Source organism: Strigops habroptila, chromosome 10 (genome assembly GCF_004027225.2).
Source record: "Strigops habroptila isolate Jane chromosome 10, bStrHab1.2.pri, whole genome shotgun sequence".
Classification (NCBI taxonomy): Eukaryota; Metazoa; Chordata; class Aves; order Psittaciformes; family Psittacidae; genus Strigops; species Strigops habroptila.
In genome coordinates, this window is record NC_046359.1 from 34,601,586 (window position 1) to 34,733,400 (window position 131,815).

The 131,815-nt window shown below is 43.4% G+C and overlaps 2 protein-coding genes across 4 annotated transcripts; one reads left to right on the forward strand and one right to left on the reverse strand.

The window, feature by feature from the left end:
* The first annotated feature begins 23,298 nt into the window (after window positions 1-23,298).
* Window positions 23,299-26,338, forward strand: LOC115613737 (carbohydrate sulfotransferase 9-like). Its single transcript, XM_030499627.2, has 2 exons — window positions 23,299-23,433; window positions 24,927-26,338. Exons 1-2 carry the CDS (start codon window positions 23,334-23,336, stop codon window positions 25,733-25,735), a joined length of 909 nt encoding a protein of 302 aa, XP_030355487.1. The 5' UTR covers window positions 23,299-23,333; the 3' UTR covers window positions 25,736-26,338.
* Window positions 26,339-26,663: 325 nt separating this feature from the next.
* Window positions 26,664-96,594, reverse strand: XDH (xanthine dehydrogenase). Of its 3 annotated transcripts, none has more exons than XM_030499625.1 (37): window positions 96,509-96,594; window positions 72,159-72,216; window positions 69,662-69,758; window positions 68,390-68,498; window positions 67,174-67,300; window positions 66,294-66,355; window positions 64,004-64,072; window positions 63,148-63,216; window positions 62,629-62,715; window positions 61,160-61,301; window positions 60,265-60,357; window positions 59,339-59,490; window positions 58,339-58,432; window positions 57,604-57,713; window positions 53,969-54,153; window positions 53,278-53,452; window positions 52,775-52,864; window positions 51,944-52,113; window positions 49,335-49,458; window positions 48,507-48,626; window positions 46,903-46,999; window positions 44,838-44,962; window positions 43,965-44,098; window positions 42,479-42,566; window positions 41,781-41,867; window positions 40,675-40,866; window positions 40,040-40,185; window positions 39,382-39,463; window positions 38,693-38,788; window positions 37,840-37,968; window positions 36,774-36,848; window positions 35,876-35,928; window positions 34,639-34,753; window positions 33,920-33,985; window positions 32,070-32,258; window positions 30,649-30,816; window positions 26,664-29,678 (listed from the first exon to the last, which is right to left on the reverse strand). In XM_030499625.1, the coding sequence occupies exons 3-37, from the start codon at window positions 69,697-69,699 to the stop codon at window positions 29,628-29,630; spliced, it is 3,909 nt and encodes a 1,302-aa protein (XP_030355485.1). In that variant the 5' UTR covers window positions 69,700-69,758; window positions 72,159-72,216; window positions 96,509-96,594; the 3' UTR covers window positions 26,664-29,627. The 3 variants fall into 3 exon arrangements, with proteins under 3 accessions (XP_030355485.1, XP_030355486.1, XP_030355484.1); XM_030499626.1 differs by lacking the exon at window positions 96,509-96,594 and adding an exon at window positions 79,752-80,048; XM_030499624.1 differs by lacking the exon at window positions 96,509-96,594 and adding an exon at window positions 78,947-79,202.
* Between the last annotated feature and the right edge of the window lie 35,221 nt (window positions 96,595-131,815).

Sequence of the window (131,815 nt, forward strand, 5' to 3'; positions counted from 1 at the left end):
GATGACAGTGATTTTTACCCCCAGAACTGGACAGTGGGATGCACAAGTAAGAGCAGTTAGGATTGTACTGGGGAAGCACACGGAAAGAGGGTGTGAGCTGCAGTGGTTGGCACAGTTTCCATTTGGCATTTGTAGAGGAGAGAGAGGTGAGAGGAGATCATGGGGTGGAGAGCAAGAAGCGATAAATGCACATTTAGAAAGTCAGCAGACTGTTACGCCGGTTCCACTACCCAGTAACCCCCAGTTCCACTGTCATTACAAGTATGCATATCTGCTAATGCTGCCCGGTCGTTCTGTGGAATCTGCATCCATCTGACTCCAGGTTGAGGCTGAACAGAGTCCCCTGAATCAGCCCTACCTCTATGTAGGCATGATTTGCTGATGCCTGCTCTTACAGCACATTGCTTGTGCCAGTCATGTCATGCTGAAAGCTAACACTTTCTTAAAAAGCAACAGATAACTGGTTCTCTCAAAGGGGATGGCAGCCGAGGTCTGTTAGTTTTTTTCCAGTATGTACTGGCAAGGTGCTCAGGTAAGCCAAAAATTCACTGTAATGGATATCCAATGGCTTTCAGGGCACAACCCTACAAACCCAACCACTGTCCTGTTGTTAAAACACAGGTAATAGATCAGTTTTCATTGCACCGACTGCAGTTTTCTTTAGCCATCTCAAAAAAAGGCTTCCTGTTAAACAGGAAAGAGCAAGAGGCTGTGTTGCTGGTAGCAGCAGTCACCCCCCCCCACCATGGCTAGACCACACCAGAGCTACAGCACATGCAACAGCTCCTGCCTCTGCTCTGTGTGTTGTGCAGAGGCTCCTGCTCTACATCCCCACACCAGCCTCTCCAGGATGTGTCAGCAGGATTCACTCGGAAGGGACAGTGGGACAAATTGCTCTGCCAGCACAGGTCAAGTGCACAAAACCACTGCAGCATGGGAGGGTTCTTTCAACACTTGCTCAGAAACCACTTTTGCTGTCGGAGTGCAACTTCCCCAGCCGTGTTGGAGGGGAAAACCAACACAAGTGTTTTAGTGACAGTTACTTAACACAATTGCACTGTGGTTCAGCAACAGGGCAGGAGACAATGCAACCTCGTTAGAGGGAACAGGACAGCATCTTGAGAGGCTATGTTTCCAGAAAGGCAGTTTGCAAATAGTCTTCTGTATTCAGACAAGTTTATCCTGTACATTTTACTTTTGCTAAGCTCTTCAGGAAATTAAAGAACAAAACCACACACCAAACCCCCCCTGCACCAAGCATCAAGCACCCTGAGGTTTTCTATACAACACATGCAATCCTATCTCTCATATATTTCTCTTTCCCACAGACAGCATCTGCATGCACCCTCTTTTTTCTTTTCCCTTCAGAGTTATGACTTTTTGGGCAATCCCAGCCGTTTGTATCATTTCTCACATCTGTAGCAAGGAGGTGATTTCCGAAACCCACAGGGACTCGCTGTCCACTGTGCCTGTTCTTGCTGCTTCACAGAACCACACTCCCAAAGGTATTATCTGCATCCAACCGTGCTTCCTTTTTGTCAGAGCAGTTCTCAGTTACTGAACAAGGTTTTCCCCTGGAAGTTATACAGAGGAACCTATTAATTTTCTCATGTTTGTGGTTGGGGGATTCCATCCCATGAACATGCGAGTATCACTCACTGCTCTCATGCCCCTCTCTATCCATCCACAGACAGAAGAGCTTCCACAAGGCCAGAAGAACAAAAAGGTCCTTTTGCTTTCTCTGAGTAGGAACTGCATTTGGTCTTTTCTCTCTCTCTTCCTTTCTGGGAAGGGTTTGGAGAAGAAAAATCTGTACCCGCAAGCTATATGGGCCAATAGATGGGTTTCTTGAAAATTAAGTTCTCTCTACTATGGAACACAATAGGCAGATTGGATCAACAGTGCTCCACTAACCATTTATGTAAAGGGAAGGAGAGTAATTACACTAAGTTCCCCGGATAAGATTTCACAGGAGGTGTATAGTTTAGAATAAGGCGGTTACTTCTGTGAGCTGGAATTTAGCCAGCATGCTCCAGTTCAGAGGGATTTCTAATCAAGCAAAACATTAGAATCAGTTTTTCCATCATCTAAAGTTCCAACATAAACTCCGTACAACAATGAAATTCAGACTTCAGTCTGGAAACTGTTCTTTTAACTTGTTCTCCTTATTATACCTTAATGCTTTGTCCATATGACAGCAACCTTTGGTTGGGGAACACAGAGTTATGAGCCAGTTGACCTTACATAGAGTGACAGTGTTCCTACAACCCCAGCAGGGCTACACCTCTTGCATCATTGATAGCTTCTTCCTCTGCTATTGTTTATTTCAATGTTTCTCATATTATAGGGGCAAGTTGTAGGAAGAGGGATTAGGTAACTCCACATTTAGGCTTTGGCAAATCAAGGGACACGATAGGCTATTTAACCTCTTCCTAGGCTCAGAAGTCCTAAAGTCCTTCAAAGCTTGACAGATGGGCATTTGGGAACGCTCATGGAGGACAGCATTGAGTTATCACAGAGGAGCAGCTTGACTATAACATCTAAGTTCTTTTTGTGGAGTTTTCATAATACAGCATCTATTATTTTCTGGTCTTTCCTTTTCCTTCCTTGGGCTTTCCCTTATCTTCCCAGTCTGTGCAAGGGTGGGGGAAAACAAGGCTTAGTTTGGAAACTTGACATCCTAAGAAGCTCAAGGCTAGTGCAGGCAAGTCAATCACTGTGCAGCTTCCCAGCACCTTCAGGCACTGCAGAGTAACAAAGCCAGTATTTAAATGAATGCATTTTGAAACAACTCCTCTCTGCCTGAAGGCAGAGAAATGCCTGGTGAGTACAAGCACGGGTTGTCCACGGCATGCCCATTCCACTGATGCCTTTGCTGGTCAGGAGCACGTCAAACACTGTGAGAGTTGCTAGGTTTAAAATGGGCTCTCCTCCAGCTAGTTACGTGTTGTGTAAACAAGCGTCAGCAAGGGCTCCATTAGTGTCTTCTGAAGACATGGACGTGAGAGATATTTATAGGCCTTGGATTATATTGTCCTCCTCGCCTGTGCCATCATGCAGACAAACGAAGGGCGTATGCGTGGAATTCCCCTCCTTGTGCCTCATGAGATCACTGCAGGCAAATTCCAACTAAAAACTGTCTCTAAATAGCTGTTACCCACTGCTCAGCCTACCACCCTACACATTTATCAGCGAGATGAGAATCACAGAAGTTCCTTATAAGGTGATGGCAGAAGGAAGCGCAGCTCCCAGGGAAAGCTCTCTGGCCACTTCTCTTACCTCCTTCAACATTAGTTTTCAAGGCAGAGTTTCAACAGCTTTTCCCCTAAAGATAGTGGAAAGGTATCAATATAAGGGCTTGCTGCCTGTCTGCCATGGTTAAGCCATCCACAAAAGAGACAAGGGAGAACTATCTGCATCCAACCATCTTTAAAGCTTACACACCCCACAGCACAGGCATTCCAGCTTGTACCATAACTGCATAACTGGAGTCCCAGCTGGCATCTAACAGGCATGTTAAGTTCTCAAAAGCAGAATTGCTCCCTCATTAGGATGGAAGGACCCAATCCCTCAGTAAAGAGTTCCTTCACATGCCAATGAGGAGTTTTAACTCCTTTATATACACAGAAAGGACATGAGCAGCTTAAGCATCCATAGTAGCTAACCAGCACCCATTGATTTAGTTCTAGCATGGAGCAAACCCTTGTCAAACTAGGGAATTCACACCATTTGCCACAAAGGAAGGTTAGTTCTGTAATTACTATCATCATCTTTGATGACTCATCCTGCCAAAGGGATAAAAGCAGAAAGAAATCACAGCTTGCAAACTTAACTATAATAAGAAATGGTGGTGTGCTTCCCAAGGTCCCACCAGCAGCCACCAACACATATTAGCAAAGCACACCTAAATCCCTTCTTCCTTCCAAGCCATGCAAGACCTGACTCTTCCTTCCGAAACTGAGCAGCCTCAAAAGGGTAAAGGCGATGATCTAGTGGTTACCATTTAATGCTAGTCTGGAGCTCTGTAGGCTGCTGAGACCCCATAAATTGTCCAGCAACCAGAAGAGCAATTGAGAAAGCAGCTTTATTGCCTAGCGGTGTCTCACATGCACTGGAGTTAACAGAGATCTTTACAGAACAGGAGTTATGCAAGCAGTGCATGTCAACCCCAGGTCTCACAGGGAGCCTTAATCAAAAACCCACCATGGGTCAAGTACTGATGATGCATTGGGACCTAGTTTTTAAGCTCTGGTTCAAACCTGCTTCAGCCCCAGGCAGGCAGTACGTGCTGTAAACCAGCAACTAGCTCTCGACAGAGCTATATACTTTGCCTTACCATCAAGTATAGTGATGGTTGAATGCTTTGTAGATATCCAGGCCCATAGCAACCAAACCATAGTCCATGGACCACTGACTGTCTCAAAGCCATTTGTGCAACCACGTAACCTTTATGGTGATGGGGTTTTGGTGGTTTTTTGTGTCCCCATGTGTCCCTCCCCCCCCAACACTTCCCAGGAATGGTGGCTGACAAGGCAGTGAGGTTTGGCAGCAGTACTTTCCTTACAGCTCTGCTGATTGAATTGCTCTAGCCCTTTGCTTGCAGTACATTCCCCATGCCATGAGGAGAGGGGATGCAGGGAGGAGGCTCTGCCAAGCCTCGGGCATAGCACTGCAGGAGAACAGCACAGAGAAAAGACATGTACTGCCTATGCAGCGGCAAAGTCTAGGCTTGAACAGCTTTTCCCTCCCCCTCCATCCTCTGCACAGCTCAGTCAAACCTCAGAATCACCACATCATCTCAGCCGCAGCAGTATTTCAGTACAGACCCAAGGTCAGAGTTTCACATCTCTTGTGAGAACCTGGAAGGAGCAGTTACAGGCTTTGTTTGTGGGTTTTCATAACAATTGTTTTTCTCAAGGCCACTCTCTGTCCTTCTTCCTCTCCCAGTAGGGATCTGGGGAAGTACAGATCCTCATCCAACCTGCACAGCAGGAGAGGGGGAAGAAAAATGCTTATCTTGACACCACCTTCTGAGATGGGCAAGAGTTAATGGCCCTTATTCTGTAGCCCCCTGGAGAAAGTCAGTCCCTGTCAGGTCCCAGAGCAACACAGCAGAGGTGGCTTCCTGACCCATGTCAAAAGAGAAGCTGCCAAAGGCACAAAGGGAGCCCCAGAGGTTCAGAGGCAAGACTGGGGGGAACTGCTGGAAGTTATTCAAGATGCCATGTACATGCACAGCCAGGGCAGGCTGGTGCAAGTAAAGCGTGTTGAAAGCAGGTCATACATCCATGGAGGGTCTGTCCAGCCATCCCAGAGCAGCTACTCTCCTCCAAGCAGGAAACATGGATGTCTCCTTTGCAGGGAGAGAGAAATAAGCCCTGCACAGCAGGAGATAATAAACTGCTGATGTGACAGATTGGGACATGTTGCCCTTTCCAGCTGCCTCTATCCCAGCCCTGTAGAGATCACGGAGGGTCACAAATATTTCTAACACTGTTTCTGATGGGTCACCTCGCTCGTTTCACTTGGTTCACAGAAATAAAGGCGGTCTGGCAGCCTGTCACCGCTTCCTTCAAGAGGACAGTTATGAACAGAAGCTGTTATGGTCCTGCTGAGAGCTGCAGGCCACCGTCACAGCCAAGAGGTGTGCATCTTGCTGCAGCCTTCCCCTTTCCCCAGAACAGGATTTACTCAGCCACCTTCAACATGAACACCAGAGCTGTGATTTACATGGCAAGGCCGCCAAGGTCAGGGTGACACAGGGCTGGCGGGCTTACCTTAGCTACTTGGGAACCCCTGGGGAAAGAGGGTGTGCAGACTTGGCTTCCCACCACCTCCAGGTCTGGTCAGACCTGTTCACAGCCCTTTTTCCCTCCTCATCTAGCCAAGGAAATGCCTTTCAAGGAGCCCACCACCCTGGTTGAAGGTTTGCAACTGAGCTGCTGGACCTGCCAATGAGTTTAGATCATTAATTATTCTTGAGGCACCTCAAAGCCTCAAGAATAATCAAAAATGCAACTTCATTGCCTGCCCCAAGTCCTTTGCTAGAAGGGCAAAGACAAGCACCTCCCAGCCCTGTGAGCAACTGCTGACTCCAACAAGAGAGAGAGCAGGCCAAAAGGCTGTTTCCAAGAGAGGCAGGCTGCTGTTATCAGCTCCCAAGAGATGAGTGTGCAAAATACCTGGCATATTATAGCCCTTGGATCATTTGTATTCAATTGTATATCTAAGAGGGAAAGGGAGGGGGGAAAGAAAGAGGCTCTTGACTTCTGCCCAGGAAGATGAGATAAGGTACAAGCAGAGGAAGAGTGATTTTTCCAGCCCCAGCAAATAGAGCTATTTACTTCCTAACGAAGTGCTAGTGCAAACACTGAATGTAGTCCAAGGAGAGAAAAAGGCCATTGTTTACTGGGTTTCAGACAAATGTCTTTAAATGCCCTATTAGAGAGATGAGTGCATATTAAGAGAGAAAAATGGGTTCACACACGAGTGCAGTTATCACTCTGTATCAACTACACTTGGCCAAAGACTTAAAGCAATCATGGCGCAAGCCCATTTCCCAGAAGCGCAGAACACAGCATGCTGAACCTGCGCAGAGTGCTCTGGGTTTAAGACCAGCATTTAAAAACTGGGGGGGGGCAGAAAAAAGCTAATCTTTCTATTTTAAGATCTGTTTCAGAGAGGGATATCAGACCAGAAGCCAATAAGCACAGTCAGGTTTCAAAGTGCACTCATTATCCATTATATATCTGGAGATCTTTAACCTCCCTGATTTTGGTTTCATAGGGATTCCTCCAGCTGAGCTAGACCCCAAGCCATGCTGAGAAATGCATTGCTCCCAGGAAAAGCATTGCTCCCCATATTCCCAAAGCCACTCCCAAGCTGTATTTCTAAATGCCAGGCTAGGCCAGCCTAAGAGACCATGGAAAAGTGCTCTGCGTCACTGGTGGCACTCAGTGAGCTTAACTGGGACATCATCCTGGCTCTTCTGCACGACCCCACTGCCAAGCTGCCATTAAGAGAGCTGGTCATGGGTTACACACTCAGAAAGTCTCTTTTCCCTTCATGGCCCAGCAGCTCAGCTTTCCAGACAAAAGTTTAATTCTTATTTATAAGCAAAAGAGATTTGCCAGCAGAAATTAAGAGATAAACAAGCACTTTAGTCAGCAGTCAGTGCAACAAGCACGATAACCTGGCAGCAGCATTGTGCTTCCTCTTTCGCATCGTACAGCTCGCAGCAAACAAAACAGCTCTGTTGGAGAGATTGCTGCGATGCTGTATGACAGCAATCCACAAAGCACTCAAACAGATATACCAGGGGACAGAAAAGGCGAAATAAAAGGAAATACTGGGCAAAGAGCCAGCGCTGATCAACACAACTACCACACAGGTTTGAATGTTAAGCTTCTGATCTCTATACATAAAGTGCACACACACACGCACGAAGTTTTCAGATACATTTTACTACATTGCATACCACCATTTGGGCTTTTTAAATACAGAGACACTTTGGAGGAATGCTATTTTTAAGTTAACTACTTCTGGATACGAAGAAACCCTCTGTGCTGGAGATGGGCACACCAAAACTGGGGCATGAAAAAGAACCAACCAACTCTCTGTGACAAGTTTAACAAGTTTCAATAGCATATATATGTGTGTGTGTGTATATATGTATATACAGTTTTACACAGAGACACCTGCACATGTTTGGAATACAAGCACGCAGGATTTCATATGGCAATGATTTAGGAATTCCCCTGCCAAAAAGTTACAGACCATCCCAAGTCCTTCAATTACTTTTGCTGAGCAACAGTCACTGAAGACTAAACCTTTGCATTTTTTGAAGACGTATTTTGTTGTTTCCTGATCTGAATCCAGAACAAAAACAGGATCATAATTTACCATAGAAAACAATGAAAATCTTATCACTGTAAATATACGTAGTAAGATAATACAAATCCTGTTCCTTGGCATTTCCCCTCCACCCTCTACTCCTACCACTACCCCTTCCAGCTTTAGAGACTCTCCTGTGCTTGTATAGAAGATTGACGCCCATCTTAAAGCCATAAATTACTCACAAACAGCTACTGAAAGTAGCAATGACCGTAGGGTAACACTTCCACGAAGCAATAGAGCTTCCTGGCAAGCTGATAAGAGTTTCCTGTTTTGAGTTTTGGGTTGGGTTTTAATTTTTTTCTGATAAAAATTGACTCTCTCAAACATCTTGGAAAGGAAGGACCAGCAGATATTTTTTTGCAACATAACATTTTTGGGGGAGGAGGAAAAAAAGTGTTCTCTTTTGCTGAATATGAAATGGGGACCAGGTCCAAGAAACCTGAGCGCGCCAGCCAAGAGGAGCATGATGAGCCCATCACCACTTTAGGATGATGGATGAGCGTCAGTGCACACCTTTGGTCCTACTCTGTGCTCTCTCCTCAAGTTCTGCATTTTGCACTGCCTTTGGCAGCACTCACAGTTTCTAGCACAGGCAAAAACAGCTGAGATCTCCAGGGACACAAGCTCTACATTTACCTATCTCGTTGGGGGTGGCATAACCTCCATTACATTGGGGCATGTATGCATGCTTGAGGAGAGACACCAGGTGGGCAGCTACTTCTGCTTACTACTGACCTGCCCTATATTCACTTGAGGGATCAGGAAACACAGGTTTTCATCTGAAATCCCAGTCACAAAGAGTATTCCTGTGGCGATTGCCCTGCAGCCCAGGCATCCTGATGGCCTACGTGGGAAGCCCTTTCCACCACCTCAGTGCACCTCCTGGACCAGCTGATCCTCATTAATGGAGCCAGACCATAGGTCCCATACCTGGGCCAAACAGCTTATATCAGATAAAGCAGTACCTCTCAGTATTGCTCCTTCCCTGTAAGTGCTACAGCCCCAAGGGGCTTTTGGTGGAGGATTCACGCACCCCCCTGCCCTGGTCCCGCCCCAAAAGCATTCACATGCACCTCTGCATTCACTGGCCCTGCAAGTCTCTCTTCTTCAGAGATAGGATTAAAATCATGGCATGTGCTTGACTCAGCATCAAATACAGACACACGATATCCCACCAGAGTCTCACACAGGGTTTTAGTATTTAATCCCCAAATCAGCTCTCATTAAAAGAGGAATAACCAGCTAGAAACTCAGTCCACTCCAGAAAGTCAAGTAAAACTAACTTTAAATGCCCTATTTCTCTGCTGGTACGTAGACCCTGCCCCTGGGAAGGGGGAAGGCAGGGACAGAGCCCCCCAGCCTTTCCAGCACAGGAGCAGTCTGGGCAGTCGTGACAGCAATCTCAAAGGGGCAAACCAGCAAGGTGATGTTTTCCAAAGCAAAACCTTTTATGCATAAGCAAGATGATTTTGCAGAGTAAAGTCCAAAATAGACTGCGCCCTGCAGAGGAAGAGCAGCCCACTTCTGACTGGTGTTTTTCCCAAATCAGATGAGGTACCGTTTCACATCACTTCTCCTTTAAGCCAAATTTCACTACTTCATCTTACAGTAAATGACAGAAGTGAGAAGCACTTACACAACATAGCAGAAATCACAGACTTGCATTTTTGTGTGCTTCCAGACATCCAGTTTTCACTGCATGTGAGCAACCTACAGTCGTTCACACACAGGGCTGCCCAACGTCATTTATTTTCTTGCCCATATCAGCTAGAAAAGCTGCCAGCAGCTCTTCCCATATACCCTCTTCAGTGCACAAGAAGACAAGCAAAGTAAGTGATGCCATAATATTAGATTTCAATACATGCAGCTGACCAGGCCAGCCACAGACAGGAGCAGTGATGGAAGCTACAACCCTACCATCTTCCAGAATTAAAAAGCCATCTTCTAAAAACAACACTATGGCTGAACCAACAACCCAGGCAACTCCCTCTAGCCTGAGACATTCAGGAGCATCCAAAACCACCACCAAATGCTTTCTCATCACTCATCCTCCCTCCCCTGCCTTTCCTACCTGTTACTCCAAAGGCTGTTCCCTTCACACAACCTGGCTCTCAGCAGTGATCCAGCACTACCATTTTCTCCCCAGCCTTTCAAACCTTCATGTAATTGCATTAAGTAGGAGGAGACCAGCTCAGGTGAAAGAAATTCTACTCTCAAACCCCTGTTTACTTGGCAAGCCAAACCTCTGCTAAGCACTTCCAGGGATCTGGCTAACTCAAGCTGCTCCACTTGATTTTTATGGGCTTTCCTTTCCTGATGAAGGCTGCAGATGCTCTTAAGCACTTCTTCCAAGCAAACAACCTTTCAGGATATGTTTTGCAGCCAAAGGCTCAGAGCAAAGCTTTGCTGCAGAAAAGGGTCATTGCATGCTTTTGCTTTATCTCCTCTCAGAATAGGCAAAGCAGAGGAGTTGTCGGATAAAGTCTATGTAAGGTCAGCCTGGGCAGAGCTGATGGTTGTGCCCCCAGGGCAAGCAAGGGCTAAGACACCCCAGGCTCAGCATATTTGCTCTGCTGCTCCTGTTGAGCTTCAAAACGTCCAACTTTACATGTGGTTTATCACCTCTGAGTTCCATTTACATTCCTCTCACCCCCTTTTGGAGACTTGCTGCTTTTCTGGACTGTGTCGATGTTAACACACTGCACTCCCAGGTCCTCTGAGCCCTAAAACACCCGTCTGGCTGTGAGCTGACAGAGCGAGCTGTGGGCATCCTGCTGCCTCTTGTTATGGCCCTCCACAGGGTTTGGGCATCTCCCAGCTGGAAACCCTGTCGTGGTGCAAAGAGCTCCCACCTGAGCTCAAAAGCGTTCCTGCTTTCCATGGACATTTGAAAGGGACTTTTCCCAGGCAGGAAGTAGACTGTACCTATATATCTGTATGTATATATACACACACACATAAAAAATGTCAGTGTGGTCAGTCAGGAGATGTGCACCTCACACATTCATTTTACCAGGTGACTTTTCTGCATCCATCTTAATTGCTTTTCGCAAGCCAAATAAAAAGCCTTTTGGCCCAAGACCCAATACAGATAAGCCTGCAGTGAGCTGCCTGACAGAACTGCTGGCAAAGTGCCATCAGGACCACCTTCGTGACCAATGGTGCCTGTGGGACTTGCCCCAATGCCACTCAGTGCCAAGCTGGTAAAGCTGGTGCAGCTCAGAGGGAAGCCCTGAGCACAGGTTCAGCTGGCAGAGCCCTGAGATGCTGAAGAACAAAAGCATGGCTGCAAATGGGTTGCATTTGTTGTACGAATCACAGTGGTAATGAAAACACACAGCCACAGTGCTGCTTGGCAGTTGCGTATCAGTGTTGGACTGCAGGAAAGAGATTTGGGGATTGTGGCTCATGGCTTGTTTCATTGCTACAGATCCCAAAGAACTTTGAAAGGTGATGCTCAAAATCCAGACCAGATGTGCCAGCCCATCCCTTGCAGGGGAGCAGACCCAAAACTGGCAATGATGGAGCCACTTGGGCAAGAAAAACCCTCATGATGCATCAGTACATCATGTTGGACCATCTGGATGCAGAAGGTTTGCTCAAAGAAAGGCCTGGCTTGGACACAGGTCAGGGCAGCTCAAGGGGCAGTCAGAAACTAAAACCTTGGGCTCAGAAATATATCAAGGAGCCACATGAAGATGCAAAGAGTCACAGCAGTGGTCCAGGGTTTTTTATTTAAGCCACACTCATAAAAGAGTGAAAAGAAAAGAGAAAAGCATTGCAGCAGAGCAAATCCCACCGAGAGCAGCCAGAGACAGCGGGCTCCTTCTTGGCATTCATCCTCGGTTTCTCCATCAGGCGAGCAGCAGGATCCAGCCATCAGGGGAGAAGCTCAAGGTTTAATTTTAGCCCGTGCCCATGGTGCATATCTTTCCCTTTTATTTTTAATCTGAACTTCATGTAAAAATAGCATTTCCTGCTGCCCAATATGGGATTCCTGTTTTTGCAGCAGGTCTGCTTTCTTGGGAAGCCGGTGCTTACGGGGTTATTGATGGATGCTTCAAAGCACAGCGGCCCAGCCGAGGGGGTAGGATGAAGGCATTTGGGATTTACATTGTTCCCGATTGCCTTAAGGGAAAAAAAAATAGAGCAGTTGTGCCCCCCTCCCTCAATGAATCACCTCCAAATTTAGCATTTCCAGAACTCTGTTTTGGAAAACCTCCATTTGCCTGGGTATTTTTAGCAGCAGGGTTCAGGTTTGCATCCTTCCCAGGTAGATGTTTGTGAGTTCATTGGGCTCCAGGGAGGCGTATCCTGCCTTTTGAGCCTGGTCATCCACCGGGAGATAAATATAAGCACAGAAGAACAGACGTTCCTTCCACCATTCCCACTCCCTCACCACACAGCTCCCACACTCCTCGACACGCATGTACCCACACTCCCCAGTGGAGCTGCAGGGAGGAGCAGGACATATGGGTCTGACTCAGGGGGTTGCTCCCCACCTCTGCCCGCACACAGGAGCAGCGCAGTTTCAGGACAGGCTGTTTTGAGCCTGAATGCCAATGGTTTTCAGTGTCCTGTAATGTAAAAGCATCACTCTTCTTAGCTGTGTCTGTCCTGCGCAGGTACTCACACCCTGAAACCTTTATTCCATCAAGCCACCGAGGTCACTAGCATTAGTTTATGAAAGGAAAACGCTGACAAGGGCTCTGCCTCCCACTGGATCCTACTATTTCTTGCTTGCTTTTCTCTGTGACCAGGGAAGAAATCCTCAAGTGATAACAGGAGATGTGGCAAGAGGAATGTGAGAAGGAATTCACGTGTTTTCTGGGTCTTGAGCAGAAGCTTGCCTCAACCCCCAGCAAGCCGTTCCTCCTGGCAAGCGAATAGAAGGGAGTGAGAGTTTTTCCTGAGCAGAGGAAAAGTGCATATATTTTTCCTTTTCAGAATAAATCTTGATTCTCTCACTGGGGCTGTAGATGTGGAAAATGCGGCACTCGGGACTGAAAGCAGCTCTGGCTGCAGCCCATCCTTGAGATATCCTTTAATATTGCAGGGACCTGTCAGAGATCTGCAGGCAGGCAAAGTTTTCCTCCTCCTTGCACGGGTTTGAATCCGATGGGACCATTCCTGGGCACTTGGCCTCACCGTGTGAAAAGGCTCAGAAAGTCAATCTGGGCAAGGACAGCATAAAGAAATCATAGAATCCCAGACTGGTTTGGGTTGGAAGGGACCTGGAAGCTCATCCAGGTGCAGCCCCCTTCCACGGGCAGGGACACCTTCCACTAGAGCAGGTTGCTCCAAGCCGTGTCCAACCTGGCCTTGAACACTGAACGCTGTCCCTTTAGCTTAACCTGAGACATACCACTGCTGCTATTCCCCAGGGCCATGGAGGTGAGAGATGCCTTCATCCCACTGCTCCCGGGGAACCTCCAGCCTTCAAAATGGAAGGATGCATCCTGCAACCACGGGAAGCTTCATGCTGACTCCTCCATGAAACAGGGAAACAAAGACCCACAGGTCTGACCCCAACACACCAACATCTAACCCCATCTCCCAGGCCCATTACCACGGAGCCTGCAGTGCTTTTGCGTGCAGGAGTGTCTTAGTTTGCTTTCTAAAAACAATTCATCCCAGTACAAAAAGTGAAACATTTGACATAAATAAGACCAAGGGAGTGGAAATGTTGCAGTACCAGAGTGCCACCATCGCATCACTGATTAATCAGTTGAAAATCAAAATGTAAGCCTTCTAACAGGACATTATCTGTTTCTGTTGTGGCAGTGCTCACAGCCTGCACCCTGCAACGCAGTGATTGGAGGCAGGGCTGTGCCTGCCAGGGACCGAACTCTCTCAGTTTATAGCAGGACTATTTATAGAGGCAGCTGGCACTGGCAGCTCTCCGGGGACACCAGCATGGTCTTCTGCTGCTGGGGAAGGAGTAAGGGAGTAGGAATGTGCTGGAGCAACACCAAACCACCAGCCAAGGGTGTAAAAAAGCCTTAGGAGGACCCAAGAGCCAGGTCTCAGGGGCATTGCAGTGCTCCAGTTAAACCCCAAGGGCTGGGGCAGCACTCCCACATCGATCCCAGCAGTGATGCCAGTTCCCACCACTCAGGAGCTGTTGAAAGCACTGGTTTGGCACAGCATCTTCCCACTCCTTCCTTGCTGGCTCACCCCCACCTTGGGGGCTGAAGTGAGTGATGGATGCCTGCTTGTGGGTGTCTTTCCCAAGGGAGCCACCTCTCCATCACTCATCTTCTTTGCTTCCTTCATCTTCACCAGAACAATCAGCTGAGGATGCTCAACCAGGGTGCAGCAAACGTTGGGCGTAACGAGCTCACAGAGGTAAAACCTGCCACAAGGTCTTAGGTAAGAGTTAGCAGTGGTGTGCCTGAAATCTCCGCTTCCAAAGGGCTTGTTCCCACCTGCCACAGTGAGTGGCGATAGGTGCAGGGGAAGATAGAGGCCAGCAGTCTGGTGGTTGTTAGGGTGAAACAGTTCACCCCTCCTGGAGACCCTTCCTTCAGGCACGGAGGTCTCTGGGCCTCTGTTTTGTGCTTTTCTTGCCCTGTTTGTTAAGGGTTTCATTGCCTGCTTTTGGATTCAACGCACACTCAGCAGGTGGAGTGTGCACCAGAGCATGACTTCCAACAGCTGCTGCATTTCATACCCTGCACTAGGAAGCACAGCTGAAATCCTTCGGGCTTTTTCAGGCCAGAACTGCCTCGACTCCTGGATCTGCTGCTGCTTCTTTAATCATGTCTGCATGTGAAAGGATAGCGATTTGCTCGTTTGCATCATAGAATATGTCATGTTGGAGAGGACTCATAAGGATCATTTCTTTTCTCAAGTGATTTCTCAGTGTTTTCCAGGCCCTTTCATTTGTAACATCGTGTTTTTGTTCTGTGATGAGAAGCCACTTCCCTTGTTTCCAGCCTGTTTGGAAAGATTTAAATCAAATGCGCCTCAGCACCTGCAGGGAGACAAATGCAATCCTGCTGAATAATATTGTCACAATTGTTTGAGAACAACCATTTGAAGGGAAAAACATTTAAATCAATGTAATTTAATGCATTACGTTGCAATCACTGCACCCCAAAATAGAGGGGGCAGCCCCAAGGAGGAGGTTGTGTGCCATTGTCAGTATGAAGACTGGTCACCAAACGTGATGTCCTTCATGGAGCGGTGGAGGTGGTGAGGAGGGTGGTAGGTAGCTGGTGATGGAAGATTTCACAATGAAGCAACTCTTCTTGTCAGCTGAGATGACAAGTAGAGATGAAGATGTGGATAAACAAAACTCTAATATTCCTATATCCCAAATACCCCCTGATGGGTCCATCAAAGCCCTGAGCTCATGGACAGCAATTCACTTGACCTGTATCTGCCATGTAGGCTCCTCAAAGAGGAGAAGCAGGGGAGTGGGGTTGTTCGCAGAACGAAAATATCGCAGAGATGTCCAAATTACAGGCAGTTAGGCGAGGTTTACTAATAGAAGTACAATAATGGGAGGAGGAGGCAATTTCTGGCTGCGTTTGCCAGCTTTGAATGAGGGAGGAAAGTCATTTCCCCTCTTCCTTCTTCCAAAAAACCCTGGGAAAAAAAAATAGGAAGAGAAGTTTCTCTTTTCTTCACTTTTAGATATAAATAACCCCGAGGATATTTTTAAAAAGACAATAATTCTGACCAATTTTGAGCTCAAGAAGGAGGATGTTGGACCCTGCTGGAGCTGTAGCTGCGGTGGGGCTGTGAGCTCCTGGCTCTTCCTCAAAGTGCCTGCCCCAGGGTGAAGCTGTCAGAGCCACCCTGGGAGCTGCCGAGGTCCCGCTGGGGTGAAACAGGCACCTTGATCCCCTGGCCAAGAAAATTCCTCTCCTCTGATGTGATTCAGCACCGGTGGTGCTGTGCGGCCTCAGGGTTGCACATTTTATCTCTGCCCGACCTCTCCCTGTTGAGCAAGCAGCTCTCTATGAGTTCACTTAAAAAGTGAATTAAAAAACAAAAAGAAAATGTCTTAGGATTGTTTCTATAACCTTCCTCTTCGTGCCTGGCCATGAAGGGCTGCCTAGCTCCTGTGGAAACATCTCAGGTATGCGTTTGGGTTGAGTGTCAGCAGAGAGAAGAGCAGGGCAGAGCATCCCTCAGCTCTGTGCAGCTGGATGGGGCAAGAGGCTCCCACACCCATGGGGGGTGTCACCAATCAAGGTGCTCTATGTGATCCCCCCAAATGAATCCTGCAGTCACTCACACTAGGACAAGGCTGATGTCGACGCAAGGGCCTCTGGCAGCTCCATGAATGGGGCTGGGCATTGACCCTCACTGGCTCAGTCCTGGCTTTCCTGCTGGTCCTGTTTGCAGCACCTAAATCCCATTCGCTGCAGGAAGGTGTGAGGCTCAGGGCCAGCAAGGGACGGGGCACACAGGCACAACGAGCTGAGTGTTCTCACATAGGGTCAGGTGCCCAGAGAGGGGATGGTGGGAGCCAAGTAGAGCCAGCCCAGTGCCATGCAGGTGAACCACCCCCCATCCCCAACGCTTCCCATCTGTTCCCCACACCAGGAGGGGCCACGGTTTGGGGTAAAAACACAGAAAAGCAGAATTCTGGTTTGTGGTTCACACCCCACAGGCTCCAAAACCAGTTCATTGGATGGGAAAACTGATGAGGCCACTTCCCGGTGTCCACAGCCCCGCATCCCACAGGAGCCAGTGGGAGAGGAGGCGGCAGCAGCATGGGGGTGGTGCTGGGGACCAAGCGCTCTCTTTTCTGTACATCTTCCCCCAACCTTAATGCCACCAACAGGTTAAAAACAGGTATTTGTGCCCCTGTTGTGCCGTCACTACCTGGACCAAAGCACCAAGGTCACCCTGTGCATCACACAAAAGTGGCATCAAGAGGCTTCTGGCAGCCAGGCCTGCATGTGGCCGGGTCCGTTTGCCCCACACTGTCTCTTCCAGGAGAAGTAGATGTGTCATTTTCCTTTCACAGGACGCAGAGCAGCCTTATCCAAATATAAACAACCTGGGAGTATTTGCTGGCTTATTGTCTGGTCAAAAAAGTAAAACAAACAGACCTGACACCCTTTTTTCCCTGCCACTTCTGGTACAGTAAAACAGATGGGAGCAGAGATTCCAGAGTTCCCGAAAACGTTGCTCATCAGAAATAATATCCCACAAGGCCAGGTGTGGAAGTATCCCAAGCGAGCTGTGCTGCTGCCTCCTCTGAAAGTCACTCAAATGAAGTCAGAGATCTTGGAATGCTTAAAGAGTTTCTATATGAATAATGGAAACAACCAGCAACCAAGAGAACGTGGTAGCCAGCAGTGTAACATGGCAGCGCTGCCTTGGGAGAGGCCAGGAGCGATGGGCAGATGTCTGCATGTGCCCTCAAACAAGCTCAGCTTGCAGGGAGTATCCTGGGCCAAAAGCTGCCTGAGAAGCCATCACCCCATATCGAGCAATAGACACTGCAGGAACCTTCCTCGCCCGGCCAGGCAGTGGCACAGAAAAATGAGGCAAAAAGGGGGAAATGCTGCTTTAAACGTAAAGCAAAAGTGCTTCCCCCCAAAAAATGGGGCAGACACAAGATGTGAAGCCTGGGGAAGGGGTCCCAGTTTTGAAATAAGGGAGCTGAGGCTCAGGAAAAGAGGACCCATGGGAGACACAAGCCGAAATCCTATGAGATCTCATCTTGCTTTGCCTGTGTCCTCCTAGCCCACTTCAGGGAATGCAGGAGGGAGATCAAAATGTGGGTCCAGTGAGTGATGTTTTACATCTGAGGTTTCCTTCCTGCCATCCCAACATTTGTTACCACCACCACCCCTTTTCCAGGAGGTCCTGACATGTTTCAGACCCAGATCTCCTCTGTGCAGCCTCCAGCAGCACCACTGTGGCCCCAGGAGAAAAAACCCTACAATGTCTGTGAAGCTGGAGGCCAAGCAGAGGCTTTGCCCCCATATCAGTGGGGTGGAGAAGTGGCTCCTGAGGGTGCTTTGAGGATCCTCCTCTTCCTCTGGTCCCAAAAGGAAGAGCGGTCCAAAGAAGAGAAGTGTCTGGATTAAATAAACAAGCGTCTGCCCACGCTAATACTTGCAGTCAGGGCACTAAAATGTAAAGGGCAGCCAAAAGTCGCACCCTAAAGCACATGTTGTTAAGGAACAGAACAGCCAGGACAGGACTTGATTCATATTTAAAAAACGAGAAAGAAAAGGTGAAGGACCAAATTACCAGGCATGCACAGGCACTGCCTGGTCTGTCTGTGAGTACTCCAGGCTTCTCCCCACAGTCCTACTGCATCTTAACAGAGGAAGAGAGGGAGGAAGGCCAGGAGGAGCTGGGAGATGCTTGGGATGCAAAGCAAGACTGAGATCTTGTTAGAGAAACTCCCAGTGGTAAAAGATCCTGTGCTGTTCAAGCAGCACCATGAAGCTCTGTGAAGAACTGATGGTCCCATGGGAGGGGATGAGATGGAGGTGATGGGATGGATGGCTGCTGGTCCCATGGGAGATGATGGGATGGATAGCTGCTAGTCTCATGGGAAGTGATGGGATGGAGGTGATGGGATGGATGGCTGCTAGTCCCATGAGAAGTGATGGGACAGAGATGATGGCCACTAGTCCCATGAGCATCCTTCCCCTGCACGTGTAGATCCAACACGTTATTTTCTCTCGCATGGGATTCCTACCTGCTACCGCAGAGAGATGAGGCTGTAATCCCTTAGTTTTTAAGAAGTTCAGGCTCATGGAGTCCCCCGGCCCCCCTCTCCCAGGAAAACACACTTGTCCTTAATAAAGTGGGGAGAGAGAGGTCCTCTGGGCAGGCATATGGTGGAGGTTGCAGGGTGGCCTTAGCCCCTCTCCACCACCATTAGGTGTTCACGTTCACGTTGGGCCCTAAGCTAAGTCGATGCAAAGTTTAACAGCTCCTGTAGTAATTAAGCCAAGTTTCTCAATATAGCATCACTAATTACACGAATCCTCCTTGAATTACCAATAGTTCATGGCACCTTGTAAAATCCTTGTGTAATAGCCTTAGAAAAATATAACGCGTTGCTGGCAGGGAGGCACGCAGCCTGCGTGGCAATCCCAAAGCACTTTGGATGTTTATGAGCCTTTTCTAAATAAAAATAAAACCTAAAATGTACATTTCCCCCAATGACTCTGCTCCGGGGAGTATTAAAAGCAGTACCTTGACTCAGCCTACCACATAAACATCCTGCTGCCCCTGGACAGCCCGATAGTGTCTTCCTCCCAGGATGAGGAGCTGAATAAGAAGTGACAATCACAGCTCCTGCCCACGGAAAACAGGAAGCACCAGAGTTGTACAACCCCTCCAAACATTGTCCTACCTGCTCCTTGGTGCAATGTGAACTTGCTTTCCTTTCCTTTCCGCCTTGCATAACTATTTCTGGTCCAGCACTGGCCAGTCCCTGCGGCCTCCAGCTTTCTCCCCTCCTGCCTAAAGCCAGCCTGGTGCTCTCTGTCCAATGCAGAAGACAAACCTTTGTCCACCTTTCTGACCCACTGCTAACACTGGCAGCTTGGTGGCAAGTGCTGGAGGAAATGGAGACAGGCCCAGGGTGTTGGGCATATTGACTTACCCACAGCTGCCCACATCTGGCAGGAGCTAGATAGAAGAAAATCCCAAATCCTCCCCACAAGGAAGCAGCCAAGAACAGGCACTTTTGGCCAAATCTCTTAAATGACCATGAGACAAAAGGAGCCAATGTTTACAGACATGCTTTGGATCAGGTGTTAAAGTGCTAAACTTCATCCCGAGCAATCCCTGTGACTAAAGGCAGCCCTGTGGGCAGGCAATAGGGGTCAGTCTGTGCCGCAGTGTTAAAGCAAGCTGGGCAACCAAGCTTCTCCATGAGCACACAAAGAGGAGGTCAGGAGGCACGAGATGTGATGGAGAAGAGGCTACCTACTCAGCTTGCAGCACCCCCAGTTTATCCACAGATACCCGCCTCCTTGGCATTTTGGTTTGATTTTGACGAATCCCCAGCCAGCAGCCCTGCTATTAGGATTGTCCTTTCCAAAGGCAACAAACATTTTCCATGTTAAATGATGCTCCAGGAGCAGGGCAGCTTGTTCCTCTCCAGCTGCTCCCGCGTTTCTGCCACACAACTTCACATACAAAACATAGACATCATATCCCGAGTTTCCAAACAAGAAGTGGGAGAAAAAGGTTTCCTATCTGCTCTTCCTTTACTCGCAATGTAAAAACATCCCTCGCTGAATGAGGCGGCGTTTGCCATCACTTTGCAGAGTTCACATTCCCACAAGCACAGTATCAAGGAACAACAAGAAACAAGGAGGGGGGGGGACCAGCACACCAGCGCCTGCAGGTCATGGTCACACAAGACAATACTTAGCACAATTTGGAAGTGTGGGAGGAATGCGGGAAGGCCGAAGATGAGGATGTTTATTAACATGTAAGAATATCTCCAAAGGGTTTGCATCCTATGAGGGGAAAAAAAAGGGAGCCTGAGGCAATCCAGTTGGAGCCATCAGTGGGGCTAAATCTGGAAATACATATTCAGGCAATTCTGAATGTAGAGAAAAAGAGAGTAGCTTTTTCTCACATTTACAGCAGTAAGAGTTTTCCTAAATAAGGTGAAGCTTCACATGAATTTCCTAATTAATTCCCTTGTGTAATTGCATTGAGTAGGACTGAGTGTGCTTCCATGCCTGGCTCAGCCTCTGTGCCCGAAAAGGGTGCTGCCTCCCTATAACATAAGGTAGGGAGCCTTCTGGTTCAAGAATTACAGTCTCAGCCTTGTCAACCGCTTCTAAGCAGTCAATGGGAGGTGAGCAGGGAAAGCCTGGCAGTAAGTTTAAATTTAAAGTGCCTACAGACACTTGGGAAAACTTTCCAGCACCAAAAAAGAAAAGAAAACCTGGGGACAAAACCCATTTAAATGGCAGATGCAAGTTAGAGAAGGAAAGAGGTTCCCTGCTTCTCTTTTCCCTGTAAACTCAGGAGAGGTTTTCTCCTGTTTGCAGGTCACAAAGGCGCAGCAGACACTGCATCTCGTGCTCCTCTGAAGAGGCCCATACTGGTAAAACTTTCAGTGCTGTTTCCTTGCAATGCAAAGCAAAGGAGGGGGGGGTTTCACTGTTTTCTCCTGCCCCTCAGATAGAGAACATCTTTTTGCTTTCACCTTATGACTGTAAAACACAAATAAACTTCATTTCTCCCTTCCAGCTCCAGCTGCATTTTTGCTCGCCAGGGCTGCGGTTGGGACAGTCCCTGCTGAAATGTGACATTCTAATGCAGGAAGGCACATGCTGCTGCCACCTGCTTAATGAAGAGAACTTGCAGAACTGCTTCTTCCCCTTTTATCCATTAACTTTACTGCAGGACACTAACATAAAGCACCTCCTTGTGCTCAAGCCAGGTCTGCTGGCAGCTGGGCTCCTGCTGAGCCCCAGCAGGGCTCTGGTGTGTGTCCAGGCCACAGATGCTGCTGCCCCGCTGCCTCAGAGCAGCTTTGGGAGCTGCAGAGACGCACCAGATCAGTCTCCAGGAGCAGGGAAGCTGATGGTGCTGCCCTCCACACCAGCCAACCTGCGCTGGAGGGTGTGCTGCCGTGTACAGTGCCCTGCACTGCAGTGATTTCCTGACGCACATGTAGCCCTTGTGGGGGGGTCTTGTGTTACTGATGCAAGAAACGCTTATTTTCAGTTAATAATAATAATTAATAAGTTAATAGTTAATAATAAGTTAATAATAATGCCTTTACTTGGGCATCCTCCTGCCCTAAGACCCATGAGGCTGAGAAAAGCAAGCATGGCACTGCAGCTCAAAGTGAAATGTGTGTCTTCTGCCGGGATGGGAAGCAAAGGGTGGCCATTCACTCCTGCCCCCATGCCCCCCAATGTCAGGCTGCACCGTGCTTCTCCTATGTTTGGGGGGTGGGTTGCAGGGACACGTGCAGTGGGGTTCCGCTGCAAGACCTGACCTCCCATCAAGGATCCCATCACCTAAAGGACACGTATCCTCCTCACTGGGAGATGAAGAGCATTTCATAGCCTTTCCCAGAGTCGCGGCAGCTTTCCTAAGGCTCGAAGGAGACCCAGCAGACTTTAAAAGCCACATCTGTGACCATGACGACGGTGAAGATAGCTCTTCAATCCGCAGCGGAGAAGTGCTGTGTACAGCCCAACGCATCAGAAGCGGGAAGGGCTTCCTTGGGCATGGAGCACCCTCTGGTGGGAAAACCATGGTTGTCCAGCCCAAACGAGCTCAAATCCAACCGTGGCACAAGACTGGGCTCTGTTAAGACTCCCTGGGAGGTGGGTTTCCAGCACCCAGGGTGGCTTCACTGGCAGGTCCCCATGCAGCACAGCCCTTGCACCCACGCCTGGCTAGGTACCCTAGCCCGGTTTGTGTGCCCGTCTTGCCTGCTTGCTCTCCCCGACCTTCGAGGCAGCAATCCCTTCTCCATTGGTCACTACAGCCCCTCACAGCTTCAGCGTCTTTCAGCCAGTGTGTCCTTGCCCTGCGCCAGCCCACGGGATGCTGCTGGCAGCAGCTCTTGCCATGGAAAGGCAATTTGTGTATAATCACTCCCTGGTTTTGAAGTCTTTGTAGCCATGATAACCATGGGTCTGATGGGAGCAGTTCACACTCCCCAGGCTGCTGCAGTCCTCTTTGCCTTGGTCTTCACGGTTGTCACACTCCCTGGTCAGGCTGTGGCTCATTCGGGAAGGATGGGGGGCAGCACATGCAGCTTGCTGCGTGCTGTGCACCCCCTTTTCGGTATAACGGGGCCTCTGCTCTGCCTGGGGTCTCCAGCTGCTCTCACACAACGAACAGAGGTCACAGATTTTAAGCAGCGCCCCCCAGAAGGGCACAGGCAGCAGTTCAGCACTTCCAGTCCCTCCTGTACTGGAACATATAACACTGGATGTGCTCCATCACACCACCTCCCCTGCCCCTACTTCTACCTTAAGAGACCCGCCAGGACCATGGAGGCAGGACCCAGAGCCCACCACTTGCTTGTTCAGCAGCGAACGCTCCCCACAGCAGCATTCCCTAAGCAATGCTTCACTGAGCAGCAAAGCCAGCAGAGAACAAGGTGTACCAGGGGATGGGGGACATCTCTCCCGACCTGGGTCTGCAGGGTGGTTCTCACAGGGATCACAGTCACCTGGTGTGGCTGAGTACTGAGGATGGCAAAGCCGTTGAATAAAAGGGCAGATTCTGCCTCAAAAGGTCACGTTGTAAACATAGGGCAGGAGGCACCTTTTGTGCCTCAGGCCATTTCCCTGCTCCTAGCCAAGCAGAGCTGCTGCCCAAACAGTACTTTAACCCACCTCTGGGTGTGTTTCCTATTAAATAAACACAGGAGGTTCCCCAGCACCCTCTCTCCCGGTCCCTGCCTGCTCGCCTGCACCGTGCTCAGCTCCCAGCACCGCAGCAGCACCCAAGAAATGCGTTTCCTTCCCCGCCTCGTCTTCTCTGCTGCCCTGGGCATCGCCGCCTTCCTCAGCTGGAGGCTGCTGCTCCAGAGCCCTGCCATGGGCGAAAGAGGTAACGCCAGGGCACTGTGGTGGTCCCACATGGAGGCGGCACTTCGCCTGGGAGAAATGGCCTGGGGATTTCTTTGGAGGTTCTGGGTGTGCAAAAGCTTATAGCATGGAGAATACTGTTTGCACAGCCCCTGGGGCAGGATAATCTGCAGAGAAAGCCCTTGCTGTGAGCCCTGCAGCTTTATGTCCTTAGTGGGGTCATTGATACCAGGTGTGGTGGGGAAACTGCCAAAGGTAGCTCCCCAAACCTTTGCTGGGAATGGTGAAATGCTGTTGGGAAGGCAGAAGGGAGCAGGGAAATCAGTGCTTAATGCCTCTCTTGCCTAAAAAAAATCGCAGAATGGTTTGTGTTGGAAAGGACCTTAAGATCATCTAGTTCCAACCCCCTGCCATGGGCAGGGATGCCCCACACATGTCGATCAAGGCTCTGCCCAGCCTGCTCTTCCCCTCCAGTCCTGGGCAAAGTCATCATTAGATCTGTTGGTGTGGGGCTGGGCAGTTAGAGAGCAGCCCAGGATAGCTCCAGGCACTGCTGTGTTTCTTCCTGGGTTCCTGGAGTCCTTTTCCTATTTTTAACTGTGTTTCTGTTCCCTGTGTGGTGAACTCCACAAATCAGTGGGAAATAATTAACTTCCCAAGGACCTGGGACCATCTCCCCAGGGCTGCCAAATGCCTGTGCTGAGCAGATGAGGCAGATGTGCTGCTGCTATAAACGAATAAAGCAGCAAGGCAGGTATTCATCCTCTGCATTCAAACCCACTCTGGCCTCTTCACATCAAACCCAAGAAGATAACGAGTAAAAAGCAAAGCTGGAATTTGAGAAATTAAACCAACTGCAATAGAGGCTTTATATTTGCTTTTGCCTTTTATATTGGCTTTGTTTTCTTCTGGCTTCTGTTTGCTTTTTGCTTTTTATTTGCTTTTGCCTTTTTATCTACAGTAGAAAGAATTTACATGTGGAAGTGATGCAAGAGGTTTGTTTGGATCCCTAAATCGCCCTGAGCCATTAAGAATAATCTCTTGCTTTCACATATATTTTATAGCTGATGTTAGCTAATTAACAGAAGCAATTTACTACTACTCAGCCTTCCAGAATATTTCTGACTCATTTTGGTAAACTTACCTCAGTTAAGCTCAATTGAAAGTGAGGAGGTACAGGCAAAAGCTCCAATTTAGTGCAGAAGGGGGTCTGTGGCACACTGCTACAGGCCAGGTCAGTGCTCAGACACAGTGGTTTGGGGAAAGAGGGGTCTGTGTGTCCAAAATCCCCCACGTTCACAGGGACAGAAACCCATTTCCTGGCAATAACGAGCTCTTTACCACGCAGGGCTGGTCTCCCTTTCTCTACCCATCTTCTTTGCTCAGGCTACATCCTTTCCATACCGCAGTAACTGGAAAAGGACCTGCCACAGCATCCCGTACTGGGGTGCCAGCTCAGGGCAAAGGTCCACTACGAGCTTTACTCACCCTCCATCTTCAAATGGTGTTTCCCAGGTGACCTGGCCCCCAGGGTGGAGGAGGGCTTCACTTTGACCCTGGACACCTTCCTTCATGTCCAGCAGCTCAGGAAGAAGAGACTAAAAGCTTTCTGCAGCCAACCGGGTAAAGTGACCACACTGCCAAGGAGCCCGGAGGACAGAGCCTGCCTGCTCTCAAGCTTGAGGGTCAGCACCAAGCTGGACCTCCTCTACTGCCAAGTGCCATCGACAGGGACGGAGGAATGGCAGCAGCTTCTGGAAAAGCTGGAGAAGGAAAATGTGACGCTCCCAGTGCCGCTTCCCTACCCTTGGTATCACACTCGGGAGGGACAGCTGAGCAAGTTCAACCTGACAGAGATAGAGGCCATGTTAGGGTCCTACACCAAAGTGTTGTTTGTCAGGGACCCTTTCCACAGGCTGATCTCCACGTTCATGCAAGGCACGGGCAGCAGCCCTTCCTTCAGCAGCTTTGTTCAGGACGTTCTAGACAGTGGACCACGCAATGCCAGCATGGCTTGGAAACCACTTGTTAGCATCTGCCAGCCCTGCCTTGTCCAGTACGACTACGTGGTGATGTTTGGCTTCCTCAGGCAGGAGCTGGCTTATCTGCTGCAGAGGGCTGGGCTGCCTGTGGACAACCTCCTCCCCGAGTTCACCGACAGCCAAGTGCAGTGGACCTACAGCTGGTTATCAGAGCAGATGTTCAGCGAGCTGTCCCTCCAACAGAAGAAGCAACTGTCTCGTTTCTACCGCTGGGACCTTGCTGCTTTCCCGTTCTCCAGCAGCTTTCTGTCAGACCTCCGCAGCACCCCAGAGACCTGGTAGAAATATCCCGGCTGGAGGGAATGGTTTGGAGAGATTTAATCCAAATGGAAGTGCTTTGAGATACCGTCTGGGTCACAGGCAGACCTTTGCTCCAGAGCTGCATGCAGCACGCTTGTCCATGTCACCGCTCCAAAAGGCACAGCAGAGAGCGGAGATGGACCACCGCCAGGGACAGGCTATCAAGGCTCTTCATGTGGCTGAATTGTGTTTCAATGTGGCAAGAGCAGGCACTAGGGAAACACATGGCACTGGGATTTGGAAAACTGCATGAACTGAACTGTGATGGGATTGAACAACTCTCCGCAAGCCTACCATTGTGGGCTGGGTTGGACCTCCTGCAAACCACAGCCAAATGCTCTGCCTGCACTGCCATTTCATATTCTGGGCTCCTTTTTGGGCTAAGAGGTTTGGCAGTGGCTTCTGTGGGACAAATCTCACCATGCAGATATACGAAACACTCCCAAAGGAACACATCAAGTGGAGTGTGTCTACTCTGCACAAGTAGGTGAGATGACACAGCATTGCACACTCTCTTGGGGAGCCACTGCTGATGTTCCCAACCCTGCTCTGGGAAGGACAGGCGCAGCCCATCATTTGGATTTATCCGTGCTGTGTGACCTGTTCCTGTTTTATGACCTTAACATCTCCTGCATGTTTAGGCTCAAGAGGGCCCTGAGAACACATGATGCTCCATTCGCAAGTTTTGAGTGAGGTTCCCTCTTTGCAGGGCTGACTTGAATGGGCCAAGCCTAGCTTTCAGCTCTACTCGCTAGCCATGAGACAAGGACATGGCAACCAGCCCTCCTCTCCCAGCCTTGGTCACTGAGCTGACCTGCCTCTAGGAAGGGTCCATCCTTCCCAAACACCAAGGATGAGCTGAAGTTGCCCAGCTTTCAGATTGTGACAGGTTTTTACCATAGCGTAGTCGTTTCCAGAATAATATTCAGCTTTATTTTGCAGTGTTGTGACAGAGAATTCCACATACATTCATGTGACAAAGACACGGACTTGGCAATGCTCATTAAAGAACAATAGTGGAAGCTGTTGATTAGAATTGACCTAAAATAGCTACTGAAAACTTGGCTTCTCTCTCTCATCAAGGGACATGTGATTAATAATGTTTAGACATCAGATCAAATGGCCTCCTTCCACCCTCACACAAACTACTCAGGTACAGCAATTACTACTTAAGTGCCCCTATTGTGCGTAATAGTGTACAGTCTGGTAAGGTGGCATAGTTCCTCTTTTGAGGATACAGTTCTGGAAGGACTGTCACATTAGTCATGCATCCATACTGTATTTCACTGGGAACATTCTTCTCTTCATAAGTAGCCTTCCTTTCAGCAATTGCAAGCCGAAATCCCATGCAGGGAGATGTGTGTAACAAGATCTGATGCAACACCTAGCAGAGGGCAGTGCTATGCACCCACAACAGGAGAGCTGATCTCAGGCAGCTTTGTAGTGCAGCCCACATTATTCCTGCCAGCCCTCCTTCCCTAAGGTGCCTGGCACTTAGTTCCATAGGAAACCAATGTATGAAATGTTAAGACACTGAGAGGTGAAATGAAAATCTCAGTTTCATGTTCCTTAGGGTGCCTGTCTCACCACAGGCATCATGATGATCTCTCTGTAAATTCCTATTAGCCTCCAAGCTTCCCTTTTTCTTACATCCTCAAACCCAGTTTCTGTAATTACTTTACAACCCTGATTTTATACTATTCTTCACCCCTCCCCTCCCCCCCATATTTGATATCATTTACATTCAATTCCAGTGCACCCCAAAAGGAAAGGGTTTCCTCCTTGCACCAGCTAGTGGCTGTGGAAGGGTAATAAGAGGGCCCTGAGCTGCAGTGAGCTTGAGGGCAAGAACTGGTGCCTGGGAAACAGTGGCTCACTGGTGATGCAGCAAAAATGGCTCCACAGGCTAAGGTCTGCACTGAGCTAGCCTGCTCTGACCACTGCATGTACAACATGGCAAATACACTTCAAATTAACACACAAAGCAAATAACAAAAGAGAGACTTGATACATCTAATTTAAATGCCACCTGACCAGGAAGTCACTGTGGCTATGAGACATCCAAACCTCTTCTGAAATGATGAAAAAGGTGCCTCCAGAATCATGGGGGACAAAGAGCACTTACTCATCCTGCCAGTGACATCTCACCATGTCCCAGGACACCCACAGGGAGCAGGCCTCTTGTGAACACTGGTGGCTTTCCCCTGGGACAATGCTGGAAGCTCCTCAACATCACACTCTTTGCCTGTAGCTCCCCGTGTTCTGCATTAACACATGTTCTATGCTTAAGAAACACCAATATCATATTTCAATTAACAAAACAATTACATAGCGAGCCCAGCAGGCACAAAATACTTTCTGCAGCTCACATATACAAATGTGCTTCTTCTAGATGGTAGAACCATAATATTTTAAGCCAAGAAATAAACCTGCACATTTCCAAGCTATATACCCTGGAGTGCTTAAAAAGAACATATTTCAAACTGTGCATACATTAAATCCTAAGATGGAGGCCAGTTTTAAGCAGTTTGAATGTGAGCAAGATTTTGTATAAGGCAAAGGAGCTACATCCTCTTGCACCATATGTTTTGGATGGCCCTAGGAGTGCAAAGGTTGAAAAAGGACATCTTTATAAAGCTATGGGCCAGAGAAACAGATAAGAGTTTGCACATGATGAGCAGGTACAGTACATGGCTGACATCACCTAGAGATAACATGATGCTACAGTGTTAAATCTAAGTGACAAAACCTGTGAAGAGGGATGCTCAGCGTTAAATCCAACATGAAAAATGCATTCAACCCAGAAGACACGAGGTCATCACACAGCACATTTTTCAGACAAGCAGTCCCTGTAGCAAAACATTCTCATTCTCTTACATTCAGCAAAACCAAGAGTTGTCTGGAAAAGAAGGCAAGGCAATAGCATGACAGCAAGGGACTGACCCTAGAGGGCACCCAGAGCCAGCTAATCCCCGGCTGTGTCAGTCCTCCTTCCTCTCCCTTTCCCGGGCCGGTATAAACTGCCCTGGGAACAACAATGAGTTTCTCTGTTACTCCAAGGTCTCTGATGTCCTTTCCTATTTAAAGGATGGGGAAAGACGTGGAGGTGTGGTGTGGGAAAAGGCTGTGCGAATGAAGCAGCATCTTGCTGCAAGTCTTCTTGGTATAGCTCTAGTTTTTATCTTTAATCAGAGAAGACAAAGTAGCATGTGAACTAATTCATTAAAGTCCCAGAGCAGACAAAGCAATAGTTATTTAACTTAGGATAAATCAGCTATTGGTCACATTTTAGGGTTTTCCTATGAACCACTTTTGTTAGATAGGCAAGACCATCTTCATTAGCTTACATCAAAACTCCTCATCTTCCTCCAATGTACATCTTTGTGTGCAGAAGGGACACAACAGGGTCCAGCCCTCAGTGCCTCTCATACCTTCCCTATCTCAGCTAGAGGACTGTTTGTCTGGGTTTAATGCATTTAAGTTCTTCTTGGCACAGCATTACAAGGTGATCCATCTTTTCCCTATAATAGAAAAAGAAGAAACAACTACCCTGCTATTTCACATTGGCTGGTAATAAGCATGTCTCCCATCCTTACAGCAGTTTGAAATGAAACCTGTAAGATTTTTCAATAACATCTGGATAACATCAGCTCCCACTTACTCTTCATTTGCATTTACATCACAGCTATAATCTGGCACTAATTCCTTCTGCTAGAGAAAGCAATGACTGGACAATTACATGTGAAAGCTCCATGAATCAGTAGATGAGCCGCATGAACACAGATTTATTTTTCCCATTATAGTTCTACTGCCTTGTGGTGCCTCTGGTGTCAGCGTAGTTTCATGAGGAGAGTTTGCTCCTCAAGCTTCCCTTTTACACACGCACAGACCATGGCTTAAAGGTCCCTGGCTCAGCAGAAGGGCACTGTAAAGAGAAACCAAATAAAGTTAGCAACAAATGAAGGTCCTGGCCTGGGTTTGGTGTGCCCCACTATGCTCCTTTTGAGGTGGGTGACTTTGTACCACTGAAGATCTGAGCTCATACCCTAGTCCTTCAAAACAGAGAGATGTCTGTCTCATGGCACTCTTGTTAGAAGCCATGTCTGGCTCTAGCTGAAGGGCTCATGGTCAACAGTTTGTATAAGTTCTCAAAACCATTTCCAAGTCCTTCTCCCAGGCAGTGATGCAGGTGAGAAGGACCAAGATATCTAGGTTTTGCTGTTAACCACAAAGGGGTTCAAGCTGGCAAAAGCCTGGAGGATGGCCACATGGACAGACAGCTGTGTTTTCTGAGCTACACTGGAATCAGCAGGACTCTGTGCAGGGACCAACTCCTGTGCAGCCCTGTCACAACACGTAACAGAGGAGGAGCCCATGAAGAAACAGTGACAGGGTTAACTCCTGCACTCATTCAGATCAAGCCCACAGCCTCTAAGGAGAGTCCTGTGGTCATAACACTGAGAAGTGAGCATTTTCAGTAACTTTCCTCTCCCTCCGTCCCTGAGGGACTCCACTAAATCACAGAGTGGACCTGCAAGATGTGTTAGTGGTAGTGATCCCCTAAGAGAAGATAGTCAGGAGCACCAGGGCAATAAGTCAGTGCCTTTGTTCTACAGACAGCACTTGGAGGATGAAGGGATGAACTGCAACTTCACTGATACTGTATGGCAACCCTTCCTGCAATAGGAGCCCTAGCAATGCTGCTCTGTGGATTGGTGTCTCATTTGGTGGCATGTTAAATGAAGGATAACACCCATGAAATAAACCCCATCTGCTTAAGCAGGGCCACAGCCTCCTCATCTTGCCCTAATCCCAGACCTGGGCCACTGTGACCAGCACACATCACGTGGGGTTAGGCTGGCTGCGGAGCAGACTGTGGAACCAGAAGCTGTTACCATTTTGGTGAAGGTGTCCACACAAGCATTGCGGATCCTCTCTGGGGTGGCAGGGCTGTCCAGCCTGAACGCTTCAGTCACACCAGAGTCCTTCCTTGCTGAGTAAATGGCATCTTTAATGGCATAGAACACCGAGGCAGACAGGAACAGAGGTGGCTCTCCCACAGCCTAGACAGAGCACAAGCAAGAGTGAGGCTGTAGCCCAAAACAGTCCTGGCCCTTGAAAAACTAATGAAGCTGAAGAAAGACGAGCAAGCCCTACATGACAATCAGGAATTGTTCGCATTCCTCATTCTTTCTTTGTAACGTCTCAGTCTCCCAGGTGTGAACAGGAAGGAAAGGCCAAGCCAAAACAGCCCCTTGCCTTCCAGATGTAACCAGTGGGGAAACATGAAGCTAAAACAGCCTCCAGTCTGCCACATGATATCAGCGAGGTAAGACTGAGCTAAAACAACTCTCGGTCCATTTAAAGAAGAGACAGTAGGAAAACACAAGCTTTCTGGCACAGCAAGGCTGTTAGGAAGAAAAAAGGGACTAACCCATTCCCACAACTTTTTGGATGGTGCTAAAATTGCAGCAAAGGGAATTCAGATAAGTCAGTGGTGAGTTTTCTGGGCAGAGACCATGATGCTCCATCACTGGAGGTCCTTGCAAACCAGCAGGAATGCCCTGCTCAGGGATTACACAAGTATTATCTAGTACTGAGGTCCCTGCCAGCCTCTTTTCTCTTAATTCTGCCATCACCACTGATCACCCAAGAACTTCTCATTGATGAAGATGTTCCTGTGGATGGCGGGGAAATGGGAATCTCTAAGGAGGCAGGCCAGAAATATACAGATAAGGATGTTAGGTGGCCTCTAAATGCTCTGTTGAACCATAAGTAAAACAAATTCATTGATGCTGCACATCCATCCCCACTCTGTGCTAACTGCAGAGAACAGCACTGACTGCAGTGGAAACAGCTGAAAGACACATGGATTAACAATGGACCTTTAAGGGTGTCATGAGCACTGTGAAACAGTAAAGAAACAACACATGAAAACTCAGACACAAGATCTTGGTCTATCAGACAAGGAAATTACACTGCTGGAAATGTTATCTGCAGCGGTGGCTCTGCTGCTGGGGAAGAGCAACCAGGGAGCTGACATGCAGGGGGAGGCTGCAGCCTCTGTTACAGCAGCAAAGCCACTTCAGTTCTCTCTAATGGACAATCAGGGTGGCAATGTGCAGGTTATTTCAGTTCATCCTAACTATAAAGGATAATATGCATATCTCTGGTAAGGAATAAGAAAACATCCTGACCCCTGAATACAGCCAGCATAGCAAGTCAAACTATTTACACACAATGCATCATTACTTCATCACACCCAGCATCACGGCGTTATAGAGCAGGAAGAAGCCTGCAGATCTCACAGGTATACCTTGGACGAATAAACTGCCTTGCTGTTTGGACAGTCACGGAGAAGAGACACATAGAATTCCGTTGGGATGTCTCCGAATGCTGGGATTTTGTACATCCCAGGCCCTCGAGTGTACAAGTTTCCTTCAGGAGAATAGCGCAGCTCCTCCATGGTGAAGAGCCCAAGGCCTTGGACAAATGCTCCTTCTATCTACAAACACATCCAAACAAGGTTACATATTTTTTGTTGCTGTTTTTCCCTGCACGGGAACAAACAGTGATGATTTCTACCAGAGTTTCCAGCCCTCTCCTCCTGACTAATTTCCCACTTTTCATCCCTAAAGCCTTGTCCCTTCTGCTGAGTACGGCTTGGCATCTTTTCACAATCCCTGTGTTCTCATAAAGATGTGGCTGCGTTGCCCTGGCAGGTGAAGCAATTTACAAATACACACGAACAGATATGCTGCAAATGCAGGACAGGAATTTTCTGATGAAGCAAGGGAAAAGAAGAAAATCAATGCCAAAACATTGATTCTTTCACAGGCAGTTTAACACTGAATGAGTTGTACTTGCTGATAATTCAAAGAACAAGACGACTAAAAGGACTGAAGATGACATACCTGAAGATAAATTATTTTACGCTTTCTATTTCAGTATAAATGCTTTCCTAAGTACTGCATATTCTCAGGTGACCAGCACAGACACCTGCAAAAACACTCCCATATCCATTCAAATACTAAAGACTACTGTGAATTTTAGGAGGGAAAAAAGAAAGGGGTTAAGCAGCTGTGAGAGGAGGATGTGCTTGAGCAACCTGACATGAAGCAGCTCTGCTCTCTGTGCGCACAGAGACATCTGACAGGCAGAGCAGTCTAAAGATCTGGCACACACACTCATTAACCCAGCTCTCTGTACTTATGTTCCCGCAATACAATATCCTTTCTCTCCTGTGCCCCCAGATCCTCTGCAGCAGTTCCTGGAAGGACACAGGAAACTGAGATGTCTTTGACAGGCTCTGTATAGCCCATCTCTTTATACCCAAACCGACAGGCTGTGAAGATGGAAAAGCTCCTTCTCCCCTTGGCCACTTCCAAAAAAATCTCTTTCAGGAAAAATGTTACTTTCAAAGAAGTTTCATTTTAACTATAGCAGCAGGAATTACACTACATCGACATCTAGAGTTACCAAGGGAGCTAAGATAGCTAGATGAGCACATGCAAATATCTAACATTTCATCTCTTGGTATATCAAACAACCGTGTGTTTATTACCTTTATTTGCTGAGAGGTACCATTGTGATTACTCCTGCACAAAATGTGGAAGTAAGCCTGTCCTTGCCCAAGGAATTTGCAAGCTAAGTGGCTGGTACAGCTTCCTACTGAGATCCCCACACAGCAGTAGCTGGAGGACAGAACCTCTTTAGCCACAGAAGAATTTTCACTGAAGTAAGTGTGACTTGACGTTGACAGATAGGAGTGTGGGATTTAGTCTCACATGCCACACTGCAGAAACTAAGCCTGGGATGAGGTTATTCCATCATATTAGTATTTTCTATTAGATTCATTCCTTAGGCAAGGCAGATGCTGACAAGCATCAGTGTGGTGCTAACTGGAGAATATCCTGTAGTCTTAATGTCTGAGGCAAAAAAAAAAAAACCCAAAAGGGTATTTCCCTACATAATTCTGTGCCTGTGGCATAGTTGAGTATAGGTCAAACTGGTTTTCATAGCTAAATATGCCTCACTGGATACCCAAGTTTAAAATGCCCTGTTTGCAAAGGCACAACCTGGAAAGGGATAATGGTCTATCTAGAAAAGCCTGAGAGTAGTGTGGGCACTTTAACATGGTAGAAATAGCAATGCTATTTCACTTACCTGTCCTATATCTATGGCTGGGTTCAGACTGGTACCAACATCCATAACAATGTCTGTGCGAATGTTCTGAAAGGCAGAAATAAAGAATAAATCAGCACAGAACATTGCTACTGGTACCCTCTGGTCTTTTATGAGGAGGAGTAATGTATCCAACCACTACCCACACTCGGCCAGTGTTCAACCACCTGTCTCAGCTCAAGTGACTTTTAATCTGAGGTTCATCCCTAAGGTAAACTAAAGGAACTCACTGAGGTTTTCCCCCGAGATCCATGGACCCAGTTGATATTCATTCCAAGCTGCTCGCGTCAGTGCTCTGCACCTGAGCATAACCAACCAGGTCAGATTCTGATGAAATACTCTCTTCTCTTTTCTTTCTTTCTAAAAGTCTTCAGTGCTATTTTTAATGATTAACTCAATTCCAGTATGTTTCTGTTCTTTTTGTGCTAACACAGTGCTGCTATCTCTTACTTAAGCAAATCCAGTAACTTTTGCAATCATTTATTAAGCCTCCTAATATCCCCACAGGGTAGATAATTATTGGTTTATTATACTTTACGGATTGTTGCACTGTGGAACAGAGGAGTTAAGAAATTCACTGAAGGTCACACCAGACCAATGGCAGAGCTAGGAACAGGCTGACACCCAGTATTTGTTCTAACTCCCTGTGAATGTTTCCTTCACCTAAACACAGAGGGCTATTTCACTGCTGACCCCCTCACCTTGTGGTCACCTGTCAGGCAATCTATCTCAACCTCAGAGCAAGCAACGCCATAACTGAAGTAGCAGAATGGTTTCCCTTCGTTCTTCTCAAAGTTGTAGCCAAGGTCAGGAATTCTTGATACCAAGAAAAACAAAACCACATTTCATTCTATGAACAGTCAAAATGAATGCAAGCACATTGCAATGTATAAAACCCTTATTCACTTTTGTTTCAACCCTTCTGTCAAGCCCATGCAGAAATGAAAAGTGTAAAGAAGAGATCTGCTAAAGCTGCTCTGTATTCCAAAACGTGACTGAAACTATCAAACTCTTTTAGCCATCATTATTTTCCCATGAATCTCAGGGCTTGTGAAGACCATTATGAATTCATTCCTACCAAGCCAGTAGCAAATCTTCTGCTTTTAGAGTGCAATTGAACATTTCTTGGAGGTCATCAAATTTCAGAGCATAATCAAGTTGAACCAGAATCTGGATTAAGTCAAGAAGTGATTTTAAACCCAGTTCATGGCAAACTTTGTATCTGGCAACTTATACTTTATCTGAAAACTGGATTATTAAAATACTAACAGTTACTTGGTTAAAAGAAAAACACATTTCAGAGATGCAACAGAAATGAGCTCATATTGTATTTTAGTCCTAAATAGGCTCTCCAACACTGTGTTTTATGTTAACCCCTCTGCCTCAAAGATGATGGATCTCTGGTTTCCTTCAGCAGCAAAGCTAAGAAAAGTGCCTCATTTCAGAACTGCACAGGAACCAGCAACAGTTTAAAGTGGGAGAATGAAATTGGAAACACAGGTATCTGCTCATGCCACAACAGACAGGATACTGCTCCAGCCAATTGCCATAAGCAGCTTTGTCCTCAAGGACAACCCCTGCCCACTTTTCCCCCTGCATGATGGTTCTAGTGCAAAACTACGTCACAAGGCTGACACAGAACAGAGCCCCAGGCAAAGCTCTGATTTCATTTATGCCTCCTCAAACCTAGGTCACCCAGAATGAAGTTAGATCTACTTCAGATTTACATGAGATTTGAACTTGGCCTCAAGAGCTGTGCTCCATCAGGAACAGATTCTCTACAGCCAGGAAAGCGTTAACCTCAGCTTAATATTTCTAGGTAGGAAAGTGAATGCAGTCCCAAGTTAGAGCAGAGCCAGAGGGATAGGGGCTCTAAGTCCCCCCAGAATTTCCCAACCAAGTAAAAGCTGTGCCTCTACAGTGTGAATATTCACTCACCTATAAAACCCCGTTGCTGACAGGCTAACGCAGTTCTCATAGGCGGCCTTAATCTGGCAAAGTGAACAAGAGTTTGAAAACAGTAATTGTCCAACCACTGCAAAACAGCTACCCCAAACACATTTCCAGGAGAGCATGAATAGAAGGTATCCAGTGACACACAGCTTTCATGCTACCCAGCACCAGCAGTGCTAAGGAAAACATCATGACACAGCTGCTTCCCCAAATAGCCCTGTCAGCAGCTACCAAGGGCAGAACTTGCCCACCGGCAGAGGGATGAGACTTGCTCTTGTTTGTGCAGCTCGCAGCTACAGGTTAGACTTTCAACCTCAGAGACAAAGGTTAAACTGACAGTCGTCTTGACTTCAACGAGGCCAGGGAAAATCCTACTCTGGCTTGCAAACCACAAAGTCAGAGCTCCTCTCTTGAAGAGAAGAGCTTGGATCTGAAAATGGCCTGAGAGCCTTACAGCACACCAATTGCTTACTATTGAGGGTACAGAGGTATTGCAGCTAAGGAACACTACAGGAGGTGAATAGTAGCTCACAAAAAGTCATCTTTGTCATAGAATCCCTTCATTATAAATAAGGTTTCTTCCCATCCGAGACTGTAGCCTGACTAGAAAGATATATGTAACCACTCAAGATTTCTATTTGGTCAAATTTGTCATGGGCAGGCACCAGGATCTGGAGAAAACTCAGTATTAAAGTCATAACTGATGTTTTGGGGATGACCTCTTGCAAGTGTTGGTTACTTCCCTTGCCAGGTTTCTCTCTCACTGTCTTTGCACAAATCTGTGCTAGCAGAAGGCTGGAGGATATACCTGCATACAGGGTTTGCCAACTAAAACAACCTCTGACAATGCCCATTTGTCTCGTGACAGACACAAGCAGCTTACCCAGTCTTCCCAGGATCCTTTGGGATTAGACTGTTTGATCGGCTCAAGTCTTTTTAAGATAGTCTGACATGCATTCTAGAAACAAAGAGAGAGAAGCAATACTTTAAGATTTCAAAAGTCAGCTTATAGCATGAAGAGCCTTATAAGAGTTTCAAAGGACTTTCTGGTTAAATCAATATTGCCTTTAGGATTTAGGCCTATCATAAAAAAGAACAAAGTTCACTAACAGATACCTTGCTATGTAGGAAGAAACATTGACTGAAAAAGACTTTAAAGCAGATTGACTATGCTGATAGAAGGGAATCCCAAATTCAGCGCAGAATATTTAGGACCATGACACAAAATATCAGAAGTCCATGCATTTATACAGTAACTTTATCTGTACCAAGTCATAGCAGGACATCTTAGCATATGATCCTATAACACTGAAAAAACGTATAATATTCTTGCCAAAATTCAACACACCCAGACAAGCTGTGTAGAGAATAAAAACAACCTGATTATTTTACTTTACAGGTTACACTTCCCCTTTTCTTTAAACCTGAGAATGATCAGTACTAAATTCCTCTTTTCAATGGAAAAGTCACATATCCTGCAAATATATGCATTGGTAACTCCAGCATGTCAGAGACAATCATGACCATGCCATTGCTATAGAAAGATGTTTGCTCTGAGTGTATCAACATTTAGAGGTCTTTGATTCTGGAGCACAGCCCACAAACCATCTGTTACCAATATTTGCAGCACAACGTATTTGTTATAGATAAGGCTGCATTAATTACTAAGAAGCCAGCTATTTAAATGGATGTTTTCTTCTGTTCATTTGAGTAATCACAAACACTCAATTTTAGAACTACAAAAGGACTGAAGGAGAGTTTCAAACAACAATTCATCACCTAATACTGCTGATACTTTTAGCAGGTAAAGAAGTTATGAGATATCCTTAGCCTGGAATTGCCTTTTAATGGTTATGTTTTCCTTAAGCAACAGATAAATACACATCAAACTTTCATGTTCTGCAGTCCTAGGTTATAACCCACTAGTTCAAATAACTCAGTTTCCATACATGAACAGCCATCCCATTGATGTCTGCACTGACGGATGCGGCTGTCGGGGAAGTATTTGGGACAGTGTTTGTGCTGGTCTCACTGATGTAAATTTTGGAGGTGGGGATTCCCAGTGACCTGCTAGCAACCTGAAAAGGAAAGGTAAACAATGGGTAAACAGCTCTTCTTATACATGAGCATTATCGTTCATTGCTTACACTGCTAGCACTGCAACCTCTACCCTCTTCTGTCCTAAACCTCATTTTCCTTGAAGCCTCAGGTGATTCGGTGTCTGAGCACTAGCCAGAACATTAAGTTTGTCCTTCCCGGAATGAATGTGTGTGAGCATATACACGTGCACTTTTGCCACAATGAGACACATTCAATTCACTCCTGTGAGACTAAATTCTTCTCTCAACAGTTGTAAGAATCAGACGATAAAGAGCCCTATTAGATTCCCCTTTCCTTTCCCTGCCAAAGCAATATTGCTCTCTTAGGCCTTTTTAACTACAAAGGTATTAGTACATGCAGATAAGTATGTTTGCAATACAACTAATTTTTGCATAAAATATATGTAAACTGTAGTTTTATGGGAAGAAATGAAATTGCTAGAGAAGCTAGATTTTAAGCATAACCTGCATTATCTACATAATAAACAGTTCAGATGATGAACCACCTAATTCTCATACTCGATTGTGATAATACTCTGGAAATCTAGCACTGCTGCTGAAACAATGAAGAGGAATTAGTCATGGTTTGCTACCCTATGCACGCACATAGAGGAAGCAGAAAGCTGTCTGAGGCAATACTGTAGACTGAGTGTAATTTTCCTATAAAGATGTCTCATTTGGTTAAGTCCAAACTCATTATTACCTGAATCATTTTGGTGTGAAGTCCTTGACCCATCTCAGTACCCCCGTGTGTAAGTAACACAGAGCCATCTGTATACACATGGACCAGAGCTCCAGCCTATAAAAGGAACAGTAATCCAAGAGTCATCATAAATGAACTAGTGAAGTACTTAGCAGTGTTTCAGTTACAAACTACAGAGAGAATTGATTTGGAACTAGACCAATGTTTTTATCGGTGTAATTAAAGCTACTAGTTTACACTTGAAGTCAGTTTGGGTTAGTCTCACCAACTCACTAGCAGTTCCAGTGACACAACAAACCTCAGTCAGTATTTTCAGCTTAGAAAGCAATGAAGTAACCCTAACCTGTCCCTGTGAAAAAGAGATGCACCCTTCACCTGAACTTGCTAACACCACTGAGAGTCTATCAAGTCAGGTCAAACACAGGAACAGTGTTTTGACTATTGAGGAAGAGGGAATAGGCAGGGAAATTAACATAACACAATACCATGGAAACATAGCTGCACCATGGTGTCTTTTGGTCACTATAAACTGGTAACTGTTGCTCATTTTGGTTTGCAAAATGTATGCTCTTTCTTGACTAATCTACTACTACTCTGAAAAGCTCCAGTTTGGTACAAATGGACGAGGGCCTGGGGGAGGCAGCGTAAATCTAGCTTCTCTACTGAAAAGATGAATGACACTTACAGACCTGGTTCAGAAATGGGATAGTGAAACTGATGCCAAATTTGGTAGGAATGATGCACATCCCTCTCTTTTTCCAGCGATTCTGCCTGCAGGGAAAGAACGTTATTTGTATACTCATGAGGCTTTCATTGCAACTCAACGCTATGGTTCCCTCTGACAGCTTAGGGATCAAAGCAGAAATAAAGCACCTGAATGCAGTATAGACTGAGTTAATCAGTAGTTTTTATGAAAGATTGGCTTTGTTTATGGGTTCTAGCAGAAGAAATCTGAACTGAAGATGCTCCCCCAGGCACTATAGAAGCAATTGTCTGGACTATTAACTAATCAGTTACTAACCTGCCACCTAAAAAAAGACTGTAAGGCAGTGGAAAGCCTGAACAAAATGCCTTAATAGCCATTTGAAAAGCCTAGCGGGGCTTAACAGACGTCCTCTGCTTTGCTACATTTCACTTGCAATATCAGGTTATGGTAGGTCAAATACTGTCTTATTTAAGCTACAAGCTTAAGAAGTTTCTTTCATAGTGAGCATAAAGGAGTTTCAGAAAGAGACATTTTTAAAGTCACTCTATAAATACAAGGTCTGACTTCATATCACTCAAGCTGCTAAGAGAACTTCAACAGGTGATAGGCAACAGGTAACGAGTCAGCTCCAGAACACCTACTTGTTGAATTCTTCAATTAGTTTCTTCCTGGCATGATAGCTAGAGCTTGACAAACATTCATCCCAGCACCTTCGTAGAGTAAATCCCTCCAGCTTTTGGTTAAAATGAGTCAGGTCTCCTTCATTATAAAGATTGAGCTTCCGCACCTTCCCAAAGAGACACATAAAGGACATGTCAATTTTCATGCTTCAGATTAGGTTTTCCTAACGGAAAACATCAAAAGCATGTTGGTTCCTAGTTTTAGTCCTCTGCTCACTCTACATTACAATAAAATTAACAGAATATATCTGTTTATGGGGAAATGGGGACTAAGACATTAAAGCTGGAAATTCTCAAGAGAGATTGGGGCTTAAGCACGTTGTTAGTAAGTTAAAGTACCTAGTGCCTTTGGGCATTTGAAAATGTATCTTCCTTAAAGCGGGTGTTCCACAATTGAGGCTGCTGAGGGAATGTAATGAAGCAGAAGATAAGCCCATGGTATAATGTGGCTGGCATACAGGAAGTCTGACATCCTGCTAAGTGCTTAGCAAAAATGAAGGGAAAGCTCTTATGCTTAATAAACTTCTGTGGTTTGTCAATTTCTCAGAGCTTGTTCAAAGGCCTCACCACTCTGAAATGTGTCAGTGGATCTGTACCTCCTCAGGTGGCAGGCCACACTTCCGAGCAATGTCACTCATCCAGCACTCAGCAATCATCATTCCTTGAGGCCCTCCAAAGCCACGGAAGGCTGTGTTGGAAGACAAGTTGGTCTTGCAAATAATGCCCATGCTGCTGACATTGGGGATGTTGTAGCAGTTATCCAAATGTAACAGGGCTCTGTCCATAACCTGGTGAAGAGAAGGAATGAGGGTGTACATATGTTACATGAATCGCATGTCAGACTTCTCACTAGCTGTCTAAGCCAGGCTGGAAAGCTCTGAAGCTAATGTACAGCAACTGGCACCTTCTCTTGCACCCTGCAGTTCTGCAGTCAACACAGCTGGATGAGCACTGAGGTGCAAGCAGTACTCTGTCCCATTTGCAATGGAGTGGCTAGTGGTATCCTCCTGAAGGACAGGACAATAAGCAAACTTCTCTGTTGCTGACACTTATGAGCGTGGGACAGATTGAGCTTCAAATTCCTTTGTTGGCCCTCGTCTTGTGCTGAGCCAAACTGCTACTAAATACCATTACCCATCTGGAAGAACCAGAAAGGAAGAAAGGGAGCTAGAATAAACATGACTGACACTAGACTATTTGGTTGGTTAGTCATGTGACAAAAAAAGGAGAGATTTTTTTACTCATCAGCAGAAAAAAAATCTTAAAGACAAACTCAGAACTCAGCCCCATTCCTGTCCTTAGTGCTTGTGAAGCTAATGTTAGTTTTAGCCAGTCCTTAACAAGTTTGTTGATTTAGGCACTCTGCCCTGAGCAGCCTGTTGACTTGGATGTTTCTTATTCCAAAGAACAAGCTTTCCCCAAAGCTGTGGAACTATCAGTCATCTTGCGTTGTGCAACAAGTTACCCACCACAGCCCTCTGTAATGTAAAACAAATCTTCTTGACCCTTTTGCCTTATCCAAGTTATTTCAGCATCAATAAGAATTATGTGGCACATGCCAAGGCAGGTCAGTTGGCTCAAAGAGCAGGTGTAAAAGCTGCAAAAACCCATCAAGAACTGCTTTCAGTCATGTCAGAGAGCAGGATGTACAAGCAGGGCTGCAGACAATAACTCTCTGAAGCCATCAGAAAGTTTTACTTACACCATAAGAGAGGTCTACAGAGTTGCCCGCATTGCTGTAGTATGACACCTCCAGACTCTTGACTTTCCCGTTCTTCATGAAGCCAACCTGTCAAGAGAGTCTCCTCAGTAATTGATTTTCTACACAATGTTCTGTTTTGTGCTTCCCTCCACAAACTGAATGGACCTCACACAGGCAAAAGGCTGACTGTCCTCTGCTGCAGCACAGGCAGCAACTCAGGAAGCTGCCCAGTAAAGGGTCCACTTATGCATCTTAATCTTGCTCCAGAGAACTCTTCTAAAATAAGTGGTGGCCACTTGTCACAGCCACACCTTTTTTATCAGGCTTTTGCTTTGAAAAGCATTTGGATGGGGACTGAAGAGGAAAGGAAGTTAACAAAACAAACAGTAGTACCATACTCTAAACAAATGGGGAAGCATCTAAGAGCAATGTGATTGTCAACAGGGGCAAAGTCTTGGTTGCAAGGAAGAGGGAAGTGTTGATGCTAAGATCATACGAAGTGAACAATCTGAGCCAAATGAATGTCTGTAGGACTTCAACAGGCAAATGTTATAACCCAGCTGACCTGATCCATTTCCAGCAGGGAGATCAGCAGTGAAACAGCCAGAGCAGCATTTTTTTTCCGCAGTATCTTACTAGTCTGATGTTTCAGGTGATAACACCGGGACACCATGCATTCATTTCATATATATGCATACCTTGTACCTGCCCAGGAAGGGATGTCTCCCACCACTTATCAGCATGTCCTCATCTCGGTCCAGCATGCACCTTACTGGGCGGCCAGTTCTGTTAAAGGATATATTTATCAGGCAAAGCCTGAAACACACAATACAGTTCCTACAGAGCAAGACTCTCCTCTTTTTGCTGAGCATTGTCTTTCTGGAGTGGCAATGGGGAGTTAAGGGTAAACTGCTCGGTTCATAGATCTTCCTCTCAAGAAAATGGCAAGATTGGGTAAAAAAGCAAAAAAATCCCCAAATCTTAGAAGCTGGGACATGTTCGTGAAAACTCTTGCAGAGACTCTTACATTAAAAAGAAGGATAGTTTCTTACAGAGACAGATACTAATAACTGAGCAATCACTGTCTTCTAGACTATTTCTCAAGGCACTCTTGGCTTCGCAAGTGAGAATGCCATATGAACTATATAATAACGCTAAGAGGAGTTGCTCTTCATTTTCTAACAATTCTTTCCAGTGCCTATCTTCAGGTTGTAAAAATGTCCAAGGAATGCCATAGATATTATCTCATAACCTCTGGAAGATAAGACAGTGATATGTCTTGCAGAGACAAAGGAAAGTAAAAAATGCACATGTATCACTGATTAACTAGAGAAAGCCCATGGTTTGCTCAAAATAGGAAAAATAAAGCTATTTAAGCACAGGAGCTTCTTTTTGGCTGTTTTCTTCTAAAGGTATTTTATCAAATTGCTGCTGCATTGCAAGATCCATCTAGCATAGCCAGCAGGGTGCATCCTCACCTCCAAGGGCAGCATTGGGAAGGGCTATGTTACACACTGTGCACAAATGCCATCTCTGAGGCTACATTCACTCAGATCCACAGAAACTTGCAGTATGTGCAAATATCAAAACTCCAGAAACCAGAAGCACATTTCCAATCTATGCTTCAAAAGTGGTTAGAGTCTAGGTTCATTCCCTGAGCTTTTAGAGGTTTGACAAGTATGGATTTCTGTTCAATGGCCCGCCACCCTTCCTAGGGAAAAATCCAAAGAGAGAGTTCGCAGAAGAGCAGAAAAACAGCAGTGCAAGGCTGGTGTATTAGAGTTTTAAGCAAGGAAGAGACTCTCATACCTCTGTTAGACAAAACAATAAGTATGGCTAGTGCTGGATTTTGAAAGGGTCTGGGGTGAAGTGGAGAGGCAGATAATTTGAGATATAAGAGTTTTCAGAGAGCTCCAAAGGAACATCACAGTAAGGGGGTTTTCCCTGTTTCCTATTAAACGCTGATATTCCCACATAAGCTTCACCCCTCTGAGCAGGCTCAATTTTTCTTACCAGCTAAGAGCCCATTAGACACTTCATTTGGGAAGTCCTAGGCTTGCTATAAGCTGTACAGTAACAAGACATGAAGAATCTTGATATGCTCCAGTCCAAATAGTGCTCCAGAAAGAGGCAGGCTGGCACAGTCTGAAAGGAAAAAGCCCTGTTCCCCACACCCAAACTTACTTGAAGGCTGCAACAGCCACTGCAGTTGTCAAAATAGTATTCCTTGTCTCTTTTCCTCCAAATCCTCCTCCCATTCTTTTCACTCGCACCACAATACGATTTGAAGGGACTCCCAATGCATTAGCGGCAAACTCCTAAAGAACAACAGAACAGCAGGACATAAACGGAGCTGAGCTGGTGTTAAGAACTAGATACTAACACACTGCCTTTCTGCAACCACTGCAACAGTGCAAATACTCTGTTATACTGCAGGTCCTATTGGTCCTGCAATTAGATTTGATGCAATTGGAACCAATAAGCCCAGTATTTCATCCCTGAGGTGGGAAGGCACACAGTGCCTCAGCAGACAGCACCCAATTCAAGAAGAAACTGACATGAGATGAGGTTGCCTAAGACATAGGTCTCATTTAGCACGGGGTTTGATGACCATACCACTCTGCCCATTCTCCTCACTCTATTATGAAACCTTTGGACAGTCTTGGTGAGTCAGTAGACAGGCCAATGCCACCCCATAGTGCCAGTAGCCTATCTCACAAGATGGCAGAGTTGGTACATATAGTCAGCATTTACACCACCTCTCTTCCTGACATGCCATTCAACAGCCATGCCTACTAAGCAGCTGGCACCCTCTCCAGAAAGGGTTAAGCATCTGATCCCTGGCAACAAAGATGTGCTGCCAACAGAAACATATCTGTCATCTTGAAGCAGATTCAGGACATCAGTAGGATGGATATGGACTTTAGCTCCCATACCCAACTCTAAGCATGTGGTTTATTTTATTCAAGACAACATAGGACCAACTATAAAAACCATTTATCTAGTCCAAAATTGAGAAACAAATGCCTTTTAGGTAGCAGGTCAATGTGACAGTACCTGTGTCTTCGTGAGGTTTTGGGTCGACACAAAGAGTTCCATCTCACCATCTTCCCCCTTTGGCACAGCCAGAGTAGCATGAGTTTCCAGATAGAAATGCTCCTGCCCACCAATGTACATCTCTCCTAGAAAATGGAAAGAAATGCCCCACAGATAGGGTGTCTCTGGTGTTATAAGTTGTCTCCCATCATGTGCTGCCTGCAAGATTTAGGCATGTGTTAAATGACAACCCTTTGCACTACGCAGTTTTAGAGTTTGGATATCCCAAACTCTAAAACTGAAACTGTTGGTTTGACATTAAAAAAGCAAAGAGGAAAAAAAAAGAAACCCCAACAAGACATCACACACACACTTCCTAGAAATCTTCAGTCCAAAACAAGTGACTGGTGTTTCAGAAATAAGCTTGCACACCAAGCCATTGACCCAGCATCCCTTAGGATGCAGCGTTCAGTGCCTTTCAGACTGCCCTGGTAACACCTCTGAGATGAAGGATAAAAATAAGTCAACTAGCAGAGCAGGTCAAATCCAAGGTTACAGACTTTGAAACAGGAGAACAAAAATAGAAGTCCAAAATGCGTTAAGATGATCTAACTGTGAATCAACTCTCTGTTACTGCATGTGGCTCTTTCCCAGGACATTTTACCTGGTAGTGCTGAGGGTACAATTTCCAGTCATGTTACACACTATAAATGTCAGAATCAACCTCCTTTCTCAGCCATGACCCTGGTCTATTCAGCTGCCACGAAAATTAATATTCAGAGCAGTTCTCAAAGTGCTGTTCCTCTCTCCCTTTTATTCAATTCAGCGGCAACAAAATAGCTGCCTTCATTAGGTACATCAGTGAGAAATGCACATTTGTGTGAGACAACACCTACTCCGGTACACAGCAGGGTCCCTTCTCTTGTCTCCACGAGGGGGTTGGCCTGGCATTCACACTATATTGCAGCCTTTTAAATAACCTATTCTTCTAGCTCAGAACAATTTCTGCCTTGCCTGGCACAGCGTTTTCATTTTGTATGGTATAGTACACTGTAAGAAACAGTTAACAATAGCTTATGACACCTTTCAAGTGCCAGCACCAATTGCTGACTGCAGAGGAAGGTCTCAGCAATGCATACCAAAATACAACAAGTGACAGAGCTGGAAATGAGTGTTTCAGTTAAATAACTCCCTCTTTCCCCCATGGGGATGTAAGGGGGGATGCTTCTCTATGATCTTCAAGAATACTCCCTTCACACCAGGCTTTGTGTCTGTAACTAATTTAACTTCCCTCTTGGACCTGTAAGGGGGGTACATCACCCTCTTATTGATAAATACGTAGCTCTCCAAAGGTCTTCCTCTTAGGAGCTATTGATCAGTGATATATACACCAAGCAATGGCAGGGGTCTGACAGAGTATTCCAGATCACAACTCTGGCACTCTCCCCTCCTAACTCATAGAGGTTTTCAACAGTTGTTGATAACTGCTACATTTACCCATGTCTCTACAACCTGGCAGACTCCAATGGAATGAAACCAAGAAGTACACCAACAAAACCCCCATCCTCACAGACAAACCAACGATCAATGTTGAGAAAGCATTACAGGGCAGTGGCAAGGTCTTCATGATTCCTACAGCCACCAACATTGGTGGATTAGGTTTTCAGACACATGTATGTCTCATTTTCATAAGATACAGTGGTACCAGATTAAAGGAAACTGACTGTCTATAAGATTCAGACCACACTATGCCTGGACAAGGAAAAGCTCCTACATGAGTAAGTTTCAGAGAAGAAAAAAAACTCACTTTGTAGACTATTTGCTTAGGAAGATGTGTCCTTACATGGGAAGAGAGTGTTTACAGCGGCACAGCTGGGAGCATCAAAGTTTGTTTGAAACTGAAACTAAATCTTTCACAAGCTATTTGTATACAAACAGTTATTTGAAACTTAATATGAAATCAATTTAGCCCTGCAAGCCTTACTTACATGAGTTCAGTATCATATGCATAAAAAGGAGGATGATGCTTCACCTCGTTTGTCAAAAATTACCCTATTTTAAAAGAAGCCTTAATGCTTATTCTCACCTTCCAAAATGTGATCAGATTCTTCAAATCCTTTCTTCACATCTCCCTTTTTAATCCTCTTTACAGCCTTAAAAAAGGATTGTTTCTCAATAGCTTCCTAGGACACATAATGACACAATGAAATTTTTGTGGAAGCTGAGTGAAGGCAAAATTTCCTCTGACTGAAGAATAAATATCCAAGATAAAAAGCACAATAACTCATCAGACACTAACTATGGTAATAGTCAAGTGACTTAAAGCAGTACATAATAATTTTTGGCAACCCAGCAATTTCACAATAAACACCAGAGTTGGACAGTCTTAGGTTGCTCCTTGTGACCCATTTTACATTATAGACCCAAGAACCCTCGAAGTCTGTAGCCACCAGAGCTATGACTTACAACTTAAATACAGTCTGTGGACAAGAATAGAGGAAAAAGGAAAAGGAAACAAACAAACAAAAGGGAGAAAGCTAAAACCTCTCAGACAGGATGAGAACTTTGGCAGGAAATAGTTCACTTCTGAGCTAATACACAATAATCTTTCTTGGGGAAGTTTTATAAACACATTTCACCTTTGCCAATACTGAAGCTTTCCATAATGGAAAAAAAATCCCCAGAATGATCAAACAACAACAAAAAATCAGCACATTTTTGGCTCTACTCCATCTTCCCTGGTTGAATAAACAGCTAAAAGCCTCAGAAAAGTCCTCACACGTTGCCTGTGAACCCACAAATCATACCAACCAAAACCTCTGTCCACAGCTGACAGTACCAAAGTCTGCACTAGACAATGCACAGACTCTTTGTATTTGCATGAATACAGTTCACATTATAAAATACAAGGTATGAAATACTGACCATTAAAAAAATTAATTAGAATCCCATGGCTCTAATTTCTCCCCCCATAAGTATGGCTTCATGCATTTCTTTCTCGTTTCTAGATGTGAATGCTGTATTAGATATCATTTGCTTTTACTGTCACATAAGGAAATCTTGTAAACAAGCCTTCTAGTTGAAAAATAAGGCATGAAATGATCACAAATTGTTGACATTAATTTCTTCAGCTTTGTTAAAAGCCACATCAGGGTTGTATCCATACAGTCAGTGGAAATGTTCACAGTGGTGAGTGAACTCCTGAAAACCAATTTCATCAGCTTAGGAAGCAGACAAGTGGTCTGCAGAAATCTCAGAGAAGCAGTGCAGTGACAGAGCTAGAAGAAACATTCTCATACCCTATTATTGAATGTTATAAACCAGAGAATGAAGAATGAATGAATACCAATGAAGCCTGCAGGGTCAGACTAGAGAATATTGAAAGCAAGCACGTTGGGGAAGAATGTAACTGACAGGAACCTTGTTAATTTAAACAAATCTGTGCTGAGCACAATATATGTTATTTGTTTTAGCTTCGAATAACATAGAACAAGTTAATGTACTCCCAATCAGTACCACATCAAAGATGTGTCCTCTTTATATTTAATGATACAAATTATTCCTTCTATCCATATCCTGCTGCACCCACAAAGACTAACAAAATGCGTGGCTTAATAACCACGAGTGAGAATAGAAGTTAACTAGACATCAGGGGGTCTAACTGCAGAAACCAGATCTGAGCCATCTTACCTGAATTGTGACAATAGGTTTGAGCTCTTCATACTTAATCTTCACAGCTTTAGCTGCTCTTCTGGAATGTTCTTGTGTGTCTGCAAGAACCGCACCAATGATATGACCAACACAAGTGACCTACAGGCAAGATTAGGACCCCCCATCATTTGGTGTCTATATGCAGTAACTGAGAGGCTCATGACAATTATCTCCATCTATTCCTTTTGTGCAGTTTTTGCAGGTGTTTGTTCAGACCAGTCTATTTAAAACCAGCCAAGGGAAAATGACCACAAACAACTTTGGACAGTAACCAAGTGGGCCTTTCTCAGTGGCCTGCAGCTGAGAGGACAATACAGCAGATAAGAGAAGGCTTCAGGGAGACTTTATATCAGTCTTCCAGTACCTAAAGGGACCTACAGGAAATCTGGAGAGAGACTTTTTACAAGGGCACGTAGTGACAGAACAAGGGAAATGGCTTTAAACTGTCAGAGGGGAGATTTAGATTAGACATTAGAAAGAAATTCTTCACTATGAGGGTGGTGAGGCACTGGCACAGGGTGCCCAGAGAAGCTGTGGCTGCCCCATCCCTGGCAGTGTTCAGGGGGGTTGGAACTAGATGATCTTTAAGGTCCCTTCCAATCCAAACTGTTCTGTGATTCTATGATAACACAGAGAAAAGGGGCATGGGGCAAAGGAACTAAGGCCTTATTGAATTTGGCATCAAGATTTCTATTGATCCAACGCAGTTAGGATTTATTTCTGTATAAAGTAGAGGACTTCATTGGACAATATGAGAAACCTTATCTCCTGAACAGTGATTGAAAACGGTTATTTTTAACCACATACCACATCCTCAGCAAAGACAGTCTCATCATTAGCAATGCCAGTAATGTTGCTGCCAGGAACATCTTTGGCAGAGACAAAACACGCAAACCCAGGAACACTCTGGGCTTCAGATGCATCTACAGAACTGCAGAAAGAAAGGAGAAGAGGCAGCATTGTTATTTCTCATTTTTCCTTTTTGTCAGTACTTAAGAGATACCATTACATTTTCAGGCCTGATTCTTCCCTGGCTATGCAAGAGAGAAGGCATTTGTCACATGAGTATCATGTGAACCAAGGTAGAAAGGACAAAGTGTTAGACTAAAATCATTTTCAATCTATATGAAAATTTGAATCCTGACTGAGCCTTATCATCAGTCTGCTGCATTGGACAATACTGTATCATACATCTTTTTCCCTAAGACATATCTGAATTTGATCCAGTCACCACATGTACTACAGATCCCTTGACACCCTTTGCCAAAGACAGACTGGTGTTAGTGATGGTACATCTCCACTGTCTTCTTAACCGCCATGATTCTGTGAAGACAAGATTCCTCCTTGTCTATTTGATAAACATGAATTTTTACTGCAGACACCTATCACCTACCGTGGGTTCACTTCTAGATAAAAATGTACCTGTAAGTCAGGAAGAAGTTATTGAGTATCAATCATAAGGAAGCTAAAGGGCATTTAAAAGGATGAAAAAGAAATGACGCTCCAAAAGCAAAAAGCTTCATAAAAGGCTTTCTTTGGTAAACAGCAAAAGAGGTAGCTAACCAAAATGCTTGTCTGCTGCAATCATATACAGATTTAAAACTAAATGACAAGCAGGATAGAAAGTAACTAGAAAAGTGCAATATAATTTAATTTTTATATGGAGCACATAAAAAAATCTATTGCAAAAGACTATCAAGCTCCTTGTGCAGTATTTTGCACACTGGCTATGTAATTGACTTGCTTTACAAGGGACCTGTTGCGAATAGAAAAGCTGTAGCTTTGTTGCTGCTAACTGAATGATTTACTGTCTTCTGTAAATTGCTGCCATTTTTTCAGCATGCTTGTTCAGATTCCTGAAACTCTGAAAAAAACTGCACCTGGAAGTAGCTGTTTATGCACCCCAGTGAGCTACAGACTTTTCTAAGGAGACATTAAATGTATGAATGAACTTTCCCACATGAACTCTGATGCAGGAACTGAAGACAGTGCTATATTTCTTTGGAAAGTTCACTTCCCTGTGCTTCTACAGTAATGCCTTAGAAACAATCCCCTGACAGTTTCCCTTTGTTAGAAATACAGAGGCAGATGATTTTGAATTTACACTCAGTGGTCAAAATGTGAGTCGGGTGAAGTAGAAGTTTTCAGAGCCAATATTCTGACCCCCAAAACCACAGGCTGAGATAATTCTGTCACCTGATGAAATATGCTACTTCTTCCTCTACAGAACCACAGAGGCTCACAGCTTGAAATATCGATGTGCAATGGAAATGCAAGAGAACGTGTATTAGAAAATAGTGCACGTTGTGGTTGCAGGCATATATCTGATGCTTACTCTATTGCCCCATCTGCACTGGTAGTAGTAACAACGCTTATGCATTTGCTGCACTCATCAATGGCTGCATTGCAACACCTAAGATGTAACTACGACAACAGAACAACTTCTTTCATAACCTAAGAGCTGACTACTACATCTGTGCATCCATGACCATCATGCTGCCCATCCCGTGTTAGACCACTGCAGGAAACCTCTGGACAGGAAGCCTAAATAGGCAGGAAGTATTGCCTAAGGAATTAGCAGCATATCACAAGGCTATTGAGGATGACATGAGGCAATATAACATGGAATGTCTCACATCAAAGCAGTTGAGGGCAGACATAATTAGGCGTAATTGTGGATTGTGGGGGGCAGCGAGTCCCACAATATAACAGCATTACAACTCATATATGAATGCAGATGGCATTACCTGCCAGCATAGATGCTTTAGGGTTGGTTAGTCACTATTGTTACAAATTACGCATCAGCCATGCCCTGTATGGACAAGACGTTTTCAGAGTCATGTACTCTTCCAAACACTGACCTATCCACCTTGCTACACATCTACCTCTAATAGATGAAACTAACGCACACAGGGCTGTTATGCAGAGAGCTTGATCATAGCCTGTGCAAGCAAGCACTGTGCAAGGCAAAAACCAGAAGACTCATCAGCAGGAGTGCTGTGGCAGATTTGCATGTTACAACCTAAATTTTTTGGCAGATAGGAAAAAGCATGTTCAAGCTGCATGCTCTGGTTAGTGATAAAATTACTCATTGTGGTGCTTTCCTACCCTGCTTCTATTTAATCCTTCATGCTTGAGTACAAGAGATGCAACATGCAAGAAGGTTGCCTAGTGCTGAGGGCTTTGTGCTTCAGCAAAGCTCTGAGCTTGGTGTTAATTCCCTCATATTCTCACTGCCTAGGACTTGCAAGGCAGCTGTAACACATACAGCTCACCTCCATGTAACAATGTACAATGAACTGGAGTTCCCTCTGCTGCAAAAACATTCCCTTCACCCGCAACTTGACAGGTCAGTATTTTCTAAATCACCAGGCACTGGATGCTTCCAACATCTGATACTCAGAAGCAACACTTACAGGATCTTAGCATGGGCTTTGGTGCTGGTCACCAGTGTTAGATACAGCTCATTCTCATAGTGAGGGATGTCATCGCAGTAAACAGCTTCTCCACATGCTTGTTTGGCTGCTGAAACGTGCATCAAAGGCCTGCCCACCATATCTTCGACTGCCTGTCCCCTGGGCACTTCCTGGAGTAAAACACATGGCTGATTACTACTGCTTAGATTGCACAGACAGAAGTATTGAAGGGAGAGCAAAAAGCATCATGAGACATTCCAGTGAGATGGGGAACGGGATGAGGGCTTGCTCCTGTGGAAAAAGAAGGTAAGCAAGAACGAGTGGCTACACAGATGGGGCTGTAGAGAATGAAGTGAAAGGGATTTGGTTTTGGAAACTACCATGGAAGAGAAAGGTTTGATGTCACATCTTGCATAAAAGGTTCAAGTTTGGAAGCTAGCTTCTGCTCTCAAAGCTGAAGAGAACCGGTCATTAATGGAGAAATAAGAAGATATATCCTGTATCTGAAGCCTGAGAGATGCAAAGAAAAGCAGGCTGTAACTGGGGAAAGCAGAAGGGAAATTTCAGTCTGGATATGGAGCTGGCGGCAGGAGGACAGTGCTACCCACAAAACTTTTATGAATCTGTACATGTCAAGAACAGTCTCAGGCAATGAGAAGAAAGAACATTGTATTCTAAAGCAAAGAAGGGACTGAGACCCCAATACAAGCCTCAGGAATGGCATTATATAAGTTCACATACTGCCTATACTCAGGGAGACAACAAGATAAGAAGCGTAGTTTGAGCTACAGGAAAAACTCAGGTCTACATCATGCAGGTACTGCTACTTACTTGGAAGAGCTGGGCATTTGCAATGGGATCTTTGTGAAACAGCTCTGTAGCACTGATGTAGTTCGAGGGGACAGGCTCACACAGTTTGTTCTGCCAGAGACATTAAAAAAAAGCAATCATCTTCCCTGCCAGTGCCTTTCTCATGTTCCCCAGTAGCCCAGGATATTCTCCATTTTCCACCTTCCAGTGAAGATAATTCATCTTTTACTGAGTGAAAGGCAAACATGGCTCAGGATCTGTGCAAGGAATAGCAACAGACCCACAGCAGTTGTAATGTAACAAGAACAGCATCCTTTCACAACAACGTGGGGATGCCACAAGGAAGCAAACAGGAAGATACACTAGTCACTGTCATGCAGGTAAGGAATATCTCTAGCAACTATTGCAACATGGAGCTTGTTATCAGGCACAACTCTGCTTGAATTTGAACCCTTCCCATGCCTCCCCCACCGTGACAACACATACAGGTCCTCCTTCCCCAAATCTTCCCAAGCAGCACTCACAGTGCCATTGTGGTTCTTGCTCAGTTTCTGAAGGACCGTCAAGTAGAACTTGAAGAAGAAGCTGAGCGTGAGCGTGCGTCGGAAATCCACCATCCCACCAGGTGCTGAAGGAGACAGATCCATCTCACCCGCCAGTAAGTGGCAGGCATCCTGCAGCAGCTTCTCATTCCAGTCTCTGCAAGTGAACAAAGGTGACAAGGAGTCCTTTCTCAGCCCTAAATATCACCAGGGCAGACTAACTCTACTGACATGGCAGCCCCATAAGCTGTCAAGCAACATCTGTTCTATCTCTGGTTATAGTATATGCATAAGCCTTGCTCTCATCTTGGGCTCACATCTTTTCTACAGATGTGGCAAACCTATTAAAAAGTGCAGATTTCTCAGTCCAGTTTGAAAGAAAATCAGTTTTGCAGGTCATGCCCACACCTAGCTTCTGCCCATTTCAACAGATGAGTGAATTTAGCATGGAAATGGCTCTCTGAATGAGACACTGACATGGATCTTTGAGGGTAAGGAGTACTAGAGGAAGCAAGACATCATGCAAAACACACACTGCTGCAGAAGTGCAGCTACACTTCTTCCCCTTTCCCCTTCTGTGTACTATTAGAGAGCATTTAGGGTATTTGAACTGCTCCTGTAAAAATCAGCACTGTTCCATTAGACAGCCTTTCTATCACAGAAAAATTCCTACCTGCCAGTAAGCTCCTGGCACGTTTTTAGTGCCAGGACGGTTGTTGGAGCCATTCCTCCATAGCTTAGTTTTATCTCCTTCACTTGGCTAGTGCCATCTCGGAACAGGACTCTCATCCCACAGGTCACAATAGCAATGTCATCCTCCCGACGGGAAGCCTGCTTGAAAGCTGAGAAGTATTCACCCTAGGAGACAGGAAAATATTTCTTTATTCTCTACTTTGACATGCTTTGGAGCATAAATATGGACAAGCCGTTAACCTATCTCTACATTGATAAGTTATTCAAGGGAATTGTATCTGGTTGATTCATCTTGCAGGGCCAAGCAGGACATTTTGTTCATGCAGTGCTGTATGTTTTCACATGATTCCACAATTAATTCTAATGTATTAGATCAGTGCTTGCTAGTCAGCCTAGGACTGTGTGGGAAATGAGCTTTGACTGAGATCTGCTTGTACATATCTTGAGAGGAAGAACCAGGACACATATTTGTACATAAACAAGCTTACAGTTCTTCAGCAACTTTTTCTTTTCCCAGGCTGCTAAGCTGGAAGCCTAATCAGTAAAATACATATCCTAAATCCCTTGCCTTTGGTTGAACTCTGCAAGAACTGAAATCAATAATCACAAATGTCTGACAGTTCTAGACTAGACCAGACTAATTAATAAAAGACATTTTCAATCTGGTACTGCAAATACAATTCTCCAACTACCCTGAATCCCCTGCTGGTCTCCATAGAGCGAGGAAATTCTTTAAGCGCACCAGCAACTCACAAAACTCAGCAGTTCTCCTATGAAGAGTGGTAGTAAATAGGAGATTAACACTCTGCCAGTATACACGGAGTGATGGTGTCACCCTGGAGTTACAGTACAGACAGTTTTTCCCCTTGCTTGTCCTACAGATTATGACAAATTTCTGTTGAAGCATCCTACAGACTAAGAGAGGAATCAGATCCGATGTCTTTGCATGGCCCTTCTGGAGAGTTTTCTGCCAAGTTTCTTCTGTAGTAGCTTAGCCAAGTGACTGCACAGCACAGCAGTCTGTTCCATTAATTATTTCTCATCAGAAGTGGACAGCAGTTCTTCCATTATTGTAAAGAACACCATCCCTGTTTTTGGCAACAAGAACAGTTTCACAAGAAGTCCCTTCTGTGCATCAAGAACTTGCTACTGGAGATATAACTGGAGGGTGTGTTTCATTTCCTGAATTCAAGTAATTAGTGGGCAGCCAGCAGATAATAGCAGAGGAGCATCACTAGCATCCTCCCAGTGAGGACATTCTGCCACTCTGAATGTTAAACCAAATAGCTTTCAAAGAGGAGAAAAAGCAGCCTTTTCTCTTACTGCACACTTCAGAGAAGATTCCCAATAACATGATTGCAACAAGAGGGCAATATTTGCCTTCACTCCTCACAAGGCACCTTAGTTTTCTTGGTACAGAGTCCTGTGGGAGAAAAGACACTTGCTATTCTTCTTCACCAGGAGTGTAGGTAAGGGAACCATCACATCAAGCTGCCCATGTCTGCTCTACCTCTTGGTAAAATAACAGAGCACATCCCCTTTAAACTATTGCACTGAAAGTTTCTAGGTGTCAGTTATTCTCACAGGAATACCAAGCAACCCTCACTCTTAAGGACTACATATTAGGAACCTAGATTAGTTTCCCCTCTCCGCTTTTAGAAAAGATGCCACACCAGGTAGGAGCACATTAAGAAATCCACAGGCTCCAAAAGATTCATAGGCAATATTCACAATTAGAAAAACATTGTTTCCAGGTCAATTTTTTCAGACCACCACCCTGAAATACAGAGATCAATAATGGATAAAGGTTGGAGGATACAAACTTAAAGGATGACGTAAGACTTCATGACTGCTTTCTGTCTCTTCAGCAAAAATTGTGATACTATGAGCTTATAGTAGCAATACTGAGCAAACAGTAGTTTTTTTACAAAGATAGAAATATACAGGCATTGTGTTGTCAGGTTTTTTCTATTTGAAAACCAGTAAATGTCTGTGTGACACAGAATACTATTATAAAAATTAAGCGACAGTAACAAATGTGATAGAAAAAGATGTATGCAAGGGAAAGGACATGAAAAACTGATGGTCACTGAATAGTAACACAAGAGGTACATAACATATGTGAAAATTATCTGGAACACAGGAATGTTTTTCTAGTCCAGAAGAGAAAGGGTTGTTAAATAAAGGATATGTCCTGTTCTAGGAATGCCTTGTTATATTCAAAAAGCTAAGCAGTTTTCTGGAATCTCTTTATATTTGATCTTCAATCCAGTGAGCCATTCCCTTTTCTAAGTACTAGCTTTGCTCAGCTGCAATCCCCTTTTAAGTATAGACTCAAAAAATCTTTATTCCCTGAATATCTTAGATACCTGGCACACAAACCGGCAGAAGAAAAAGGTGTTACCTCTTCTCCTTTAACAGCCTCTCTGTGACAAAGCTTACCCTGAGCTCAGTGCCCCTGCAGTGACACTGAACGTGTAAACTGCTAAACTTCTTTAGTCTAATTATTTCTGGAGTTTGGCCACTCTTACCCTTGGTGTGAAAGGTCACATCAATGCAAGAGGTAACATCAGTTTTAGACAAATATAAACAAAAAGAAATTGATCTGTGTGCTGACACAGCCCTGTTGTGAGGAAACCACAGTTCCAGAAGGCTTTGCCTGCCACATGCCAGCACCTTCAGATGTTCCCTGAAGAACTTTAGTCTCCCCGATTTCATGTTTATGAGCAAAGATCAGCCAAGGAACCACGAAGCAGAGAGTTCAAAAGTTGTACTAGTTTTTCAGATCAATGAGCTGCATATAACATGGGGTTGAAGCCATTGCCCTCCTGGTAAAAGTTTGTCTTGTGAAATTGCCATAAGACTGTCATATGAACAGAGGAGTCACTACACTGTGAATTGTTGTATCTTATAACTTGTAGCCTCAAGTCCTAAAAAGGTAAATACCGTCACAGCCATAAAATTACAGTCTGATGTTCTGAGTCCTAAAGGGAAGAAAAGAGAGGTTTACCTCTCAGACACTCCGAATCAGTCATGGTTCATGCTGCTACAGAAGTGTTCATTGTTCTATTTGAAGGAAGTTTTGCAGGCTTATTGAAGTTGCAAATCCACATTGCCAAAATGCCCTAATAATCAGTCCTTCTGGTTTCAGTCTTGCAAGGCAAGATGCAGAAACTGAACTTCCCTCTTATCCATACACACTTTTTCCCATTTCAGTTCACAGAAATGAACAGGAACCTCCATAACCTTTGCTTCAGGAATTGCTAGCATCTTTGCTGTATATTTTGCAAGCAGACCTTATACCTCTCAGAACATCACTTTGTCACCTTTCATTATAAATAAATGCGCTCAAAAAACTTCAGACAATAAAGTGAAATTTATATTTCTTGCACTAGAAAACTTCTTGGGCTTACCATATTTTATGATAAAGCCCAGCTCCCCTGGCTTGTCGTTAGATTTTCACCAAATAATTTACTTGCTTCCTGGTTCACCTGGGACTACACATAAGCATTTGGAGTTCAGTGTCAAAGTGAAAAAGTGCCTGATATTGAAAATAACACTCAAATAACAGCATTTTAGCTCCACGGTCATTGAAGCCTTTTCTTACAAGCTTACCTTCTTGCTGTAGGGTATTTCAACAGAGAGAAGGATTTCTTCAGGCTTAACTATTGTCTTTCTGTATCCAGTGAAAAACTTCTCATCCATTGTGATAGTCCTTTTGCCCTCTGTAGAGCAAGAAGAGATCAATGGCAGATGGATTAATAACTCAGATGAAGTTCAGCAATCGTATGTGTGAAAGAGCCTTCAGCCTAGACAAATCACTCTTGATATGATATCAGTTTTCATTTTTCCACCCTCTCACTAAATCAGGAAGGATTTTCTCAAATTTGCTTTGGTTCTTAAGACCCTATGGCAGCTTCTGCCTACATACAAAGCTTTATTTGCACAGGAACTGATCGAAGAGATCTCCCTCCTCCTTTATCTGATTAAAGCTGAGCCTCCAGCTGAACCAGTTCCCAACAACCCATTGTAGTTCCCTCTTTACCCTCTCCTTTGCCTGCACACAAATGAGTACAAGAGAAAGTCACTGATCAGACAATCCACTTTAGGGATCCTATTCCGAAACAATTCTTCCTAAGAGCAAATACAAATTAAGACATTTGGCTTTCTACATTAAAAAAAAAAACAAAACACAAAAAACCAGTTTCAATCTTTATCTGCAAAATCCACAAGGATCAAATGTAATGTTAACTTCCACTTTCAAGTTCTGACCTGATATAACAATCCATGGCAGAGGACTGTTGAGTATCCCACTCCCCTCAGTGCCACAAGGAAGTGTAACTAACTTACCACTTGATACCAGAGTCAATTTGCTTCCACTTGCCATCAACACAGGATTTAAGTCAGAAATTGGGCTTGCTGTCATTATGTTCCCACCAAGAGCCTGGAATTATAATATATTCACCAGATAAGTGTTAAAAAACCTGAAGACACACCCACAGCATCTTGTATGTGCATTGCTCCATACACAGTGCACTAGATGTTAGCTCTGCTTTGATAAACTCTTTCTGTTCACTCAGCAATTCTAGGCTTTTAATGAAGTGGGAAAACATAAAAGCCATGAAATCTGTTGCTGTCCCAGTAAATACTAACAGTTCTAGGAACAGTCTTTGGATAACACATCACAACTACTATATGCCCAAAACACATATACCCAACAATACCAAAATTCAATCACTATAGCTGCAATTAAGGGAAGATCCACAAAAGTATGGAGCATCTTTTCAGTAACATTCAGGCACCCAAGTTTTTTGGCTGCTATACAAATGGCACAGTATCTTATGGAGCAAAATTTCATGTTTGGTAGGTTGGTTCATCTGCTTGCTTCCTATCTTTTTTCTTTTAGTATCTGGAGTTTGAACACACCAAACCCGCCTCCTCTTTCCCTTTAAAGCTAGAGGAAAATTTGCCACATCTGATGCATTAACACTCTGACTACCATAGTTGTGCTGGCAAAAATCTACACACCTGCTTCTTTGAGGTTTGTTCAGCAATAAATACGTATTTGTTAAATTAGTCAAATCTCAGTGCAGTTTCCGCACTTACTTTGATAACAGAACTGGACAACTGACATGTTTCTGCTTCCCTTGCTTGCTAAACCTGTGAACACGGGCACCAAGACCCATGTTGCTATCAGTTCCTGGGGTTGGTTTATGCGTACTTCCTTCTTTACCTAAGTTTGCAAATGTTCTCATGTGAGAAGCAAAAGGCACACCAAGACTGGATGATGCAGGCCAGCTCCTCAGACTGAGCTTTTAGTTCTTGCCCCTGATGCTCCTGGGTCACTTACGGCAACATTCCTGATCTGTGGCCCTGCAAACCATCTCAGCTGTTCAAGGACGGCCTGGAAGACCTCTGTTTTGTAGGGAGGAAGCTCTGCCACTGCTTTTCTCAGCACCTCCTCTATTGAGCTCAGGGAACAGGCAGCACCGAAGGTGACCCCTGTAAACAAATGAAAAGAATTGTTGTTCTCCCAAACATCAAAGTACAAGAGGATGGTTATAACCTCCCAGTGACAAAGCTTAGATGTCACTGAGTTTAATTAGACAGTAGGGCTTAGAGAACACATTCAGCCACACTGGACTATTGTAACACGTAAACATCACATCCCCGGAACAAAATTCACCTCTAAATCACAGCTCATGGTCCTACCGCCTCTCACATGGCAGTAACCCACCGCTCTTTTGCCTCAGTGTATTATGAACGATATTGCCCTCCTATAGGTATTAGTTTGTTCTTTGAGAAGTGAACTCCAACTTCTCTCCAGTTTCCACACCTTAAAGATGCTACCAATCTTTGGACCACATGTACCACATTGTCCTAATTATTTCTTAATATTTTTGTAAGGTTGACCTGTTCTCAGCACAAAGATAAATGCAATACTTCACTTACTTCCTTAGATAGTCAAATCCAGCATCTTCTCCCCAGCTACTAATTTTCTAATTAAAAAGATTGCCCATTGAAATCCATTATTAACCCAGTTAATATACCTAAACCATGATGCATCAAACAGATAAAATGTCTAATATACTTTCTATTGAAACCCCTCTGATTCTCAAATTAATTTTACATAGCACTCATTTGATTCCCTGCATGGGAGAGGAATTAATGCATACAGAAAGCGTTTTTTAATCTGGGGATTTTCCTTCATATCCTCTTTATTATTCCAAGGAGTCCCTACTCACTTCACAAGTATTCTGCCTCTTTATTGCTCACCTGTTTCAGTGTGCTGGACAGCATTCATTTCAGAGATCCATGCTGGTGCTATTATCACTGGATACAACATGTTCTTTAACCTCATCTCAATACCTTAAGGAAAAGTAAGACTCCTTCAGTTTCACACAGATGATAGAGAGCCTAAGCTAACTGTTTCCCAGTGAAATGGCAGCAAGCCTATTAAAGAGTCAGTTCATTGACCATCTGTGACACAGATTATATAAGGTCACAGAGATACCAAACTAAAAGCTGTTTTCCACTAATACCAGAATTCTCATAGGGAAGTTTTAGAGACTCTTTTCTAGGCTTACAATAACCTAAAATACTCTGATACTTGTGAACCTGGCTATTGTTGTACATAATCCTTCAGGAAAGAACAATGAATGCAATGAACCATACAAAGTTTGGGGATTGTCTCCTGAAACAATTGTTCAGGATAACAGAATTACTAAATACATCTGAACTCCCCCCCTCAGCACTTATGTTTGCAAAAGTATATATTTTGGGGGTTAAAAACAGTAAGATTTCAAGTCTTGAGAGTTTACTCACCAACAAACCTTTTAAGGTGCAGGTTTCACACCTGAATTCATTTTTTTATGAAGACATTTTATGCTGTGCCACTCACCTCTTCTCAAAATTCCACAAAACTAGCACAAAAGCTTAGAGGTCTGGATAAGCATGGTTTTTTTCACCCAACACAGCAAAGGACAGGGAAAAACAGTCACTGTGAGATTCATCTACCTGAGAAGAAATTTTATTCCTACATAAGACCTGAAGATTAATCACCTATTTAACAGCAATGGCATAAAGGAGGTGTACATTTGCACTGCTCTCACAAAATACTCCATAGAAAGTGTTCCAAATGCTCATAATGAGCACCATCTCTTCCTCTTACCCACTTCAGTGTTCCCCACAACGAGCTTGGCATTAGGGTACTGGGATTTGAGAGCCACCAGTTCCTTGAGAGTTGTAGGCTGGATCCACATTACACGCTCGCCTTTGAAACACAGCTGTTTCTGCTGCTTGTTACCCTGAGTCTGCAAAAGTGAATTCACATAGAACTCAGCCTATATATAGTGATTTCAGATAGAGCTTGGCTCAAGCCAAGAATCCCTGCTTATATGCTGCCCATGCCTATGCCAGGCCAGGCTCCTTCTTAGTAAAGTTACTTATGGTTAGCTGTGATACCCACACTGTTGTTGGCAGATAGCTATTCCCCATCCTTCTGCTAGCAGTGACAAGAGTCTTTTTCATGCTGACAAGAGTTTCTCCTTCCTGATATTGCCAGTTGCATTCTGCAGACACATCCTAGCAAGACCTCTGCCAGCAAGCTCCATCTGACCAAAGTTCTGGCAGATGCCCGTGGCTTCAGCTGTCTTGGAGGTAATGGGTTTTCCATTCTCACCTCACTACAAAAATGAGTCTTTAGCACTGCTGAAATGGAGTTACCAGCTGTAGGGTCAGATTCTGGTTCCCTTCTTAATTCCTTCATCCAGTGATTGAAGAAAACAGACTCATGTGGCTGCCCCCCAGCAACATCAGGTTAATCCTTCGGCAGGAGAACATCTTAGAGAAGAAGCAGATGGGACCTATCTCATGCTAAATATATATTATGCTATGGTCTATGAGAACTTACTCATGCTTTAGCTCATGACACATTTAGACTGGGTGCAGCAGCAGAACTAACATTTCAGTTGTTTGTTAAATGTGGAGGAAGCTGTAAACATGCCATGTGCTGGACTAGATTCCTGGCTGGGACACATTTGCTTAGGTGAAAACTACCCCCAAAAAGACAGGAATAAAACATGGAGAGAAACTAATCTCACCTAACTTTTGATGTCAGTGTGAGCTAGCCAACTTCTACTCCTGCTACACTGAGCACAGAAGTTGGTGCTTTTGGAAAGTCATCTAGTTGAAACATATATTCAGCTACATCCCATAGCTCCTATTTCTCCTCCTACCCTATAAAGGGAGCACAGGACTATTAGCTCAGATAGAGCTGTATTTAAGGTAGAAGTTCACATCTGACCTAGTAAATTGAAATCTAGATGTCAGCAACTGTTCCACCCACGGGGCAGTGACCAGAAAGGAAGGCAACCCAAGAGCAGTCATGTATGGGGAGAAACAGAGAGGAAAGCCAGCTAGCTGGGGCATGCACTTGGCCTGCATATCTTTTAAGCCACACTGACTTAAAAGCCTTCTCTTTTATAGAACAAGAAAGTATTCATGCCCATCTGCCTTCTTCTATCAGCAGCCATCTTCTGCATGCCATTTCCTTGGGGCAGAGACACTGCAGACACACAAACCCTGTGCAGCACAACGAAACCAATGAACCACATACTATTTCTTTTTGAATGAACTTACCATTAACTCTGGTGGGAAGATTGGCTCCTGGGTAGGGTCCAGTGGCTGGAACTCAGAAGAGTTGAACAGGCTGGAGGACATCATTTTCTATGACAGAGATAATGCAAATGGCTGGGTGGCAGAGAAGACATATGCATACAGCACTAACTCATTCCTCTTTTCAAATCCCTATTACTATTTCATGGAGCAAAGGATGGCAAACACAGCAAAAATATACCACCTGATTGAGCATTTCAGGTGTTCATACTTTTCTGATCACAATGCACGTCCAGTCAGAAACCGGAACCCGAGCCCTGAACACACCAACAGGCTTTTGCCAATCAGAAGTGACATCACTTTCACGCTGGCATGTTAAATTACAAAGGTACCTTTTCTGAGGTAAGACCAGCATAAAATATAAACTGCTTTGCATAAATACAGCTAAATAAAAAACATTGGGTTTTGGCACAGAACAAGCCAGAGCTAAGACTTCAAAACATCAGAAACACAGGAAAAACTAATAGTTGAAAGGCACATTACCACACTGTCTTCTTTTCCATTCATGCAGCAGCCTGGACCATTGGCTTTTCCTCCACAGCAGTCCCCATTCTAAAGAAGAAACAAGCACACTTCAGCTATTCTACACAGAGTCAGAATATTCCATCTTTTACACAACATATTCCTCCCCTTTTATCAATCCCTGGATCGCAGAATTTTGTAGTAACATTTTGACAAAAGAACTCCAAGCAGTCCTTGCTGGAGCATTCCATGCAACACTGGATGCTTCCTAACAAAGAATCCACAGGAATTTACTGAAATTTCGTGGCAAAGAATTTCATTATACTCTCTCTTTCCTAAATTCATTTTATACTTACACTACCTTATGCCCTAATTCCTTGTTTTTATACCTCCATTGTTTGCACCTCAACTAGCACATAAAATATGATTAACTTTTTTCCTCCAGATATCCCAAAAGTTTCAAATTGTACAATTTATTGGAACAGTGATTAAATAACTTCATTCATCACTGGACTGCAGAGTTTGGGAAAGATTGTACTGGGAAATTAACTGGTTTTTAGATCTGTTACTACAGAAAGATGGATCGCCTCAATATACCAGAAGCTGGTAACACATTGCTTACAGTTGTCGCCATGCTATTTAACAAAAGAGTTGCACCTTCCAGATTCAGAAGGAATGGATGTAGCTCACTAGTGTAAAACCTGTGTCATGATGGCTAGTCATGCTAATGAGGACATGCTCAGTCACAATGTTTTCCAAGAGGAGACATCCAAACAAGCTCAGATGGCTCTGAATATCTGCACCACAGTAGAGGTGACTAAAACATCAAAACTCTAATATTATATTGCAAATTATGACTTTTAAAAACTCAGCTTACCATGCTATTTTCCCTCTCACTACGACAGCATCCAGTGCCATTGGCTACTCTGCCACAACAATTCAAGTCCTGTGGGGATGAAAACTGTTCTGAGAAACACGTGCAGATTACAAAAGAAATGAAGTAGACTTGATTCACTTTTGAGAGATCCCACATTTATTATATCCAAAGCAGAAATGGGAGCCAGAAGCTGCCAAGCAAATAGGTGTTTCCCTTGTCAATGGAATGCAGTACCCTGCAATGTGATGGCTAGGTCATGTCCAGTCTACTGACAGACCTCTTGTACTAGTTTAGAACTACTCTGATCATTCAGATAGTATCTCTGGTCTAGCTGGAGCTGTGAGGAGACACTCAGAGAAGAATAAAAGGGACAAGCACATACAATACAATGCCTAGTACTCCACCAGCATCCAGTTGCATTCAGCTTAGAGGACTATCTTAGCCCAGTGCAGTTTCTGTCTCTTTAGAAACTCTCAACAGCTCTCTGTCCAAGTACCTGCTCAGTCTCCTCTGGAGCCTATGTAAGATTTTGGTGTCCACAACGCCTTTTGGTGAGTTCTGCAGGTCAGTTACCTGGTAACATGGCAGACCCTCTGCCTTTGTTTTCAACCTGACTCCTACTAGTTTCATTTCTTGACACTTTGCTCTTATACTGGAAGAGGTAGCAAACAGCAGATACCTGTCCACATTCCACTTGTCAGTCACAATTCTGTAGATCTCTATCAGACATCACCACAAACCACCACATGGACTATTTAGAGCCCCTTCCCCTCCCTGACATACTTTTGTCCAGGCTGAAGCATCCCAGCCTACTCAGTGCTTCCCTGTATGGAAGCCAGATTACCATGGATGTGATCCTTATTCCACTTCCCTGAATCTTTCCCTATTCTGCTGTACCCTGTTAGGGATGAGAGGACCAGAACTGCATAGAGCCATGATGTAGACAGAGGCATGGCAGTGTTTTCTGTTTTGTTCTCTACCCGTTGAAGTGTTGTTTTGACTGCCAGTGAGCATCGAGTTGATGCTTTGTGGAACTCCACCACACCTCCAAGGTCATCTTCCTGCAAGGTAACAGGAAGTTGATCTTGTGTCTGCTCACAGTCTATCTTATTATATGTGAAATGAAGACCACCTTTCACTCTGTAAATTGCTTTGCATTTATTTGCCCTGAATTTTTTATTCCATTCTATTCTCTAGTCTCTCACGTTCATGAAATCCTTCTGAAATTCCTCAAAGTCTGTTTCTGTCTTCACTACCCAGACTAACTCAACATCAGTTAACTTATTTTCTCACATCACTGCTCAGTCTCTTTTCCACTGCATTTAGGGATGTCTTGAATAGCCTTAAACACACCACAGGTCTCAGCAGAACTCCATGACTGACCTCCCTCCATTGCAAAAATACACCATTTTCTCCTACCTGCCATCTCCTGCCTTTTAACCAATCTTTCATCCATACCGAGATCTTTCCTCTTACCCCATGGTTGCTTAGTGTCTTTAAAAGCCTTTGGTGAGACACTGTTGAAAGCCTGTTGGAAATCCAAGTAGACTATATTGACCGGGTTTAGCAACCATTTGTAGTGGGTCTCACTCCTGCTTGTATTTTTTGTTGATCATAATTCTGGATAATAAAATGAAATCACTGGGCAGCATTCTTAATTCTTTATTTTTATGTTTAATACCAGTGTAGCCCCATAAGTGGCTAGGAATTACTGAAGTACTTAATGATCTATTTCTCTTCACAGACTCCAGCAGTCTTTCAGGAACAAAGGGACTAGAAAAAACTTAAGGCAAAGCTTCATACCTCACTCAAACCAGCAGGTGAGTTCTAGGCAACATCCATGGAGAGGTGACTTCAGCTTCTTTCCACTTTTCTTCAGCTATATCAGCTCTGCAGCTAATCTTTCAAGAAAGCAACTTTCTCCTCAGATACCTCCACAGTGTGTCCCTATTCATGCACCATACCTTTACACTTTTTCCACATCAGGGATCATGTGCAAGCTGAATTATGCAAAGATGCTGAGAACTTACAGAAAAGAATTAGAGAGTCTGATTACCTGTGATCCATAAAGGGACCACCAGGCGCTCCACTTCCAGCAACTGGAGTGAGTAAAGGAGTTGGTCTTCCTGCATTATTCATGCATGAAGCACATGCAAAGGGGTCAAGAGTGGGAGCTGGGTTGTTGTGGCATATATATATACACATTTTCTTTCCTTATCATTTCATCTCAAGGTGTATTTCAGTAACAGAAAGCCAGCCTTCCACATTTGTTTTAAACATTATTACTTACTTTAGCAAATGTCCTGTATCCTTCCAGAATGGGTCTGTATCCCGTACACCGACACAAGTTCCCTACATCGCCAGAGCAAAAGGATAAAGATTCAGTGTCATCTGGCTGAAAACTTTTTTTCTTTTAGAAGATTTTATTGTTCTCACAAAAGCTTGTCAAATCTGGGTAAAGTTAATGAAAAAACTGAGAAGAGGAAAATTTCATTAGTAATCTTGCAACAATCCTACCATCCCTTTGTGCTGAAATTCTAAATTGAAATTAATTCAGAAAAAATGCAGTCTCTCTTATTCAGTATTCATCCACCTCAACTGTATGAGTCTAATCAGTATACCAACTATCCAGCCTCCTGAATTACAGAGGTTGCTTTCTCCTGCATCTGATTTCCTCTTGGGTCACTGTCAGAAGCATGGTAATAGCAATAACAGCAGCCTCTAAGATGATTTACACAGTTGGATTCTGCCCCACTCCATCACCTATATTGCTGTCTTTGTCCTTTGCAACATGAGGTTGGCTGGCCCAGATGCTGTCACCTCTGCAGGTGACAGCAATGAATAAACAAGGAGATGTGGAGGCTCTTGTAAGCCATCCTCCAGGGACAGGCCTCCTTTTGTTCTATGTTAAGCTTAGTGGGGTTCTAATCCAAGACTGGGGCTACTTGCCCCTGCTTCAGGACAAACAATGAGCTTCTGCACGATTTTCCACAGTCTATTTTTGTTCACATAGCTCCTGGCCAGTCTCCTAGTGGAAAAGCTACTTCTTAACCTCATGACAATTGACTATGTTTAATGACATTAAACAAAGGTGCACCTCCATCCCAGTTGGTGAAGCAGATGTAATGCAAGCAGAACAGGTTGCAATTCTGCAGGGCTATGAGTATTACCTTGGAAAGCATCTTCTATGTCCTCCATTTTGGGCTCAGGTTTGTTCCGAAGCAATGTGTACATGGACATGACAATGCCTGGAGTGCAAAAGCCACATTGGGACCCATGACTTTTTGCTATTCTCTCCTGAGAAAAAGTAACAACAACCATCAGCTCATAATATCAAAGCGAGTCCACTGTTGTGCTTGTTTCTGTAACATCCCTGTTAAAAAAACTACAATCTCACCAGAGGAGCTAAGACTATCATCAGATGGTCTCTGATGAGATAGTCAAATAATGTGTGAAGCAGACTGCAAAAAAGAGAACTCTCTAAAAAGTTTGCTTCTAGACTTCGAATTCCCAACTGAAGGCGACTAAAACCTCCAATGAGATCAGGAGTTCTACAGATTTACCATGCTAGAAAAGTTGGGGCTACTTGTATAGACATGAGTTTGAATTTCAAAGCTTAGCTGTTAGATTCTTCAGGGGAGATAAGGAAAAGAAGACAAGCAAAGAAAGGTCAGCCTAACTGCCATCCATTCATGCATATCTGACGTATTTTTCACTTTGTTGTTTACTGTCTCAGATATTGGCACAAGTCCTACCTGCTGCACAAACTGAGATGAATCATAATTCCTCCTAAAGGAGCAGTACATCTCTGACAAAGCCAAGGCTTCCATGAAAAGTGCATTATAACACCTTGCTAGTAGAGCAAGGCTTCACATTCCTATCACTCCTCCCCACCAAGAATATTTTGGAATTCTAGAAACATTGCTGAACCAAACCTACTGCACTACTGCAGGGAAGGTTCCTAACTATGCAGGATGAGAAGCCAAGGTCATTCATAGAAGGCCACAGGAGAGCCAAAACCCAACTCAGATTTCCTGGCTCCAGGTCATTGTATAGGTGTTCACCATAACATCAGTCTTCCCAGTTCATGGGATTTGGTCCAGCATGTGGACCATACACAGCCACATAGCCCTAGAATAAAAGCATTATCAGTTCAGCCAGGATAGCACCAGTTAACTTGCTAAGGTGTAACAGAGCTGCAGCACTGACCCAGAAGTTTGATTCCATCACCTAGTCATTCTTGCAAGTAAAGAATACTCATGTGGAAAGTGAAACTCTCACCTTTAACATTATGACAGAGGTCCCAACACCTTGGAACAGAATTAATTAACGTAAGAAGAAAACATGGATAGAGGGGTTTTAAAGTTACCAGTATCAATAGCTTACCTGGGCTGGGTGCAGCCTGGATTTTGTGTTTCCTATGCCTTCCACAGTAGTTACAGCTACATGATGCAGAGCACAGACAGGGAAGAGGCAAGCATTGGCAGTATAGTGGCTAAAATAATAAATTAAGGTCTTTTCATTTGACAGTGCTGCTCAACAAAGGAAAAAGTGGACAAGAGGACTGAAAAGTACTCAGAAACTGTAGCAGTGGACACAATAGGAGAACTTAAATAGATCTGATACAGGTATTCGTTACATGACAAATCCTACACCAGCCAAAGTTCTCATCAACTTCACTTGAACTTTAAACTGAGTATGCACCAGGATTTGACCTAGAAATTAGAACTTGAAGCATCCTTCTTGCATGTTAACCCTTACAGAATCCAAGTAATTTATAGGGGCAGACGACAAGTACCAAGATGTTATACAGCTGGTCTATCCCACTCACAAAGTTACATAAGAGCACTGAATTCTTGGCCTTTTGCCTAGGAAACAGTTTCTAGATGGTAGACATCACGAAAAAGCCCAGGCTGAAGGTAAAATAGAATAATGATGCCAAAATTCTTATAGGAACTAGCTGCTTTATTTCATTTCTATCAAGGCAGAATAATGACCCTAAAAAGATATCCTATTCAAGCCCACGTTACTAATCAGAACCACTAAATTGATTCGAAGTTAAAGTATCTCCAAGCATTATTCCAAATATATCCAAGATTTTCCTGCTTTTTCTCCACCTCATACTCTCTTTCCATTCACCTTTTCATTTGATTCCATTACTTCACTTGTCAATTAATTTAATAGAGAACAGGAGGAAGTTTATGTCTTAGGAAATAAGAGTCATTTTGAAGGATGCAATAGAAGCAGAGAAGTGAATAACTGCTAGCATACAGAAACTAGATTATTGCAGTAATACAACAGCAATAAAGATTTTATCACAGTAATCATTATTCGGTCATCACAGCCAAAAGTTGTATTACATTGCAAGAAAGGAACATAAAGGTATTCTGAACTGGGAAAAGACAGATAGCCTGCACGCTATAGTCAGTGCAGATATTTCAGGGCACAGAAAAATAGTTCCCTATCAGCACTGTGTAATGCTGTAGGAAGAAATATCTTCTTGTCTTGAGTTTATGTTCTGAAAGTGAAAAATTATGTTTTGGCAGAAATATACATTATATAACTTTTGTTAAAAACAGTACCGCATCTGGAATGTCAAGAATCTGGATTTATCCCCATATCGTTTCTCTGTTGAAGAGTTCAGACTACAAAGGATACAGGATTTTCTTCCGAAAGGGATCATATTTGGATATCATTACAGTGCAAGCACCACATCCACCTTCTCCACAGCCTAGTTTGGTTCCACATAGGCCCACTGAGACAACAGGAATCAAGGAAAACAAAAACGTTGGCAGAAGCCTGCTCAAAGAGGTGTCAGTCAAGGCTTAGCAATATGTTCTTGCTGGAAACCAAACACTCATTTTTAATGCTTAATAATTTAATTCAACATAAGCAAAGTTTCAAATGCTGGCATGTGAGCTCTGAGATCAACACCCAAAGCCCTAATAAGGAGGCAGTTCATGTTCCAATAGACTCTTAAGATAAACAAAAAAAGTGTCTGAACTTCAATAGTTCCCACTTTTCTTTAGACTCACAAAAGGAATCGACATAAGGGAGACAAAGCAGTCAGCAATTGCTGAGCAGGAGCTGTTCGGGCATGCAGCCACATCCCCAAGACACATGGCAACATCTCCTTCAGCACCTCTCACCAGTGGTGGTCGACTTCTTCCTCCACCTAGTGATTCCTACCACCTAGAAGGTGTCCAGGCAGAGCAGTCACACAGTTCTACAAGTCACACAGTTAAGCACTGACACAGGAGCTGCACTTGAATTGCTCACAAACTACCTGCATCTCAGGAGTCATAGTCTGGCCATCCCAGTTTCTCTCTTGGCCTCATTTATGATGGCTTTCACATTGCTAGGAACAAAACCAACTAAGCACACTACCCAGCATCCTGATTCAGGTAAGAGCCCAGGAAACACTGAGAGCCAGAACTAGCAGAGAGGCACAGAACCACTGCAGACACTTGGGAACTCACAAAGTGTATGGACCAGCCTAAGCAGATTCCTCCACATGCTGCAAAGTAGATGTCTGTACTTTAAAATCAGGCACTATATCAAATGTTCTGCAAAGGGATTTCAGAAAAGGATTCCTTGAGTCATATCTGCTTTTGGCTCCTTCACTCACTAGAAGGTAATTAGAAGCTGTTATTTATTGTGAAGAGGATTGGCCGATGCTGAGAGGGTTTTGGTGGGAAAAGAACAGTAGTTTTCATTGGCAATGGACATACGCCTGTGCTGACATAACCAACCTAGGCCTGTGGAAAAGCAACAGGCATCATGATTCAGGGAACTCAAATCATCTTTGCCTTCACTGCAAGGATTCTGGAACTGACTATTTTAATGCAATCATGGAAATTAGAATCATTTTGGTTGGAAAAGACCTTTCAAGATTATCAAGTCCAACCATAAACCTAACACTGCCAAGTCCACCACTAAATCATGTCTCTAAGCACTATGTCTACTTTACAGACAATAATGTGCCTGCTTCAGCAGAAATACAGCTTTCCTATGCCATCTAATGTTTCTCTTGGCAACAGTGCTAATCTGCCTCAATGTTTCTCAAAGTATTTGTTTGACCATAACCAGACACCTACAACATAAGTTTAATAGAATGTTCTTGTAGAAGATCAGAAGGTTTTGAAGAGCTCCGATTATCTCTTTACAAAGCTATTTGCATTAGATATTAACAAGCTTAGACATAAAAGGTCTAGCAGTAAGGAGTACACACAGGCACAGAGGCATGCCACTTATTTTCCCTTTTGAACTTTATCCACCCAAGGTACAGTCAGACAAAACAGAGTTTTTGATAGTTCTGCTGGAAACCCCAAAAGAGTGTGATTTGTATCCTTGTACTTCTTTCAGATCCCAGACAAACAGAACATGGCAGCATGGTGAAATAAGTACTCATGATTCTCTCTAAGGAATAAACTAACACAGATGTGAACACTTTGGCATATGCACACACCCAGCTGGTCAGACAAAAACAAAACCGCAGAAGACACTAACTATTGAACCAGACTGAGTATAGCCAGCCTGGTCATCACAGTAATAGCTACCCAGCTCCTGAAGCTAATCTGACTCACGTGTTGACCAGTTTCAAACAGGAGTGGAACGTGACTGCTTGCATCTGCTCCTGTAACATGACCACAGTATGTGCTGAGAACTTCTGCCTCTGAGTTTGCATCCCTGGGTCATCTGATAAACAGGCCACAGGCTAATCGAGTTATTGGATATTAACTATCCAGTAATACCCCAATTATTGGGTGATAAAGCAAGCAGCTCAAGTGGCTGTGATATTTTGGCCAGAAAATTCTTTACAATTTGTGTGGAACAAAACCTAAATGTCCTTTAATTTTATTGTCTTTCTTCTTTCCATCATATTCTAATTCCCAGCAATTCTGAGTGTTCCCTTTAAAATATTAATAAATTCTTTAAAGTTTATTTAAAGCATATTATTTAAAATTTGCTGTTGTTCAAGCTTGGAATACCAGCTGTGATCTTTGGCAGCAAGAAACACCAGACCATGCAGAGCCGTCCCTCTTCTACTCTGCACAAGCTCTGCCTAGCGCTCAAATGACAAGCAGAACAGTAAACAATTATGAAATGCTGTAGGCATTTAAAGCCTTCTGCAGTTTCTTCTGCCACTGGATACATTTTCTTCGTAGATAGGTTAGCAGAGTTGTTTCCGGGTCCACATCTTTTTCCACCACCTGCAAGAAGAGAAAGGTCCTATTACACACAGAATGCTCAACACCAGCGTTAGTTGCAAGGAGAAAGTTTAGTCTTTCTGCAACTTGCTTTCCAAAGCAGGAAGGAGAACCACTATTAACTCCTCTTACTAGGTTCAACAATGTTGGTCACGTACCCAGACACAACTTTTCCTTGAATTTATTGCGACAAAGAAAATATGCATTACGTATGTCAGGGTTTTTCAGTTTTTCCACATCGAAACAAATCTTAAAAAACCCTTCAGAAATGGCAAACAGAATCAGAAGTGAGCAGAGAGAAAGAACTGCGTTTTGTACTCAAGTTTTGAATTCCTGACATTGCCCCAAATTGCATCTCATCTTTATTGACCATGCATAACTGACCTCTGTTCCTTCTCCTTCTTATTATTAGAAGAGACAGAAAAATGAGTAGATAAACAGAATGACAGAAAAGCATCAGTAAGAGACTTTGCAGAGAAAAAAACAACAGTAGAAACCCTAACATGACCAGTACAGGTGCTGCAGGACACACCGCAAGTACCAATTATCTTGAAGTTTCTCTTTCTTCCCTGCTAACATTAAATCAGTGTTACATTAATAGCCATCCTAAATGTGGGAATGTGAAATTTCAACCTGGGGAAATTTTCTCTGCACATTTTGGGTCAGCTCCATCCTATTAGTGAACAACAGTATTAGCAGTTACATATTAGACAGAAAAATTAGATTTTACTTAAAGCTCTGCCCGATTGCCAGAAACCAAAGTTCTGCCCTTGCCTCCAAATGGCTACAGAGCTTGTCTTCCCTTTTTTCTGTTATTCATAAAGTGTCAAGAAACTTCTCCAGATTCACCGTGTGCCAGAACGTAATCATGTGCTCTTGGCTCTTACATTGTGCAAGTCCTAAGTACAATAGTTACAGTTCCTTTAAATTAATCACTCACAGTTTGAAGGGCAAATTGAAACAGAGGTCATTTGTGCAAGCCCTTTTTATTCCTGATAAGAAACCTTCACAACCTCTGGACTGCTTCAATGTTACGCCTTTGACACGTGACAGGGTTATTCTAAAGAGACAAGGTTCATACCTCCTATTTGAGTCCATGAGAACTATCCAATAAAGTTGCTGCTACAAAACACAACTGGTCATTTTTTGCATATCTCATTCCTGCACTGGGGATAATCTATAAAGAAACAGAGTTCATTCTTCTAGCTTCAGATGCTTTACTGTAAGTCAAGTCATACAACACTCGTTGCTGCTATTGAGAGCATAGTGTTGCTATTCCCTCACCCTTTAGATGCATAGAAACAAGTAAGAGCATATAGTGGCTCTCTCATGACTGGTTGGTTCAGAGTAAGCACATATATCCTTCTGCAGTAGTTTGGGAAACAGACATGAATAGATAATTCCAAGAAATTACCTGTGACTACAGGTGTCCCACAGACAAAAGGTCGTTCAGAGCCCTTTCTCAGAAAAAGAGCCTTCCTCAGCAACTCACACCCCCACTGTTAACCTGAGTTTCTTCCTCAGAGCTGTGACAACGGCTGGTGCAAACCCTTCCAAAGCAGCTTCCAAGATGGCCAGGCGAGAGAAGAAGTTTCAAAATACTTAAAGATTGAGATTATTCTATGCTTAGATCAAAGAAAATGTCTCAAGAAGTTTTCTTGAAAGAACCCAAGCAGCACTCCATTATGTATTCAAACCAAGCAATTAAAAGCTTGGCCCAGTGGCTCCTTTTCAGGAAGTTAAGTAAGAAATAAAACATGTGTCTAAGCCTTCATTCAGCAAAGCATTTAGCCACTCAGCTCCACGCACTTTTAGTGAAGTACTTAAGCATGTGTTAAGTCTCAAAGCCAACCCTCTATTCAGCTTTATCAGAAAGTAGCTCCTACTATGCAGTAGGAACACGTCCTGAGCCATCCATACTCTTACCCCGTTGAAACCAATAGCCCAGGATTCCTACTTCAATCGCTTCAAACTACTCCACTGTCTCTGCAATGCTGGCAGAGACTTCGGATGAGAGGGAGAAAAGGGGTAAGAGTTCGACATTTTGGTTTAACCCAAATCTTAGATGTCAGCGAGCAAGGAGTCATTTCTTTGCAGAGTCCTGGTAGAGGGATGCTTGTTTACAAGCCTCTCTTGTTGGCTACAGGGTAAGAACTTTTTACTGTTCCTCCCTTTTGTTCATTGCCATTGATGCTGGTGGTGTCCTGAAGCATGTCATTCTTCCTTTGGTTTGTTACAATCACCTGCTGTGATTTGTTCTTAAAATATTTTAAAACCCTGTGGGTGGGGATAACATCTTCTCTTGTCTGATGCCCAGAACAATATGACTCACAGCTCAATATCTTACCCATCAAAACAATTCCTGCTCACCTCCCCCAGTGTCCTTGTACAGAAGGAAAATGAATTATACTCATTGTGCTCAGTGGGAGTAGGATCAACCTACTTACACACTGCAATTAAAGAAATATTTCATTTTTACTCATTACTGGGTTAGGTTTTTTGATTTTATTTTTAAGCCACATTTTATATTGCCAGATACATCACATTGATGCCTACATTTTGGCAGATTCAAAACTATGGATTTTACTGCATGTGGTAGCTTAAATATTAATCAAATGCAGAAGGAAACTTTGTTGGAAATGTTAGGATGGCACCGACAGCCAAATGACTCCAGACAAATTTGCTCTGTACTGCTGTGTTTGTAGTACACATCTATTTGCCTACTGATTCTAGGAATCTTAAACACACAGATCACCTCAGCAGGGAGCTCAGCCTGGCCCCATAGCTCTTCAAGCACTACATGGAACAAGTTCCTAAGCACGACTCCACAATCTTAGAGCCCATGGGCTAGTCCAGAGAAGTGTTCAGCTCACTTCCCCGTGTTTTCATGTACAAAACTTGGATCTCTGCAAACATTTTGTTTGCTCTCTACCTGCATTCACTAACTCAGATAACTTTGCCTTTACAATATAAAGCATCTTATCTAAATTAGTATTCCCAGAAAGTTAAAGAAAGGATTTTTCAATTTAAAAGAACAGTAGTGGAGAAAGCTAAATAGAGAAACAAATAGGAAAAGAAAATGGAAACTTTCCTAGTTTACTAAACAACATCAGCTAGGGTCTTCAAATGAGAAACAGATGCCTTTCTGAACAACAAGCTCCCATTCAATCACTAGTCCCTAGTCACTCAATTAGGCACTAGAAGAGAAGGTGGAAGGTTTTAACCAGGCTGCCCCACAGCAAGTCAGGCTAGTCAACAGTAAAGGTCCCCTAGGACCTTAAAATCTGTGAATGTGTATTTCCTGAAGTCAACGAGAGTTTTCAAATTCATTTACTAGGGAGAAGGATTAGAACACAGATGAACACACTGAATATGTGTAATGTAAATGTAAATCTGCTATTGCTCATGAGAACATTCTGTTTTGCTTTAAACCAGCACGCTGAAAACTTGTAATTCACTGTTTACGTGGGACCCAGAGGGTCCTAAAGCTCAAAAAATTCCTATATTTTGGCTGGTCCCATCTGCAATCAAACATCCACAGGCTTTGGAAGAGGTCATCCTACTTAGAATAAGAATAGAAATATTAACTCCTCGTGTTTGAACTAAAATTACATGCTATATATGCATCAGACTTGTCAGCTGAGGAAAACAAAATTGCTACTATTAGTTTTAAATCGCATGTGTTGTTTTCCATCCTACTCTAGGCAGACTATCAAGATAACTTTGTGTTAGTTATGTGCCAAGCTTTATACCCAGTGAAGTAAACAGGTGCTTAAAATAAACAGTCCTGAATGTAAAGTATGCTCAGCTGTTCTGAGGAGACTTTTTCTCTGACAGCACTGCAGACTGGGCTAATGCAAGACAGAAGGATTTGCTGCCATGAACGTCCCTATCTTATCCACCACCTTTTATCACAGTTTTGTACTATGACAGAATATTGGCAGCCCATTAGCAATGTCAAGCTGTCAAGACTTCACACAGCAGTAACCTTTCTCACAGGCAATGCTATCACAGCACTGCAGCAAATCAACAGGAATATTTAGTCAGGGCTCTATGGATGGAGCCATATCCTACCTGGCTACCTGCTGTTTCAGCAGCATTGCCCAGGCACTTCCCACCACCCCTTCCATCACATAACATCTCATTGGGCAGGCATGTCCCAACAAACTCCACATTCGTTGCCACAGATTGGATTGCCCCATGAGCCCAATTCTCTCTCTTAAAGCTGCATTTGATGGTGGTGTAACTCAAGCCATTTTGGCAGCACATCCAAGAAGGGAATAGGAAAAAAATGTCACTAGAGGCTCTGGGTAGAGCACAACCCAGGAAGCCTTCTCCTCTCTGATCAGTGGAACGTGCTCCTTTGCTAGCAGTGCCACATCCATGAGCCAGCAGGGAAGGACGCCGAGACAGCCTTGACACGTGGAATGAGTTGATACCACTGGTAGTATTAATCATTCCCTGGTGGGATTTTCTTAGCCAACAACTGTCAAGATCACACTGTGATAAACCCCTTTACACATGCACAAGGTCAGCTCTGAGATGTGGCTTTTGTAAACAAGAGCTGCAGTTCCATAAAGATTGCTGAAATGCATCAAGGGCAATGCCATTCACAGCACGTTTATGAGCTTCAGGATGGAGGAAGAACAGACAACAGATACGAAAGGAACTGTTTGCCTTCCACTGCTAGCCTTCGGGGCCTAGGCTGCTCTTTCTTCCCTTCTCTGCCTCACCCCACATGCATAAGAGTCCCACAGAACCAGTTCTGTGCAGCTCAGTCCCTTCTTTTTTGCTTTGACTAATACACATTTTCATGCTAGCCAAGAGTCTCCTTTAGGAAGAATGGCTTTTCCACTGATTTCTGCAGAGCAATGCTCATGTTACACCTGAGCACTTATAAATGCTGAAGCTGTAAATGCATACAGGAATTTGTTTATAAACTCTTCATACCTACCATGAGTAGCATATTGGTTCTGAACCTTAGCTGCTCTGGCACCAGAACTACAATTCTCTTCCATTAGAGCATACCAGCAAATGAAAACAAGACAGTATTCTTGGCCTGTGTCAGGGTCTGGATTATTTGACCTGTTTGTGGCAACCTCCTGCTGCAAGACTCAAAGAGCTCCCAGTTTACCCTCTAAAGATTGGGGTTCACAGAGGAGAAAGCTGAAGTCACTAAAACCTTCGCAGAACAAGAAGATGACAAGTTAATGGTATGCCACGTGTGCCCACCATAGCAAAAAATGCACCCAATGAAATTCACACATCATCCTGTGCCACTGCTTCACAGCCTTGATCAGACTCCATTAGCTAGTCATGATTAACTTGGAGCTTCAAGTTTTCACCTCCAATGAATGGCTGATATGTCAATTAATGTTGACATAGGAACTATTACCGATCTGTGTGAGCAAAGCTTAGCTGTCACTCTTCTTCATAAAACTGAGAAACAGGAGGGGGTTCTACACCAGCATCACATTCAAGAACCCTTCGACTAACTTGTAATCCATTCTAGATAAGCTTCATTCTTCACCTAACTATTGATACTTAAACAAAACAAAACTTTGACATCAAATGCACTACCTTGGAACTTTCAAATTCGAATCCAGTTTGAGATCAAAATTCATAATTAAAAGCCCTTATTGTACCAACAATCTCACCCACATTTACACTTGATTAAACTAGCAGGAAAGATCAACAAACGCAAAGATGATAGCAATCCTGTGCCAGTCTACAGGGCAAGGCACAGAGCTTTTGAACCAGCTAAGAATAACGTGCAATCCCTCAAAGGATTAAGTAAAATACATATGTGTGTGTGTATATATATATATATATTCTCTAACCCAAACCTGGTGCTGCAGGTGATTTACCCCTAAGTAGTGCACAAACTCTCAGCCCCACAGTACACAGTGGGTATGCAACCCTCCCGCTCCCCAAGTTTCCCTGCTGGAAGCTGCATTGGCACAAGTTTCCCTGCTCAAGTATCTAGGAAGGGGAAGGCAGCAGGGCAAGGTCAGTGTTGAGCTGAGCTCACAAACAGATCTAACTTGGTACTTGCAGTTCAAAAACAGGCAGCCTTGACTTGTTCCAAGCTTTTGAATAGTCAAGGCTGCAATGACAGCCAGGGAAACCCAAACAGAGAGGGGGCTCTGGGACAAAAAAAGGTGTCGAGCACATACAAGGACCACACACCCTCCTGCAAGACACAGTCACTTGGGTAATTGTCAGCAGTTGATCTAGGAAACAGTACCAGTTAATGGGCTTTGATTTTAGAGTTTTCTAGCTTCTTAAATGGAAATGGAATGAACATTTTGCTGAAATCCCTTTTAAAAAAAAGTCAGAATTACATGATGAACATACAAATTATATATGGATATTTACATTTGAGTTATGTTTTCCAGACCTGTTGTAATTACTGAAATGATTTCTAGTAGAAATGCCTGTATGAAGTCAGTGTACCTTTATTTAGTTACCTCAGAACTGCAGTAAATTATTGCCAACAAATCTAAAATGTAAAAGGAACATTATATAGTTGTGCTACTCTTGAGTGATTCACCAGGTAAAGTCAAAGAAGAGAAAAAGCCACTTAGCAAAGCAATAAACAGTCTTCACAATTTAATAGGTAAAAGCCACAGCAATTGTGCTGGTATTAGAAAACTTCAGAGGAGGAAAAAGATGACTAGAAAAATAAGTAATCAAGACACAGTCTTGGACAGAAAGCTGGAATCTTCCTTACCTTTTTACCGTTCACAAAGAAAACAAGTTCATCCCTTGTGTCGTTTGGAGCCATCCTGCACACCTTCCAAGATTCACTCAAACAGGGCCACAGATCACCCTCTTGAGAGCAGCCCTACACCCCACAGCGAAGTGAGCACCAGCGATACGACAAGTAATGTGAGTCTGCCTCAAGAATGTTTGACTTTATTTCTACACCAGTGCCCTGTGAAACCCCACATTATGTAAGAGCCAACGAAGAGGCGTGCCAGCTGCCTTTGGTTGGTGCTTCTGCAGCAGTAATGACAGAAAAGGAGCTGGAACCAGCAGGGTGACCCGCCCCCTTTTATATAGCAATAGATCACAATTCAACTGCATTCCCTTTAGATTATACTGCCAGGCTTGGGGCACTCGGAGACTGCCACTGTGACGGCTGCCAGGAACTCACAGGATTTTGCAATACAACACACGCTGCAGGGAAGGGGGGGTTATCTCAACTGTCCCCCCCAAATATTAACCAGAAAAAGCTCTGTGCATAGAGCTGGCATTCACCACACACAGGTCTCTAATGAGAGCACCTGCTTGTTTAACTACTCCTCCACACATGCACATCAGCTACTAGACTGACTGCAAGACTATCTCACTATCTTTCCTTACAGTTTTCAAGCTGCAGTACCTTCCACCTGCAAGGACATAGTTTAAACAGATATGTATTTGTCTAGATAAAAGCAATTCTGTACAACCAACACACTAATCCAGCACCTCAAAAGAGGTGCTGGGCTAAGACCATAATGTTTTCACTGGGCTCTTAAAACATTTAGGCTTACATTTTTTTGGCTTAATCCTCATCTCCTGGCTTGTATATCCTTATGCGCATGTTGTTGCCAGTGGAACACAGAGGAAATCCAATTCTTTGAAGAATTTTTTTGTCCTCCACTTCCTTGATGGGGTTTCTTCTGGTTTCTCCATTGCACATTTGTACATTTTGCATTAATTCTTCCTGGTTTTGCTTCTTAAGAGTTTGCAGAATTCTCCACGGCCCCCTGGATGCGACATGCATTGATTTCATGAACAAGGTATCTAAACCCTTAGTTCCAGTTCAATATTCCTCCATAAAACAGCATGATTCCCAAGTTGGGAATGGAAGTTTCCTAGCACTGTGCTTAATCCTGTCTGCTCCATCCTGATTTTTGTGACTTTGCTTTCCTTCTTCAGCCTACCAGCCTTACTAGGGTTTTTCTGGTTTCCTTAAAGTCCCTGGGAAAGCACTACATCAACATCTCCTCCCAGGAATCTCTCTGAACAACTCATAAAACAATAAAATCTAACTAAATCACCATTTTCAGAGACATTCTTCAGTATTTTGGAAATATGTCAGAGTGAATCCAATACATACATTATTTTTACCAGCTTTTATCTTCTGACTCACGTATTCTATTGCCCAGTCTGTCTCCTAAAAACAAAGCTATTTGATAAGAAGTGTCAAACACTGTCACAGCACTTCTTTCCAGGCATTCAGTTTGCTCAAAGTCTAGTTCACAGCAAACTTGTCCTTAACACCAGCTGCAGCGAAGTTGTGCATAAGTGAACCAGTGCTGACACCTATTGTCTGGCACCTCCCACTTTGTAATATAAAAGAAGTACAAAAATGACACTTTTCTCCAAGAAATCTTCAGCTCTTTGGCTTTATATCTGTGCAAATTTATATAAGCACTACCCTCATGTACCAAGCATCAATCTCAAAATTAGCGTACACAAGCTTAGTACTCGCAAATAGTTTTGTAATACTTTAAATAATTATTACTCATAACCACAGGTAACATGTTACAGCAATCTTAAGGCAACTAGCCATTACAGCATTAACACCAAAATCAAGCATGCTTAGTTTCCTAATTTGCGTTTTCCATAATGCATGATGTTCCTCTTAGGTTTAAAGAACACTTGTCATCATGACATCTCTTTTTCAAAGAATCCCATGCACGAGTTTTTGCCTAGCCATGGTGATAACCTTACAGCTAAACTATCCCTCTCTGCTATGTCAGTAAACAGCAGCTTATAATATTCCACCCTAATGTGTATTTTTGACCCATCAACCTACTATATATATGTACACATAAGAAAAAAAAATAAAGAATATATAGTGACCTCTATACGTAGATTACACAGAATATAAAACTTCAGACCTCATCTCAAAACTGTCACTGATCACACTATACCAAATTCTTTCTCTCAGCACCATGATGGGATACTCTATTACAATACCCATTTCACAGGCAGAGAACTGGAAACACCTAGAACAGGAACTTTCCAGATCCTCTAAATAACACTGGAGCAGGAAAGCTGGTGCTAGTGAAGTCTGGAAATCCCACCCCAAACCAAACAGGATTACCGGAAGTGACAGAGAAAAACAGGGACAGGGGAGGGGAACCCACCCAAAAAAACCAACCCTCAGTAAACTCATATTACAGAAGAACAGCTCCATTCACATAGAACTCCTTGAAGTGAACTAAAATGAAAACCTTTTGTCAAACAAACATGAACTGGTTATGAGACAAATTATTCTAACTTATTGGTCAGTTCAAGTCTAGCAGATTTCCCATTTTAGAAATAACCCCTTTGCCCATTCATAACTCAGAGATGGGTATGTTTTAGAAGTCCCAAATTCCCTGCAGTCACACTCATTCACTAAAGAGCTCAGAAAGCAGCTGATATTAGCCAAGAACTTAAAAAAAATATAGGCAACTGGCTTTTCTCATTCTGACTGGTTAATCCTGCAGACCTGGCTGTTGCAATCATAATGATAATCTGTTCTGCAGATGATCCTATGTGGAGCTCAATAAATGCAGTGAAATTTAAGGAAACACTACTCCTGCCAAAGGAGTTTAGTGCCAGAATTAGGTAATAAATGCATGAGAGCACAACAACAAACCAATGCCGGAGGTAATAAAGGAAAAGGTTTAAAACAAACAAAGGTGAGAAGGTTCGTTGCTTTGTTCTCATGTTCCTCTTGCGGGAAATGGGAGGGAAGAAACACAGGCAGCTCTGAAGAGGGTTCTGTGGAGCGGTTTATGAGGAGCTGTTTGGTAAAGCAGAGAGTAAAGAAAACAAAATCCCAAGTCAGTGCTTTAATGCAGTAGCTCATATATGAAACTCCCAGTGTTTTCACATTAATTCTGTGTGCCTGCTGCCCCTCTCTGACAGCTGGACTACTGCTACAAGCTTGTAAGTATCCACTGTTGCCAAAACATGTGCATCTTTCCACTGTTTACTTTAGATTGAAGATTCCTCTTCAGTTGGCACAGATATCCTTTCTGGGAGCATGCACTGGCACTCTTTACAGGGATCTCCAAAGGTCTCCACCTGCTGAAACCAGGGTCAGCTGTGAGGGCATACCAGGTTAGTTAGGGCTTTACATACCATATCTTTACTTAAAGATTCCTTTTCAAAGCATAAACTACTGATGGTTGTGTTGCTTTGTTGCGAGTTCTCTGTATAGGTTAAAATAAAAATCACATTGTATTGATCACAGACTGTGAATGTGAAGGGAGTGTTGCCTGAGGATCTCTCTTCTCCTTGGCACCACCTATTGACCGCTGTTAAAGACAGGCACTTGAAATAAGTGCACTTTTTATCTGACTGGATAGGAACATTCATACTTCATATGCAAAGTCTCCCACAAAGTCTTTCTGGTTACAGAAATAGGTTTGAAAAAGATCATGGTCACAAAACATTGGATCTCCTCATTGAGGTTTGTGAGTGGATACTAGGTCATTATTCATGAATCACTAGTCATTCAGTGTTTAGCTTATAATTGTACGAATATTGTCTAATTGTATGGATTCATTACATGAATTATGATCTCTTCACCTGCATTTGAAGATGGGTGGAGTTTAATTATAGTTCTTTTCTTAGTCTTACCACTGGCTTCCTCTGACAGCTAGAAGAAGTGAACTAAGTTAATTCAGCCTTTTGTTGAGAAGTATTAGTTGTCACTAGTCTTCAGAACAACTGGCACAGCAAGACTTTAGGTTCAGTTCATTCACAGTTTTTCTTTCATTACCTAATTCCAGTGGACCAAACAAAGGATGTTTCAAATATGACTTGAAAAGCAACTTCTTTTCCATATATGTTCCTTCTCTTCATCAGCATTGTCTTCAGCAGCAGCTAACATGACATTTATCAGTTGTCTTTTACTTGCTTCCAGGGTACCAGGAGAAAGAATCTTCTAACACTTGTCCCTATAATCTACCTCAATAAAATCAGCAAAGTATTTTAATCCTTCTTCTTAGCCTTTCTTTCTCTTCTTTGCTAATGTTCTAGAAGTATCTTATGCATTTAGCCATTATAACTCTATCCCAGGATGCACCAGAAGGAAGCAAAGTCTCCTTGCAGACTGGCTGCTGTCTTTGACACGGGTGGACGCACAGTTTCCACTGGGTATTCCAAGGAGGAAAGGGGATGGGGGCAGCTGCAACAACTAGGCAGAGCTCTTCATGCTTCTGAACAGCTGCTAAAGCACCTCCTCTCTGGCTTCAAATAATACCCTGATATTCCAAGATCCCAGAGCAGACAAGTAGGAGTTTCTGGGCCAGTCTAAATAAGGAAAGGCTAGTTCCCATACCATACCCTACATGGCTAATTTCCCGCTGCTTCTCTTCACAGGAGACAGTCTCTACACAGAGGTCTGCCTCACTTGTTTTCTTCTGCCTCTGTGAAGGTGTGGATGAATTTTGCTCAGGAGATCATTAAATCTAGTTTTCTCTTGTCTATACACCAGATGGAATCTGGCATATGGCTTCTTGTCAAAACTCTGATACCATCTATATGATAATTTCTATTTAATATACTGTCTTAAACCTGTCTGGGCATCTGCACAAGTGCTCTGGCTGCGCTGCGTATCTCACTGCTAATCACTTTCTCATTTTAGAATGCAGTATTTCGGTGGCCAGTTTGTTCAAAAGACAAGAAATCCTCCACAGCTGCTTCTGCTAGCAAAAGGAGGCTTTCTGAATCCACCTAACATTCAACTGTTCTGTCTAGGAAGGATCTGTATGCCAAAAGCTTGTAAGCATTCTCCAACTACTTCCATTCATCTAAGAACAAGATTGCCTCTCTTCACAGACCCTGTTAAACAGAGTCCTGTACATATTAATATCTTGTACTACAATTTCCTTCTAGCTCCCAATTAGCTCCTACCATTAAGATGTCTGACAGTTGTCAAAAGCAGACTTAATTTAGACTGGACAAGTATGGCAAGTTCAGTCTCCCAGAGAACTTCAGCAGAGCTTTCTTATCAGTACAATGCAGGAGAGCAGATGCCATCATCGTCACTGAAACAGACTAGTTGCCTCAAATTACAGCCATCAAGGTCAGCTTGTATCCCCAGACTGTCCTGAGTTCTCTTCAAAACAAATGCATTCTAAATAATGACAGTAATAGTAACAGATAATAAACATCAGACAGGAAAGAAAAAGCCCCACTGGAAAAATCATGGATAGCGCTGGCTCAAGAGCAATTGCTATAAACTCAGCATGAATCATTTAAGGTGAAAATTAGGAAAGCCATAAACATTATAGCAGTCCTGTTGAAGAACACCCTTCCAAGAGCAGCAGTGCATGAAAGATTAACCGCTTTCAAAATAAACCTTGAATGGCCTACAAACTGGATAATGTTGCACATATATTACAGAAGTTGAAACTTAAATTACTTCAAGTTCTGTACTTCAAGTTTCCCCTTCAATCCTACTTCATCTCCAAAAGATGGATTTTCTTACACCATGTTCCAAGTATCCTACAGTCTCAATTCAAAATAAAAAAGCCTCATACAGCCAAAGTTATTGTATTAAGATTGCCTGTCCATGCTGAAGAGCCTGTATCCTTCCATTTCAACACTCCGGAATGACTCAGAGGAGTCATCCCACTACATCTCCATGATGCCAATAAGATCATACCCCTGAAGGCATGCCCACATCTCTAACTCCTCTTGTTTATTTCCCACCTAAGCATGTTTGCATAAAGGCATTTGAATTGGGCCCCTGATGAAGCCATCTTACTGGCTGGAATTCCTTTTGCTGCTCTTCAGGTGCCCTCCTACTGACCTCCAGTCCCGCTCCAGGCTCTGGGCATCTCTTGCTGGCACTGGCATCAAACTGCTAGGAATGGAATGGATTGACATTTCCCTCTCCTGGCAACTTTAAACCCCTCGTGTACATCTTAAATGTGCCTCTGAACCCCAGACTACTCAGGGAGATACATCAAAGAGATATCCTAATTACCTGGATTATTTTTAAACAGAAGGACCTTACAGCCAGACTCGCTGCTTTCAGTGATATACTTTATGCCAAGTATGGACGTTTAAAGGCACTGAACAGGAATTTTACACCACCATTCCTGAAGGTTTCCAATTCACGAAGAACAACTTACCCCTACTTTTCAAGAATTCACTTGGAAACCAGGTAAGAGAGACGAATGTATTCCCTCCATTACACTTCTTCCTACATTTGCATTAGGAACTTACACATGCCAAATATTTCTGATCATTTATCAAGACTGCCCTTCGTTCCACCTCATAATAAGCACAAGTTTTCATGTCCCTTTTGAATTGGTGTGGCTTCCTTTTTTAATAAAACTGGTTACCCCCACTATTATTTGGTATCCTGTATTATTTTATACCTGAATACAAAAGACAGAGCTGAGAGTTTTCATGGGTTGGCAGGAGGTTACTTTGCAGAATTCAAGCAGGCAAAATGAGGTCAAGATGTTTACTAATAAGTGAATTACAAGGCTGTTGCAATAAAATATCCAGTATGACTAACGCAGACACCCAACAAGTACAGATATACCTGTACTGTCAGGAGAATGCTGCTGATGTATCTTGATGTAGACATGATTAACAACCTTATTAAATTAAGGTAAGATTGGTTTTAACCAAACAGCTTAGAAAAATACTTGAGAAAAATGATGAAAAGGATAAGATAAGGTATGAAGATGTGTATATATATAAGTATTCTCAAAGCTGCTTCTCCCAGGACAAGGTAAGTGTGCCCTAAATTGTTAACAAGGTTGGGATTGTAGAAATTGCTAACAGACTGCTAGTTGTGTACTGCCTTCTTATCTCTATAACTAGCAATACAGGAATGTCCAATCACACCTCTGTCTAGCTTCTGCTGAGTAAATCCACAGTTTCTTTGCAATGGTTTTTCAGTGATCCTTCCAGGAGATAAATCAGATCTAGACAAAGGATCTCGAGTTAAGTGACCAGAGTAGCCAACATTACTCACTTTAATAAAGACAACACAAAAAGCCTTTTGCCTTGAACAAAATATGAGCTATTCGGTATAAATGAAAACACAGTGGAGTTGAATCCAGAATTTCAAATGCATCTCCCTCCAAGACTACCATGGTTCCAATCCTAAATCAGATTGCATGCATAACAGCTCTGACATTTTTGTCCCAGGTCCTATAATATTACTGGATTTATTACAACAAAAGAATACTTCCAATAAGAGGGAAAGATTGCAAGCTTTGTGGCACAGACAATGAAATCTAAACCAAAAGCTTTTGAAGAAAAAAAGAAATAGGCTAAGAGAGCCCAGAGGAAAGACCTAGTTCTTTTCCTATCATTTTTTGACTACTGCAGCAGATGATAGATTTTAAGAAGGAGTAGTGTGGAGCCTTTAACATGCAACCTGCTGCATATTCCATATCTTGCAGAATATTAAGCACAAAATTACCAACAGTAACCTGCACTGAGAGCTGAAATAACACAAGAACTGACAGGATTTTAATATCATCAGCTCCAAGCCATTGATATCAAATATCCAGATCCTAAGGCACTTCAATGGTCATCTGAATTAACCTCTTTCTTCCATCATCACATCATCCCATATCACAGCTGTGTATGGCAGAAGTGATTTTTTTATCAGATCTTTGAGTGAATTGTTCTGTTGCACTGGTCAGCTAATATTTGCTTGTGTTTGTAGATTTTACTTTTTACATTTAACCCCCTAGTTTAGAAGTTTACTGCTGTCAGTCACTTTTACTGTGTCAGTGAATGAAGATCAAGAACAAGGCCCCAGTCTGTCAGTCTCTTTGTCAGTTCCAAACACTGAGCCAGTCTCTGCTCCATCACTTCACTTCAGACGAAGCAACTACAGACTAGGGAATGAACTACAATCTAGCAGAACACTCATAAGATCAAAGAGTGGCAGCCAATTATTACTTTATAAACAGCAAGAAGTGATGTCAGATAGGTTTTCACTAGACTCTGCTCCGGAAACTACATTTTATTTTTCAAAGGCAGGGTCCATGTCTTACCTTGCCTCTTCCTTTAAGAGATGCAGACCTTTACCAAGCTGGACTTCAAACCCCTACTTCAATTTATCTATTGGAGTCATACATTAAGTAGTCTCTACTTTTCTAGAAGCAGAACCAATATTTGGACAAAAAGACATTCAGTTACTTTATATCTACCTTTGGTATTGAAGCATACAAACCCATCCTTTGAAAAGGAACATTCTTACAAAAACAGACTTTTTACACATCACACTTCTCATTTCTATGTGGATTTAAAAAAAAGCTAGTTTGAGTTTCTCATCTTGCAGAAGAAATCATTGCAGTACAGAAAAGTTGGCTGACCTAACCAAACAACAGGACAAACAATGACGACACCAAGGGTGAAATTTTCAATACTACTCAATGCTGAGCTCCTTTCTCACCACACTCAGTGGGAGAGAAGTTAAGTAAATATCAAATGCTTTCTGAATAATTCCACCTAGTGAGAAACCTCCCACTGTTCTCACTGAAGCTAGAATCTGAACCCAGAACCTATACCCTGTTGACTGAAACATAACATGTGCATCTCTTCACTTTGTTCAGTTCCCAGCACTGATGCCCCAGCAAAAGGATGCAAAGTCAGAGTTAGATCAATTAAAACAAAAGCAAACACACTAGTCTGTTTTCCCACACTGACCTGAAAGGCATGAAAGCAACGCAAGCTTGAAGAACAACGCAAGTACTACCAATTTTCCTGGAAGGGTTTTGTTTAGTTTACTGGAATAATAAATAGCTGTAAAGCAGCTTATTCCACAAGGCATAATCCAGTGAATTTCCAAGAGCAGGAGAGCGTAGAGAGTTCAAAGCATATTCTATTATCACAACTCCTAGATGTCCATTATATCTTACTTGGATAAAGATTTGTAGCGAGTACAGCAACTCAACTCAAGCAGTGTTACAGTCTCCTAAGATATAAACTGAATTGTTTAATTTCTAGTTATTCACACCTCTTCCCTGTATCTCAGGAAAATATCTTTAGCACAAGATATGGTCCTTACATTAAAACTAATAAAGATACATATAGATAACATTGAGTACCCACCAGTTTTGGGGCACCATTGACACCTTTGATTCTATGAGATCTCTTTCCCACGCTCTGAGTTTCACAGGTCTTCTAACCCGACCAGTGTTCATGTCAGCATTTCTTGTAAGAAAAAACATAATTGTCCCTGATCCCCTACCTACACTGACGTCAGAGGAAGTTTGGATGCAGAAAGATGACACAGTGTTCAGGATAAAGGAAAAAACAAATTTAAGCACTTTCGTGGTCAGGGTCTGCTGATTTGTGAAAACCTGACTCAGCAGCAGCTTCCCAAAAAGCAGGTCCCTATTGGGTGAGGAGAGGGAGCGGATCCCAGAGCTGGTCAGCTGGAGAGGTCAGCAGCAGGACCGCAGGGAAGGTCATGGGCCTGGCAGGCAGTGCCTGGGCCCTGTGCCCAGTGAAGGGAGACAGGGATGGTCAGCAGGGCATCTTGCCCACACTGCTCTGGCCACTCCACAGCCCTGAGCAGGGCCCCAGCAGTGGGCTATAGCTTACCATCCACTGATGGCAGCTCCTCCAGGTTGACACTCTGTGGAGACCAGCCGAAATGCAGCAAACTCTCTTATAAGCAGACATTAAAGGAAAGAGGACCTGCAAATAAAATCGAATATCCCACTGTGTATATGAATGATGACGGTGAGCAAGTATATACACTACACCAAGCCTTAGTGGGTCTCGCTGCCCTTATCTCAGCATGTGGCTTGCCATCTAGTGGCTGCTCTTCACAGCTTGAGGTGGTCCAGCAGCATCTGCTATTTCTAGAAGGGCCATGAGATAGACGAGTAGATAACGTGACCATTAAAAGATCAGAAAGACAATAGCTAAAGAAAGAACAGAGACGCTTTTAAAGCTATTAAAATTATGAGCACAGGAAAATTAACTGATGGAACAAATAAGATACACTTATTTCTCCGGAAAAAGAGACCTCTAAGTTATTTCATCTATTAGTTAAAAAGTCTTCTGGCCCTACCCAGACTGACAAGCCACAGGAGGATGGCTTCTATCAGATTCAACTTCTCCTGCATTGCATATGACACTTCAACAGCTGCCCCAACAAGCTATAAATAATTAACTTAATCCACATTGTGCAAGCTACAAGGCAAAAGATTACAAAATCCATTTATGCAATTCAGACGTGTTACTTTGGGACACCCAAAATACACCACAGCAAGCTGATTGTCCTCTTCTAGTTTTTAGACAGAAGATGGAAATCATTGGGAAAACCAGACATAGCATAAGCTAAATTTCATTTTAAATATGGAACTCCTAGGCTGAAAGAAAAGCATTACTAATGACGAACTTCAACAAAAAAGACAACACAAAAACCAGCTATTTATTCTATTTATTCTACTGTAAAAGCCGAAAGGAATCTGAAATCTGGCAATCAAAATAAAGCAGTACAAATAATCCATTTTTTCCTTCTCTCTTTCCATTTATGTTGTGGTGAGGTGATGACAGTTTTCCTGTAGGCTTTTTAGGAATCCTACAAATCCTGTAGGATTTGTTCCTCTCACAAATCATTCCAGCAAATTGCTCCTGATGTATCGATAACACAAACTTCTGCAAGTGTTCCCCACAATGCGAAAAGTTTCCAAACAATTGTGGCTGACTAATTACAACTATGTATACTATTCAATCATTTGAATATCATCATAGAATTCACAGTGTTCATTTCCTTGCCTGGAGAAGGCAAACTCTTCTCACTATTGCTTTGGGAGACTTTATAAAGACTCTTCACTGCTCCCAGTGAAAAAAAACAAAAAAATCAAACTCACCATTTTTGTTCAACCCTTTCCATATAAAGGACATCAAAATCCCTGAATTATTAAACTGCTGATCTGTTTATCCCACGTCTCACACGCTATTTTAAATAAGCATCTAAGAGTGACAAGAGTAATAATAATAATAAGTAATAAGCAACTTTGAGAGTCAGAATGAAGAGCTGGTTGCCAAGTTCTGGCAATGCATTGGAACTGCCTTTCCTCAAGGGAAAGGAGAAATCGCTCCAGATGACACCACCTTTAACAGGACAAAACCCACACTTGGAAAAGCACAGGCAGGCAACATTGTCAGAAAACATGACAATGCTCTGATGAAAAGGTGCCAAGTGGATTATAATGTAAAAAGAAGTCTAGAAACCTCTAGGATACACTGAGATGTCAGAAGACACTTATTTGATGTCATATTCTGTATTTGAAGTCTTCCCAGGTATTAGCAGGGCATTCAGCCCAGGCTGAGCAGGTCCACAAGAAGGAAACGGATCTTACACGGCTCTTGGAACCAGAGAGTTTTGCACTCCACCAAGCTGAGGGTACCCATGTTCAACAGGGGACTGCCTGTACAAATACATCCACAGACTAAGTCCAGCAGGGGTCATAGTGTTCACAGAGTCAGGCATCTCACCGGTGGTTATCACTAAGTGTTTTGAGTTTCCCATCCAGCTCCACAGGACTTCTGGGTGTCCAGAGAAAGAAAAGGCTGGAAAAGATGGATCTTAATTAAAGTAATTCCTCAGTTCGTTCTGTTTTTAGTCTTACTCCTCTGTAATCACTAAGACAATGACTCTTACCCCTTTCAGCTGACAGTTTTTAGTCAGAATCCACTTTGATTCATCCAGAACTGTGACTTCAAAAATTCCTTCAAAGTTTCTGAACAGAATAGTGACAAATACACTTCGACAGTCATTCCCCTTGAGAAGTATCTTGAATGAAGCCTGCCACAATACCTATCCCCCTCAGTCTTGTGGATCTCCACTGATTTCATGAATTCCTGAAAACCAGGTTGGTTCAGGACACATGCCACATGTTTCAATCTCTCCAGACCATGTCTGCTACTTGCTGGCCTGCAGAATCACACTCCACAGCAGACCACTGCTGCCCCAAGTTCCAACCATGCTGCCAGAAGAAGGATGATTACCTTTCTTATCAAGGCTGTTTGTCTGGAAAGGTGATGACATATTTCCCTTCTTTACATCTGTCTCCTGCTCAGTTGCCTGCTTCTGCCCTGCAGCTTACTGACTCAAGACTGGCTTACTGCTCCCTTCATACAGCCTTCCTGACATATTGCCTGAATGTTTTTCCTTCGTTTAATTTCCTTCTTGGCTGTGTTTTACAAAGATCATGCTAAAAAGAAAAGCAGCATCTTCTATGTGACTTTAAAACTGGTGCCCACTGAGATGTTATGGGGGTTTTTTTGATGGTACATCTCATCATTCACACATCATCAACAGGAATTTCCTTTTCCTTTTGATTACTGCTGCAGATCCTTAAGGCAGTTTAACAGAAGCTAAAACCTGTACAGATAGGCTAAACCCACATTGCGAGCAAGTGTATCTGAGGTATTCAGGTCTGTTGTGGACTTCTAAAAAGTATACACTGTTCTAAAAACAAGACTGACTTCAGAAGCAGCTCTTTGATCAGCACATTTAAATAACAAGTAGAGACCTGAATATCAATATCTGAGTAATCAGATATATACATTTACATATTATATCTTACTCAGACATCTGATTCTGCTGTTTTCCCTCTCTCCTCTTCCTATGACATTGAGCTCTCTTCAGTGAATGTTTCATGACCGCATTCAACAGAATAACCTTTCATTCTTTTTTGTCAGCTGGTTCCCCCTCCATGGAGGAAATCAAACCTAAGTACATACTCCATAACAGTTTCACCCCCTTTTGAAATAAAAAGTGCCCTTAAGGCAGCCAGGATTTGGACAGATTCTCTGCACTTTTTTCCTCAGCTGGTAACTTCAGTCCCAATAACTTCCTCATTCCACAAAAGTATAACCAGCTTCTTCCATTTACCTCTACCAAATTATCTATTCACCACTTCACAACCTTCGATAAATTTACTGTTCTCCACTGCGGTTCTTAGTCTTCAGCATCCACAAAAACTGGTTTAAGTCCTCCTTTGTGTCTGTGCTTTTCTCTGCAAATAGTCAAAGCCTTTCTGTTGCCACCCTCATAGTACTTCTTCCCATAACCAAAGAAGCTAGAGCCGCTACTCAGCTTCTCTGACACAGCTAAGCATTTCTCATCTAGGCTCTATGATCATCTTGAAAGATATACCTCAACAACTTCCTTCCACCCTAATTTTCTGAGCACTGTAGTATTTCCTAAGCAGCCTAGGAACTCATGGAACCAGCTGAGAACATGGTCATCAGGATGAAGAATCCACAGGTATGTCCATCTGGCAGAATAACACATCAGACCCTATTAGGACAGTCTTGAATCATTACCCCACTTGACTTCCTTGCAGCTGAAGGCAGTGGACCTCCATCTTCAGCTATGCAGGGCTCCTCTGTATCTCCCTTCTGTGGGATGGGCAGTGTCTGACTCCTTGGTATGGAGCAGTGGGTTCTACTCAAAGCAGTGCTGGTGTATCCCAGGATCAAGCCAATGGCTTCCTCCAGGCTGAGTGTCCTGCAGATGAGAATCATGTGCTCCCAGTTTTGCAAATCAGCCATCACCTACAGTAGTTGCTGCAGCTCATTTGGCAACCAGCCTCTTTCACCTTGGGTGGTAGCTCTTACCTGGCATCCTTTAACAAAAGTATCAGAACTACATTCCCAGCAAGTCAAGGCCAGAACCAAGGTGGAGAGCTCCAGAGACAAAGACAGAAACAGAAACAGCAATAGAGACATTAGAATGCCCCTTGAGAGGTAGAAAATAGGCACCTGCTCTCCTCTCACCTGAGGAAGCCAGATGGTCTCTACCAAACAATGGTTAGCTTTGGTTTCCTTGCCTCTTAACCTAAAGACCAAAAAGCCCACAGTGCAGCACAGTTTACTATTTCTCTACTTGTTTTAAGTAAACAGCTCAATGACAGCATAAACCAGCAGCAGACAATAAAAGAGCTTCTTCCGTTTTCCACAGGTTTCTCTTCATGAACTCCATGTCTGAAGTCCCTACTCTGCTCGACAGGAAACCCCAAAATGAAGCATCCATACCTGTAACTTTTCCAATATGCATGCAATTCTTGGAAAGGAGCAATTTAAATCTAGGTGTGATTTCTCCAGCCCCAGAAACTTTCTTCTAGTAAAGAACTCCTTTACCAGTTACAGCTTCCCCTTCTGTCCTATCCCATATCATATGGTGCGTCAGTTAAACCAGTGCAGTGGGGATTCAAAAAGCATAGCAATGTCTTCTTGCTAGAATTTTTGGACATCTCTGTTCTGTGTCTCTCTACTTGGGTATCATTTAGTCTGCCACAGCTATTTCCAGCTCCTTTAAACAAGGGCCCCATTCTGTTGAAGAGTAAGGCAGCACCTATAGGAAGGCACTGACCTTGTTTAAACCATCTAAGTGAATCCAGAACAATAGGATAGTGCAGGGGGGCAGGAAGTGCCCCATTGCTTAACAGTACTTCCGTAAGGATCAGTTATCAATATTACAAAGTCTTCAGGCACATTAAAGAATGCCCAGCTAACTATTTGTTAGTCAAGGAAATACTAGTATTGACTGACTCCTGAAATGAAAGCTATGCTTGACTCATGGCAAACCCTCCACAACCAACCACACTTTGTTGTAATGAATGTGTGTGAGGTGTGTGGATTGTCAGGATGGCCCAAGTCCAACACTGATGGAGAGCTAGAGTCTCAATGAACCAAGCTAGCAACCTTGCTGCTGGAGAGCAGTGGACTCAAGTGTCATATCATCTACTGGAATGGAATGAGAAATGCTCCAAAGCCTAACTGGAGCTGCAAGAAGAACTTAACATTTGGAAATATCACATTCCTCTTCCAAAGTTAGTTATGCAAGCCCACAACACCAAAACCTAGCTGGGAAACAGACATGGCAGAGGAACTGTGAAGTCAGATATGGGGTACTACACATGCCACAGACTGACCCTTCAAAGAATATACAAGAAACAAAGCAAATAAGATTTCTGCTCTGACTCATTTGTATTATAGGTTGCCCCGAATGACTCAATGATAAACTGTCCGTGATGGCATTCTGTAAAGTTTATAGAAGTGTTTATAATCACCCAGGAACTGATCGTAAATTGGCAAACCAAAGGAGACAGCCCGTTCACAACAATCCTGTTGTATCTTCCTAGTGTGGCTCAAGTTAATAGAACATGAACAATAAATTCAAAATTGCCTGACTGGAAGCCAATTTACCTATCATGTACAGACCAAAAATTACACCTTAGAGACGAAAGAGCACTTAAAAACATTGACATTTTGCCAAAGAAAACATTTCAAGTAAGAAATAATAGGTCACAAAGTTGCCTAAAAGAAGTGCAAAATAAAAGAATTAAAACATTCCTGTCTGTTTATTCAGTGTTACAGTCGGGATGTTGCTGATGCAGTGACTTCAATGCTATACCTGTACAGAGCTGTAGAATGGTATCATCGCAGAGGAAGCATCTTAGAGTGCCACAAAGGGTAGGTTTGGTCAACTGAAGTGCTTACTAAAAAACAAATCCTAAAACCCCACACACAGAAACTCTACAAGCCATCAACTGTTATTTTCATTTGGGGTTTTGTAGGGTATACACCCCCAGGGCAATTATAAACTTGACCCTATGTGTCCTGTATCTTTCCAATTAAGCTCCCAAAGTCAATTATTAAAGGCTTGCAATTAGTTATAATTCAAATCTGAAATTTTTATCTTCAATACACATATTAACAATTTGAGAAGAGCCTGTAGGAAATACCAGAACTCCTTTAAGTCTACTTCACCCAATATTTAAGGTTAATTTGATTGGATCTATGCTTTAAAAACTTTAACGGGTATATTCATTCATTTTTGCACATTGCTAGTGCTGGGTCACATACTACTGTTTTTCGATGTAATCACTTCATGTTGCTATGCTACCAAAAGCTAAAATAATCTAATGAACATTAATTAACATTTGCACAACACCCTGTAATGTTGTTACTTGCAGTTTTACAAGAAGAGTTGAGACACTAAGAGGAGCTCTTAGATCATATAGTGAATCAGCAGTAGCACGGGAATAGAGACAATAAACCCACACTCCCATTTCTACAACGTTCAGGCTAGGTTCTTTTCAAGTGACTGAACCATAGAACTTACTCTATTACTTCAAAATACTGCTTCAGATTAGTTGGTTGAAATTAATATTGCAGCTTTCCACTCAATGCTGATGGGTTTGGTTTTCATTTACTCTAGATTCTTATAAGAAAAATCTAAGCTCCTTCGATAAATTATTAGAAAGCAGCAACTGCAACACTGCAGAGCAAAATTAAGGAAGTTTTCATGGTTTCACTTCCAGTTTCCTCCTGCTTCTGCAGCACAATGGGCAGAGAAGAAGAATTTTCAAGGTCTATATATAGCATTCAGAGACAAATATATACAGAAATATATATATATAAATTTCCACAAGCCTCTCCCAGCTCATGCAGCAACCAATCAGAGGAGAAATTACTGATTATAGGTTGAGCTCTTCACTCTCCTTTTGCCTGCAAATTCTTCCTCTTCCCCAATAATTACATTGTTCAGATACTACCCAAGATCACTTAATACTTCTGGTTACAATTCTACCTTTCCACATATCAGTAAGTCCATTTACTCCAGCATTTATAGAGCAGAATATTAGCTGTCAGCTTCAGAGACCTCCTCAGAGGAGCTTCTGGCATGCAGAAACTCAGTGTGAAGAGTCAGTCCCCACATGTTTTTGAGACACAATGAACACTCTCCTAAAATAAACATGGCCATGCAGGAAGAATTGTCCTGCAGAGACAAATCCAGTCTCAGTTCAAACACTCCCATCATGTGTAAGGATCACTTCCAGATGCATTTACACTTCTTTTGAAGGTTTAATTCTGGACTATTAGAAGTCCATCCAATTAGAAACTCCAAGAGCAGGGTGTCCTTCACCAAGGGACATGAAACTGAGCAGTTATGCAGGTTGCTCCAGAGACTACCAATTGCACAAGCTTTGTAGAACCTTATCTGTCATTTTATCTTGCCAATTTGTTTGCATAATAGTTGGAAAGTGGTGCTGATTAAGTGTCTCCTGCAGCTCGATGGACCAGTGCTAACTTGCTTCTGGTTCAAAGCCAAAACATAAAGTGAAAACTGAAGCATTTGTCAAAATAAGGATCTTGTGTTTTTAATTAAGCTCCTAATGTTTCCCTTAAATTTAGGTAACTATTTCCTAGCAGGTATTTTACTAATTCCTCTCAGGTAACCAGAGCTCTTATCAACAGTTACACTGACTCTACTGAAGTTAAATCTTACCTTTTATTTCTTCAGTCTTCAGCAATTCTGCCTCTTGAAGCCTTTTAAACACCGAATATATCCAACCCAAAGTAATCTTCATTGATTTATGCCAATTAAGAATCTGAAAACGTTTGCTGCTGCCTGAAAGATATGTGAACTTATTCTTACTGCTCCTTCTAGATTAATATCCATGGTTACCAGTGATGGAGTTTTCCTGCGTATGCAGTTCAAAATCAGCAATATTATGCAAATAGCAAGACACTAAGATTTTGATTAAATTTTAACATTATTTAAAGTTTCATGCTGCTGGGTTGGACAAATAATACAACTTTGATATTAACAATTAGGCCCAAAATTCATTCTTTGTATGGATGTAACAAGTTAGACACCCTGAATCCCAGTAATGATATAATCGGTAAGACACTCATGTTTATTCTAGCATTAGTACCATGAGATTTTGTGCCTGAAGTGCAGTCTACAGATGACACTTGTTCCCTAGTTATAATGAAGACAATTACAAGTAGCATCAAGCCAGTAATGATGATTTTACAGGTAACGGTGTCTATACTATTTCCAGCACAGATAATGAAATACCCTACAAAGATGTGTTTACAACCACTTGGTGCAGCCACAGTAAACAGAAGCAGTTCAAACTAGTTCTTCTTTTTCCCCATTTCTATTAATAAAGAACGTAATGAGATCTCCATTCTCCTGAGATCTTTTTAGATTACAAATCCATCATTTGCAACAAATAATTGATGCTAACAGTTTAATAAGTCACATGAAAGCACTTATTACTACCTGACTAGCTTCTGCTTGTGCTTAACCACAGCAGAAGCAAATTACTCCCATGGCCTCCAATTGCCTGACACACCTCAGAAAGCCTAACGTCACTTTAGGAGGTCACTTCCACAGATGTGTGTATGCTTTCCCATTGCAATCGCCAAAGAGCAAACATTGACTGATTTAAGTAACCTGCTGTTTTGAGACAGGTATGTGAAGAATTATCATGACCTTGATCCATCCTTGTGTAGCAAATGTCTAGATGACCTATCAGTGGCTGCTTGCAATACCTTTCCAGCCTCTTCCCCTCTTAGAGTGAATGGCGCAACCCCGAGCAGAGCCAATGCACTTCGGAACATTCACCAAGTGTTTTACTGTTCCCACAGCACATAGTTGGCTTCAGGTTTATTCATGACAGGAACATCCATGTCATGAATCCTCTTGGCAAATGGTAGAAACAGAAAAGGCCGGACCTAAAGCTTTTTAAGGGTGCTCCCAAAGGTTAAGATTTTGTCCAAACACAGTGAGAGCCTACGAGTCATATTCTGATGAAACACAATCACCTTACCTACAGATACAGCAGGGTCACAGTTAGGAACAGTGCTATCATCTAGTCCCTCCCCAATTTAGTATTCCTTATAACACTTAATTTAACCACTTCTGGGGAAATATGCATATGCTCTCCTTTTTTGCAAAGCACTGTGTATGTTTCTCATGTCAGTGATGAAGGGAACAGAGGGGGAAAAGCCACACAATGCCTTTCAAGAGGATGAAACTGATATTGAATGTTTTTCTAGTTCAGGTTGCCATTGGTTGTTCCATGAAGGAAGTGTATTCAACCATGCAGAGCTTTTCAAATCTTCTAGTCACGCCTTCTTTCAAGTGTCACACCTAGCATTTCCTGGACACAATAATGTACTGTTGAGACAGGCACTCCCTGCAAAATGGTTTGTCATATCCTTCTAAAGACAGTATCTGTCATAGTACAGAAGTTGCAGGAAGCAGTACATTGAGTATTTACCCTGGCTAACCACTGCATGAACTAACTCTTGAGCTGTTTAATCTCCTGTCTCCAAAGGCAATTCATACAATTTTTTTGTTCTACTCTTTGCATTTATTATTTTTGCAACATCAAAACATGTGCCAGTGCACCTTTATCACCGCATTACAGATTGTCTTCTCTAAGGTACCTATACCAGCAGCTTTCCTGGTAATAGCACATCAGTAAAGCACCTCCCTGCAGTCTGTGACCCATCCATGTTGATTACACAGGCTGCGCCCTCTGCAAAGGCAACTACTTGCAATACCCTGCCAATTCCCTTCTAAACCTAAGTTCTCCTAAATTCCAAGTTTCTTTTCCCATGAACTAAGCATTCAGATAATCCCAAGGCAAGGACTTACCTCTGATGTTTATCTGCATTATGCAGTGAACTTCCCTGGCCTGTATCCACTGCAGTGGCAGTGCTAATGACTTTTAGCCAGTGTAAATCAGCAGATCACATCGTGAAAGACCTTCCTGACAAAAACTGCTGTGTGCAGCTAACACAGGAGGCCTGGTTTCAACCTCACGTGTTGAGGTTGAAACCTCCACCAGCAGAGCCAAGGAAGAGGGCGCTAGTGTACTGTTTCAGACTACATCACAAAAACAAGATCATACCTGGAATTTACTCTGTACTGGTCACACCTCTTTTGGGTGCTCTTGCTAGCTGTTCCAAAGAATGTATATGTAGAATGCACAGACTACACTTTTCACTTGCCCTAAAAAGTTACCCTTCTAACTTATTCAGGTAGCAATTTTGCCCATAAATCTAAGATCAAAGATCTTAGGAACATCCTGAAGCTCCAGGATACTATTGCCATTGCAGACACCTCTTCACCCTTCAGTTTAAGAAGCTCAGGTGAGTCAGATGACAGAACTGCTAACAATGTTGTGGGCTTGTGCTGGTTTGGTTTGGGTTTTGGGGTGGGTTTTTTTAAGTAAGCCAGTCAAGATTGATTGTTCTTTGTATTCCCCAACAATAGTCCAGCCCACTCACTACTTCTCCAGGCAGATAAGTGCAGCTGCATCTCTAACCATGGATCAGGAAACATGTGAAAAATACCTGCAGTGAAGGTGCAAATCATTCATGACATGCAGCTCCTCAGACATGCCAAGCATTTTTAGAAGACAATTAGTAGAAATAGTAGTTGGATACTTCGACCTAGAAGGATGTAGAAAAAGACTTAATCTGAGCAGATCACCGAAAGATTTGCTAATTAACTTCCTCCAGGACTCATCTATCACTAAGATTGAGTTTGAAGCAATTAAGCAGAGGAAATTTTTGTAACTTCTCTGTTTCATTTTCTAATTGCTTTGCTCTGCACACACATTGAACCTTGGGGATCAGTTTGCACCATTTTACTTACATCAGCCTACCAAAGACATATCCTGTAACTGCATTTCTATAGGTAGCTGAAGTATGGCATTAATATTAAAGTCAGTAGCTCAGATTTTAATGAGCAACTCTGAGCTTTGTTGAGCATCCACTGAAGTTATGCCTTTGCAATATATGGGGCAGATCTCCTTCAGCTGAACTTAGCAATCAAAGGTTAAAAGAGATTTTCATGTAGCATTAGAGAAGCATAGCTATCAGGGCTCCTCTTTACTCGCTGAGCAATCTGCTTCTTTACAATACCACTAATTCCCCCGACACTTCTACTCCCACAGAAATCAAGAACTTGACTAATGGTCTTTATAGCTTGTAGGCTAGGCTGGGCTTCTATCTTTCATGGAAACTTTGCAGTTCAGACACTACAACTGCAATTGCTCTTTTCCTCAGAGGGAAATTCATAGCCTATTCTACTCTCAGCTCCTAAAGAAGACACGTATCTTCTAACTGTCCTTTGATAGCAGCGAAAAGCACATGCTTGAATAAGAAAGGAAAATTTATAGTGCACACAGATTAATTCAATGAAAAAAGAATTGCCTTTTGCAGACACCAAAAAATCAACTTGTATTAGCAAATATCTCCTAATATGCTAGCCTAGGTCAGTATCTATGTGGTCTGTTCTTTCAAACTTCCTATGCTCATCAGCAGTTGCCCCAGAGCTGCTTGCCCACCAGGCAGGAGGAGTCTTGACCAAAGCCAGGGCTGACAGACAGTGCTGTAGCTGGTACTGCAGGCACCCAGGACAGGATGACCAGCCACAGAGGAAAAAGCTTTACTCCTGCTTCTAGGGGGCTTAAGCCTGCAGCAGCTCAGACCTGGGCTGAGGGACACCAGGAGCACCAGCCAGCCTTGACATAACAGAACACATCAGTCTCCCTCCATCTGTCTCAGATGCCTTAGTGCAGGCCTAAGAGCTTGAACCTGAACCTCCCTTAAGCAGGACAGAAAGCCCCCAGGACCTGCACCCTGAGTACAGGGAGGGCACATACCACCTCATGCTGCTCTGTCCCACCCCTCTGAAAGGCCAGGACACAAGACACCCACCTCCCTGCAGAGGCCTGCTCCATCCAAGCGGAACACACAGACCCATTGACAGGACCAGCTCCTAACCACTAGCAGGAGCCCAAGCTGCGAGGACTCCCAAGGAGGAGCCCATGAACACACCTCACCCCTGCAGCAGGGAGGTGGCTCACACTGGAGAAATCCAATAAGAACCACTGGACTGGCTCCTCAAGCAAGCACTGCCTCCAGCAGCCCCACTCACAGGGAGCTCCAGAGCAGAGGGCTGCAGATGACATACACCCTGACTTCAGGGCTGTCACCCTCACTCCACTCCCAGCACAAGCAGCTATAGACCCTGGCCCTGCTTGCAGGTGGGTCACACTGCCCAAAGTACTACTGAGTGCTACCTCCACCCTAAATCACAGCCCAGGAGTGACTATTAATTTACTGAGGCACACTCAAAACATACTACGGTGTTTTGCTTGCTTTCAAATGAGCCACCATAACAGCACTCACCTACTCAACAACCAGCCACCTTCTTCTTCCCTTTCCTCTGCTCTTATCAACTATATGCAGGTGCACTCTGTTACTAACACAGCCCACCTGCAGCAGTGCTCATGTGCTGCCCCAGAGTGCCACTAAGACATTGAATTCTGATGGGAGTCATAGCCAAAGAAAAAACTTCTCCTATGGCAGAAACTTCTGAGTCCTCTGTTTTCCCCTGTGAAGAATCACATTGCTATGCCTTGCATTTACACACACAGGATTTCAGTGAGTTATTTACTCCTCTCCACCTGACAGCTCAGTTAATTTGGGAAGGACTCATCTGACCCTATAAGCTGGGTAGACACTGCACTCCTGTCATAAACTGGGTGAGCAGCTTTAGGCAAAGGATGGCAATTGAAAAGAGCCATCACTGCCACAGAGGTTATTAAGCCTTCCCTGCAGAAAGAAGGGAGCCTGTGTAAACTGTCATTAGGCCAGTGCATCATTGCAATGCATTATTCATATCATAGTGGTATCAATAAGATCAAATAAAGTCATAAGCTCCTCCATTCTGTAAGTACACAGACCCAGCCCTAAATGCCTGAAATTTAAGTGGGAAAGACAGTCAGAGAGTGTGGAAATGAGGGATAAGAAATTAAATTATATTCCCAAGGTTACTCAAGAGGTCTGTGGCAAATTGAAGAACAAAACCTGAGCCTACCTCTAGTTGTTAACCACAGAGGCCTCGTTCCCTCATCTCCCAGTCGGTACATCTGAAACGCTTTTTGCCTCCTGCTTTCCTCCTCCTTAATGTTACTTCATTTCTGAGGTTTAGTTCCTGGTGCATGTCACTTTTGGCAGACACTGCCAACGTGCCACAGCCCTAGGAGCTGTTATGTTATTATGCCCATTTTAATAATGGTGTGTGTGTCTCTGTGTTCCCTGTTTTGCATTTTCATGTTCTCCACCTGGTGTTTCTGAATTGCTTTTACAGGTTGCAATCCTGTTCAAACCCACGGCCTGATATACAAGTATTGGGAGTTGGATGAAGTAAAGACAATAGTGCTGCATCACGGATGTGCTCTCATCTGCCACTACACAAAAAACATCTCCTAAAAACCTGTAAAGTCCAGAGTAATGTCAGTTTCCCAGACCTACTGCTTTTGAAACTGTAAGAGTTTCTGCACTAGGCTATAATCACAGAATGAGCTATAAAATGTCTATGTCCTGTCCAGCCTTGGAGTAACCTTTAAAGATTCTTTAAGAATCAGAGACACAGACTGTGGCAGTTTTTATTAGTTGCTATCCTCTAGTGCTAAAACGCTACCAAGAAGCTCAGCAATGTACATGTCTGATTGTCAGATCGATCTGATAGTGTCCAGCAAAACATCTTTTACTTTCTTCAGTGTGGCTGCTACAAAGTTCATGCATCAGAAACATTCCTATTTACAAAATCACCATCTCTCTAGTTATTTCCTGGTTATCAAACAACATACATTACCATATGAGCTTTCCTGAGTTAAGAAGGCAGTTTCTACACATCAAACTCATGAAACTTCCAGAGGAATGCTGAGATTCAGGGATTCTCTCTGATCCCTGAGTGAGCTGAGGACACCAGCTCACAGGCCAGCCCACACAGCCTCTTTTGGGACAGAAGGTGTTTGTTAACACTTAGGCCTCAGTAACCTAGTTTATAGCTTCACCCCACTCTGGGATAAGAAGATGTTTTGCCGCTAGGCAGCCACCTTGAGATTCAAATCAGGTCAATGCAAACTGCAACCAAATGTATTTGTAATATACCAAAAAAGACAATACAAATACTTATAAAAGGTATACAGGTGAAGAAATGAAAGGAAAAGAAGTATAATGTATTTGCATTTTTTCAACATACCTTTCCCCCATCACATCTGAACTATTGTGAATTTTTGCCTTATACGCATACGATGAATTAACATGTGAGGGGATCTTGACAGATTAAATTCCCGTCCTTAACTTACCTGTCTTTCTCAATAAGTCTTATATGTTTCATATTCATTTCAAAGAGAGCCTCGGTATTTTGTAGCTAACCAAGGAAGTGATAGAACATTTATTTTACTCAATAATCTCCCTTACAGTGTGCATTTCTGTTCAAAGCCTCTCCATCACTGAAATATGCCTTTGATACCAAATTGTCCATAAAACACCTAAGGTATGTAAGCAAAATTAAGTCATTAAGCTTATAACTGGCTCTTGCTCAAGACTTGCCACAAAAATAACTGACCCTTTAGCATCTATACTCTAGAGATTCAATACCATCAACATACTCATCAGTCTTCATTAAATTAGGCAAACATTTCAGGCTCAAGCTTCCTCTGCTCATATTTCTGCAAAGCTGCAACAGCTTAGTATGTCACATTGACAGCTTCTCCTAAAAGAAGCAAAAAGTAAGCTACTGCTTACCATGAGATGACAGGAAAGAGTTCTGCATATATCTAGGCCCATGGAATCCATTAATTCTCTTGATCGGTTAAAATACTGTGATTTTTTTTTTTCCTGGGATGCTTTTCAGTTCCTCAGCATAGAACAAATTATGTGATAAAATTCTTAATAGAATTCAGAGAATCCTTGCAGCTTTGGGATTAGATTCCCTTTTACTTCAATTCTCTCCTATGCTGCACTCAGAGGCATCATAGCCTTTAGGACTATTTTCAGTGTTGCTTATATCACCTAAGTGTCCCTCAGAATGTGTGGAGGAAAGGTAAGTCATTAGAATGACAGATGCTGCCAAAGCTACAAAGTGATGGCACTGTCAGGCAATATGCAACATAAGAAAAGTGAGGATTAAATTTACACTGGGCTCAGAGAAAGAGACTGCCTATGCACCCCCCAACCTCGTAACTATTTCTAGTTGCTGTCAGCTTCCACGACTGAAAACAAGTCCCCTGTAGTGAGAGATACTCCGATAAGAGACAGACATCTTTGGCTACTGCTGGACAGTGACACTCATTCCTCAGTGTATTTTCCCTAAACTTTATGTTACTACCACCATCGAACACAGAACACTTGTAAATAAGCAAATCTGTTAGGCAATTCTGGGTAACAGGAAAGGATTTCATGTAGGTCAGGTAAAAAGGAGTTACAGAGTGATTTCATCAGAGAAATGAATGTGTGATCTGAGAGCTAGACAATTTTTTGAGCAAGTAAAGTTAATAGAACTCCTTATTTTTAAAGCTGCCGCAACTATTCCAATTGCTTATACATTTCTCAGCCAAACCTGCTGGGCTGCAGTTTTCCATACTGGCTCAAAAGCTATTAGCCTTAGTATCCCATGATCTGGAAACGTTCAATCAAAACTATCCATTCATTTCTCAGAATAAGGCTAAGAGTTGGGTTTTATGCTAAAAAATGTCAGTGTTGACAGCTGTTTTCTTTGGGGGAGGAGGGTATTTTGGGGTTTTTTACTAGATGAAGGCTAGAGAAGCATTTTCTAAGAGGAAGATAGTTTAAAGGAGTTTAAATTTGACCTGGACTCAGTGTTCCCCAGAAAATCCGCCCATGTTTGCACAAAATACAAAGCCTTCAATTGACAGCAGTCTGTTTGTCTTCAGTACAGTTGTTTAGTGGCTTCGTCTGTTCAATGGCTGGAATTTCTTCTGTGTGCCAAGGTTGTGCCTGCATCACCCCTACAGAGCAACCGTCCATGCCTAAATCTCATAGATCCTTTGTGTTACTGTACTGTATGTTTATACACCATCCTCATAAAGACACAGCCCAGGCCTACATGTGGCAAAATGAAGATTTCTGGCTTTTCCATGTGCTACCTGTTTGCTATTTGCAGCATCTCTGGGCCAGAGTGGCACAAGGGCAAGGGAAAGCACAGCAGCAGTTTGTCTATCCCTCCTGCTGATAGTCAGTATGGGGAAGGGATGTATCTTATTCTACAGCAGGACCCGAATGAAGAACATGGGAAATAAAGTCTAGGAAGTAAATCTGGAAAAGAGTCTGAGGAATATAGCCTGGGATGGAGGTGGCAAAGACTCTTTGAAGAATTTTTGAGGTCCATGGAGAATAATGGGAATTGGACAGCAACCGACAGACTAAGGGTAGGGAAGAATGTGGGTTGAGGACAGAGAGAGAGAGAGAAACTAACAGAGTATATGATGGGTGGGAACAACAGGGATGGAAAGTAATAGATGGGAGAATGAATGGATAAATCCCCTCCCGTGCTAGGAACAGCAAGCAAGACCTCATGGATTCCCCACCTTCAAAAAGCACCAATGAAACCTGCTTGAAGAGTCCTGACCCCTTTTAGTATGGATCTGCTAAGGCCATGACAGCCTCTTCCTGGTGAGGAGTCACTGATGTCCTCAGGAAACCTCTCTCTATTCAGCCTGACTGTGGTTTCAAACAGAGCAAATTTTAACCCAAGCTGAATATACAAAGGAGCATTCTTCATGTTGCAGAATCATCCACCCCAAAGTGATTCCAGAATCTGTAGAAGAGCTCAACCAAAGCAAACAAAAGCGCACGCTGATCTCAGCTGGCTTTACCCAGCAAGACCAAAAGAAAAGCCAACAGACTTGCTGATGGTCTGCATGGTCTGCATGGGTGTGAAAATAAACCTGCCACATTGAAGATATTGTTGCCACTCACTCAGGACTCACACCAAGCCACAGCGGGTTTTTTCAGTCTCCCACTGTTCCAACACGGGAGCATTCACCAGGGTCAGCCACAGATATTCAGACCTTGCCATGATTTAACTATTGCACAACCAGCCAGCTCTGTAGAACAGTGTGGTTCATGTACTGGCAGTCGCTCTCGCTCTATTTACACAGAGCAAATGTGTTGCTCATTGCAGTGGGAAGTTTTAAGAAAGGACAAACACAGGATTATCACAGAAATTATTGGCTTCTTTCTCTGTGCTCAGAGCCCTGTCGAGGCCACCCACACAGACATAGCTGGGGTTAGCCAGGGTTGCACGCAGGAGTCCCTCCCTTCCAACCCCAGGCTCCATTACTCCCACCTCTCTGGCAACTCTGCTGGATACAGAGGCAATAGTGTTGGAGCTTTCCCTCAGCTGGCACCATGTGCATCCCCCAAGATGACCGACACCAAGAGAAGGCCCAACATACTTTGATCTCTTCCTCTAATAATGACTAGATAATCTGCACCCTCCATGCTCCGTGTGTTGTTTCCTCACTAGTCAGTGTGGGCCACAAGGAAAGCTTTGACATCTCAGATATGAATAAGCAAAGTGACTGTTCTCCTCAATCCCACCAGATGGCAGGAGATGCTCAAAAATTCACCCCTGATCAGCTGGAAGGGCTTTGCATGCTTTGGAGATTCTCCTCTGACAACCCTTTGCTCTGGGAGGAGTTAAATGAAACCATATTTTTTAATAAGACAGGAGAAGCCTGGCAAGGGCGTATCAGCAAGCGTTCATGGATCTCTTAGGAGCAGCGGGATGTTATGTCAGTGCCTCGGCAGCACTGACAGACCCATGTGGGGGAATGTTTCATGTGGGAACAATCTCCAGAATCTGCTTTCTTGTATGGAGGAAGAAAAAAAAAGAAGAGAATGAGCAAACTAAAAGTGGACAGAGGGAAATGCAAGTGGCTTGTATAAAGTTTTTAATATCAGAGCCTGCAGACGCTCTGCCTGCAGCATTCCTGACATTACTCACAGCATGAAGACATGAGAAAGCCACAAAAATTCAGACTGTTTGTCAAGAAAGGTCAATTTTTATTCCCTTTGGTTTACAAGTGACCTCTCCCCATTAAGCACTTTTCTTTCTTCCAAGGACCTAAATAAAAGCAAGTTCCTGCACCAGATCATATTTCACCCTTAGCATGATAATAATCCAAAATGATCCAAAACGACTGAATTCAGTACTAGTTAATAGCCCTGTGAATGAGTCTGGTACTTTATGAACCAAATATAAAGAAAAGGACACTGAAAATTGAATGAAGTATCTATAGTGGTATGTCTGATGCAGGAAGTGGTGAAGATGGTATTTGTGTGATCAGCTTCAGAAGGGAGAGAGAGGAAATACTGAAATGAATTTGATCACCCTGAAATCACCTATCTCAATAAGTGACTTTTCTTGGGGCGACACAGAACAACTATTCAGAGGTCAAACCAGCCCAATTTGACTGACGGTGCTTGAGCCCTAACCTGACATCATTTGGGCTGGATGCAGCTCTTTGCCTGTGCAGGTGCCAGCCAGGCAGTGTGATGGGGACAGCAGTCCTGTGGTGCTGAGGCTGAGGTCCACTGTTTCTCATGATGCAGAGCTGCAAGCTATGGTGCTACAAGACGTTAAAATGTTTATGCTCAGACCGTGGTACCTGACTGCCATTAAGTCTGCACGATGGACCTCAACCTGTGAACATGAGACAAGAGGTCCTAAAATCACATTATTTATCCCTAATCTATCAAGTCTTCCCTTTCATGCCTTCTCCTCAAAGTAATTTTATAGGGCTAATGCCTCTGGCAAGCACTGTATGCCACTTCACGTGTTGCTTCCATCTCCATACTTAAAGTACATTTTTAATTACAAACACTTAAACATTTATGGCATTTTTGCCTACACTGCATCAAGAATATATGTGTACTTTATTTCTCTGATAAGAATTCTCAGATGATGTATTTTTGTCTCTGATTTGTACTGAGTAGGATACATTTTTTCATAGACTTTCCAAAAATAGTTAATACTGTGGCACTGTCTTCGATGAATTTACTCCACCCAGGACACAGGGTCCTCTTATTCGGCTGTTACTGTCTGTCCCCTTGTGGCCGGAAACCAAACTGAACTCAGCCTACAGATTTAACAAATCATTTGCCTTGAGTAAGAAGGAACAGCTTTTTTGCTGAAGAAGGAAGCTCTTACATAGCGTTATGGTCCCGAGAAAGACTGAGATTTAACTATTATGGAAGTAAGTTTCCTCTCCAAAATTCAGATTCCCTTTTTGAATACCCTGAAATTTGGTCACATTCACATCTGAACTCTAGGTTCTGCTGTCATCCATTTGCAAGCAAAATCTGGATCCAGGCCTGAATCTCAAATAACTTTGGTGCTAGAATCACTACAGATACATGAGCAAATTCAGAAGTAATGGTGCTATTTCACAGATTCTCATTTGCAGTGAAACACGCACAAAGTCTGGGGCTACATGTGTGTGAAGCTTTGCAGAGAACAGAAAACAACCTTAAATTCCATCCCAAAGTCTTTAAGCCTCAAGCTGTATAAGTATCAGTTTTGCTCCGACTAGTGTAAGTCTTTTCTTCAGGTACTTAACACTGTAACTCCGATTAACATTTTCTAAATCTTAAGTTGAGCAGCAACTATAACAAGAGATACACTAAGCATGAAGGTTTGGGAGGAACAAAGCCCCCCTCAGCAAGGTGAGAAGCACAGAAAGATGCACAGGTAGGAGGCACCATGGACTGTAAAATGTAAGCTGCAGAAGACTCATACCACCCTAGCAGAAACAGCAGTGCCCAGAGCTGGGGAGCCAGAGTGAAAGGAGTTGCTGCACAGTAGAGCACCAAGAAGAGAAATGAAGGGTCCTGGATGTGAGACTACAGAGAGGGCACAGATCCGTGGAGCTTTGATTCATATTCTGGCGTCACTTGGAAAACATTCTCTCCTCCTTCGTTTTACCCCTTCTGTGCTTTTAATCACCTCTGAATAGAAAGGCAGTTTTCAGAAGGAAGCCCATCTCATGAAGTGGATGTACCATACATACAGAGCTTCCTTCCTTCCTGAAAGCTGCTCCTGGCAGTCCTGACACTAATCCGTTTCAGTGATAGGGTTTCTTGGAGCACCAAGCCTGCTTTTGGCAGGCAAACTGTTTGTGCATCTGGATGTAATAAGGAGCTAGACTCTAGCTGATGTGGTGGCTCAGCACAGTCAGCCACCAGGCACAGGATGGTCAGTGTGTTCCTGACACCCGAGTTCAAATCTCAACAGCACATTGGAAGCTGGTTGTGGTGTGAGCCTCTTGGTAAAAACAGCCAGGCCACAGAGAGGGAAGGGAAAGGAAGGTCACTGGGAGTCATTTGAACAGCTGGTTTCTGGTTAGAAGACTCTGAAGGGTGTGACAGTATCTCCCACCAGCCAGAGCAGCCAAGACCCCCCTCGACAAGAATGGAGCAAGGCCAGAAACATCACAGTATCACAGAATAGTTTGGGTTGGAAAAGACCTTAAGATCATCTAGTTCCAACCACCCTGCCATGGGCAACGACACCTCACACTAGACTGTGTCACCCAAGGCTCTGTCCAACCTGACCTTGAACACTGCCAGGGATGGAGCATTTACCACTTCTTTGGGCAACCTGTGCCGGGGCCTCACCAACCTCACAGTAAAGAACTTCTTCCTTATATCTAACCTGAACTTCCCCTGTGTAAGTTTAAACCCACCACCCCTTGTCCTATCACTCCAGTCTCTGATGAAGAGTCCCTCTCCAGCATCCCTGTAGACCCCCATCAGATACTGGAAGGCTGCTATGAGGTCTTCATGCAGCTTCTCTTCTCGAGGCTGAACAGCCCCAACTTTCCCAGCCTGTCTCCATATGGGAAGTGCTCCAGCCCCCTTATCATCCTTGTGGCCTCTTCTGGACTTGCTCCAACAGCTCCATGTCCTAATCCCAGAGACTGAGGAAGGAAGAAAGAAGAAGGTGAGGCAGAAATCCCCCCAGGGTTGGGGAGAAGAGACGTGGGCCCAGCTGGGGTTGCTAACAAAGAGAAGGTTGGCACAGAGCCCCAGTGGCACTCCAGGGCAGCACTGTGCACTGCTATGCTTTCTTGGAGGCTTCTAGTTCTTAATCACTGCAGGAGGACCCCAGCATTGCACTAGCTGGCCATTTCCCTGCAGGAGCTGCTAACACAAGGGTGGCACTGGTGTAACACAAGCTCTCCCCGCCAGCAGCATGTGCTCAGAGGGACAGTCCCATGCAGGGTATGGCTGGTCTCCAGCACCACTGAGCAGCAAAAGACAGCAGCATTTTAGTAAGGAAGGAAGGACCTTTGGGACTACTCTGAAACAAACAGCGCCCAAATCAACTCACACCAACCCTCAGGATCCCAGCTACAACCTTTGCCCTTCTCTCCAACCCTGCACCAGCGCAAGGCATATCCTCCTGATTCCACATCTTCACTGCACGCACACGCAGAAATAAAGGAGAGCAATGATCTTACAGTTAAAAGTCGCGCTGAAGAAGAGCAAGCTCTCTTTCCTACACTTGAACTGGCTCTGCAGGGCTCACAGATGGGGTTTTTTCTTTAAAAAAATCACAGTAAAACCTTCATTTAAATGTTATTTAAGTAGATCTGACTCTTAAGATACATTCAAGAAACAGATGTGCAGAACAGAGAAGTGCCATTTTTATAGAGTGGTTCTTCAGTGTTTGAACCACACCAGATTACATCTGGAGTGTAAGCTCCTCAGCTACCCCATGTAATATTTCTAACAGCTCGCAACATACGGCCAAATCTTTCTGCCAGGGAAGCCATGTGCCTCTTTATCAACCTCAGCACAAGGTGGCAATATACCAAAATAAATGGGATATTAATACCTTGTTGCCCTACGCTTTCCAGATATCCCACAGTTCAGCCTATATTAGATTTACTTCTGTCTGCTGTTTCTCAAGCAAGGGGTTACTTCTCCCTTACTTTTATGGCCTGGGATGCGGGTTCAGGGAGCCCAAATCAGTGTAAGTTGTTTATCAGGCAGAAGCAGAGCCTGTACCGTTGTCAAGTCCCTGAATCCCTCATGTTAGTGCTTTTCTCTGACACTCTGTCCCATATTTGGGCTTTGGGTAAGCTGACAGGAATGTAATTTCTATTTAAAGATACACTGTCTGTTACTTTTATACTAAGTAATAAACGCAGGATTTGAAGAACAAGCAGCAGGAAAAAATGGTTGGAGAATTTATACATTAAGTCACCTCTAATAAAACACCATTTAAAGAAAAAAAAGGGGGGAAAAAAGCTCTTCTTATGCACTTCCTCACAATTTTCCCCCAAAAAATTCCCTTGGCCTGAAATTTCCCATGTTTGGTCTCTGCCCAAATGTGAATATTTAGATTCCTGGCAGTTGTTTTCAGTCAGTTTTCAATTACACGAGGATGAAAAATAGACATTCCTTCTTATTCCTAGGACCAGGGCTGTGTTTTCCCATAGCTATGCTGAAGCAATCTGAACACTGAAACCTAAGTTCAGTTGTAAAAAGCTATGAGTAGGGTACAATGCCTTCTGTGAGTCTGGGGAATCCTTTTTAAGCTTTACAAATGCATTTTTACCAAGGAAAAGACTGCTACACTTGCGCCTCCTTCCACATATGTGCTGCATGTGTATATCCAGTCATAGATAATTACTTATTGTTGAAAGCAAATGTATTCCTCCTTAGCCCCATTACCCTTCCTGAACATGCTCTTTGATAAAGAGAAAACTGGATTCTGGTATCTCAGTTTCTGCAGATGGCTTTCAGAAGTACTTAGGAGTAAGTAATAGTGATTTTCAGCCATCACTCACGTATCTCTTTCATGTCCTCACCCACATCCAAAACTCACACTGAAGCTGATATTAATGTTGAAGGATAAGCCAGAAGGGATCCAGTACAGCATTCACATTGCAGACAGCACTGAGAATAGTTAGTGAACTAACTGCAGCAGATATGATACAGAAAACATTGCAACATTATGTTGGAAACCCAACACATCACTCTTGCCATTTCTTTGCTGAGACAAAACCCCACTGCAGTTTGAACCACCGCTTATCTGAATTAAGGCTAATGTTTGCTCTCTTTAAGCCCTGATTTAAAACACTGACAGTGACCTCCCTTCATATTGACTAATGCAATTACCTCTCCACTTCCCAGTTTCACAGCTGGTGAAGCACAACGCTGCTCCTCAGAATTTATTAAATACTTAGTTCACCCAGTAGAAGTATTTGTGCACCCAAGTGCTACTCAGTGCAAGGGAGCACGACAGATTCAGCATCCTGCCTGTACACAAGGTTTTCAAAATCTAAAGCCGAATCAAAGAAGATGAAACCAATGAAAACACTTTGCTTCTAATTCATAACTCTTCCCTCACTCTTCATAATCCGGACACTGTAGTTTCGGGAGATGATGTGAAGCAGATATCGACTGCTGACAAATAAAACAGATTCACTGCTTCTTATCATTGCAAAAAGTAAATAAACCTAAAGGCAACATTCAAAACGTCCAGATCCTTAGTAACGGCTTAGTGTTATTGCTTAGGAACTACTCCTGATACTCTCTCTCACCCTGAGTAACACCTTTTTCTCCATTAGTCCCACTAGTTTCAGTAATACCACTCCTGCAGCAAAAGCCTCAGTCCGGTTAAAAATGTGTGTCTTTTCAGATCGAGTTCTCCTAAGCATGTGCAGAGGAACAGGAAAGTAAAGGCATCGTGATGCAACCTCAGAAATAAGGCAAGAGTAAATTCCCAGAGAGGAAAGAAAAAGGAGAGCATGCAAAAAGGAACGAATGAAAGAGATAAAGGCAGGAGAGGAGAATTTATCTTACACAAACAGAATTTGTGTTGGCCCACCCGTCCATGACACAAGCTCTAATGAGGCTGCCCATTCACCGCGGCCCCAGATAAACATACAGATGGCCATTTAAGCCGCCACAATGGAGTATGTGTATTATGTGAGCCAGTGTTTTCACTTGGAGAGGGTAGAGAGGGAAAGACACAGGGCTGGAGATGATGAAGATAACAGGCCAGGATTATTGGACTTTTCCTATGCCTCAGCCTTCATAAGTTCTTCTATGAAAATGCTCGTAAAGAGCTGGACTATAAAAATTCCAGACTTTACTGTTGGCATAATTGATCTCAGATATGTCACCACAGAAGGAGACAGAGGAGTATTCATGTAAGACATACAAATCTTGGAGAGGAACCAAGTGTAATATATAATCTTCCTTTCCCAGAAAACCATTCATGGTGGTTTTGGAATAGAATTAGACTTTTAAAACCTGTTCTCCGACCTGCAGCATGTTTCAAACAAAAAGCTCTCAGGATCACAATAAAGAACACTTGAATTTGATAGTGTATTATTCATCTAGGTTTGAAATAATATCTCCTCGATGATACTTTCTTATTTTACAGAAAAGGGACTGAGGAAATTCCTCTTTAAAAGACAGGTCTTTCAAATCTGAATTTGTACAAAATTAAGATTTAAAATCTGAATTTTGCAGATCTGAAATTGTACAAAAACTAGACATTAAATTAGCAGCTGGCACAAGCAGGCACTGCCCTGTTTGAGTATGTGATCTGGGGCTCACAGAAATATTTTTGCTCCAGTCAGAGGTGTCTACCAACACTGTATAATTATTACAGTACCACTGCAAGAATTTTTAGAAGCCTGTGTTTTATTTATGCACCATGCTGTATGCTTTTCTTAAAACCCCTGTGTTGTTGTTATTGGCATTTTACCCCGGGGGTGGCTGGGAAAACCTGGTTTCCATTTCTAGGCATTTTTCTCTTTGCATCTTCCTCACATTCCTCTTCACTTTCCTTCACAAATGCTGATCTTTGGTCCTCCTGACCCTTCTTTTTCTCCTGTCTTCCTTCTCTAGGGAGTACAAGCTCGTACGTTCTCCCCTTCAAAGCTGTAGCCACATTAGTAGTGACTACACGACACACCTAGAGGCCACAACTGACATTAGAAGCCACAGATAGTCAGTCCCCTTTTACGCCTCCTCTGCTATTGTTTGACATTGTCAGCATCTACCCTGTAAGCCATCAGGACATGTGGCCCAAACTGATTGCTGAGGGCTTGATCTGTGCTCTGGACTGAACATCAAAGAGAGACTCCCACTGGGTTCAGCAGGCTGTGAATCAGATCCTAAGACACTGTCACAAATCTCCATCAGGGTGTTAGAAAACCAGCTGAAGAAAAGCAAAATAAATTTTCTGGTGGAAATCCAACCCTGTGCCCAAGTTGCTTACAGAGTTAGTCTTAAGGGCATGTGGAGCAGGGAATTGCTTGTCTAAACATTGTGTGTCTGTCTGTCTGTGTGTCTGTGTGTGTGAGTGAATGAGCAAGAGACATCCCGTGGGTCTTTTAGAGCTGGTTACATTTAGTTGCTTTGTGGCTGGTGCCAAATGCTTAGTAGCTGTGACTCATTGACCGACTAGCTGTCTTAACATCTTGCTTCATTGTCCTTTTCTCTTTATAAAGGTCTCCCCTCACCCCCATCTGAGATGTCAAGAACAGTGATTCCAGATGGAAGGAAAATGTTTCCCATCCCAGTGCATTACAGGACCTGCAGGCATGCCTTGAATGAAGACTGCAAATGAAGTAGATGCTGTTAGACTGCTGAACACCTAAGAGCAATGCTGAGAGATGAAAGGGAATGCTCAAGGCAGTCTGCCTTGTTATATGGCCTCCAGTTGAATGAAAGATTAGTTGGTGAGATATTTTGAGATATGCTTCTGCATAGCTCAGGAAGCAAATCTGAGTTCCTTGTGAGACAGGCAGAGGCATGTGGGATTTTGGGGGTACTTGTGAATACAGAGGAAAAGGAAACAGGGATATTCTGAAGATACTTTATCAAAACACACGCCAGCCAGTCCCTGCCTCGTTTTACAAGATCCAGTAGCTACTGGAGAGGAGCAGTACACTGATGATTGCGTTCCTCGAAAGAGCTCAATAAGAGACAACAGCCATCCTCCTCTGAATCAGCATGAGCTACCAGGGAAAGACATGACCATAGACACCACCACACAGGAGGTAAGGCTCCAGCTCTACAGTGTCTGCAAAGCGGTAACACTCAGCCGCAGCTCTTGGGCTGAGATGTTCAGCACTTCGCAGCACTAAGTTCCCCATCTGAGGATGTCAGAAGGCTGGTTGGAGAACTCCTCTCCAGAAATACTCAGTGGCAGTGACAAACCGACCCTGGGCAGAGATTAAACCAGCTGCATTTAGTGCCGTGGATATTCAAGGAGTAGAACAGCAGTATTTAGTGTTGTGGATATTTAAGGCTTTTGAGCTCATCCATCTCTATTTGACTCTCCCTGGGCAGGAAATTGCTAATTACCTTTCCATGGCAGAAGCAGCTCAGCTCCTCCAGGGCAGAGGAGTGAGAATTGGCCGTAATTACAGGAGGAGCCACAGAACACTCTCTCTCTGGTAGTGCAGGGACTGGGCTGCAGGCAGCCTTCACAGGCTGATTAGTATAACTGCTTGCAGTCAGGATGTACAGCCACTTCTCAATTGCCCCTACCCTGGGAAAAATGAGATGCTGTCAGCGTAAAACTTAAGAAAAAGAACAAGAGAAATCAAATTAACTGTTTTCTTTTGATATTAAATCAATCATAATTTAAATAATTACGTTAACAATAAGATATTTTTCTCTAGCCCTCCAGTGCTCCTTTTGAATTTTCCCCACAACCCATGGTTTGGAAAATTTGGTTTCAGAATGAGTGAACTATACATGCATTCAATAACTGCTTGAATGGGGGTGAGGGACATTGTTCCTTAAAAGAGCTGTGTGAATATTTTAAATTATTGAGTAAGAGGGGTGGTAACAAGAACAATAGAAGAACTAAATTATTGTTATTTTGTCTCTTCTAGACCTCAGTGCTGTCATACATTTGCCCTTTCCCCTGAAGCGGGGTTTGTCTCCCTGATGTGCTCTTCTGGGGAGCTGTCTGAGCTAACACAATTATTGTGTCAAACTCTTATCTCAGGGGCTGAATAATGGAACCAGGCTTTGACTGACTGTCTCCTCCAGTTGTTAATGAACTGTTTATTGCAATTAGCATCCGTGTTCTTTTAGCTGGGTCTGGTGGAGGACTGTATTTGGAAAGCTCTCAGAGGGAAGAAGAGACTGGTAAGAAGCAGATGGATGGAAAAAAAGGAAAATAAACTGTAACAAAGAATATAAGGGGTTGGGGACGGGAAAAGAGAGAAGGAATGTTGGGAAGGGAAAAATTTCAAGGAATAGAATTTGCAAGAACATTTCTATGGTGTACGGTTTGTGCGGATCTTAAAAGACTGATAAAAGTCCAGGAAAAACGTGGACCCTTTGCCCTGGCTGCGATTTAGCTGGAGGTGGTCACAAGCGCGGTTGCACGGTGGGTCCCGCTGCCGCTGCTTAAAGGCAGATCATTCGGTTCAAGAGTGAACAGGAGAGGGCAGCATCGCTTTAAACTTACGGTGAGAGCGACTATTGCAGTGTTTGGGAAACTGCACTTGGACAAACAGCTCATTGTGTGTCACCAGGCAATGGACTGATAAAGGGATCCTGCCGGCAGGTACCTTACTGGAAGGAATGTCTGCATGGGATGAGAATGGAAGAAGAAGAAGGCATTTTAAAGTGCAGAGTAGAAAGCAACGTGAGTGTGGTATTTCAGTATGGTTTTTGGCCTGGCTCAGTTCAACTGCTGAGTGAAGAATCCAGAGCTCAGTGTCAGGCAGCAGATACCTAATGAGGAAGACTTCGAGCAGTTCAATTAATTACATTATATCTCATCCAAAGATCATTATATTCTTACAAGATAAGAAAACTTATTTCAAAGATGCACAAATGATACACAAAGGGTAGTAAGCACCCTGCCCAGCATGCCACATGGCATCAGGACAGCACCTGGATGGCCGTGCTCCCCTGCTGACCATCGAACCACATCAAGCATGTCCACTGCATTTTAATGACTCAATGAATTTCTTAGATGTAATCAGCAGACCGGAACTGCTGATTCAGCTTCAGCCGAAGGATCAATGCTCTGCTCTAGTGTGTTGGTTTAAATTCAATTTATTCGGTTATATAAATACATGAGAACATCTTAAGCCCTGGCAAAGACCCAGTGGCCTTGGTTACATCAGTGGAAACTCCAATGTAGTGACTTTTAACAGAGGACAAAATCCGGTCCGTTAGCTTTGATTTTTCTTCTCTGACAGCAGTTACTAGAGGCAGTTGTGGATTAACGACTTGCTCTGGGCAGGGGCTCTCTCTGACATATGACTTTTGAAAGTTATGCAGTGTGCAAAATCACATGGCAGAGAAGTTCCCCCACACATAAAAAATAGCCATAACCTGTCACTTGCAATCTTGGCTCTCTTCCCTTTCTGCCACTCCGTTATGCCTACTTCAGTGCAGAGAGAGTAATTCTCTTTACAACTGATGGTCCTGCTAGTACATTACTAAATCTGCAGAGCCGTACAGGATTTGCTGCACTGCACCCTTTTCAAATCAGGCTCACAATCCCGAGGAAGATGAGTGCCATTTCAAAAGGATAATGGAACATTGGTTCCAAGGGAGTTATTTTCTTCAATCATTTTGCAATATAGGTGAATCACAGAAATCTTTTTCACTTCATTGACAATGTTCTAGTACCTCTGTTCTACTCCTGAGGTATAGAATCAGAAAACAGGGGGTTCATTTACTGAAGTTTGATGGTTAGTATTTCACCATCCATGTAATTTAATTGTTTGATCTCTCTGTGGAAATTACCAATAAAATACAGATCCTGAAAGAAGTAATCTTGGAGATGACTGTGTGGGAAGTCTGTGAATGAGAACACCAAATACACATAAACCTACATAAACCACCAAATATCCCTTTGGGCATGGGCAGAATTCTAGAAATACAGATCTTTCTATCAAAACAGACATTTCAAGCAACATTTTCTAATTCTACAAGTATTTTTGATCCACTATTTTGTTACACGTGAAGTTGCATTGATCACACTTGGGATTTTCAGGGAAATGCTGAAATGGAAGTGATTTTGTTTTGGCAGTATTTAAAATCTGGTCTTAAAAATCACTTTTTTTCTTTCCATCATTTAATTTCAACAGTCATTCTAGAGTAAATGAACTATTATTACTGGCATGTTATCATATAACTGAAGGATTGCATATGATTTAGGATAACTGAAATATGCTATTTTAACACATTTTGAAAAGAATACTGCCAGATGCTCTTTAGCACTGAATGAAACATCTTATCTCTTCTAGCCCAGTATGTAGGAGTGGCATTCAATGATTTAAAAGCAGGTTTCCATCAGTAGTCTCATCATTTAATGAGAACTAAAAATATTGTGAAAGAAACACTAAGCCTTTGAAATTTTCAAACAAAAAGGGGCCTGAAACAACGCTCTTTGGATTTTCTGCTTCATGGTAATATTTTTGCTTTAAATATTCTGAATCCGAGGGAAAAGTAATATTTCAGTGTCGAATTTTCCAGAAAACAGAAATTCCATGCCCTGACCAACTATAATTACCAAATGAATGAGTAACCCATTTTCTCCCAGGCCCTCAGTTTTGTCAGCACTAAATTTACACACAATCATTTTTGAAGGAGATACGGGAGGAAATGCATAAATGCCAAGAATGTTTGTTCAGGGAAATGACACGCCATCCTTTTCCCAACATCTGGTTATTCATGAAGGGCTGACAAATCTTCTTTTAGACTTATTAAGCACGAAGTTATCTATTCTGAGGGGATCTATGATAAAAGCAATATTTTCATTGTAGGGAAGCTTTGAGCTGAAGCCTAGTATAGACAGAGAAAAGAGCCTGGAAGAAGGAGGGCTGCTTTTGTTGGTCCGTGGCTCAGAAGCATTAGCAGTCTTCCTCTCCAGACCTCTATTTTTAGATGACCTCCAGTGCATTAGATCAAGTGTATAAATTGGATGAGGTCAAACTGTCTCTGTCTGTGAATATGCAGCTCCCAGAGGTGTGGTGATGCCTGTGGAATTCAGCTGGCCAGTATTAACCTGAACCATGTCAAAAGTGTGACTATGCCAGTCTTTCTATCAGGGCCTAATAACCTTTTGACAATTTGAAGTGAAATTCTCATTTAATTCATGCTGATGTGGATGTAGAGATGTCAGTATGGGGGGTGGGAGTTCTGCTTTTACACTGCCTTCCTTACTGCATTAGCAGCTCACCTCAGCTCATAAAAGGTCTTTGCAGGAAAAAGATTATCATCCCGAAAAACAGTAGAAACCTCATGATTTCTACTTTTGTAGCAGTTTGATTTTATTCTAACAAGTGACATCAGAGCAGATTTCATACAGTGGAGCATACTTCTGTAGGTAGAGGTGTGTAGTTACAAACATAAATACGCACCCAGCTGATAGTACACTTATTAATCCATTATCCAGGCAACAGAGTAAGTAAGCACACTTCAGCAAATCCCAGAAACCACCCACCCTAAGTTCCCTCTTGCAAAGCATGAGCCCTTTTTGCTTGGCAGAGCTCTGAGGGACTTGAACATCACGTATCATTTGTACTGAGAAGGGAATTTCACCTCAAAACTGTTTGGCGTGAACCGGCAGCCCCGAGCTCTGCAAGATTTATGTGAGGCTGCTGGTGGTGGTGTGTCACTTGGCAATGCAGGACTGTGTGTGGAGGGAATACCATGCAGTGTGGAGGCGAGCTAAGGAATTAAACGGGATGGGATTTGCATTAGAGCTTCACCAGAGTTAATCAGCTTTGTCCCTGAAATCTGGCTGCAACTTCCTGCTCTGGTCAACAGAAACTCCACGACTACAACATATAAAAATGCCTTGAAGAAATACAAGAGGAAAGGAAGCAATTATTTCAGTTCAGCTAGATAAGTGCCTAAGGGATCAACTCCCCATCTGAAAAGTGTATTGGCATTCTCAGCTTCATGACACGGACTCTGCAATGAAGAAAACCCACATATAGAATGAGGTCAAAAAGTTAGCTGCGAGTGTATTGTCTGGGCTTTAAATTTAACCTTGCCTTATGTCTAAACCCAGATGACTGAAGCATTCTGCTAAGTCTTTGTTGCTTGCGATTACATATATTTTAAAATATGTGGAAAGCTCTGTGGTTCCTTCTCTTCCAATGGAACTGGGGATTCAGTTCAGCAAGTATACAGGCTGATGGATGCAAAGGTCACCAGTTACTTTTTGTGTCAAATTAATTTTACTGAATATACCTCATTATTTATCCTGTATGCATCGAAAAGAACACACAGCTTAGACTGAAATGTGTCTGGATTCACGTTGATAGCGAGTTGTGAACTGCCAGACTGGACTAGCCCGGTGTCAGTCCACACAGTCCAGCAATCTGTCTTTGATAATAACTAGCACCAGATACTGTAGAGGAAAAAAGCCTCTACTGAGCAATAACCCCAGTCACTGAAGTGTTTTACCCCAATCAGAGAGAAGTTGGTGCCCAAAGCATGAGGTCTTTTCCAAACATTTGCTAATCTGGCTGGAACATTATCAATGTAAATGTCTGATTCTTTCCAGATCTTGCTCTCCTCTTCAGAGAAACCGTGTGGAATAAAAGAACAGATAGATGAAGGGGAAGAAAGAAATTTCCAAAATGTGGGACATAAACAAAGAAGGTTTGGGGCAGGACGAAAAATAAACAGAGAGAGTGTCTGGAGGGGAGGAGGGAATGAAAGAAGAATTCTGTGCTTTAAAAATAACACAGGCTTCCTTTATAGCTCACAAACCAGTGGGGCTTACCTTACAGGGAATAGTTCATGACTCACACCCTGGTTTGGAAGTCCAGCAGAGATGAGCAAGATGTCAAACCAAAATTCAGCTATCTCTGCAGAAAGACCTCATCAAAGTTCTGCCCAAGACAGAGCAGCAGCCACCGTGGATTATGTTGACTCAATGAAGTCAGAGGTGACCACGGAGGATCTGCAAGCCCAGATCCTCTGCCCCTTCTCCTGCAGAACATGACAGCGCAAGGGCTTGACTGGGTAGAAAAGGACTGGGATTTTATCTGCTGTGTAGGTCAAGAGGGTGGAAGGAAAATCTCACTCGCTGATAGCATAAGGGTTGAAAGCTACAATTGCACCAATGATAATAAAAATTCAGGACTAGCAAGATTTGTGCTTTCAAAGAACTAATCCAGAAAAATGTCTCAACCTCCTGCCCATGGAAGCTGATAGATAAAGCATTAGGATAATAGGCCCTAAGGATGGTTTCCAAATCAGTCCAGTGTAAACATCCTGCTTTGGGAGACATGAATAACTATAGTCCACAAAGAGTGATGAGAAGTGACACATAAAAGTCAAAAGAGTTTGCAGAATAACAGCGAATTGAACTCTGAGAGCCATAAGCTCAAATACAACAGAGAAACTTGCTTCCTAGGGTTCTAATACTGTGAGATCTCACAGAAGTGGACTGCATACGTGATAAATAACCCTGCTTCCAGATCTCCTGAAAAAGTTTAAGGGCGCAGCTAACAACATTTTTGAAGACAATTTCTGTGCTGATAAATGGTAGCAGTGACATTTTGCATTTATTATTGAAGATTGTTTTGCACTTGCAGAAACAGCAAGTGAGCGCATTTTGAACCTCTGATGGTAATTTGACATTCACAAATTTCTTGTCACCTGGCAAAGTCTGTTAAAATGTTCCAAGCAATTATTTTAATCTTGTTGAAGATTAATCATACTTTAAAACATCAGTTCTAGAAATAAATTCTAAATGTTAATAGTGATAAATTACTGTCGCGAATGGATCATTACATAGAGGAAACATTTAGTTTAATTGGAGTTGTTCCTGAGCCACTCTACATACATTATATGCTGAAGGAGCTGAAAGCAAGTTCTGTCCTTCTGAAGAAAAAACTACAGTCCCATCCTGGATTTAGCCTCCGTTGTAAAGGGAGCAAGGGAAATGAGATCAGACTAGATGCCATGCTTGGATGTCAGTTTTTAATCCAGCAGATAATTCCAACTAAACTGGACAGAGCATTCACAGAGACTAAGTTTGGGCAAAGCTGGCCAAAATACTTTACTAGGGCTCTCCCATCATGAAAAAAGACACCTCATGGGAAACCACAGAATCTGCAAGATACACAGGCTCATCTGTAAGGGAGCAGCTCTCTTCGTGCAGGAGGCAGGACCCTCAGGAACATCTTTATGCATCTGCTTCCTTGAAAGCCTTTAAATTACTTTAAACTGAAAGAGGTGAGATTTAGATTAGATATTAGGAAGAAACAGTTCATTATGAGGGTGCTGAGGCGCTGGCACAGGGTGCCCAGAGAAGCTGTGGCTGCCCCATCCCTGGCAGTGTTCAAGGCCAGGCTGGACACAGGGGCTTGCAGCAACCTGCTCTAGTGGAAGGTGTCCCTGCCCGTGGCAGGGGTTGGAACTGGATGAGCTTTAAGGTCCCTTCCAACCCAAACTGTTCTATGATTCTATGAAAGAGAAGCACATATCCAAGGCTGCTAAAATGCACCTGTTAAGTCATTTTAACCTTTCCTTCCTGTGCATTGCCTTGGTCCTGCTCTATCCAAAGATAAATTAGCCACAAATGGGGCAAGAATGGTGGTATGCACTCTTCCTCCAAAAAACCTCTTTGGAGAAGTCTTGTGCTATGTTGGCAACAAAGATGGATATGAAAAAGAAAAGCTGTGAAAAGCTGGCATGTAACTGAACATCCTTAGGCTAGGAAGATCTATTACTGACAGATAGTTCTTGTTGGAAACACAGTATGAAGTGAACCTAACACTCTGAAAGCCAAGTTTGAGTCCTGCTTCACATTGTTTTGGAGCCTGTTTTTGTGAGACTTTGAGCATCCCCAGCACCAGTGTTGTTTGGTCTGGAGGGCTCCCAGACCACTTGGATGAGCCCATAGCACTGTGCAGAATTGGGCTTGCCTCTCTGCCCTGCCCCGTGACTCCTCTGTGCCCAGGTGTATGCCTGGATCTATACTTTCTGCAGGAGTTCCCAGCAAGCTAGATGCAAAGAGACACTAGAAAAGCCTTGTCCAAAGGGTACACATCTGCTGCACAGTGCACATTAGCCATATGCAAGACAGCAGCTTATTGGGTAACAACTCTACCACAGCCTCTGAAAGCCAGCTTCTTTAGAGAAGACAAGGGTCTTAAAGATTTCCTCTTGTATCTTCCACAGAAAAAGCATCAAGGGAGCTAGCATCAAATGCCAGGATCTCCTGGAAATGCTATTCATTTCTACAGAGGTCCTCATTTCTTTACTAACTCCAGGAGCACTGCTATGCTCTCATGTGTTGCACACAGCATAGTTCCTGTGCCTCTGAAAGATGGAACTGTCTCCTTACAGTCCACTGACTCCTCACCATTCCCTACCATTGGGATTGCCAACATGATGGGGCAGCACTACTTGACCTGGCCATTTCTTTGCTGGTTAACAGCATGCACTATTTCTACCCAGGCAACCACATTGCTCCAACAGTAAGGACAGAGCTGGATTATGTTCAAGACTGTGCATGGAGTCCAGGGCTCTGTGTCCCACACTTGATGAAATGGACTAAGCACTTGAACTATTTCAGGCTACCACATAACCTTGACATGTTAACAACCTGGGCTGTTACTGAGCTGGGTTGGATTCAAATCCATGGACAAAGGTAAAAGGTTTTGTATTCCATTACTGGCGCCAAATGTTCTGTTTTCTTACTTGGCTCCTTTCGTTATGGTGTTTTTCAAAGCTTTTAGAAAGCACCCGTTAGCACTTCGCTCTCTACAGCTAATCTAATAAAGGGACAAGTGAAATGGGAGGAGGGAGAAGGTGGGCAGGAATTATTACCCAAATTAGGTGTTAAGCTTTGGCTTCTGCCCCCACCTTGGGTGAGGGTTACAAGGATAGAGTGGAGAGAGGGAAAGGAACTTCTGTTTCTAGAGCATGCCTATGAAAATAGACACACTGGTAACTATGAACAAAATGGAAAAAGTAAATACACTCCATGAAGTAACACCATCGGGAAAACAAATGTTCTCAAAGAAAAATTTCAGAAACTGCATAATTCTCTGCAGCATGAAGCACTGAGAGCCAAGGTCTGGTTTATTGGAAAAGTTCCTTTGCATCTGGATCCCCATCAGACTTGGAAGAAGGAGAAGTCTAGGAGGGCTGTGGTTTGGAGTGCGCCGGCACTCTCAGTGCATATTGTTCCATTCTCTTTGTCATAATAGCAGAAGCTTCCTGCTTGACATAGTGAGTCTGCCCTGCTCTGTCTCACCTGAGATGTTTCTTGTCACACTCCAGACACTGAGGAACTGTAACAAAGCAAAAGCAGAAGCTGGACATTGATCCCAGTGTGAGACACAAATCACACGTGGCACACACACTACTGTTGAACATTTGCTATAGCATCAAGCATTGCTTGCCTCAAGTCCTGCTTTTGCACTTCAAGTGTGAGAAAGAGCTCAATACAGATAGCAGCAGAAACTGGAAAACAAGATCAGTATATAACAGCTCAATTCAACCCCTGAGCAGAAAATATTGTGGTGTATTGTGATGACTTCATGTTCCAAACGCCGACACAACAGCTGTTAGTTATGTCAGGCCATTGCACATTGTAGTATCCACCTAAGAGTGGCAAAGCAAGTGCAGTGTATTTATGTATAAAAATTAAAGAGCATCAGCCCTTTTATGATCTCTCTTAATCTGGCTGCTGGTAATGCTGCCTTACCGCTTGGAACAACTGCAGATTTCTGTAGTTTAAAAGTCATTGACAAGCTGCATCTTAAATCAAAACAGAATTGAAGTAATTTTTCCTCTTCTGAGGAGGAGTTTGCATAAACTGAAATCATGAGGCCTTTCTGGACACTGTCAGGAATCATCCCTGAATCTGGTGGAAGGGTATTACAAAACAGAACAAAGTATATTTCAGTTACAAAATCCTGAGAACACCATCGCCAACAGACTGCAGAACAATTTTGGGGTTTAGGGAGTGATACGTCATTTAAAAGTCATGTTCTTTGGGATTACAGGGGAAAAAATCTGCAGTTTATTGCCTTCCAGATTCTTAACTTTTTTTTCAGTCTGGTGGTAAACCAAACATTTTTATGCATTTGTTGACATGTCCCGTGCATTTGGCAACATGTGAAATCCTTGCTATTTGGGTCAGATGAGTGTCCTCAAAACGAAGGCAAGCCCTTCTCTGCACGGGGGCTATGGCCTCTGCAGGGAGCTGGGTTGCCTGGCTCAGCCTCCTCATCCTCTTCCTGACTGCTCAAGGTCAGACCCAGGAATCCTCTGCCCTCCATGTGGGGCATGCCGAGAGGCAGCAATCTTCACCAGCTCCCTATCGCTGCCTCTTGGCCCCGGCCCCAGAGCTGGCTGATACTCATTTGGCAATACAGCCTGATTTCATGCCTCCCTGCTAGAAGTCACAGTAGAGAGACAGAAAAACAAATGGGCCATAACAGCAAAACCTCTCTCTTCCCAAAACCGAAGTCTGTGCATAAGAAGAGCCTCTGGTGCATTTGTATGAGTTTACTGCATTGAATTAATTGACTGAACAGCTCTCATTCACTGCACACAAGAGATGCATCTCCTAGGTGCATCTCCTCCTCTTCCCTCCAGGTAGATATTATCATAAGCAGAGAGCAGGATTTTGATCCTTGGTCCCCTCCCACCAAGCCTTACCCTCCTTCCCTGCTTCAGTCTCCCTAGTTGCTGCTTTGTGTCACTGGTAGCCTGAAATGAGAAGCTGTTGTCTTGTTTGGCTGGTAACTGTACCTCCTTTAAAGAGGAATCTCATTTTACAAAAGTTCAAGAACTGAAGTAAAGTTTATCCTGGTTAGCAAGTTTGTTATCTTGCTCTGACTCAAGGCAGCTGAAAATGAATATGGCACATATATACGATGGAAACTCTCATATATATATGATGGAAACCTTTGTAGGCTTGAAAGAGGCTTGAAAGCTGCATTTACAAAGCATATCCTAGGCACCACAGGAATACACCCTTTCTTTAAAATATAGGAGGTTGGATCCAAAGAGCAGACACATTTACAAAGACAGAAGATGCTAACTTTTGTTAAGATCTCAGACATGGAGATACAATTCTCAGAAACTGATGTTTGATTCAACTGTTTTGTCTCTCCAACATAACTTTACATCGCACACTGTCCTCACTCGTTTAGGTAAAAGCATTTCTTAGACTGACAAACCTGTAAATCCACTTAATAGCCATGAGATCCTTATTGCCTTGTCTTTTCCTTGCTTTACTGTAGACTCATAGAATGGTTTGGGTTGGAAGGGAGCTTAAAGCTCATCCAGTTCCAACCCCCTGCCACGGGCAGGGACACCTTCCACTAGAGCAGGTTGCTCCAAGCCCCTGTGTCCAACCTGGCCTTGAACACTGCCAGGGATGGGGCAGCCACAACTTCTCTGGGCACCCTGTGCCAGGGCCTCAGCACCCTCATAGTGAACTATTTTTTCCTAATATCTAATCTAAATCTACCCTCTTATCACATGTCACTATACCAGCCCACGTGGATGAGCAACTGGCTTATTTTAGGTGTGTATATTGTAAGATCCTAAGTGTATTTCTGAAGCTGTACTTAAGCAACATCACACTAATGAGATATAAGGTGCAACCTGGGGAACAGCAGCTGCCAAAACCATCAAAACCAAACAAGCTCAGCCCATTTTTCTTGGTGACAAAGATGTAGATGTTGAAATACATTCATACATACATCAAATATTTATCACACACTAGAATGCCTCAGTTTGCAGAATACATAAGTGGCACTCAGCACACATGATTTCTCTCACTGCCACTTCCGTACTGGCAGCCAGGCAAACCCTGACGTACAAACACTGCTTCTTTTCCTCTCCAACACTTCACAGCTGCTGCATTTATGCCATTTGCTATATGGTATTTCTCATCCTGACGGAAAGCCCCTCTGATCTCTCTCCAGGGGCAAGGCACAGCCGCAACACCCCACAGATGTGTGCACTACGGGGGAACCAAAGGAATTTGGGAATGGGCAGGTGAGGACAGTGGGAGACCAGGAGCAAGGAGCACCCTCACTGTTCTGCCTGCTATGACACCTGGAGCACTCCCACCAAATCCAGGCTGCACTGCCCTGCACAGCACACCAAGCACAGGATAAGACATTGTTCTGTGCTACAGTGAAAATGTGGACAACATGCCCAAGAGGAAGCACTGTGGCATAGGGTGATCAGTTCCTGCTGTATTCCTGAAAGGGATGCGCTGAAGCTAGAGAAGCAGATGGGGTGAAATCTTGTCCTAATTACGTTAATAGGAGTATTGTCATTGTCTTCAGCGGAGCTAGGCTTTCTCTGCAGGGAACCTGCCAGAAAATCCCAATACCCATTTGTATTTTCCTATTTCAGGATGAAAATTAGGTACAGCATGTATTTCACCCACTGGTGTACGGCTGTCACCGTGGAAACCCTGTTCAATAGAGTGTGAAAACTTTTACAGTACTGGCTGGGTTCACAGTGTTGCACACCATTTTTTCCCCATTAACTTTGTTAAGGGTACTATAATTCAAAAATTAGACTACCCACGTGTATACAAATAGCTGTAATTATACCCACAGCTGATATATATGTCTTCTGAAACAAACCCTGTACTGTATTTCTCAATTAAATTCTGTTCTTCAAACATACCATGATGATATAACAAGAACTTCTGTATTTTCCCAAGCATATACTAATTATTTCTTCCATTGCAACATCCTGTGAGTAGATACTGCCCCATTTTGCAAATGGGGAGAGCGAGGTACACAGGAGTACACAGACCTTGTCAAAACCATGCAGCCAAGTCCTGGCAGATTCAGGAATGGAATCCATGAGTCCTGACTCTTTAGTTCCCCTGCTCTGATCATCAGACAACACTCCCTTCCTCTGAAATAGGCTATTTTGATTGAAAACAGATGGTGTACATTTTTGGCACAGTGTTTTAACTATATTAAAATGCTCTGAATGAATATGTGCTTATATCATACCTCTATATGTATACATGTATATACATGCATACTACATCTCTGCATACAGAAATAGGTATGCGTTCAGGATGCAAATGTAATGGATATGCTGAAAGATCCTGAAGTGCAGCTGGACAGCTGACATACCTAAACGCATAAGCTATATTCTTCAGTAGTATTGTAATTACACACTATGTATTCCCTAAGCAACAGACTTTACAGTGTTGATGGAGTATACACTTTGATGTAATGCATGTATTAATGTTTTTTTATCATTTCAAGAGAAATTTTAGTGCAGTTTCAGTAAAGGATGAATCATATCCTTTTTCATTAGCTCCAGGACCAATCTCCATCCTTAGCTGAACAATGCACTTAGTGGACATGGCCTGCATTTGTAGAAGACTTTTTTCTGCAACTGAATTGTTATGTCTTAAACATCATGCTTATCTTTTGAATTCACTCTTTCAGCCCAACGATTTGTCCCTGCATTAAGTCTTCTCTAAACAGTTTGTTTCCAGCTAAGGACTGGCAAATTTTGGACTCACTGCCTGTCAGGATTAAGATCTTCCCACACATCATGCCCTGGAGGAGCTCACAAGGGTCAGTTTTTAAATTATCCAATTCTTTGCCTGCAGCCTTGGGTCAGGTAAAGATGGCCTGTCATATCAGCTGATAAACAGCTCAGGAGATCTCTTCCATGGTTGGAAATCACCAGAATGGTCTTTATCGCTTGCTGTCTCCTGTGCATCCCCGGCAAAGATGGGAGGGTGGGCCTTGCAAGCTCCTCACATAGGATACATCCTAGTTACATCCCCCTTTCCACAAGCCCTTTTTCCACAACCTCTTCCCATTGATGGTATTTCCATTACTTTTATTGGTCGACTGGATTTTCCCCTTCACTTACCGCAAAAGAGGTAAGGAAATAAGCCTTCAAATCCACAGTTATGCAGGGGGAGTTGAAAACAGCTCATTCCCCACGGGTGCTAATCCTTTGTCTGCACGTTGGCCCCAGCTACCTCATGCCTTATATGCACAGAAAAGGAGCCAGAATTGGGGGTGAGATTAGAATTTGGGAATTCTATCCTTGCAGAAAGGGGAGCCTGAACAAAAAGAGTTATTTCAGTCCGTGCTAATTCCTGCTGGCCTGACCCGTGCGTGTGCAATATTAAAAGGAAATATCACTGATATTCACCGCTCTTCAGTCAGTTTTGGTTCTAAATCTGCAGAACTCAGGAATCAGGAAATGCCTGCAGAAAGGTTTTGAGGAGGTCACAGAAACAGAAGTATGCTACAGTGCTGCTTTATCTATGGATAAACAAAATATGGCCACTTACTATAAAGGAAAAAAGAGCTTATTCTCTTTCAGAATTGTAGCTCAAAATCCACAAAAAGTAACCCTGGCGTTTTCTGGTTTCACAAGCAATGCTGCAATGTGATATTAAGATCTTCATAACCGTGCTTACAACACCAGCTAGCAGCTGTGAATCAGGAGAGTACCTTACCTCACCTCCCATCTTCCACAGGATGGCTTAGCATGTTTATATTTTCGCATCTGTTTGTTATGCTACAAAACTCATATTCTGGCACAATCTATTCTTAGTGATGATTTTTATGCAAATTTCCTCTTTATCAAAAGATACAGTAAACACATGTACTCAGGGTAGCTCTCCTGCAGTTCAATACACTAACTTCACAAAATGTAATATACATTTCCAAGCAGAAAAAGTGTTAAAAGAAATGTCTATTCTTGCAAACTCTTACGTGGTAACCAGGCCTTTCTCATGTCAATAAAAAGCTCTCGATGGTGACACCCTTGCCCCTTCTCTAGCCTCTTTCTGCCAGGTAAGAATTGGAGAAATGCAAAAGAGCCTTAAAAGCTCCATATCTGATCAGAGGAAATTCTCTGAGTGCAGGCTAGGCAGAGATTGCCAAAGGCTTTGTTCCAGTTTCCTTTTAATAAGCCACTGCAAAAGGCGCTGAGTTAATTTTTCCGGCTGCTGTATGGCATGAAGGCCACAGCCTGGACAAAATCTGCTGGATTCACCTCCTACAGCAGGCCCTTGCTGCCAGGATGATGAAGCTGCTTGAAGGCAACGCAGTCTGAGCTGTTCTGGGCTGCTGGTTCTGTGTGCTGCTAGATCTTCTTCCATTGGTTTCTGTGGGATTCAGACTACACTCTTGCCATTCAAAGCGCAAGTGGCCCCTCTGCTAATAATGTACCCGATGTTTTCCACAAATACTGAATAGAGTCCAAAGGCTAAAGAGAAATCAGGAGAACATAACACACAATACGTACCTAACGCAGAAGCCTGCTTTCTCTATAGTGATTTTTCCCTTCTGTGATGTTCTGGGGAGTTTTTCATGTTCCCACATTATCTCCCTATCTTTACCACTCAGAATAGATATGCTTTGATAAACACGTGCAGGAAACTAAGCCCCAGAACAACTCCATGATTACCCTGAGACTACTTGGTGAACTGGCTGGAGATGGGAAGACTGCCCAGCTTACTCTCAGTAATCCACCCTTGGCCCCAGTTCAGCAGAGCACTTAGGTACTTGTTTAACTTAAACAAGATACAGTGCTTTACTGTGAATCACAGACCTTTTTATTATTATCACTTTTACTGCAGGGTGAGAGAATTAAGTCTTAGGAAAGGCCTTCAAGCAAATGAGAGCAATAAATTCAACATCCTGCAGCTCTGCGCCCTGGGTCTTTCAGAGCCCCCAGCCAGAGGGAGGATGAAGTTCAGAAACCATGGCCCAGCTCATTTCCTCCTCCTGTAGGAGACAGCAGTGAGATTACCGACTGTAGCATTGCTCCTGTGTAGAGCTGTGATAGTTATATAGCCAGAGTTGTAAAAATACAAATATTTTCTTTATAGCATCTTCACACAATCTTTTTTTGTTACCTGCATGGAAACCCAGTTTTCACAGCCTCTGAAATGGAACACTCCTCTTCAAGGGAGAGCCAAGAAATGGATCACAGCAAACACTGGGCTCCAGGTGATGACTGTAGCTGGACCTTGCTTCCTCCTGATGCACCACACATAGAAGTTGTCAGTTGTCTGGGCAAACCGTGCTTGTCTCTATGTCTGGGGGAAAAAAAGGTTTGAGATATAGCTGTATTATGATTAATAATCCTATGACAGAGAAATACATTACTTGACTAAAGTTTTACAAACATTCCATTTCATGTGATGATTTTAATTTGCTTACTGCGTGCTTTGGCATAGCTTGGGGATGTTAAGGGGAGGCAGCGACATCTCTGTGGTTAAGGCTGAAGCTAGCTTCCATTATAGTACCCTATTTCCATCCCTTCATCATAACTTTGGCTTGGAAATCTGCTCAAGTCTGAAGCTTGCCAGGTGTATTTCAGTCACTTCTGCAAAAACTGAGGAAAATCAGCCAAACAACTTTCAAGTTACAGGTTGTTAAAACTTACTCTGATTGGAAACATTTACTTTTAATTAGTATTTTTAGTCTTTATCTTCAGTTTGATTGATTGACTTGAATTAATGCAGACCATAGCAACACTCCTGCCTTAAGAAAATGTCACTGTAACTATTCGGCTTCTCCCCAGCCAAATGACTGTGCCTATAGAGCAATGTCCTCTTCCTGACCCATGTGTGCCCCCATTAGGAGAGGGTATTGTCCCCAACCCCGTCTCTGGTGCTTGTCTTTGCCCACCTGATGGACATTGTCCCTCCTTTTGATGTCTTGGGAGGACTAAGTGAGCCCCGACTTACTTTGGCCAAGGTGAACTGGGTTACTTTAAGCCATTATATTGTGATTGATTGCTAACCTCTTGCTCAGATGCAGGTAGGGAGCACTCATGCTAGATCTGTTCTCACTTCTATAAGAAAGGTTACCTTCACCAAGGGAGCACTATTAACAAAATGAAGCTGTACCACTGGCCAGCAGCTCCTTCCACAAGTACAAGTATTTCCAGT

Excerpts from the sequence above, each read along its gene's own strand:
- LOC115613737 (XM_030499627.2), top strand. The coding sequence starts at position 23,334 with ATGCGTTTCCTTCCCCGCCTCGTCTTCTCTGCTGCCCTGGGCATCGCC. Across the intron at positions 23,434-24,926 it reads CCCTGCCATGGGCGAAAGAG|GTGACCTGGCCCCCAGGGTG; the intron begins GTAACGCCAGGG and ends GGTGTTTCCCAG.
- XDH (XM_030499624.1), bottom strand. The coding sequence starts at position 79,000 with ATGGCTCCAAACGACACAAGGGATGAACTTGTTTTCTTTGTGAACGGT. Across the intron at positions 37,969-38,692 it reads TTCACACCAAAATGATTCAG|GTTGCTAGCAGGTCACTGGG; the intron begins GTAATAATGAGT and ends TTTCCTTTTCAG. Across the intron at positions 29,679-30,648 it reads TGGACACCTTCACCAAAATG|TGCCCTTCTGCTGAGCCAGG; the intron begins GTAACAGCTTCT and ends TTCTCTTTACAG.